This window comes from Lemur catta, chromosome 19, assembly GCF_020740605.2.
Source record: "Lemur catta isolate mLemCat1 chromosome 19, mLemCat1.pri, whole genome shotgun sequence".
NCBI lineage: Eukaryota > Metazoa > Chordata > Mammalia > Primates > Lemuridae > Lemur > Lemur catta.
Genome location: NC_059146.1, coordinates 24438589 through 24580613, shown reverse-complemented (window position 1 = coordinate 24580613; position 142025 = coordinate 24438589). Strand labels below are relative to the sequence as shown.

At 46.0% G+C, this 142025-nt stretch overlaps 6 protein-coding genes and 1 long non-coding RNA gene across 13 annotated transcripts in view; 2 read left to right on the top strand and 5 right to left on the bottom strand.

Annotated features, from left to right (window-relative positions):
- LOC123623884 (binder of sperm protein homolog 2-like) overlaps nucleotides 1–12034 on the bottom strand; it is an 18532-nt gene extending 6498 nt beyond the window's left edge. The window contains exons 1-2 of the mRNA XM_045531291.1: nucleotides 11923–12034; nucleotides 8974–9006 (exon numbers count right to left, since the gene is read on the bottom strand). Coding sequence (XP_045387247.1) covers nucleotides 8974–9006; nucleotides 11923–11980 — 91 coding nt within the window. The 5' untranslated portion in view covers nucleotides 11981–12034. The remainder of the gene's footprint in view (nucleotides 1–8973; nucleotides 9007–11922) is intronic.
- Nucleotides 12035–27113: 15079 nt separating this feature from the next.
- On the bottom strand, nucleotides 27114–28477 carry LOC123623883. The gene is made up of 2 exons (XR_006730036.1): nucleotides 27409–28477; nucleotides 27114–27219 (listed from the first exon to the last, which is right to left on the bottom strand). It is a non-coding gene; the product is annotated as an uncharacterized LOC123623883 (long non-coding RNA).
- A 2465-nt stretch (nucleotides 28478–30942) lies between these two features.
- Nucleotides 30943–40953, bottom strand: BSPH1 (binder of sperm protein homolog 1). 2 transcript variants are annotated; one of them, XM_045531290.1, is made up of 5 exons: nucleotides 40851–40953; nucleotides 34545–34609; nucleotides 33449–33478; nucleotides 31614–31745; nucleotides 30943–31202 (listed from the first exon to the last, which is right to left on the bottom strand). In XM_045531290.1, exons 2-5 carry the CDS (start codon nucleotides 34597–34599, stop codon nucleotides 31060–31062), a joined length of 360 nt encoding a protein of 119 aa, XP_045387246.1. In that variant the 5' UTR covers nucleotides 34600–34609; nucleotides 40851–40953; the 3' UTR covers nucleotides 30943–31059. The 2 variants fall into 2 exon arrangements, with proteins under 2 accessions (XP_045387246.1, XP_045387245.1); XM_045531289.1 differs by lacking the exon at nucleotides 40851–40953 and adding an exon at nucleotides 40479–40842 and having other exon boundaries at nucleotides 34545–34565.
- A 3669-nt stretch (nucleotides 40954–44622) lies between these two features.
- On the top strand, nucleotides 44623–69008 carry ELSPBP1 (epididymal sperm binding protein 1). Of its 2 annotated transcripts, none has more exons than XM_045531287.1 (7): nucleotides 44623–44777; nucleotides 54115–54203; nucleotides 61031–61099; nucleotides 62068–62214; nucleotides 64909–65067; nucleotides 67426–67590; nucleotides 68814–69008. In XM_045531287.1, exons 2-6 carry the CDS (start codon nucleotides 54134–54136, stop codon nucleotides 67581–67583), a joined length of 603 nt encoding a protein of 200 aa, XP_045387243.1. In that variant the 5' UTR covers nucleotides 44623–44777; nucleotides 54115–54133; the 3' UTR covers nucleotides 67584–67590; nucleotides 68814–69008. The 2 variants fall into 2 exon arrangements, with proteins under 2 accessions (XP_045387243.1, XP_045387242.1); XM_045531286.1 differs by having other exon boundaries at nucleotides 60962–61099.
- Nucleotides 69009–73388: 4380 nt separating this feature from the next.
- Nucleotides 73389–81178, bottom strand: CABP5 (calcium binding protein 5). Its single transcript, XM_045531848.1, has 7 exons — nucleotides 81061–81178; nucleotides 79655–79685; nucleotides 78850–78993; nucleotides 77890–77999; nucleotides 74120–74267; nucleotides 73748–73852; nucleotides 73389–73447 (listed from the first exon to the last, which is right to left on the bottom strand). Exons 1-7 carry the CDS (start codon nucleotides 81121–81123, stop codon nucleotides 73389–73391), a joined length of 660 nt encoding a protein of 219 aa, XP_045387804.1. The 5' UTR covers nucleotides 81124–81178.
- Nucleotides 81179–83556: 2378 nt separating this feature from the next.
- On the bottom strand, nucleotides 83557–122457 carry LIG1 (DNA ligase 1). 5 transcript variants are annotated; one of them, XM_045531282.1, is made up of 28 exons: nucleotides 122335–122457; nucleotides 116961–117103; nucleotides 114747–114836; nucleotides 113765–113903; nucleotides 110954–111080; nucleotides 108168–108278; nucleotides 106629–106736; nucleotides 105621–105737; nucleotides 105307–105382; nucleotides 101784–101864; nucleotides 101446–101502; nucleotides 98735–98907; nucleotides 96264–96430; nucleotides 95842–95918; nucleotides 94897–94988; nucleotides 94582–94681; nucleotides 93646–93731; nucleotides 92835–92950; nucleotides 91855–91950; nucleotides 90048–90158; nucleotides 89403–89474; nucleotides 88806–88950; nucleotides 88533–88615; nucleotides 87287–87439; nucleotides 85620–85673; nucleotides 85306–85449; nucleotides 83983–84075; nucleotides 83557–83851 (listed from the first exon to the last, which is right to left on the bottom strand). In XM_045531282.1, exons 2-28 carry the CDS (start codon nucleotides 116975–116977, stop codon nucleotides 83768–83770), a joined length of 2769 nt encoding a protein of 922 aa, XP_045387238.1. In that variant the 5' UTR covers nucleotides 116978–117103; nucleotides 122335–122457; the 3' UTR covers nucleotides 83557–83767. The 5 variants fall into 5 exon arrangements, with proteins under 5 accessions (XP_045387238.1, XP_045387240.1, XP_045387241.1 ...); XM_045531284.1 differs by having other exon boundaries at nucleotides 116961–117100; XM_045531285.1 differs by having other exon boundaries at nucleotides 116961–117028.
- A 1217-nt stretch (nucleotides 122458–123674) lies between these two features.
- Nucleotides 123675–138664, top strand: ZSWIM9 (zinc finger SWIM-type containing 9). Its single transcript, XM_045531280.1, has 3 exons — nucleotides 123675–124124; nucleotides 130683–130995; nucleotides 135642–138664. The coding sequence occupies exons 1-3, from the start codon at nucleotides 123850–123852 to the stop codon at nucleotides 137829–137831; spliced, it is 2778 nt and encodes a 925-aa protein (XP_045387236.1). The 5' UTR covers nucleotides 123675–123849; the 3' UTR covers nucleotides 137832–138664.
- Nucleotides 138665–142025: the final 3361 nt, after the last annotated feature.

The following is a 142025-nucleotide window of genomic DNA, read 5'->3' as shown; positions in this document are numbered from 1 at the left end:
AATCTTTCTTCCTTCCTTTTTTTTTTTTTTTTTTTTGAGGAAAGGTCTTGCTCTGTCACCTGGGCTGGAGTATAGTGGTGTGATCATAGCTCACTGTAGCCTTGAATTCCTGGGCTTAAGTGATCCTTCTGCCTCAGCCTCCTGAGTAGCTAGGACTACAAGCATGAGCCATCACACTTGGCTAATTTTTTTTTTTACTTTGTAGAGAGACTGGTCTCAAACTCCTGGCTTCAAGTGATCCCCCTGCCTCAGCCTCCCAAAGTACTAGAATTACAGATGTGAGTCACCACATCCAGCCAATTATTCTTAACTACTAATCTGGCCCTGCCACTAATCTGTTGATATCCCATTGCTGTTAGGTGCAAGAAATACCATTGAAATGGCTTATTATACCACACCCTACTTAGTCTGGTCCTCAAATACAACTCTAGTCTCACCTTGGATCACCCTTCTTTGTGTTCTCTCTACTCAAACCTTGTAAAGTATCCCCACTGTCCACCATCTTTCTTGCCTTTGGAATTTACAGACGTGATCTTCTTTGCTTCACAGGAACTCCTCGTCCCTTTTGTTTGTTGACTCTCTTCTTATGTTGAACTTAAATGAATTCCATGGAACTTTCTTGAACATCCAGACAAAGCTGGGTTCATTTGTATTGAACTTCCTTACAAGTTACCTTTTCTTACATTTTGAAAATTTCTTAAAACTTAAAAAATTATTATGGATACATAATAGTTTTACATATTTATACATGTGATGTTTTGATAAAAGTATACAATGTGTGATGATCAAATCAGGGTAATTGGGGTATCCAATGTCTTAAGCATTTATCATTTTTTTGTGTTAGGAACATTCCAATTCCACTATTTTAGTTATTTTGAAATACACAATAAATTATTACAGTTCTAAATTATTATATAGTTGCCCTATTGGGCTACCAAACATTAGACCTTATTTTTTCCATCTAACTGTATTTTTGTACCCATTAACAATCTTCTCTTTGACACATCCCCCTGCCCCCGCCCACCAATGACCCTTTCCAGACTCTGGTAACCATTATTCTACTCTATAGTTTTGTAAATTCAATTTTTTATTTGTATAAATTTAAGGGATACAAGTGAAGTTTTGTTACATGGATATATTGCACAGTGGTGAAGTCTGGGCTTTTAGTGTAACCACCACCAGAATAATGTACATTGTACCTATTAAGTAATTCCTCATCCCTCACCCCCTCCCTCTCTTCTGAGTCTCCAATGACTATTATTCTGTGATCTATGTCCACGTGTACACATTATTTAGCTCCCACTTATAAGTGAGAATATGCAACACTTGACTTTCTGTGTTTGAGTTGTTTCACTTAAGACAATGACCTCCAGTTCCATCCATGTTCCTACAAAAGACATGATTTCATTCTTTTTATGGCTGAGTAGTATTCCATTGTGTATATATTAATAGATGTCCAGAAAGTATCCAGCCATGTAACCATTCTTGTTGTATTAACAGTGGCCAGATATTTTCCAGACAGCCCTCATATACGATGTTTTCTTTATCCATTCATGCATTGATGGGTGCTCAGGTTGATTCCATATCTTTGTTATTGTGTTATTGCTGTGATAAACATATAGGTGCAGGTCTCTGTTGATATAATGATTTCTTTTCCTTTGGGTAGATATTCAGCAGTGAGATTGTTGGACTGAATGGTAGTTGCACTTTTAGTTCATTGAGAAATCTCCATACTGTTTTCCAAAGAGGTTGTACTAATTTACATTCCCATCAACACAGTATGAGAATTCCCTTTTTTCTGCATTGTCACTGACATTTGTTAGAGGTCCCTGGATGATGCACTTGTGTGCTACTCTGAGGGGCTGACCCAGCCTGATATGGGCAGATACACTGTAAGTGTCTAACACTGCTGCTTTCCTGAGTCTCCTGCCTGACTAGTCCCCTGTGGTTGTCACTGGCAGTCCCCACGTTGCAGAGTGAGTGAATGCTCCACCTAGTTCTGTCAGCAGCAGAGATTGTCAGCCCAAGCCCGCTTGAGAGCTGCTCCACACAGATCTGTGGGCAGTGGCGTTTGTCAGTCTGTGCTGGCTTAAGCACAGCCCCACCCATGCCCGTGGTGGCAGTGATTGCTTGTGCTGGCTTGGGAGCTGCCCCACTCAGATCTGCGGGTGGTGGCATTTGTTGCTCTGTGTGGCTTGAGTGTAGCCCTCCCCCACAGGTGGCAGTGATTGTCAGTAGCACTGGCTTGAGAGTGGTCTGGGTTAGATCTGCAGGCATCAGCATTTGTTGGCCCTTGTGGCCTGACCGTAGCCCCATCCATACCTGTGGGCAGTGGCGATTGACAGCAGGCACCGGCTTGAGAGCTGCCCCACTCAGATCCTCAGATGGCAGCATTTTTTGGCCAGGGGCTGGCTTGAGTATAACTTCACCCACACCCTTGGGCAGCATGATTGTCAACCCCCGACAGCTTGAGAGCTGACCTGTTCAAATTCTAGGGGGTGATGGCATTTGTTGGGTGGATGCCAGCTTGACTGGAACTCTGCCCACACCCTCAGGTGGTGGCATTTGTCAGTGGGGCACCAGCTTGAGCACATCCCTGCCCATGTCCACAGGCAGTGGTGATTATCAGCCCAACCAGGTGCTCCAGTAGCAGTGGGGGCCTGTGGCTCCTGTCCACAGGACTCGTGAGAGTGCCTGGCCTCCCTGCTCCCTCCCCAAATTGGACTGGCCATGGAGATGGGGAGGTAGCAGCAAAGGATCTGATCCCTGAGTAGAGGCAGCACTCTGGGTCTAAGATTTTAAAGTGATGTCAGCTGCAGTGCCCAGGGACCACAGTGTCTAGTGGGTCACTGCTGTGCCCTCTCTACAGAGCAATGCCACTGCACAGTCTCCAGATAGCTTCCTATGTTTGTCATGTGTCCTTCTGCAGTGGAGGGTCCCTCCTGCACCTTGGATAGCAATGATCATGGGGGAGTGTGGAGCCCTGGGATTCCCCCTCTGTGCCTTCCCCATGTCTACACTTGTCTTCCCTGTGTATTTGCAAACTGCAGAGCAGGTCATATCTCTTCTTTCTGCTTTACTTTGGATGCCTCCTGTCACCTCTCTTTGGTTCACAGTGCTCTCTCTTACACTATTGATCTGAAGGTAAATATCTACTCACCATCTTTAGTCCTCTCTGTGAGAGCTGTGTGCAGGCTGCTTCTAGTCTGCCATCTTGGCCTCTCCTCCTGGGTTCTCTAGTCTGTTCCATTGAGCTATGTGTCTATTTTTTATACCAGTACCATGCTGTTCTGGTTACCATAGCCTTGTAGTATAATTTGAGGTCAGGTAACATGATGCTTCCAGCTTTGTTCTTTTTAAAAATTTATTTATTTTTTAGAGACAAAGTCTTGCTCTATCACTCACGCTGCAGTGCAGTGGCATAATCATAGCTCACTGCAATCTTGAACTCCTGGGTCCAACCAATCCTCTTGCCTCAGGCTCCTGAGTAGTTGGGAATACAGGTGCATACCACCACTTCCTGCTAATTAATTTTTTTTTTGTAGAGATGGGATCTCACTATATTGCCCAGATTGATCTCAAACTCTTAGCCTCAAGTGATTCTCCTGCCTCGGCCTCCCAAAGCACTGAGATGACAGGTATGAGCCACAATTCCTAGCCATCTTTTTGCTTAAGATTGCTTTGACTATTTGGGCTTCTTTTTGGTTTCACGCGAATTTTAGTATTGCTTTTTCTAACTGTGAAAAATGATGTTGGTGTTTTGATGGGGATTGCATTGAATCTGTAGATTGCTTTGGGCAGTATGGTCATTTTAATGATATTAATTTTTCTGATCCATGAGCATGGGATGTTTTTCCATTTGTTTGTGTCATCTACAGTTGCTTTCATCAATGTTTTGCAGTTTTCCTTGTAGAGATCTTTACCTCCTTGATTAAATATATTCCTAGATATTTTATTTTATTTTATTGTAGCTATTGTAAATGAGATTGTCTTCTTGATTTTGGTCTCAGCTTGATTGTTCCTGGTGTGTAGAAATGCCACTGATTTTTGTGGGTTGATTTTGTATCCTGAACCTTTACTAAATTCATTTTTCAAATATGAGAGTTTTTTGAGGAGCCTTTAGGGTTTTCTAGGTATAAGATCATATCATAAGTGAATAGAGATAATTTGACTTCCTCTTTTCCAATTTGGATGCCTTTTATTTCTTTCTCTTGCCTGACTGCTCTGGCTACGATGTCCAGTACTATGTTCAATAGGAGTGGTGACAGTGGGCATCCTTGTCTTGTTCCAGTTCTTAGGGGGAATGTTTTCAACTTTTCCCCATTCAGAATGATGTTGGTTGTGGATTTGTCATATATGGCATTTATTACTTTGAGGTATGTTCCTTCTATGTTAGTTGATTGAGGGGCATTATAATGAAGGGAAGTTGAATTTTATCAAATGTTTTCTCACATCTATTGACATAATCATATGGTTTTTGTTTTTAATTCTGTTTATGTAGTAGATCACATTTATTGATTTGCATATATCGAACCATCCTTGCATCCCTGGCATAAAACCAGTGGTATATTCTGGTACGGTGGTATATTATCTTTTTGTTGTGCTGATTTGGTTTGGTAATATTTTGTTGAGAATTTCTACATCTATGTTCATTAAGGATATTGGTCTATAGTTTTTTTTTTTGTTTCCTTGGCATTGGTATCAGGCTAATACTGGTTTTGTATAATGAGTTAGGGAGGATTCCCTGCTATTAAATGTTTTGGGACAATTTCAGAAGTATTAGTACCAGTTCTTTGCATGTTTGGTAGAATTTGGCTGTGAATCCATCTGATCCTGGGCTTTTTTTTTTTTTTTTTTTTGGTTGGGAGATTTTTAAATTACAAATTCAATTTCACTACTCATTATTGGTCTGTTCAGTATTTCCCTTTCTTCTTGATTCAACCTTTGGAGGTTGTAGGTTTCCAGGAATTTGTCCATTTTTTCAAGATTTTCTTATTTGTGAGTGTATAGTTGTTCATAGTAGTCTCTGATGAACTTTGTATTTCTGTGATATCAGTTTTATTGTATCCTTTTTATTTTCTGATTATATTTATTTGGATTTTTTTCTCTTGGTATCCTTTTTATTTTTTGATTATATTTATTTGGATTTTTTTCTCTTGGTTAGTCTAGCTAGCAGTTTATCAATTTTGTTTATTTTTTCAAAGAATCTACTTTTTGTGTTATCGATTCTTTGTATATTTTTGGTATCCATTTCATTTAGTTGTGTTCCGATCTTTGTCATTTCTTTTCTTCTGCTAGCATTGGGTTTGTTCTTGTTTTTCTAGTTTTCTGAGGTACAACATTAGGCTGTTAATTTGTGATTTTTCTATTTTTTTTGATGTAGGCATTTAACACCATAAACTTCCCTCTTCATGCTGCTTTTGCTATAATCCAGAGGTTTTCATACGTTGTGCCTCTATTTTTATTCATTTCAATAAATTTTTCAATTTCCATTTCCAATTCGTTATTGACTCAAATATCATTCAGGAGCATGTTGTTTAATTTCCATGTTTTGTATAGTTTCAAGACTTCTTTATATTGATTTCTAGCTTTATTGTCCTGTGATCTGAGAAGATACTTGATATATTTTGATTTTTAAAAATTTACTGAGGCTAGTTTTGTGGCTTAACATATGGTCTATCTTGAAGAATGTTCTATGTGCTGAAGAGAAGAATGCATATTCTGTGGTTGTTGGATAGAGTGTTCTATATATGTCTGTTAGTGCTAATGTCCAATTTACATCCAGTGTTTCATTGTTGATTTTCTGTCTTGATGATCAGTCTAGTGCTGTGAGTGGGGTGTTGAAGTTCCCCACTATTACTGTATTGCTCTCTATCTCTTTCTTTAAATCTAATAATACTTGTTTTATGAATCTGGGTGCTCTGGTGTTGGGTGCATATATATTTATAATTGCTATATCCTCTTGTTGAATTGATACCTTTATTATTATACAATGACCTTCTTTGTCTTTTTTACTGTTTTTGATTTAAAATCTGTTTTATCTGACATAAAAGTATAGCTACTCCTTCTTGCTTTTTGTTTCCATTTGCATAGAATATCTTTTTCAACTCCTTTACTTTCAGTCTATAAGTGTTTTTATCAGTAAGGTGAGTTTCTTGTAAGCAGCATATGGTTGGTTCACTTTTTTAATCCATTCCACAAATCTATATTTTTTACATGAAGAATTTAATCCATTTAAATTCAAGGTTAATATTGAAATGTGAAGTTTTGTTCCTGTCATAATGTTAATTGTTATTTAATTGTTTTTTTGGATTCTTTGTTTCTTTATTTTCTCTGTCTTTTTGTCTTTGGGGTTTGTTGTAGTTCTGTGATGCTGCTATTTAATTTCTTTCTCTTCCTCCTTTGTGTAATTGTTTTATAAGACATATGAGTTTTATTCTTTCACGTGTTTTTATGATGATGAGTATTGACCTTTCATTTCCATGCTTAGAACTCCTTTAAGCATGTCTTATGGGACCAATCTAGTGGTGATGAATTCTCTCAGCATTTGCTTGCCTGGGAGAACTGTATTTCTCCTTCATTTATGAAGCTTATTCTGGCAGGATATAAAATTCATGGCTGACAATTTTTTTCATTAAGCACTCAGAAGATAAGATCCTAATCTCTCCTGGCTTGTAAGGTTTCTTCTGAGAAGTTTGCTGTTAGTCTGATGAGGTTTCCTTTACAGGTGACCAGATGATTTTCTCTTGCTGATTTTAGGATTTTTTTTCCTTTACATTGACTTTAGACAGTCTGATGACTACAGATCATGGTGAAGTCCATCTTACAATGTATTTTTCCTATTGTTCACTGGGCTTTTTGTATCTGGTTATCTAAATCTCTTGCTAGACTAGGAAAGTTTTCATCATTTACTTCCTTAAATAAGTTTTCTAAACTTTTTGTTTTCTCTTTTCCCTAAGGAATGCCAGTGATTTGTAGTTCAGTAACTTTATGTGTTCCTATACTTCTTAAAGTCTTGTTCACTTTTTTCTATTATTTTTTGCTTTATTTTTGTCTGACTGGATTAATTCAAAAGGCCTGCCTTTAAGTTCTGAGATTCTCTCTTCTCCTTGGTCTAGTCTATTGTTGAGGCTTTCAACAGCATCTTGTAATTCCTTCAATGAATTTTTCATTTCCAGCAGTGTTTTTTTTTTTTAAAGATATCTATCTCCTTGATAAATTTCTCACTCATATTCTGAATTGATTTTCTGATTTCTTTGTATTGGTTTTTTCCAGATTTCTCTTGGATTTCATTGAGCTGCTTTAAAATCAATATTTTGAATTCTTTACCTGGCATTTCAAAAATGCCAGGTGAGTCGGTGTGGGACCCACCTTCCTTTCACTCTTCTAAACCAGCAAGGTTCTCTCCCGCGTCTTGATGAAGGGATCAAATTGGGGCCCTCAGTAAAGCCACACAGGATTTGGCTTTAGACTGCAAAGCCATCCTGGCTGCAAAACTGGCAAAACCATGGCTCTCCAGCCAATCAATCTCTTTCCACTCTGGGGTCCCATGGAGGGGGAGAGCTCAATTCCAGTGCCCATGGCTGGAGGGCACTCCATACTTGCCTCTCAGCTCTGCTTATGGGGGCCCCTGCCCCACTCCAGGCCCATTACTCCAACCCATGGCCAAGACTCATTAATACCTGTGGCGGCCACCACTGCTAGGCTGCTGAATACCCCCAAGCTTGGCATGAGCCAAGATTGAGAATCACATCCCCCTATAGTATTCTGGGTCCAGAAAAATGCCTAGTATACTCTCCAGTTCCCTCCCTTCTTAGTCTCTAGGTTGGACTAGGTGCACTCCTGCTGCCTGGGTTGCACATTTCCCCAGTGGAAAGGTGGATTGTAGTGGGACACTCTCTCCTTCTTTTATATTGCAGCTTCACTCACAGTTCTCAGCCACACTCTTCCACAAATGCTACCTGCCCACCTTCTGTTCCCTGGGATCTAAAGTCTCCTTCCCTCTTCTATTGAATTCCCATGCTACTTCTTGAGTAAAGGTTCACAGTGTAAATCTCTACACACTATTTTTCTTCTTCCAAGTGGGTGAAGCTATCTATAGAGACTGAGAGTAGATTAGTGGTTGCTTAGGGATGGGGTGAAAATGGGCAGTGAATGCAAATGGGTATGAAGGATCCTTTTGGGGTGACGGAAATGTCCTAAAATTGGATTGTGGTGATATTTGCACTTCTCTGTAAATTTACTAAAAAAATCACCAAACAGTACACTTAAAACGGGTGAATTTCTTTGAATGTGGATAGCACCTTGATAAGGATGTTACAATTAACAAACAATCCACAAAAAAAGCAATGCTTTTTTAGAAGTTGAACTCATAGAAGCAGAGAGTAGGATGTTGGTTACCAGAGGGTGGTGTGGGATGGGGTGGGCTGAGGAATGGGGAGATGTTGTCCAAAGGGTACAAAGTTTCAGTTAGACAGGTTTTAGAAGTCTATTGCACAGTACAATGATTAGAATTAATAATAATGTATTACATATTTCAAAATTGTTAAAAGATTTCTAGATGATGGACATATCAGAATTTCTAAACTTTGTTTGCCATGTTATCAATAAATAAAATCATTTGCACTAAGAAAAAAAAAACATCACATTCTACCCTGTAAATATGTGCAATTATTATTTGTCAATTAAAAGTAAAAAATGGACACATAACCCTTCCACACGTGAATGCTGATGTTAATTCCAATGGAGAAGAAAGTCTTTTCTGGAGGGGCAGGAGAGGAAGTCTCAGTTTACTGAACTGGATCTTGAAATATATAATTTGGCTGCCATGACTAAGGAGAGCCTTTCATGTTGAAAGAATAGCAAAGGAAAGGGTCAAATGGCAAGAAAGTGCAAGGGACTTTCAGGAATATAATATTGTTTAAGGGGTGGGGGCTAACATTGGAGATACTAACAAATAGATGGTCTCCCTACCTTGACGTGGAGGGTGTAAATGAGAAATCAATTCTGAAAGAGAAAAAAATATGGGTAAAAATTAAACCATCTCCTAAAATACCCCATTCCCAGAAACATGGCTCTTAAAAGTACCTTGAAGTTCATGTAGCCAACTGTTCTGTTGTGGAAACGTCCACAATACCACATCTCGGATGACTTATGGACACTTCCAATTGGGAGATTGTGCATCTACCCACAAAAGCTCATTTATTCAGACGTGAACTGTGCCCGCACCACAGGCTTTTCTTTGAGTCAGCTAGAGTAAATCCACCTGCCAATGTCACCCAACTTTCACCTGTTCACTGGAATTCCACAATTCTGAGGTTCAGAGAGAATCTTCTAGCTTTAATCCATACGCCAATGTTTCAGGAAAACAACCTGTTTGTTCAGTGCCTGAGGCTGAACGTTTCCAGCAGCCTCACGATTTTTTTCCGCCTAAAAAATTGTGCTCTGTTCATCCTTGACCCTGTTTTGGAGAGTGTCTCTGTTGTAGCAACACCACACATGGAAACTGCTGTCTATTAGCATTAGCTACTGTTTACTTGGCAATTGCTATGTTCCAGTTGCTGTCTTCATTTGTTCTTCACAACAGCCTTAGGAGGGAAAGATTAGGATGTATAACTGTCTTCTCCTTCCCAATCCTAAACCCCCAAGTTTTACAGATACAAAAACTTAATGCACCAAGGGGCAACTCGCCAGGAGGCATGCAACTAATAACTGGTGGGAATTAGTTTGAAACTCAAGAAGAACGACTGCACAGACTGTTCTGAACCATCAGGCTATGTTTTTTCAAGGACATATTGCAGGTACTCAATTATGTTTATACTTTGAGTATAAACAGGATATTAATATTACCTTGGAAGTGCCACTTATCTGTGCAAGGGAATTAATCCCTTTGTGCTTGACTTTCTTTACCTTTGACATAAAGATGCTAATTCATAGGCTGTTGGTATTATTATATATTACATATATATTATAATGATATATGTTATTTTTGTATGTATTATCATGATCTCCATTTTGCAGATACAGAAAGGAAGGGTCAGAGAAGGAAATCGATTGCTCAAAGCCACAAAACTAAGAAGTAGTTGAGGTATCCTGGCTCCAGAAACGGAGTCTCCACAGTAGTCTTGCCTCATGGGGATGCTGCCACAAAGCTGGACCTCCTCTAAGTGCAGCGGGTGACAGTCATTTTAGGTTAAAGCCATGGGTGCCAATATTTTGTAATAAATGCCAGGAGCATAGATGCTTTGGGTGAGTTTTCTACTTTGTCCAGTCATAGAGCTCTTGGCTTTGCCAACACAATGGCTACTCTGTATAATTTTTCATCTTTATTATCTTTAATCGCTATAATCTTCTCCTGGTTTTACAGTTGAGAGAGCAGAGAGATACCTGTGTATGTGTTTTGTCCACACAGCCCAAAGCAGATGCAGCCTAGACTCAAGTTCAGTTCTGCCTGATTCCAGGACTGGGCTGTTTCTTTCAGACCACGGTGTCCTGGAAATGGCCCTTTGCCATTTCATCTACTAATATTGCTGAACACAATCAAATCCTTACAGATCCTCTGTCATTGTGCTTTATATGTCTTTATCCATCACATCTCTGGCCAAACATCACCATTTTACCATTTGGCCTTCCTCTTCCTCCACCAACATATCAAACAATGATGAAGACGTAACACCTTCACCATCACCACCACCACCATTGATTGGCGACGTAACAGCAGCTGCTGTGTTCTGGGAAAGAAAATAAAAGGCAGCCCTGACATCCGAAAGCTGCCCCGGCACTCAGAGCTGGCCGTGTTGTTCTCCCAGTGGACATAACAAATCTTACAGAGTAATAACCTCAGACAAGGTTGCTCCGAGATCACGATACAATGAGACAAAGTCAGATTGCTTCAGAATTTTGTGTAAACACAGGCAAATACAAGGTCCCTGGGCAACCCACAAATTACCCAACACCTTTCCTATCTTGGCTAAAATGAGTGATTGCTGCTTCTTCGCTGATTAAACTTTCTTCTGGTTTTAGTCTTTCTTCCCTACAGATAAGATTTAGATACCCAGTCGTAGAATTGTCCTCCTCTTTCTGACAGCATCCCATTTTGAGTGAATCCTTGCTTCCTGAAGTCTCCCACTCCAAATCACCCACTGAAAGCCCAAGTCGTGGAACAGGTTCTTTCTAGCAGCCTCTTACTTAGCTCCCAGGGTGTCTTCTCCCTGGCTGCAATGAGTGATGACTCCCGAGTGTTCCTCTGGAGGCAGGCTGGAAAGCATTGGCAGTTCCGAGGGTTTTTGCCTACCTTTTTCTACTTTAACCCTCACAACAGCTGTAACAGACAAAGATCACATGTTCGCTATTGAATTGATTTGTTTTCTGGGGAGGAATTCACATTTCAAGTGAGCGTTGCAAGGGAAAACATAAAAGTCCTCCCAGCCATCTCTGACCCATCACACTGTCACCCTCCCCACAAGTTACTGCTGTCATTCTTGTGAAACCTGTAGAGATTTTATGAATACTCAAGCAAGCAGATAAATTCATAACCTTTTACTCCCTTTTTTTAATGCAAAAGATAGCTTAGTCTATATACTATTTATTTTGTACCTTGCTTCCTTAACGACAGACCTTGGAGAACTTTCCAAAACAAAACAGAATAAGCTCCTTCTTTCTTAAAGATTGTTATTACTGTTTTATAGGTGAGAGGGCTGAAGCTTAGAGAGACAAAGTTACTTGCCCGATGTTCACCCAGCCAACGAGAGGAAGAATCAGAAGTCGAACCCAGGACTCGCCAAATCCTCTATTCTGTATCAACCCCCATGCTCTATTTCAAAGATACCACAGACCATTAATAGAATCTGTTTCCTGCCTGTCTCAACCCCTTCTTGCTCTGTCCTCTCCTCCTCCCATCCCTCACCCCCTTGGCTGCCTCACCTGCATTCAGCCTATGCATACAGACAGCCAGCAACACCCAGCCCGCCAGATGTCTCATCACCTCCAATTGCCTGCAGGTGGCATGCACCTCAGCAAACGTTGCCTCTGATTTTATACTCTCCCCTTTCTGCCCCTCCTACTCTGGCTGCGCTTGCAGACTTACTTTGTAGCGTTTTCTTCCCCCGGCCCTAAATCTCAGGATGCTTAGAAAACTTAGGAACATCCATCTTAGAATGTTCTACAGCAGCCTTCTGAAAGTGTGCTCCCTGGCCCAGCACCACCACCCTTCAGGGGAACTGGTCAGAAATGTAAACCCTTGGGCCCCACCCCAAGACCTGCTGAAGCGTGGAGGGTGGGGCCAGCCACCTGTGCTGTAATAAGCCCTCCGGAGGAGTCCTGTGCTCACTGCAATTTGAGAACCATGGCTCTATGTGAGACTTTCATATCTACTTCATATCATTTGCTCCCTTGATTATAATTTTTTTTTTAAATGAAAGTACAGAGAGAAAGACAAAGCCAGTTTTAGCCCCCTGGATAGGTAAAGCCCAGAGAGGTCAAGCATCCTGCCTGCAGACAGCCAGCAAATGGAAAGAACAGATCTTAATGCCAGTTCCTACGTGTGTGCCTTGTGGTTGACTTTAGAATTGTTTTTTTTTCCATGTCACCCTTTCTAGAGGGACCTGGGAGGGCAGAAGAGGCAAGAACACTGAGAGAGACAGAGAAAGCCAGAGAGAGAGAGAGAGAGAGAGAGAGAGAGAGAGAGAGAGAGAGAGAGAGAGAGAGAGAAAAGAAACAGTTGGAAGAATGTGCTCCGGTACAGCTGGGGGTGTCCCCAAATGCGCTGGCCTAACGGACCTCAGGGCGATCCAAGGCGAAGAGCAGACGGTCTTGGCGACTTTGCCTCAGGGCAGAGTGGAGAAGGGAGGGCGGGGACACTTCTCGCGCATCTGTCTGTGCTGAGATCTTGTCAGGTACTATTTCAGTTGTGCCCTGCATGCAGCCATATGGGAACCAGATACTGGTTAGAAATTTGCTTTTTCCAAGTTGAGATAAGAAAACCGAGCTCCAGCGAAGTGGAGAAACTTGGATACAGGCGCGGGGCCTGGAGAAGCTGAGCTGCTCCTTCGTTCGCGGAGGCTCTGGCTGCTTTGCAGAACGGAGGGTCTCAGCTCAGCCTCCAACGTCCCCGGGCGGATGCAGGTGCCCATGGACCCAGAGCCGGCAACGGGGCGGGCATCGGCTCTTGGCGCGCACGCGCTCGCAGAGGGCTCAGGACACCTTCGCGACGAGGGGACCGCAGGCCGGGCCAGCTTCTGGGGAAACAGATGCAGAGGGGCGGCCTTATTTGCCAGGGCCACGTGGCCGGCGCGGGAGGGGAAGAGCGCAGAGGCCGCCCTGCGGCCAGCTGCAAGCCTTGGCGTTCGCCCCCTCGGTTGCTCAGAGTCTCCTGGAAGTCTGGACACTCAGAGCCACAGGTTCGAGTCTTACTCTGGGAACACACCTCGATTCATCCGCCAGACGTTGACTTAGTGCCCATTAGCACCAAATCAGCCTTCATGTGTCGCAGACAAACGAAACACGGACCGCAAAGTCAGAACTGTCTCCATTTCTGACACTTGCTAGCTAGGGACTTTGGGAGAGTTGCTTTTGCTCTCTGAGCCTCCACGCCAGGCACCTGTAATATTAATATTTGGGCCAGATGCATCCAGTCGGAGAGCCCAGTGAATACTCCTTCTGAGTTAATCCCAGTTAATTATTTTCCATCACACTGTAGTGCCCAGCCCGTAACTAATCACTGTCCGGATACACACAGACAACATCCGTGGGAATGCGAGACCCGTTTTCCATATCTCTTATTTAATAGGCTAATCATATTTGTGGCAACTATTTGAACTCTTGCTGTTTATTAGGGGAGATAGTGCATCTCTGACTTTGATTTCTTTCTTTCTTTTTTTGTTGAATACTCTTTCAATGCTCTTAGTTCTAGTTGTAACTTCTCCCAAAGATAATGGATAGTTTTATCCCTGAATATTCATGAGGTTACAGAGGGTGTGATCAATGCCTACAGAGTTGGTGGGGAACATTCCAGAGATTCACCCCACAGCACACATTAAAGGCATGTCCAGGACACGGAGGGGAGCCAGGACACCCCACCCTCTGGAAAGGCTGAAATGGACGTCAGCGAGAACGCATTATTCCCTTCTTGCTCAACCGAATAGTCATTAAGCCCCAAGGTACTCGACCAACTGTGATAAAATATTTTTCAGAACCAAAGTTGGTATCTGGCCAACAGTACTGGGTAAATAGGGGTGGGAATGAAAGAAAAATCTTCCCAAGGTCGTATCCACTTACCAAGTGGCAGAGCTGGACTTAGAGTCTAGAGCTTGGATATGAATACCACCAACCACAGGGAAATGGAAACCGCCAGTGATTTTAATAGAGAGAGATGTCACCGCTTCATTTTTGCAGAAGATAAAAAAGAAGGATGACTTAATGCCTTTTTGCAACAATATGGGTGGAACTGGAGACCGTTATCCTAAGTGAAGTATCTAAAGAATGGAAAAACAAACACCACACGTACTCACTATTAAACTGGAACTAGCCAATGAGCACACATGTGCGTAGAGGGAAGTATAACTCAATGGAAATCAATCAGGGAGAGGGGGAACAGGGGATGGAGGGGAACCTACCTAACGGGTACTATGAACACTATCTGGGTGATAGGCACACTTATAACCCTGACTCAGGCGTTACAAAAGCGATCCTTGTAACCAAAAACATTTGTATCCCTGTAATACTTTGAAATTAAAAAAAGAAATGAAGTGGCATGGCATTGGATTTGGATTCAGAATACCTCTTTGCCGTGCTGGCTCTAGAACCAGTGGAAGGTATGTGAGCATTAACATCAGGTAGACTAACATTCCTGCATTTTCCACTCATTAGTTAGGGGTATCAGCTAAATAACTTAACCTCTCTCTGTGATAGGGGTTGTTGGTTGTCTGTTTCTCTGATGCACAGCACAAGACGAACCGCAGGCATTCAAGCTTCGCGAGTACTTGTTGCTCGTGAGAGTTGAATAATTATAGATAAGACACACACATCTTCCTGAAACCCCATGTCTTAGTCTGCTAGGGCTTACATTACAAAATACCACAGACTGGGTGGCTTAGACAGCAAATATTTATTTTCTCACAGTTCTGGAGGCTAGAAGTCCATGATCAAGGTGCTGGCAAGTTTGGTTACTGGTGAGATCTCTCTCCCTGGCTTGCAGATGGCTGCCCTCCCATTGTGTCCTCATATGGCCTTTTCTCTGAGTGCATGGATTGTGGGGGCAGAGGAATCTCTGCTGTCTCTGTCTCTTCGTATAAGGACACCAGCCCTATCAGATTAAAGCTGCACCTTTATGGCCTCACTTAACCGTTATTACTTCCTTATATGTCCTTTCTCCAAATACAGTCCCAGTGGGGGCTAGAGCTTCCACATATGAATTCTGGGAAGACACAATTCAGTCTATAACCCCCTGATTTACCTCTGCAAAATGAGATTGTTGGCCTCAGCCTTATTTACACCACTGGAAAATCTGCAATCATGGGCATGAGAGTTAACATAACAGGCCAACATAAAAATGCATAAAATATACATATTTTTTAATAGAGACTGTTTCGTTTGATGGGAAGTACTATGACTCCTCAAATCTGATAAATCTGAATTTTATTCTCACTTCTGCCCCTGCACAAAATCATCGTTGTAAGTAATTTTTAATGTTAAGGATGCTGTCCCTGTTGCCAGACTGCCTGTATTCAACTCCTGGCTCTTCCACTTAACTATGTGATCTAGACTGCTTTGTGCCTCACTTCCCTGATATGGAAAATGAACATAACAATAGCACCTAATTCATAAAATTGTTATATTCTATGGGTTAGTATGTGCAAACCAATTAATCCCTAGCACATGGTAAGTGCTATATAAGCATTTTCTTTAATCATTGCTATTGCTACTACAACTAATAATAACAATCATTATTTTAAAATGATTATTCTATTTTATAATTGAAAAAAACCTCTACAAGGTAAGCAATAGTATGAACTCAATTTGTGAATGGAGAAAGTATGGCCGAAGAAAGTTAAGCAAATCGTCCAAGGTCTCATAGTTGGTAAAATATGGGGTGGAAAATTCAAATCCCATGTTAACCAATTCCAGGGTCTACTAAGTTCACAAACTCATGCTATATTCCAAGCACATGGGTCATAATGTCCAGTGAGGTAGACCTTTATTTAATTTAATTTAATTTTTTACTATTATTATTTAAAAAATTTTATGAGTACATAATAGTTGTATATTTTTATAGGGTACATATGATGTTTTGATACAGGCATACAATGTGAATTAATCATATCAAGATAAGGGGGGTATCCATTACCTCCGGCATTTATCATTTCTTTTTGTTAGGAACATTCCAATTCTACTCTTTCAGTAATTTTAAAGTATACTCTAACTTATTGTTGATTACAGTCACTTTGTTGTGCTATCAAATGTTGTTCATCCTAGGTAATTATAGAACTATATCTTTGCACCCATAAACCATCCTCACTTTATTTACCCCTCCCCGATATACTTCCTACCCTCTGGTAATCATCATTCTACTCTCTATTACCATGAGATCAATTGTTTTTTAATATTTAGCTCCCACAAATGAGTGAGAACATTCAAGACTTGTCTTTCTATGCTGGGCTTATTTCACTTAACATAATGTTCTCCAGTCCCACCCCTGTTGTTGCAAATGGCAGGATTTCAATGACCTTTATTTCTTTCTCTTCTCTGATTGCTCTAGCTAGACCTCCCAGTATGATATTGAATAACAGTGGTGAAAGTGGGTACCCTTGTTCCAGATCTTAGAGGAAAGGCTTTCAGTTTTTTCCCCATTCAGTATGATACTGTGGGTCTGTCATATACACGTTTTATTGTATCGAGGTAAGTTTTTTTTCTGTACCCAGTTTTTATCATGAAGGGATGTTGAATTTTATTGAATGCTTTTTCAGCATCAATTGAAATGATCGTATGTTTTTAGTTCTTCATTCTGTTGATATGATGTATCACACTGATTGATTTGCACATGTTGAACCATCCTTGCATCCCTGAGATGAATCTCACTTGACTGTGATGAATAATCTTTTTAATGTGTTGTTGAATTCAGTTTGCTAGTATTTTGTTGAGGATTTTTGCATCTATGTTCCTCAGAGATATTGGCCTGTTGTTTTCTTTTTATTGTTGTTGTTTCTTTGGTTTTGGTATCAGGGTGATACAGGCCTCATAGAATGAGGTTGGGAGTATTCCCTCCTCCTGGAGTTTTAGGAATAGTTTAAGTAGGATTGGTACCATTTCTTCTTTGGATGCTCAGTAGAATTCAGCAGTGAAGCCATTGGGTTCTGGGCTTTTCCTTGATGGGAAACTTGTTATTACTGCTTCTATCTTGTTACTTGTTATTGGTTTATTAAGGTTTTGGGTTTCTTCCTGGTTCAATATTGGTAGGTTTTAGTGTGTCTAGGAATTTGTTCATTTCTTCTAGGTTTTCCAATTTATTGGCATACAGTTGCTCATAGTAGTCTATAATGATGATTTTTATATTATGCATGGAAAGTGACCATACAAATGGTTGGATTTGGTTGGATGGTTCTAGCAGCTTTATTTATATTAATAGTTGCCAAAAAGTAGAGGCAACCAAGCTGTCCTTCAGTAGGTGAATGGCTCAATAAATTGTGGTGCATCCAGACGATGGAATATTATTCAGCACCAGAAAGAAATGAGCTACCAAGCCTTAAGAAGACATGGAGGAAACTTAAATGCATACCCCTAAGCGAAAGATGCCAATCTGAAAAGGCTACATACTGTATGATTCCAACTATATGACATTTTGGAAAAAGGAAAACTATGGGGATAGTGAAAAGGTCAGTGGCTCCCAGGGGTTAGAGAGGAGGGAGTGATGAACAGGTGGAAGCACAAGGGATTCTGGGGGGCAATGAAAATACTGTGTATGATACTGTAATGGTGTATACATGTCATTATATATTTGTCCAAACCCATAGCATGCACAACACAGAGTGAGCCCTAATGTAAATTATAATCTTTAATAATAATGTATCAATATTGGCTTATCAAGTATAAGAAATGTACCACACTAATGCAAAGTGTTAATAATGGGGAAACTGTGTAGCGGGGTGGGGAGGAAGGACAGGGTAGGGGGTATGTGGGACCTCTGTATTTTCCATTCAATTTTTCTGTAAACCTAAAACTGCTCTAAAAGAAAATAAAATCTATTAATTAAAAAAATTAACACTAGAATTTGAATTAAAAGAAAACACAAACACATTTTCCTACAAACTAAATCTAATTAATGGTGTAGGTGTGTACCCAAGTCTACCACAATATCTCTTCCCAAACGCCATGTGCCCAAATACATACACACACGCAAATACACAAAAGCAATTCTCAAATTCTGGAGCCCTGGAGAATAAAGGAATGGGCAGGGCTGCAGAACTCCTACTGCATTTTATAAAGAATGATCCTCTAGGAAAGTAGGAGCCAGTCAGTGGGCTTTGTGTTAATGCTTCAGATAAATGCAGCACGGATTTATTTATAACCTATTCTAACACCCTAGAATCACCATTAAAGTATTTGAGCAATTGTAAAATTATTCTCTCAAGCTTAGAAAAGTTACAGGTGTGACACCACCCCCCCCCACCTCTCCTCCTGGGCATAGTTATCGGTTTCCAAGGATCTTTGAGGCTGAAACAGTGCTTCTCCATTTTCTTTTAAATTTATTTTTTTAATTTACAATTGACACATAATAATTATATGTATTTACAGGGCGCAGTGTGATGTTTCTTTGTATGTATCCATAGTAGAATGATCAAGTCAGGGTAATTACCATATCCATCACTTTAGACATTGATCTTTTCTTTGTGGTGACAACATTCAAAAACCCTGTTTTCTGGCTGCTGTCTTGACATCTACAATACCATAGCTCAGTCCATATTGTTTTGGCCAGGTAATTAGAGCCATTTTTAGGAATAATGTTTATTGGTTCTCTAGAACCCGAGGCTCTAAGGCTCAAATTATTCAGGTAGGGGAAAGTAAAGCTAAACTGAGAGAGAGAGAGAGAGAGAGAGAGAGAGAGAGAGAGAGAGAGAGAGAGAGAGAGGAGGGAGAGAGAGAGAGAGAATGATAATACATGAACCCACGCGCAGCCCAAACCATTGCACTACCCATGTCCCTGAGCAAAATGTCTTTATGTATCTTGGTTTAAGTTTAATGTAAATGCCATGGAAGACACTATTTAAAAATTGTATAAAATAAGATGTTCTGCCTGGTGCCAGCTCTTCTCAATATTGGGGTCCCGGGTATAGCAAGGGCATAAGTGGAGACTGAAATTATAGCAAATACCGCAACGAGAACCCCTGAACTCATGCTGGGTGACACAGATACAAGACAAACAAAGAGAACCACACAAGCCTCATGCCTTCAGCACAACTAAAGGCTATGAACATTAGAAAATTCTTATAAAAGTTAACACCAATTTCCAGCAGAGCTACTTCTTCAAGGGAGAGGAAATTTACGTGGAAGAGAAAAAGTTCTAAGACTGAGCAACAATCACTCATGGAGGACAAATTTCACCCTAAATATGAAAATACAGAAAAAGAAATCTTGGTAATTCAGAGAATGAAGGTCAGGAAGGGTACTTAGAAGTGCATGAACTTGAGGTGGGGACTTGAAAAGCTTCACTTCTAGAGGAAAGGGTGAAACAGAAGGGAGAGATGTCCTTTGGAGACTGGTAGATGATGAGAAAAAGAAAGAATGTGACATTTCAGGCTGCTACAAAATAAAATAGAACCAAAAAAGTGGAAGAAATAAATCTGCAGCACACCTCTCCTTGCCAACAAAAAGCCAGGCATGAAAGAACCTGCCCTTCACTATATGGACAGCAGAGGGCGCCCTTGAGCTGTGAATCTCAGAAACCACCCACCCCACCAGCCCGGTCTGAGAAAAGGGGGGAAAACAGCGGAGATTCCAGCACACACGCACACACACAAACCAGAAGAAATAAACCAAGGAGCCAAGAGGGAATGAAAAATACTCAGATAAGCATTTGAAGAGAGGAAAAACACCTTGAATCAGAAATTCAAAAGCTACGTATGGGAATGGATTTTTTTTTTTTAAAAAGCAAACCAACCAAACAAAAAAGGAACAATAATGAACTTGGCAGGAAACGAATAAAAATAAAAAGTCATATGAGAAGTGAAGACTAAATAAAAATGTGGCCAAGGGAGAAGAGATCTAAGTGCAAACTTAAGAAGGGCATTTAGAATTTATGACTAAGACCCCAAAGGCAAATACGGCAACAACAAAATTAAATAAATGGGACTTAATTTAATTAAAAACTTTCTGCATAGCAAAGGAAATAATCAATAGAGTGAATAGACAACCTTCAGAATGGGAGAAAATATTTGCAAGTTATACATCCCACAAAGGACTGATACCCAGGATCTACAAAGAACTCAAACAAATCAGCAAGAAAAAAAAAACAACACAACCCATCAAACAGTGGACCAAAGACATGAACAGAAGTTTTTCTAAATAAAATAGACAAATGGCCAAAAAACATATGAAAAAATGCTCAACATCACTAATCATCAGGGAAATGCAAATTAAAACTACAATGAGCTAGCGCCTTAGGCCTATCAGAATGGCTGTTATAAAAAAGTCCAAAAACAATAGATGCTGGTGTGGATGCATAGAGAAAGGAACACTTAAACACTGTTGGTGGGACTGCAAATTAGTACAACCTGTATGGAAAACAGTATGGAGATTCCTCAAAGAAACAAATGTAGACCTACCATTCAATCCAGCAATCCCACTGCTAGGTGTATCTGTGCAAAGGAAATGAAGTCATTTTATCAAAAAGACACCTGTACTTGAATGGTCATTGCAGCACAATTCACAATTGCAAAAATGTGGAATCAACCCTTCAATTCATGAGTAGATAAAGAAAATGTGGTGTATATATATATATATATATATATATATATATATATACCATGGAGTACTACTCAGGCTTAAAAAAGAATGAAATAATGTCATTTGCAGCCACACGGATGGAACTGGAGTCCATTATCCTAAGTGAACCATCTCAGGTATGGAAAAGCAAACACCATATGCTCTCGCTACTAAGTAGGAGCTAATAGATGGGTACACATGGGCACAAAGTGATATAAAGGACATGAGAAACCAAGAAGGGGAGGGCAGGGGGGTGGGTGTGGGCTAAAAACTTACCTACTCGGTACAATGAACACTATTGTGGTGATGGGCACATCAAAAGCCCTGACTTAAGCATTATTCAAGATATCCATGTAACAAAAACACTTGTACTCCCTTAATTAATATTTTGAAATGAAAAATTAATTTCAAAAAAGGAAAAAAAAAATAAAGAAAGGCACTAAAACAACCAAAAAAGGAAATAAGATAAAGATGGCAAGGAGTCATAGACACTTTGGTTGCTATATAAGGCAGACATCGAATTTGTGCATTGCATAGATGATCTGTGTCCCTGGACAAGAAAAACAAAACAAAGGAAGAAAAATCATATTCACAACTATTAATATAATCAAAACTTTCCAAAAATAAAAGAAGGCCTGAATCTACATATTAAAAGGACCCACCAGTTATCTGGGAAGTTGTACCTGGAAATTGCAACTTCTAGACGTATAACTGGTATGACTATGAAACTTTAAAGGTGAAAAAAAAGTCCTCACGGTCTCATAGTGATGCAGCATTTTGAAGAGACTCAAGCAAACTGTAAACAAATAATCAATTTAGCCTTTTTACAATGTATACACATATCAAAAATAATATGGTACTCCCTAAATGCGATTTTAATTTTCAGTTAAAAAGAAGACTAAGCAGAAGTATAGTAGGTAAATGGAAACAAATACAACATGGGTTGCAATCTTGGCATCAGTCGCAGTTGAATTCCAGCCAAAAAGCATTAGACACAGCAAAGATGGTCGATTTTTAATGCCAAAAGTCACGATTCACAATGACAGTAGGAGCTTTGTGCATCTCTGCATCAAATTGCAGACTGACCGTTTCTGTAAAGCAAAAACTACAGAGGATTCAAGGAGACACAGAAACATTCCAACAACCAAAGACTTTAATACAACACTCTCAGTGCAAGACATATAGAATTGGACCCCAAATAGGTAAGAATTAGGATTCCTAATGAACATAAGGTAGGATTTATGGATATATATGAAACACTACACTCTGATCATAGAGTATTCACTGTCTTTTCAAGAGCAGTTGGAACATTCTCTCCCTCTCTCTCTCCCCGCACCCCCTCACCATGATCACCTATTTGGCAACCAAAAAAGCATCAGTAAATTCTATAAAGTAGAACTATTGCAAATAAATCTTTCTAACTATAATGCAATAAAGCTAGAAATTAATAACAGAAGGAAAAGGGCCTTTACCCAGACATTTAGAGATATTCTATTAGATGACTCTTGGGTGAAATGAGTAATACAAACTGACATTACAGAATTTCTAAAAACTAATGATTTTAATTGTTACAGCATGAATCAGAATATATGGAAAAATTTAAAGCTGAGATCAGAGGAAAGTATATTGTGTTAAATATTTATATTCATAAAGATGAAAGGATGAAAGGAACTAGAGAAAATTCCCTCATAATTGCAGAGAGCGAATAACAAAATAAGAATAGACAAGGCCATGTAACTACACTCTGTAAGTAGGTGCTTATTTGGGACCAGGGTCTCCAGTAATGAGATCAGTTTAGAAGAGGAGCTATCAAAGGAGTCATCACTTGGTTGACATGATAATAAATCGTGGTAATTCTTTAAGCCTCAGTAGGCTTTTTTGCTGCCCCATTTAGAGAAGTGAACAGGGTTGTGACAATGATCTCTCAAGTCTTTTTTGGTGCCACTGATCTCTGCAGTTCCCAAGGGATAGAAAGTTTCTTTGCACGAACCGTTCTCATAGGAGGCTGGCTACAGTGACATCCAATGTGATTTTTCCCCTCCTAGCCTAATAGCTGATAGCCTATGGGTCAGGGAACCAATGTGAGTCATACATCTTTCTGAAAGTATTTTTTCAAACTGTAGTACTCCTGGGATCTGGGCATATAATTGCAAACGGTGTTTTGTATTACAGTGAGCCAAGAGGGAACAGTGAACTTCATCAGAGCTCTGCCTCAATCTCGTCTTTCACTCTAGTTACTGGGTCTTGGTGGTATTGTGAGTCCTGGGGGAAAACTAATCTTCCCTCACAAGCAGTATTCAGTAGCCCCTGGCAGGTTGATGTGTTTCTCTTTCTCTTATACACTCAGCACTGTTGCCCCTTTGGGGACATCCACCAAGAAGGCTTACTTGGCGTTAGAGCAGTGTCTGACTTCATATTTATCCAACCTCATCTTCACTCAAGGTGCGCTGAGTCTGTAAAGCGACTCATGTCTGGAAATTGGACAAAAGCCATGACTTTAGCATGGTGGCTCCAGTCTGGTCGTGTACTTTGGATCTTCCAGGTAATGGGCATCTTTAGGGAGCTGCCAGTTGAATTTACTTCTGAAGAACTTAGGATTAATTTATCACTACCAGATGTCTCTCTGCCAGCCGTTCCCTATGATCTGATCTGTAAACATGCCCTGTTGCCTGGTAGTGTAACCATTATCGTTTTGCTTCTCAGGGATTAATTGCCACCACCTGGGCTCAATCGTGCCCAGCTCTGCCAGTCTCCACGGAGATATTTAAGCCCGCTTCAAAAGCATTGCTTTCTGCTAGCGTTCCTAGACTGGAAAAACAAGTCGGCATTACTCTTTGTAGAGTATTTCCTATTCCTTGTGAAAGATTAAGATGAGGCTCGTGGGTGTTTCCAAATTTTCTTTTACTATGATCTACAGAAAGAATACATTTTAAAATACGGTCTGGCATATAGCTATCTACTTTGGCATCAATATCTATCTATAAAATTTCTATAACCATTTTGGAGAGCTTCCCATCTCCGGGGAGGGTGTATTCTACAATGCCATCTTCAGAATTAGACAAAGCAGATGCTACAAAAATAAGGACCTTCCCAAGGGCAGAATCAAGAACCACTTGCACTAAGCACAGCAGAGCCTAATTAAAGACAATTTCCTGACTCCAAGGCAGACGAATATGGGAACATTTCTTCTAGAATGATTTCAGAATTTATAAGACCAATGTCTATGTGCCTCTCATTCTTCTCTTTTGCAAACATGGGGGTTGACTGTGGTTATCTTGTTCCTGTCCCAACATTACATCATGGTATATTGGGAAAGGGGCAGAGAATTTGTCCTTCTAGTACACAAGTCTCCAAATAAGGATATTCAAATGTGAACTTGATGTGGATCACAAGATCCTAGATATTGAGCCTAATGCTCCAATTGGATGAGATTTGGGCACTCTTGGGGTGTTGGTTAGATTAACTTGCAGGTGGAAGGAACATGAATAATTGTGACTAACAGGTGGGCTGTAACAGTTTTGGTTATTGTTTACCAAATACTCTTCTCTTCCTACTACGAGCAGAATTGACTTCCCTCTCCCATGAATACGGGGACTGATCATGTTGCCTTGATTTGGCCGGTGGGATATTAGCAAAATTAATGAAAATAGTAGTTTTATTATTTTATTTTTTTGAGACAGGGTCTCGTTCTGTTGCCTGGGCTAGAGTGCAGTGGTGTCATCATAGCTCACTGCAGCCTTCAACTCCTGGGCTCAAACGATCCTCCTGCCTCAGCCTCATGAGTAGCTGGGACTACAGGTGCGTGCCATGATGCTCAGCTAATTTTTCTATTTTTGGAGAGATGGAGTCTCGCTATGTTGCTCAGGCTGATCTTGAGCTCCTGGCCTCAACTGATCCTCCCATCTCAGCTTTCCAAAGTGCTGGGATTACAGGTGTAACCTACCGTGCCTGGCTGCAAGCAGTAGTTTTAAATGTGTTCGTTCACCTGGGCTTGTCTGTAATGGGCTTCTGCCTTTACTGATGAGAAAAATGTGGCTTGGGGAGTTGCTCCTCACAGGAGGATGAGAGATGTATGGAGCAGGCTGGATCCCATCTGCATCATGGAGCCAAGCTACGCTTGAGTCAGACAAATCCCAGCGGATCCACGGGTGTGTGATTACGCGAACAACGCTTACTATTTTGAGGGTGGCTTGTTATGCAGCATAACTATGGCAACAGGTAACTTATACAGTGACCAATCCATGGATATAAGACAAATGTGGTGGTGGCACCAATGGATTCAGTACCAGTAGCATCTTCCTGATTTCTGAATCGCAGCTATGATGTTGTGATCTTTGAAGCATATTCCAGTGGGAACCTCCTCACTGTGGCTCTTCCTACCTCTTCAGTGATTTTGTAAGGTACGAATGATCTCTATTCTATCCTTGCAAATACCTAGAGGGATTCTATTTTCTGCACAGACTCATCAAAGTTTTTTCTTTGACCTGATCTCTGACCCACACTTCATCATTCTCTGCCTCACTTTCTATATTATAGCCACATTTCTATTTCTGGTCCTCAAATATGCCACACCTGTTCCTGCATTAGGGCCCTTGACTTGATATTCTCATTGTCCCAAAATAACTTTCCCCTGGATCTTCGCATAGCTGGCCTACCCGTCCGAAACAGACTGTGTCTGTGTCTGTGTCATGTAATATTTCATCACCTTGTTTTTTAGCATAGCGTTGGTTCATACCCAATAGCTCCTTCCTTGTTAATTGAGAACACTCCTAGGAACATCGATCTCTTTTAACTATGTAATAGAGAGACTTGTGATCACATTAATATCTATTACCAACTTGTTTTGTTCATTGTGAAAGCCTTGGAAATACTTGAACAAAGATGTTTTAGAATACTAAAGTCTTAAGAAATTTTTGCTCTGTTCTGTGTTCTGTTTTTTGGGGAAAAGCTCTCATTTTGACTGTTTTGCATTAATCTGATTCACTGGTTGTAATCGACACCTCTGCATTCCTACACAGGATAAATGTCTGGGGTTTGCTCTATTAAATCAGAAGATAATTGGCGCTCTCCTTTCCCCAACACGTGTAAAAGGCGAGAGGAATCTACGATCTGCTAGATCTCACAATTTAAAAGGGGTTGTGTGTATTAAAAGTCTTTTCTCATTTTAATAGATTGAATCATTGATTCTAGTTGTCCCAAACTGATCTTGATATTCTTATGTGTACCCCAAATCTTACTGTTTTCTTCTTTTTCTGTTTTTTTATTTTCTTATTTTTGCTCAGAGTAGTCTCCATAACAATTATTGTTTCTTTAAGCTAGTTATATAGATCAGGATTTTATTAGTAGCTAGAAACTGGAAATAGAAAACTTTTCACTGTGGTTACCTCAGATGTGTGGAATTAGGACAGTGGAACTGAGAGAGTGTTCAATTAATTAATTAATTGAGAGACAGGGTCTCACTCTGTCGCCCAGGCTGGAGTGCAGTGACACGATCAGAGCTCACTGTAACCTCGAACTCCTGGGTTCAAGCAATTTTCTCACCTCGGCCTCCAAGTAGCTGGGAACACAGGTGTGCGTCACCATGCCTAATTGTTAAATTTTTTTGTAGATACAGGATGTTGCCACGTTGCCCAGACGGGTCTCAAACTCGTGGCTTCAAGCGATCCTTCTGCCTCGGCCTCCCAAAGTGCTGGGATTTGTAGTCATGAACCACACTGCACCTGGCCTCAGTGTTTATTTTCATATGTTAAAATGACAGAGTATCTCTTTTTAATTTCAAATAAATTTTAAAATAGGGAACGTTTTACTCACTTCTAGGGAACACAGCCTCCTGTCGCTGTGTGGGTACCATCTCATCAATTACCAGCACACCCAATTTATTTTAAGACAACTCATCCATCACTACAGTCCTCCCACCTCCGTTCGGGTCCACGTTTGTGCAAACACAGACACTTTTGCATTCATCACCTTTGCCGCGCATCAGTTTCACAGAGACAAGAAAAGCGCAGCTCCATTTCATTCTGCAAATATTTTGGGAGTAAGAGAAAGGACAATCTGGCTAAAATTCTGGGTCAACATTTGGGGGCTGCTAGGGATTGAGAGATCGGATCCTTCGATTCAGCCAAAACAGAAAGACAGTGTTTGCCTGGAGACTCTTTATTGGGTACGACACGGATATCAGGAAGCAGGGACATGCACTCTGCAGCCTGTCATCTCGTCCTTGTTCCCTCCGCCACGCCAGAGCAGCTGGAAGAAGAAGTCAGAATCAGCTGGGGCTTCCAATCTGTTCAGCCTGTACTTTCTTCTTTTTTTATTCACTCTCATCTTTACTTTCCTCTCTATATGCTTTAGATTCCATGTTTATCATGATAATCTTTCTTTTGAACATACTCCGTCCTCAGCCGTCTGTTCTACCACGCCCACTGAAACACCCACCTGGAAATAAACGCGAACATCTCCTTTCTCAGTGCGATCCCTTGAGCAGCATATGCTGTGGTGGAAATCTCACGATTTAGTCTGCGATGATAATTAACTCATGATCCCCAACTGTGCTGAGTGTCATCTGCACGCACCTTGTGACTCACCTTCCACCACTTCTCGTTCTGCTCTGAGCTCCCTTCCCTCTGGCCGGTGGGCAGAACTGGGCAGATTAGAGGGAAGGAGGTTGACATGTTAATTTCCTTGGTCCCCCACGCCACGGACTGATCACTTCCACCGCCCACAGCTTCTGCCAGGCAGCTCTTTCCCACCTTTCTTTCTCTCCGCTCCCCACCCTCCCTCTGTCCCTCATTCCTCTCTCCCTCTCTCTCCCCTACTCTCTCTCACTTTCTCTCTTTCTCTCCCCATTTTACCTCCCCCCCCAATTCTAGAAATTTCTCTTTCCCCTCATCCTTCAGGTCTTGCTGTCACTGTCTCTGGGCACTGCACCATAATTTGTAGTTTCCAATGTCCTGTGTTTAAGCAATTTGAGCACATTGTGAGCTTCCTGCTCGAACCCTGGAGAAAATACAATAAAAACTCTCTCAACTTTTAATCCCCCAAAATCTACAAATTTGCTTATAGCTGTACTCACCCACTTTTGCTCACATTTTATAACAATGGAAGACCTATTCCTGCCAAAGACGGCCCTACTCCGTCAGCCAGGTGATTGTCCCATCTTGTCCCACTTTCTCAGAGTCTTCCATCCGACAGTCACATCCTCTCCACTGGTTCTTTTCCCAGAGTCCAATATGGTGCTGTCTTCCTCATTAGGCACATGCACAAACACATACATCTATGTCTGTACACATGTACTTACATGTGAACATATACATGTGTGTTTATATCTGTATCTATACATCTATGTATCTATCTGTTGATCATCTGTCTATATCTTATATATAAGGTCATTCTCCTGTAGAACCTATAGTCTTCTTCAACAGCCACCTTTTTCTTCTAGTTTTCTTTTTCTTTCTTTCTTTCTTTTCTTTTTTAAGACAGGGTGTCACTTTGTTGCCTAGGCTACAGTGCAGTGGCATCATCATAGCTCACAGCAACCTCAAACTCCTGGGCTCAAGTGATCCTCTTGCCTCAGCCTCCCGAGTAGCTGGGACTACAAGTACACAACACCAAGGCTGGCTAATTTTTTTTAAACTTTTTCTGTGGAAACGGGGTCTCACTATGTTGCCCAGGCTGGTCTCGAACTCCTGGCCTCAAACAATCGTCCCGCCTCAGCCTCTCAAATTCCTGGGATTACAGGATTGACCCCACTGCACCTGGCCTCTACTTTCTTAAGTACTGGCCTTGTACTTTCATTTCTTTCAGACCCAAACTTCAGAAAACAGTAGGCTACATACTTTACATGCAATTCTTTACTGCCCGTTAGCCCTGAAAATAACTCCATTCTGGCTTTTATCCCCACAACTCTATGGAAATTGATCTGCTTAATACATTTAATGTGTTCAAACACAATAGACATCTTGTAACTATTATAGATGATATAAACTTACAACCAATATATTATATATATATTACACACTATGGATATTTACAGATCTTACTTGATCTTTCACATCACTTATAGACCATTGATCCTCCTCTTTTTACTGAAGATACCTCTTTCCTTCAAAAGCATGATATTGTCTGCTCCTTACTGTCTTCTTTTCTCCCTGGTTTCCCCTTCTTACTCTGGAACTCCTTCTCCTCCATAAACTATAAAGTTCAGAGTAACTCAAGGCTGTTTCTATGACCTCTTCTCTCCTGACGCTGTACTTTCCTGGAGAAATTGCACTCATAGTTTTGTATCAAATACCATTCGAAGTATTGATTGGTGAAATCACCTTGAGACTTCCTTTAAAATACTCCAGCAGGAAAAAAAAAAAAAAAATGGAAAGGTCTAGCTGAAGCAAAAATGTCAAATGTGGATGGTTAAACTTGGGTAATTAGTGCATGGGAATCCATCATGCTCTTATATTATCCTCTCCGTGTTTGGGTATATTTGGAAAATTTTTGTAGTTAAAGAGTGAAAACAAGATGATAAAATTAAAATATCATTCGTGTCCCGAGGATTTCCATAATTGTGTCCTCGACCGATACATCTCCTCCGAGCTCCACGACTGATCATAAAGCTGCCTCCCCGCATCACTCTGTGGATGTCCCACAAATACCTCAAACTTGGAAAAGCAGAAATGGAACCATAGCCTCCCCCCGACAGTGCCACCCCCAGCTTGCTGCCTGTCCAGAATGTAGCTTCTCAGAATGGGGTCACAAAAGCCATGCCGTGGCTCACCCCACAGCTGGGAATTCATCCTTAACTCCTCCCTCCCCACTCCCAATTATATTTAGTCACCGTATTCTGTCCACTTTTCCCCCTTTGCCTTCAGACTTGGACTCTTGTCCATCTCCCCAGTCACCGCCAATGCCGGGTCACTACCATGGCCCATGTGGGCTCTTGGGAAACCTAACCAAATTCAGCACATGGCCGTCCCTCTTCCCATTTACTCTCCACCCAGAGCCAAAGCAGTATGCCTTGCAATTAAATCTGATTATATCTAGATCCTGTTTCCTTAACATTTCTCTCTGACTTCTTTTTGGACGTAATAGCCAACTCCTAAGTTGCCAGCATGCCGGGCCTCTGGCTCCCAGCGGACATCCCATGGACCAGCCCCCGTGTCCTTCCTGTGACTTGTACATGCACGCAGCTCCTTTCAGCCTGTGACGCTTTCTCATGTGGTTCGTATCTCAGCCCCTTTGAACTTCACTCTAATATGTTACCTCATCAGCACCTGTATTCCCAGCTCAGGTACCCCGGCACTTATCACTTTTTACCTGTTTTCAAAACATGTGAATGTATTTTTAACAAACTTTATTTTTTTAGAGCAATTTTAAAAGTGCGTAGAGGGTACAGAGATTTCCCACACACCCCCGTCACCACACAGGCAAGCCTCCCCCATTATCAACACCCCCCACCAGAGCAGTACATCTGTTACAACTGACACATCACCCGAAGTCCATACACATTTTTTTTTTTTTTTTTTGAGACAGAGTCTCACTCTGTTGCCCAGGCTAGAGTGCCGTGGTGTCAGCCTTGCTCACAGCAACCTCAGACTCCTGGGCTCAAGTGATCCTCCTGTCTCAGCCTCCTGGGTAGCTGGGATTACAGGCACGTGCCACCATGCCTGGCTAATTTTTTCTATTTTTAGTTGTTTGGCTAATTTCTTTCTATTTTTAGTAGAGATGGGGTCTTGCTCTTGCTCAGGCTGGTCCCAAACTCGTGAGCTCAAGCGATCCTCCTGCCTCAGCCTCCCGGAGTGCTAGGATTATAGGTGTGAGCCACCATGCCCGGCCTCATACACATTTTTTAAGGACCCAATTTTACACAGACAGCAAGAAAAAGTGCTGGGGCTAGAATATAGGTCTCCATGTTAAAACCCCATAATTCCTAATCAAAACCTGAAGTTACTGACAGTCAAATCACCTTCAATTCACATCTCAGAATAAAACCCTTTTAATGAGGATCTTACCTCCTCCTCTGCCAACAAAAGCTATAGGTTCTTTCCATTGAGGATGACTACACTTCTTCACCCTGTCCCCCAGCCAATCTCACCATCAATCACAATATTTCCAAATTCTGTCCCGGTTAAAATTCTTGGTCAGTGAACACCATTTTTGCCCAAATGCATTCCCATCTTCTGTACATGCCCAGTAGACCATGCGTCTGTACCAAAAGGGAAACGCACATTTTGCAAAGTCTGCAGAAAAGAAAAAAGCAGTCAGAATAAGGAACCTTTTCATTTTGCACATCCCCTCCGCCTCACCACACACACACACACACACACACCTGCACTTCTGCTTCCCACTCAGACCGTCTGCTCTGCCCTGTCCTACCAAAGGCATATGAGAACAATGCTGGTGGAGGACTGAGATCCGTATCGCTGTAATGTTCTACTAAAAGATTTCTTTTCAAGATCATGAAATTGAAGTGCTCATAATATATCTTTGGTGGCATGTGATTTTCTTACTGTCAGAAATTGCACATCCCTTGTTTTCACAACTTAATTGGCTATAGATTCAATTTGCAGAACCCTCTTGTGTAGCTCACCAAATCTCAGCCTCAGAGGCCAAGGTTACCACCTTGGGGTATTCAGAGGCAAGATCCTCACCTTCCGCGGTGCAATACTTCCAGTATCCTCCGTAAGTCTCGTTTAATGAGCACCACTTGTGTCTTGCCTTGAGCCTGATGCAGTCGTAGAATGTTTGGTTTTTATACTGGAATGGAAAGACACACTCGCCATCTAGAGAAAACAAAAATTCTTCATCTGTTTCTGGGAGTCTTCGTGGAGAGGTGATAAACTGACTTTCCTCCTAGGGGTTGGTGCAGTCAGAAATCAGAGCCACTACCTGTGGCTCTATCGAACACACACGTGTGCACGCACACACACACACACACACACACACACACGTGGATTTTTGCTGTCCCCCAAAATAAACCATACTTTATACCCATAACTTGAGTTTCTAACTTAACACATCATAGAAAACCTTTTCAAGTAACTTTCGTAGCTCCAACACCTCCCTTCTAATGCTGGCTCATGTTCCGTGATATGGATTCATCACAATTTGTTCAATACTTTCCACATTCAGATTTTTTCCCACTGTAAACATTCCATGCATTTAAACCCTTATATACTGAAGCATTTGTTTCCATAGACAATTATCCCTAAAGCATGGTTACTAGGACAAAGCATCTGCGAAGTTTTAACATGGATGGGAATTGGTTTCTTAAAGGGCTAGAGCAATTCATCTTCCCTATCAACTGTGCTGTCTTACTTGAGTTCTCATCAGTATGAAGCATTTACACACTTTAAAAGCGTTTACCTGTATAACAGATGATTCCTGCCTTGCTTTAAAAGATCTCTTGGTCCTTATGCCATCCACATATTTTCCTATATTTTCATCTTAAATGATTTTGTTTCTTTTACATATAAATTTTTATTAAGCAAGAATTTACTTTTGTATATGATGCAAGAGCAGAGTGCAACTTTATTTTGTCCAAACAGGTATTGAATAATGACAGATTGATTATAAAACAAACCACTTGTACATTTAAACCTCTACACATTTAAAACCATATATTAAATTCTAATATATCCTGGGATCCTTTTATATTAAGATTCCATCCATAGAGTTTCTTAAAATTATTAGAGAGGTAGGATGGCAAGATGGTAAAATGAGCAGGCTCTGGGGCCAGCAAGCATGACAAAATATTGTTTCTTCTTATTATTATTTGACTCTCCCTAAGCTGATAACATGCTGTTTATATTATAATATTTTATTAATAGCATATTTAAAGATATGATGAAACAAATTATTAGTCTACCCCAACACTATTTAATTTCATAATGTTACTAATTATTATTGGATATATTTTCTATATGAATTTTAAAATCTGCTATTCCCTTTAGATTGGCAGAAATTAAAGAGTAGAAACATTCGGTGCTGGTGAAAGGTCAGGGTGACTTCTATTTCTCTGTTTTTTTTTGAAACAGAGTCTTGCTCTGTTGCCTGAGCTAGAGTGCAGTAGCATCATCATAGCTCACTGCAACATCAAACTTCTGGCTCAAGCGATTCTTCTGCCTCAGCCTCCTGAGTAGCTGTAACTACAGGCATGCACCACTACATCTGGCTAATTTTTCTAGTTTGAGTAGAGATGGGGTCTTGCTCTTGCTCAGCCTGGTGTGGAACTCGTGGCCTCAAGCAATCCTCCTGCCTTGGCCTCCCAAAGTGCTAGAATTATAGGCATGAGCCACAATGCCTGGCCCAATTTCTCTGTTGTTTTTTTTTAAAATCTATTTACAAGGTACTTACACTACATTTTATTAAAGGGGAAGAAGAATTTTATCAGAAAAAAATCACCAATTCCCCAATTTTTACAAAAAAAAAAAACAAAATTAAAAGAAAATATGCTTTAATAGTAAAAGTTTTTTGATCAACTTACCTTTGACCTCTGCAAAATGAGTTATAGTGTCTGAAAAACAAAATTTGGAGCTAACATTTATTTTACTATTTTTAGACTTTAAAATGGGCTCTTATATAAAATGGAATTAAGTAAAAATGTTAGTTTGAGGAAAAGTGACATTGTTATTGCATTACGTCTTCCATGCAAGAACATGGCACAATCTTCACGTTTTCAGAACTTGTTTTATACTCTTCAATGTGATTTTCTTATTTACTTAATATAAATCCTATTCTTTTCTTACTGATTTAATTCCAAAGTGTTTTTTTTTTGTCATTGATCTTAAATAGAATGTTTTCTTTGTCCATCAATGTCTAGTTGGTTCTTACCAGTACAGAGAAAAACTACTGACTGTTGTGTGTTTATCTTGTACTCAGCCACATAGCCATATTCTGTTATTAAAACTAGTAATTTTTACTAGTATTCCTAAGGATTTTAAAGCACACAATCATAAAATAATATTTCATTTTTTTAATAGGCTTATAGATTTTTTCCTTTTATAGCATCACATATATTAGAAGCCCCCCAAATAACGTTAAGTAGTATTGATGGCAATAGATAACTCTGTGCTTTCCTGGTTTTAGTTGAAATGACATTCAGATTAAGAATACTCATCCAGCATGATTAGTATTAGTTAAAAAATATGAATCAACTAAAAATATCAATTGCTAAAGGAATTTAAAATTAAAATACAGTTTTATGATATCATATACACATTAATAAAGGTGACCATATAAATAGAGATGGAAAAATTTGCACTTCATTTTTAAGTGGCAAAAAGCACTATTTCATTGTGTTCTATAATGTTAGATTTTTACAAAAGTAAGATTACATTATGAAGTTGTATGTAATGAACTATTTAATCACTCACAAATATTAACAGTAAAATTGACAGTAAAATCATGATTTTTCTCTGTCTTTCTTTACGTACTTTTACTTATTTTATACATAAATACATAAAATAGTAGTTTTTAATGAAAAATACGATTTCTTACCAGAAAAAGAAGTATTCAATGATTTCACATTTTATTGCAAAATTTAAAAAGAAACTCTAATAAAAGTTTTTTGATCAACTCACCTATAGTTGGTGGAAAATCATCTGAAAGACACAATTTTGAACAAACATTTGTCATTAGATTTAGCCTTTAAAATGAAAAAAATGAAAAAAAGTAATTATTTCCCCAGATTCTATTCCAGTAATAATAATAACATTTTGAAGGTTATGCATTGAAATTCAATAGTGCTTATTTTTAGTAGTGTGATTGTGGGTTACTTCTAATTTTCCTTTTGTTTTAACAGTACTTATCAAATATTATTGATGAATAGGAACAATTAAAATTATTTTTAAAAATTTCTGGAGGCAAAATAAATGCTTATTTTCCCCACATTTTTCTACAAAATGAACCATATTGTAATAGGAAAATGTTTTACCATTTCACCATTTTCTGTTTTGTTTTGCTTTATTCTATTTCTTTTTAGTACTATATGGAAGGTACAGTTTGAAGCAAACATTTACTTGACTGTCCTTAGCTTTTACAATGAGATTAAGTTAGTTTTAGCATCTGTTAAAGAAGGGTTTTTGCAGCTGGACTTCATAGGTTTGTTGTGAGGATTAAATGAAAACATATGTCAAGGAACCTACACAATACATGGCACCTAGCAAGCAGTTAGCATATGGTAACAATTTTATTGCAATGATAATGATTTCTATTCTTACAATAATCATTATTGTTTGCTCAGCTACCAGGTAGAAGACAGATACAAGTTGGCAAAAGATTTTCACAAACCACAGAAAACTACATCCATTAAAAATTGCTCCAGAATTTAAAGGTGACTTTGGTATTCAACAAATATTGAAGTTACAGGAAATCTGAAAGAAAGTGCTAAGGCATATCATAATAAATATTTAATAGATTGTTTATTATTCACAAGTCTTCAATTGCTCTTTTTTAAGATCAGAATACAGGCAAGATCTTAATGGCTATGCATTTGCCTATAAATTTTGAGTAACTTGCCAATGATGTGAAACATATTTTTAAGAGATGGGAAATAGTTTTAGGGTTGACAAGAGGGGAAGGGTAGGGAATTTTTAACAACATGAACTACAGTGTAGGGAAGATGAACTAACAGGAACCACTGGTATATAGAGAACTATGGGAAAGTGCCAAGTATGAAGGATTCTAGTAGGAGGACACATTTGTAACATAAATTGACAGTAGATAAAGAAATATTTCTTTCTCAGGAAAGAAATATTTCTTTCTCAGAAATAAATCTTTCTCAGGATCTTTAATTCAAATCTCAATTGTCGCTTGCTAGCTATGTGACCTTGGGCACATGATCCAACCTCTCTGTGCCTCAGATTCTCTTCAGCAAAATGAGGGCAATTATTGTATCTACTTCCTGGGATTGTTATGAGGAACAGACGGATCATACTTAGAATAATGCCTATGACAAAGAAAGCACTTGATAGCTTACAGCTGCTATTCTTACCAACAATGTTGTAACAACTGAAATATTGTCATCAACATTTTCATCATTAGTACCATGAGATTCAGGCTGGTCTTCCGGAAGGCTTACTGGTGTTTCTGATATGGGACATTACAGGCTTTTTATTTTTATCACCTCTTCTCCTTCATACCTGAATTCAACTATTAGAGATTCATGCCTTTGGTATTGCCACTTTCCAAATGGAACCCCTTCCCCAGGAGGGAAAAATAAGGATGATACATCTGGGGCCCTGCACATCTTCTATGTACTGGGCACTATGTTTTATTTAAGTTAACGGAACAATTTTGTGAGGCAAGCATTATTTCCATCATCTTACTGGCAGAGTTAAGAAAAACTAAGCTCTATGATATTACCAATTTGAGTCCCCCTTAGAGGGGATGGGTCAGTGGGACCTAAAGACCCAAATCCTAGCACAGGCTCAACCACTTACCAACCATCTACCCTCAGTTTGCTCAGCTATAAAACAGAGAGAGACCATTAGGATGTCAAGTCCTTCCCAGGTTGAATATTCTAATATTCCTGGAATGGGAGAAACTGCCTGATAGCTTTACTTTTTTCCTTAAAGCATTGCTTCTCAACCATTGTTCCTTTATAAGCCATTAAACCTATAATATTTACCTCCTCCTTCTTAGAACTTGAACTTTCTGTTTTGCCATTTTGCATAATTCCCAAGGAGTGATTTTATGGAAAGGCAATTTAATTTAAAATCAGCATGTACTTAATTAAATACTAAATCTTTGTTATAAAGTTCATTTAATTGAGTCTTTATGAATAGTCATAATTTTAGAATGAAATATAATATAGAATGAATTATGGAATAAATACAGAATGAAAAATTGTGTTGCTCTGAAATAGCAGCTCCCAAATAGCAGCTGATGTATGATGCTTAATACCCATTAAAATTATGTAAGATACAAAAGCATAATTTAATGACAAATAAATTTATGAATGTCCTGTTTGGTTAAGAAAACACATACATAATGCAAATTGCAACTGTATCTCATATTAAAGCATTAAAACTCAATAAAATCTGTGTTCATAACGAGTTCATCAATTTTGTATATTATACCTAGAAGAGCAATGACTGTAATTTTCTATTTGCTGTGTATATTTTGTTTATTAATGACTGTTTCGCTATTCACTCATGTTTATTCATTTCACAAGTTTATCTTTCAGCTGAATGCTCAAGGCTGCCATGGTGGCCTGAAATAAAAACTTTCACCTTAGTTGCATATTACTCAAGGAATACCCATAATGTACCAGCGTAGTGGTGCACAAACTTTACTGCATGTTAGAATCACCAGCTGAAATTTAAAAAATTTTGATGCCTTCTACTTCTGGGTATATACACAAAATAATTGAAAGCAGAGACCCAAACAAGCATTTGTACACTGATGTTCATAGTAGCATTATTCACAATAACCAAAACGCAGAAACAACCCAAATGTCCATGGTGAGATGAGTGGGTGAACAAAATGTGGTACATCCATACAATGAGATATTATTTAGCCTTAAAAAGGAATGAAATTCTGGTACATGCCACAGCATGGATGAACCTTGAAGACAATAGACTAAGTAAAATAAGCTAGACACAAAAGGACAAATTTTGCATGATTTCATTTATTTGAGGTAACTAGAATAGCCAAATTCATAGAGACAAAAAAGTGAAATGGTGATTTCTAGGGGCTGGAGGGAGGGAGGAATGGGAGTTATTGTTTAATGGGTATGGAGTTTCAGTCTGTAGATGGTTCTACAACAAAGTGAATGTACTTAATGCCACTGAGCTGCACACTTAAAAATGGTTACAACGGTAAGTTTTATGTTATATATATCTTACTATTAGTAATAAAAACAGAAAAAGTCCTGATGTCCAACTTGTACCCCAAATCAATTAAATCAGAATATCTGCGGGTGAACAATTTTTAAAAGAGCTCCAGTAATTCCAATAAGCTGCAAAGTTTGGTAATCACTGGATTAATAGCTAATAACAGAAAGCGCAGGCAATTATAATGCGGACATGTGACAAGTCAAAGGAAAGCACAGCAAGATAATAATTCTACATATTTACCTCAAAATTACTTTCACTCATTTTCTAAGTTATTTAATCAAATCCTTATGTACATGTCATGATATCTCTGGTACTTTAAGAGCCAAGGTTAGAGAAAATATGGGGTGCTTATGCCCATTTCAACCTTTTTATTTACTGGGGGAAAAAGTCAACCCATGTCCCCATGGTGGTTTTTTGTGTGTGTGTGGAGGAGGGGTGCTGAAATTGGCACACTTTTGGGTCATAGTTGGAGAAATACATGGTGATACTGTGGTATTGAAGGAAGGAATAAAATAGAACCAAACTACAGGACATGAGCAAAGACCTCCGCAGCCAGGGATCTCCAAAACCGCTCAGGTGGACCACAAATATGTGTTGAATGCCTGCTATGTCCCCAGTATAGTGCTAGGTTCTGGGGTACCAACCAGAGGAGGGGTTGAAAAGGTGAGCTCTGGACTACATAAACCAAGGTGGAATTCCAAGATTCACAGGCTCATCAGAAGTTAAGCTTGTGTTCTTCTTCTGAAATACGGGGATTTTAATTGTATCTACTTCCTAGATTTGTTGAGTTCATTCAGCCTGAATTTTATAGTGAAACTATTAGGAAATTGATTTTTTTTTTTTTTGAGACAGAGTCTCGCTTTGTTGCCTAGGCTAGAGTGAGTGCTGTGGCATCAGCCTAGCTCACAGCAACCTCAAACTCCTGGGCTTAAGCAATCCTCCTGCCTTAGCCTCCCGAGTAGCTGGGACTACAGGCATGCGCCACCGTGCCCGGCTAATTTTTTTCTGTATATATATTTTAGTTGGCCAGATAATTTCTTTCTATTTTTAGTAGAGACGGGGTCTCGCTCTTGCTCAGACTGGTCTCAAACTCCTGACCTCGAGCGATCCACCCTCCTCAGCCTCCCAGAGTGCTAGGATTACAGGCGTGAGCCACCGCACCCAGCCTTGATTTGTTTTTAGATATCATCCTAGTCCTGATCTCATGGATGGAGAGATACAAACAAGTACAATGGAGCCTTCTGCTGTGATTGTAGAAGAACAGGTGCCACCGGGTAAGTGTCGAATGCAACAGCATCATAGCACGTGATTATCCATGCTATAAAATTATAATGTGAGTTCCCACTCAAATGTCCCTCTCTGATTAACACTAGAAGTTCTTTCTGCCATCCACGTGAGGGATCACTTGCTTGCAAATGGTGGGATGTTGCAAGTACAATGCAAATGCAGCCCCAACGGACTGCAAAGTCAAGTTGCTCATCTTGTGAAAGACGCAAGATTTTATGAGTTTAATAAAAGCAATATTGGACAAATAAGGATCTGGCTCATCATGATCAGCTAAAAAATGATAAAAGATAAAATAGCTCATAGGGTGACTCCATAAATGCTTCAAAAATATATATTTTTTTGGATTTCAAAGGATTAAGGCCAGAGTCTCACTCTGTCACTTGGGCTAGGGTGCCATGGTGTCAGCCTAGCTCATAGCAACCTCAAACTCCTGGGCCCAGGTGATCCTCCTGCCTCAGCCTCCCTAATAGCTGGGACTACAGTTGCACACCACCATGCCTGGCTAATTGTTTCTATTTTTAGTAGAGATGGGGTCTCGCTCTTGCTCAGGCTGGTCTCGAACTCCTGACCTCAAGTGATCCTCCCGCCTCTTCCTCCCAGAGTGCGGGCATGAGCCACCACGCCTGGCCAATATTCTTTTTTTTTTTTTTAATGTATGTACAAAAGTGATGTATGATTTAAAAAAAACAAACCTATGGCCAAGTCAAAAAGTGTTATTTTCCAATGAGCGTAAAGTCAAAATCCCAGCAAAAGCAGTGGTCACAGTTACATTGAGAGCATCTTTTCCTTTTCCTTTAAAAAAAAACATTTATCAGCACTGTTTTATTTATTTTTTAATGCAAAGATGTCCTGGAAAATGTTTAAAAGAAATACATGCAAGGTCATTGTTCTTGGCTCTTCCATAAAAAAATGCTTTCACAACCACACAGAGTCCTCATCAAACAGGAAGTCTCTTTTTATATTACCACTTTATTATTGTTAAAGGCAATATGACTTTGGTAGAAGAATAAAACAGACTTTACAAAAATTAGTTTTGTTTTCAAAACCTCTACAGAAGGCATTTAAAATATCTTAAAGGACGACACACGGTTACCGAGTAACACGACTCCTGTGAACAGAATTTTCCAATTTACATTCTCATTCTTTCGTTGTTATAGCTGAATTTTCTTATTTTTTTAAAGCTTACCGATGGATCATGGCTTTTTTGTTTTGTGTTTTTACATAAATATACCTGAAAGATAGAGCATCCTTTTCTTTCTTAGGGTACCCGAAGGAAGGGTGACGCTTACCCACCGCGGCATCTCAGGTTTGATTACTTATAGCAGCAGAGGTGCTGCAAGACTCATGCTGCAAATGTCCAACCCCAGGCATGGCCACATTGTTCCTCACCTTCGTATGGAAGACCAAGTACACCGCAAAGCAGGCAGAACCAAGTCAGCAGACGGCCCATACTCCTCCCTTCCAGGACTGGTGGTCGACAAGCTCAGCTCCAAGATTTTATAGCCCTGGGAACCGGCCAATGTCTCCTCCCTCCTCCCCATCTCTCCCTCTTCTCCTCCTCCATCCTTCCAGCCTCTCTCTCCCTCTGCTCCAAAGCTAAGCCTTGCATAGGAAGAAATACAGAAAAAGCAACACTTAAAACAACTGATGTTAACTACAGACAAGGGAGAGTCGACGTGGGGACTTTCAAGTTGTTGGCATGAGGACAGTCATCAGTGATCACAGCAGCAGTCGCTGATTTATCTACCTCTTGGTTCTTACCAGGCCTTCTCAGCCAGCGCTGCAGAGTCCCCTGGAGAAGCCCAAGTGTCCCTGTGTATGCTCCAGAAACCTCCCTGTGGGCTGCCGTTCTCAAGGAAGTTCTAGGTGATTTACCTAATGGGCTGCAGGTGGCTTTGAAAGTCTAAGAAATAATTTACCTAATGGGCTGCAGGTGGCTTTGAAGGTCTAAGAAATAAGCAACGCAGCATTTATGGTTTATGGCCACCTACATTTCCAACTCTGAAAACTGAGGGCAATTATGAATTCTTAAACACATTCTATTGTGTTCTTAATTGCTTTTTCTAAAAGTTGAAAATGGGCTGTCATTTTGTCTCTATTATTTTTATCAGGAAGATGGAATTTCCTTTGGGAAAAAATGGCAAAAGAAAGCCCTATTTCTAAGACTGTCAAAAATGTCAACAGCTATCAAATGAGAAGCGCTTAAGAAATAAAATCCTACACAAGGCTTTAAAAAAGCCAAGTTACCTTTGGAGAAACCAAAGTATTTGGAAATGATTGTTGCCTGCACTTATTTCTGACATTTCTGCACATATGTGTTGCTTCTTACAATCACTTGAGAAAGGTTGTCCCTAAATCTTGGATCTACAAACGTGTCAAGACGGCAAGACAATTGGCTTTTGGGATAACAGTCATTTGGGAATTCCCATCAGTATCTCATACATTTCACATGCAGCCACTCCAGCTTCTTCCCAGGAGTTGAATCTTTACAGCAGGGATCATGTAAGAAATTAGACTTCCATTCTCAGAGCACAGAATTTCATTACTTTTTTCCCTCTCTTTCTCTTCTTTTCCCCCCAGCTTTATTGAGGTATAATTGGTATACACAAAATTTCAAATAATGAATGTACACAATTTAGTGAGTCTGGACATATGTGTACACACTTGTGTTAGCATCACCACGATCATGGTAATAAATATGTTCATCGCATCCAAAAGTTTCCTTGTGTGTTTTTTCTTGGTATGTGTGCGAGGTAAGAACACTTAACATGAGATCTACCCTTAACAACTTTTTAAGTGCACAATACCTTACTGTTAACTATAGTCACATTTTGTACAGCAGATCTCTGGAACTTATCTTGTGGAACTAACTTCATTTCCGTTGAACACCACCTCTTCATTCCCCCCCTTCCCCATCCCCTGGTAACCACCATTCTACTGTCTACCTCTATACATTTGATTATTCCGCATGCCTCATATGAGAGAAATCATGCAATATTTGTCCTGGGTCTGGCTTATTTCACTTAGTGCAATGTCTTCCAGGTCCATCCATGCTGTTGCAAATGCTAGAATTTCCTTAGTTTTTAAGGCTGAATAATATTCCATTATATTACCACATTTTCTTTATCCATTCATCTGTTCTTGGACATTTGGGTTGTTGCATCTCTCAGCTATTGTGATTAATGCTGCAATGAACACGGGAGTGCACATATCTCTTTGAAATATTGCTTTCAATTTTTTTTTTGGATCTATACCCAGAGGTGGGATGGCTGGATCATACAGTAGTTCTATTTTTAATTTTCTGAGGCACCTCCATTTTGTTTTCCATAGTGGCTGCACCATTTTATATTCCCATCAATAGTGTGCAAGGGTTTTAGTTTCTCCACATCCTCGTCAACACTTGTCTTTCACGTTTTTATTAAATAATAGCCATCCTAAAACATTTCCATATGAAACTAATCTTTCTATAAGACAGGTGTTTGGGTCCTTTCTTGGTGATCCAGTGAGTTGGGAGGTGCTATATTCAGTCCCTTTGCTGTTCAAGCAGCCAATGAACTATTATAGCTGCTTTCCCTCTTACTTGAACATCTTTCACCAAAACGTGAGAAGGCAGTTCTAGAATATTCTACAACATAATAGTTGGTCTTTGGCACACTGTCCTTTTGCTATTATTATTGATACTGTATGGACACTGAGTGTGTTAAGATATCATGCACTTGAAATTTCTAAATCACCCATCTTTGCCTGCAGCATCTTTGTGCCATGTCAATCATGGTTGCATTGCATGTCACCAATTTCCCATTCTGTAAATATTTCCTCAAATCGGATTCACTTTAACATTAGCTGTATGAGATCCAAAAATCCCTTAGCAAGTGAATAAAATAGAAGAGTCGAATGTAACATTAGCCCATCTTGCTGTCAATTTCTAATTTCTCTCTGTTATTTCTGTATACCTGAGTATTGATGAACAAGCTAAGAATTAACCTATCTAATATCCCCTCCCCCCCATCTGATCGACACCCGATCAATGTTATTCTTATATGTGCTCTTAGGTGATGATCAGTGAAACCAATTTGATGGTGAGTACATGTGGTGCTTATTTTTCCATTCTTGGGATACTTCACTTAGTAGAATGGGTTCCAGCTCTATCCAGGAAAATACAAGAGGTGCTATATCACCATTGTTTCTTACAGCTGAGTAGTACTCCATGGTATACATATACCATATTTTATTAATCCACTCATGTATTGATGGGCACTTGGGTTGTTTCCACATCTTTGCAATTGTGAATTGCAGCATACTCATTTTAACACCTTTGGGTATATACTGGATCACAGGATAATTTTATTTTTAGTTTCCTGAGGAAATTCTGTTACTAAAAAACTGTGGTCTTTCCCTACTTTACATCAGCTGCAAAGAAAGAGCATCCAATTGTTGGTAAGGCATTCAGGTTTTTTATTCTTCAGGCAAAGAATGGAGAAGGGTGAATGTGTGCACTGAAGGCACTCTCTCCCTGAGCAAGGGTAGGTGTGGGAGTTTTAAAGAGTTAGATGTGGGATGGTGGAGGTGTGTGAGCAAGTACAGGGTGGAGATTCGGAAGCGTGGATGCAGTTCATGTACACGCTTCTTCATATATTGCATATACAGAAAATGGCAGAATTTCTCACTGGGGGAGTGACTTTTAGTATTATAATGACAAGTTCATGAGTTAAAGGTAACTGAAGGGCGCTTGCTCTGGTCTCACTAGCTTTGCACAGGTCTGGACTTCCGGCATCCAGCGGGGAGTCACGTGGCTATTTGTAGCATTTGGGCTACAAAGAAAGCAATGAAGACAGAGGCAGAGACAGAAGACAGCGGCGGGGTCAGGGGAGGCTGCCATGTGAGAAAATCCAAGCCTGCAAGTTTCTTATTTTGAAAACACCCAAGCCTAGGCCATGAGAACAAAGCACCAAAGTCACAATAAAATAAAACCCCCAAACACTCTGGTGCAAGCCCCATTCTTCCCACCAATTTGGTGTATGGCATTTACAAGTCCCTGAGCACAACTGTGCCTCAATGTCCTCATCTGTAAAACAAGGGAGTCCTTTCGGGGATCAACTGTAACATGTGGTCAATTCTGAAAGATACCAAGGCTGCTTCTTGGTATCCTCCAAAACTTCCAAGTCCAAGACTTCTTGGACTTCTTCAAAAAATTCCAGGATGGTGGAGTATCATTGAAAAATGACAACATGTTTCAGAAAGCTAGTTTCAATTCTCCCATGCTTGCCTTCTCACTAGAAAATTCTAGGGCTCTCGGTCTTTCATTATTCAGCTGAAATCTCCCCTGTGCCTCACAGCTGAAATGCCCAGGAGCACTCTCTTCTTTGCTCATTAATATTCTTGTCCCTGACCACAGCCCCAGCAAGATCCCATTGATACACACATGATTGAATTTTATGGGCCTTGTGGATATGCATGAGCTCATCTTGGAGCTAACTCCAAGGTAACTAACCTCAGGTGATTCCATCCAAACCTGCCTTCATATAGTAACCACTTACAAAGAACCCTCCTTTGGGGAGCTGGAATCCTATCCTACAGAGAGGCGGGGACCAAAGCCATTCAGCCAGTCCCCAGATAATCCGGAGACCTTGGGAGCAGAACTTAAGAGGGTTCGTGGAGACAGCTAGGGCGAGAAGGACTCTCTCAAAGGTACACCTCCACCTGGAAACCTGGGATGGTGTGACAGGTGGGGTCTGGGGTCCCCGCAGCAAGGAAGGAAGGTCTAGAGCAGTGTTGTCCACTGGAAATAGAATGTGAGCCACTTATATAATTGTATGCTTTTTAGTAGCCACGTTAAAAAAGTAAGATGAAATATGTGCAATTTATTTTATTTTGTAGAACTCATGATATCTAAACTATTATCATTTCAACACATAATGAATACAAGCAATTATTAACGACATATTTTGCATTCTTTTTCTCACTCCTTACCTTGGGAATCCAGTAAGTATTTCATATTCACTATATATAACGATTTGTACCTGCCCATTTCAGGTGCTCAGAGCCACAAGTGGCTGGGGACCACCATACTGGCCCTGGGAAGGAAAAGTCAGGGAAAGTGGGGAAGGAGGCCTTGGGGGTAGAGTTCTTTCTCTGTTAAAAAACTCAAAGGAGTGGGTGAAGCCAGATTATACGAATGATGTGACAGTAAGGAAGGCAGCTTGTATCCCAAGTTTGGGAGAAAGACATGGAAAAAAAGAGACTAAATTGCTTATTAAGAGACTGGACAAGTTGTCTATTAAATTCTTGGCAGTGGATTAGAATCGTCTTGGTTCTACCAGCCTTTGCACCATTCCTCTAAGGAAAGGCTTACTCTCCCTATTTTAGGAAGGAGAAAGCTGAGATTCAAAAAGCTCTCCCTGATATCCTGTCACTGTTCCTTCGAAAGGCAGCCTAAATATGTAATAGAAGAGCTGTGTGCAGGGGGGTGGGGGCGGATTTACACTGAACTTTTCAGATGTGGAATCATTTGCTACTGAGGAGCAGAAGGAACCAGTATGGTGAAAACACACTATACTCCAGTAACTTCACAGCCACATGCTCCTATAATTCTCACAATGGAATTACCATCTCCACTTAAGGAGAATATTGACAACTGGAGGTCAGAGAGGTGAAGTGACCTTCCCAAGGCCACCCAGTTGATACATGAGGGAGGTTGACTTTGAACTGCAGTTGGTTGAGTGCCACTATCTTCTCAAGGGTCCACTGTGACATTTTTGGGTTAGTCTAGTAACCCAAAAATGGGCTTAGTCTGTTAAGAGAACTAGACAGCAGAGGCTGTAGGCTAAACTGCCTCCTGGGTACCCTATCAGTGCCTTAATACTACCTATTATGGCGGCTATTGTTTTCCATATTGGGTAATAGATATTGGGGCCAATGTGTTATCTCTAACCATTTGAGAAAATGTCATGACTGGTTCCTCTTAGTACTTGTTACTGCTCCTTACAGATGGTAGGCTTCTTGAATACTTACTGAATGGGTGGTGGTGGATTGATGATGATGGATAGAAGAATGGATTGAACAATTGATGAATAGAAGGATAGATGGATGGAAGAATGGATGAGTGGATGAATGAATGGAAGGATTTATCTCCAATTATTGAGAGCAGAAATCATGTTTGGTTCTTCTGGGTACTTTCCACCAGTTCCTTATAGACAATAGGGTTCTTGAATAGTTTTTGATGGATGGTGGGTTGATGGAAGAATGGATTGAATGATGGATGAACAGAAGGATGGATGGATGAATGGAAGAATGGATGGGTAGATGGTGGAAGGATGGATGACGGATGAAAAGATGGATGATGAATGGGTAAATGGATGGATGATGGAAGGAAAGATGGATTGAACAATGGATGGATAGAAGGATAATGAATGGAAGAATGGATGGATAGATGGTGGAAGGATGGTTGATGGATGGATGAAATATTAACAATGAAGAGTATCATTAAGCAGGGAAAAAAATTCCTAGAAAGTAATATTTCCAGGGAAGTTTGGACGATAACAAATAACAAAAAGCAAAAAAGAGAAGAGAATTATAGAACATTCTCAAAATAAGTTTGCTTAATTGATTACTGCAGGCTTAACATGGTGAATAGATGTTATTATGATCATCACCATCATTATCATTAACAGCCAACATTTATTGTAAACTACCTCTACAGCACATGCTGTGCTAAGTATTTTGCATCTTTTATCTAGTTTAATCTTCCCAATAACTCTGTGAAGTAGGTATGATTATTGACACCCCTATTTTAGAGAGGGGTAAGCTGTTGAGTACCTTGTTCAATGTGACTCTCCCGGGTGCCAGTGAAGCATCCATATAGGCTCCCTATCGCCACAGAATGCCAACAATGAGAGGCCCCTGGCACCGCGCTTTGCTCTATAGATGCTCAATAAATTTGGTATGTCAACAGCTACTCCCTAAAATTAATCCACTCCTAAGACAGCCATCTATGTAGATTTTTCATTTTGGAATTTTAAATTGCCTCATATTGCTTTATCCAGGCTGCTCTTCTATGTTTTCTTTTAACATTTTAACTATATGCATATTTGTGTGTGAGCATGTGTGCATGCACATATCTGTATATGTGCATATATGATCTGTGTATGTTACGCATACATAAGTATACACATCTATAATGTACAACGGCATGTGCATGTGTACATATACACATACATTATATATGTGCACAGATACACATATATAATTGTCATTTTAAAAAATGTTTAATTGATATGTAATAATTATACATATTTATGGCATACCTGTGATATTTTGATACATGCATGCAATGTGCAATGATCAAATTAGGGTATTTAGGATATCCATCACCTCCAACATTTATCATTTCTTTGCATTGGGAATTGCATTTCAACTCTTTTCTTCTAGCTACATATATAATTATCATTTTTAATTTTGAAAGCCATACACGTCTATGATAAAAATATAAGTGGAAAAAAGTCTCAAGTTTGCCCCTGATTACCACTTCCAGAGGGTCCCACTTCCAGAAGTGACCAACATCAGCTGCTTCTCACGTGTCCGCTCAGGAAAATGTTCTGTGCATGCACATGTAGAATGCAATCACAGGGTCTCACGGAGAACTACAAGGCCCTAAGTGACCTTGGTTTGCGGATCTTACCGTCTTCACCATCCCTGGTGCTCACCATGGCCCAGCCCCGTGGACCTCCCTTCTGGAACTCGGGCTGTGCTGCTCTGTTGTCCCCATCAGCGACTCCGCCCTCACTGATCCCTCTGCCTGGAACGCTAGTTCCCCAGACTGCGTGGCTGACTCTTGGTTTGGCCCAAATCTCACCTGCTCAGAGAGGCTTTCCCTGAACCTGTTGGGCACTATCGTCCACATCACCCTGTCATTTTCTTCATTGCACTTGTCATATTCTGAAATGGTTTTGATTTTTCTATTACGGTAAAATACACATAGCATAAAATTGACCATTTTAACTATTTTAAAGCGCACAATTCAGTGGCTGCAAGTACATTCATGGTGTTGTCCATCATTATCAAGTTCTAGGCCCTTTTCACTGCCCCAGTGGAAAATCTCATTTCTATTTTGTCTTCCTCACCCCAGCAAAATATTAGCCTCATACAAGCACGATTTCACCTGTCCAGCTTACCAACAGCTCCATGTAATAGGCACATGACAGATATTTATCAAATAAGCATTAATATTTTAATGACTCCAAAATGGATATAGACATTTTTACATACCAAAGGAATCATACTATACATTCTTTTCTAGAACTTGTATTCTTCACTTAATATTATCGGTATTTTTATGACAAAACATACACATCTAACACATTCTATTTAAAGGCATCATGCTGTTGGTTCATGTGGGTGAACCCAAACTTATCAATTCTCCAATGGTTGTCATTCCATTTATTTCCAGTTACTGATATCATTAACACCCTTGGCCAGCTAGTTTCGAGCCTTGGGGGCACCTGTAATTGACACATCTTTAGAAAACTTAGTGACATGTGATCCTTGTGTAAGGGACGAGGGCCAAAGAGTCATTGGACTGTTGGGGATGGTGTGGTGGGGGGAGATGACAACCTGTAATTTTGAGGTGTGTTGGTGTGAAAGTTGATAAGGCCATGACAAAAGGATGCTAGGGAGGGCAATGTGACAGCCAAGGACAATCTGTTCAACATGCATTTGAAACATCAGCCTTGAAGGCAGACTGTGGGGGGCATAGAGAAAGTTGTCACCGTTAGAGTGGTCACTGCTTGGTGTCCTTGCTTCTTCAACCACCTTAAGGCAGGTGCCTCATGCTCACTTCATGTTGAAACTGAGCAACCTTTTCGGGCCAGAGCAGTGTGGTTAGTGACGATTGCGGGGACAGCATTTTCTAGTTCAGAGGCTTAAAGTTTGTGATTGCATTTAATCCTCTCAAGACTTTGCGCTGCAGAAATGCAACCCCATGGCAACATAGACGTTTGATTTAATGATTGGGAGTGTGGGCTCTTCATACTACCTGGTTTAAGTCATGGTTCTACCCCTAACCTTTCCATGCCTCATTTTTCTATAGCATAGGCTCAGAGGGTTTTGAGGTAACTAAATGATAATTAAACAAAGTACTCAGGGACGGGCCCACACACAACAAGTTCTCAATAAATGTTAACAACCATTAATTGTTGAGCACCTACCATGCACCAAAAACTCTGCTTGTATTATTTAATTCTTAAAACAATCCCATGGGATAGATTTCAGTAGTCCCATATATACAAAAGAAAATTGAGAGTCAAACACGTTCAAGGTCAGGCAGATGAGCAGGAATTCATGTCCAGGCCACCCTGTGCCGAAGACACAACCACTCACGTATTCGACAGTTGCAGAAATGAAGACTCTGAGCTGTGGCATGTGTCATGCAGAGCCACACAGCTGGCTTGAGAGGGGGCCTTGAGCTGGAAACCTTTGTCCAGCACATCTTCCAGGATGGTTGATTCAAATGGAGCAGTGACAATGACTGGTATTTATTAAGCACATTAATAAATCCCAGGCAGTGTTCTCACCTTTGCGTGTGTGTGTGTCCGTTTCCTGCTATTGTCAACAAATGACCACACACTTAGCTGGCTTAACACACATGTATTCTCTTACAGTTCTTTAAGTCAGAAGTCTCGCATGGGGCTAAAACCACGGTGTCTGCAGGTCTGTGTTCCTCCTGGGGGCTGTGGGAGTGAATCTATTCCCTGGGCTGTCCCAGCTTCTAAAGGCTGCCACATCCTTTAGCTCGTGGCCCCTTCCTTGCATAACTCCAACCTCTGTTTCTGCTGTCGCATCTGATTTTCTGACTCTCCGGCCTCCCTAAGAACCCTCTGACTGAGGACATAGAATCTAGGCTCATCTCCCCATGGCAAGATCCTTAATCACATCTGCAAAGTCCTTCCCCCCTTTCATATTCACAAATTCTGGGGATTAGGATGTGGCCATTATTCCAACCGACCACAGCATCTATTAACCTCCTCACGCTGACATTCAGAGACTGCAACAATGATCACCCTCCTCGCCATCATCTGGATGAGGAACCGAGCCGCAGAGCGCTGAGTACCTTTGTTGGGGTCACAGAGGTCATGGGGGGGCAAAGCATTCAACCCAGGCACTGGGCTCCAAAGCAGGAACATTTAGTTATTACAATATTCCGCCTGCCTGGATCTTAGTATCTGAATTTAAATCTTGGGGAGAAAGGTAGAAATGAAAGCTTAAGATGAATGAACTCATTGAAGCGTAGATATTGGGGTTTTTGGTGAGGCAGGGATATATAAAAGCTTGAAGCTGTAAGTAGTAAAGGGTTTGAAGGAAATGGCAAAATTTCTCTCTCTCCTGTCTCCATAAATAGTCCTAAAATATCCGGCTTGTGTGCCCCCTCGGACATGTACTAAGTGCCTTCGGGTATCTTCTTTGTGCATAACGAGATCTCAAGGTGGGTTTAGTCTCCCTCATCTGATGATTGGCAAAACTGCCCCCATATCTGCTGTGGTTTGACTCCCAAGCCGCAGCACCCCTCTTTCTTACTGGCCAGCAAAACACTGACAATGGCAGGGTGCTGGTCCCAGCTGCCCCACCGCTCAGGACAAACAGATCTCCAAGAATTTGAACGTGCCAGTGCCCAAGGAATAACGTGGTTCTCCCCTGCATGTTCCAGACGTGGGTGTCTGGCTACAAAGGCTTGTTTTATAGTTTAATCATTGTCTTGAACCACCCCCAAAATATTTTCTATTAATATCTATGACTTGGCCCAAGTAGACCTATTAGCATTTCAGACCATCAGTTGATATCAATTCCTTGTATTTGCACAGAATTCTTTACCGCACAAAGAAGCAAGCCATGCAAACAGCTACAGGGGTGGCGGGTGAGGAAGCATCACAAGTGAAGAGCAGTGCAAAGGCCCTGAGGTGTCAGCAAGCTTGGCTTGTGCAAGGAACAGTGAAAGCAGGAGCTGGGAAAGGTCAAGAGAGGGGAAGATAATAAATGAACTTCAAAGGAAAAAGAATGCAGACTATGGATTGTATTCTAAAGGTGACGGAGGATTTTGAATTAATGTATGTCGCTCCTCCTCACTTTAATCTCTTCAGTGGCTTCTGGTTGCGTTCAGAATATAAGGAAGGCTCTGCAGGGTCTGGCCCCATCCACCTTGCCATGTGTCTTAGGTCCTTGCTCCTCGTCACTCATGGCCCCAGCCACGCTGGTTCCACTCGCTCCCTGAACACATCCCGCTGTTTGCATCTCAGGCCCTTTTCACATCTGGTTCTCCTGCCTGGATGATCCCCCCCAGCACCCCCCCAGCTCCTCTCACGCCTCCCTCCTCCTTCTCTTCCTCCAGGAGTAGCTTATGTGTCATCGCCCAGAGGCCCCTCCCCTGACCTCCCAAGCAACAGTGACCTGCCCTAAGTATTCCTTTTTGCAGCCTCAGTTCTCCTCCTTCGCAGCCATGATCACAACAAAGGGCTGTATTTGTTTCTGGTTTCTTTGCTTCAAGATCTGTCTCCTCCATAGACTATCAGCCCCACGAAGGCAGGGACGCTCGGTGCCTGCTTCACCCGCTGCGGTAGGCTCATCCTCTAGCGCTGCGCCCCACACACTGTACGTGCTCAGTAGATACTCGCTCCTGAAGGAATGAGTAAAAGGGTGCATCAGGAAAGAGCATCAAGGCCGGGCGCGGTGGCTCACGCCTGTAATCCTACCACTCTGGGAGGCCGAGGCAGGTGGATCGCTCGAGGTCAGGAGTTCGAGACCAGCCTGAGCAAGAGCCAGACCCTGTCTCTACTAAAAATAGAAAGAAATTATTTGGACAGCTAAAAAAAATATATATAGAAAAAATTAGCCGGTCATGGTGGTGTGTCCCTGTAGTCCCAGCTACTCGGGAGGCTGAGGCAGGAGGATCGCTTGAGCCCAGGACTTTGAGGTTGCTGTGAGCTAGGCTGACGCCACGGCACCCTAGCACGGGCAACAGAGCAAGACTCTGTCTCAAAAAAGAAAAAAAAAAATTTAGAAAAAGAAAGAAAGGAAAAAAAAAGAAAGAGCATCAAGATGTGCCTCCCAAACCGTCCTGACCTTTGCTTTAATAATTCGTAAATGCAACAAGCAACTTACAGTTGAAAAGCATTTTCAGCAGATTGGTCTACTCTCTGGGGAGAGGCTGGAGGCTGGATATCTGCGCGGGCAGCGGGACCACAGCGGAGGGGAGCGCTGGAAAAGGCCATCCTTTGGTCAGTAACAGCAGAGGCTGAGAAAAGGGGATGGACTCAGGAGCTATTTGGAAAGTAGAACCAACTGGATAGAGGGATAGGACACAGAGAGGGGACAGGCACGACAAAGGTTCCCTCTTGCTGAAGAGGTAATATGGGGAGGCAGGCTAACATATTTTGGGCTGTATATCAAAAGCCAGATCTTGGGATCTGAGGCACTTGAGGGACATTTAGGTGGACGTGTGTCCAGGAGGCAGTCAGGATTGCCATTCCAGCACTCAGAAGGGACATTTGGCCAGAGACGTCAGTCACGAATGACGGTACTATTTTGGATTATATTCATGGGTTCTTAGCACAGGGCAGGTGCCATGGGAAGCCCAGAGGTATTAAAAGCATGGTACAGTGGTTAGAGCTCAGGTTCTGAGTCCAGGCGTTGGGGTTCAGCTGCGAGCTCCACCGCCCCCACTGTTTGCGATCCTCGGCCAGGAGCTGCTCCCTGCGCCCCATCTGCGCACATCTGGGTCAGTAACAAACCTGCCGCATCATCAGCTCCTCACTGTCAAGACTTATGAACTTAGAGCAGGCGTAGCGCTTAAAGAGTTTTGTCTGTTATTTTTTACGATGGCAGTTAATCATCAGAACAAGCCTAAGCGGTAGATAGGATTAGCATCCCCATGTTTCCACTGGGCACAGTTAAGGCTTAGAGAATTTGAGTAACTCCCCCCCCCCGCCCCCCACCAGCCACCCAGCCCGTCCTCGGTGGAGCCGGGATTTGAACCTGAATGTCCCGCCTCCGCTGGCACACGCGGGCCGACCCCAGACTCTGCCCCACCGGCCAGCGGGAATTAGAGTCGTCCACAGGAGGTGGGCGAACGAGGCGCCACCCAGAAAAAGCCCGTTGGAGGCCCGGTGCGGTGGTTGGGAGTAACGGCTGCGAGGGAGAACGGCGAGAGAAACGAGACTCCGCGTGGCAGCAGAGCCACGCGCTGTTGGGAGAAAAAGAAGTTTGGGGCTGTTGTGACTCCGGTGCTCAGTGGCGCCACCTACCTGTGGAGGGCTTAAACCGCCGGCTCCGGGTTTTTGATTCCCAGCCCATTATGTGGATTTGTTGAGTTGGTGCCATCTGATGTCCTCCCCCTCCCCCGCAACTGTCCTGACCTTTGCTTTAATAATTCGTAAATGCAACGAACAATTTACAATTGAAAAGCATTTTCACTTCGAGGTCCAGTTGGACTCGCGTGGACACTGTGAGAGGCAGGAATTATTAACCTATATTCTACTGATGAGAAAACAAAAGCCCGTAGAGGGGAAGTGGTGTACGGAGCTTAAGAACTCTGACATCATACAGTGCACTTACACACACCTAGAGCCTACCACACACCTGGGCTTTAGGGTGCAGCCTATCGTTCCTAGACTACAAACCTGTGCAGCATGTTACTGTACTGAATACTGTAGGCAATTGTAACACAGTGGTAAGTCTTTATGTACCTAAGCATATCTAAACATAGAAAAGGTACAGAAAAAATATGGCACTGTAATCTTATAGGACCACCGTAACGTATATGCAGTCCACCGTTAATCAATATGTCATTATGCACTGCATGACTGTAAATACTTTTTTCTCTTCTGTAATAATAAGGTTTTTTTTTTTGTTGTTTGTTTGTTTGTTTTTATTACCGTCTGGAGATAGAAAGGAAAAGGGCATGCATGACATCAAACCTGGGAGCTAGTGGGAAGAGGAAGGGGACCTGTAGGAACAAAATTTTTGTCTTCTTCCAATCCAGAGGGAAGAGGCCAGCCAAGATGAACCGATGGTCCAGTTACCTATTAGGGTGGACGACCTTCCTCCTCTATTCCTATGAGACACATGGAGGTGAGTATACTGGAAAACAATGGGGGGGGGGCATTTAAAAACTCGAAAAGGGCCGGGCGCGGTGGCTCATGCCTGTAATCCTAACACTCTGGGAGGCCGAGGAGGGTGGTTCGCTCGAGGTCAGGAGTTCGAGACCAGCCTGAACAAGAGCGAGACCCCATCTCTACTAAAAATAGAAAGACACTATCTGGCCAACTAAAAAAATATATAGAAAAAGTTAGCTGGGCATGGTGGTGCATGCCTGTAGTCCCAGCTACTTGGGAGGCTGAGGCAGGAGGATTGCTTAAGCCTAGGAGTTTGAGGTTGCTGTGAACTAGGCTGATGCCATGGCATTCACCCTAGCCCGGGCAACAGAGCAAGACTCTGTCTCAAAAAAAAAAAAAAAAAACTGGAAAAGAATGAATGGACCGAAGTAAAGATTCCTGGAACCAAGTAGGGAGGAGATGGCTTGGCAGAAATCTCAGCTAGACCTCAGACAGATCTGCCACTTCTTCTCTGTAACCTGGTTAAGCAGTGTAACCTCTCTGCAGTCAGTTCCCAGACTGTGAAAGAGAAATAAAGGCATTTATCTCACGGGGTTATTATGAAGATTAAATAAAATAATGGATACAAGCGGCTTTCATAATACTCAGCTCATGGTAGGGGAAATGTGATTATGTTAATTAAAAAGGCAGGCTATATAATTCTAATAAACTGAATGCTTGGACACCCTAATTATACTCTTAATGCATTTAGGAATCTAAATTAACAACCAGAAGACCGTATGATAAGCATGGAAACAGAACAAAGAGAGACCTTGATTATATATGTAGTTTACTCAAGCCATGGCGAGGCATTCTCCATGATTAGAATCCTTTTCTGCCTGAGAAATTGTTCTCTTTGGATAAGGTTCAAGAAATACTCACATATTCATGTGCTTTGATCCTGTGAAGCCCTTTTCAATGGTCACATTCTTTATTCCAAAGATTCTTAACCTGCGGTCACTGGATGAGCATTAGAGTCCATGAAAACCTGAATTTGTATTTTTAAAAAAGTGTGTATTTACCAGGGTAGTGAGAATAGCTATTGTAACAAACAAACTCCAAACTATCAGCAGGTTGACACAATACCATTTTTTTTTCTTGCTTCTGCAAAGACCAATGAGAGTGCACCCGGTCAGCAAACAGTGCTCCACATGGTCACTCAGGGATCCAAGCTCCTTCCCTCTGGGGGCTCCATCATCCCCCAGGGCTTCAGAGTGTTCTGAGGATTCTTTGCCTTTAGCTGACGGACAAGGGTCAAAGAGACCCTGGAGGATCATGGAGGAGAGGTTTTTTGTTGTTGTTGTTGTTGTTGTTGTCTTGCTTTTGCCGTGCCAGGACATACTTCACTTCCTGCCACTTCCGTAACTCATGTAATACTTAGCTGCACGCAAGTCTGGAATTGTAGTCTAACAGTGCCTTTGGGAAGAAATATAGAAGCTGATTTTGGTGAACACACAGCCATCTCAACCAAGAGGACATATAAGTTATTTTCCTACGGAGAAGTTCTGGGTTCTCAAAGGAACTGACAAATTTCTAAAAGGTTAAGAACTCACAGTTTATTCAGACAAGGAACAACATGCTTGATGGAGTGTCAACTTTCTAGTTGTAGTCTCATTTCCATCATGCCTCCCTGAGGTCACACCCACACTCCTGTGCTGAAATTCAGTATCCCCAAGTCCCCTCTGCACATATTTACAGAAAAATTCATTTAATACACACTTATTCCATGATCTCCAAGTTCCAGGCTCTGTGTTATGGACCAGGAATGCAGCAATAGATAAAACCTAGGCCCTCCACTCAGAGAGTTCACCGTGAATGGGAGTGATAGATACAAAAACAATTTTTTAAAAAATTGGTAAGTATGTCTATTATAAGTATTATAAGCATGAGGAAGAGCATTGACCCAAACTGAACCAAGGCCTTATGGGTGAGTAGCAGGGACCAAAGCTGGGAAGAAGCCAAAGGCGGTCCAGGGTAGGATGAAGGGCATGAGCAAGCCCCCAAAGATAAGAAAGAGCATGGGGTAAGGTCAAGGGCATGGTAAGCAGGGAGTGAGAACAGGCGGGTCAGCAGGGTCTGGATTATGGAGGATTGTAACCCAGGTAAGAGGATTAGGCCATCTGCTGGATTACTTTGCAGATGGCTAATAGTATTCATTATGTGCTGATTCTTACTAACAATTCCCCAAAATAACCTCAATTCCATGTACAGGGACATCTTTCCTGCTCCCATCCCCACCATAGGATCCCATACACTCAGTGGTGTCTGTGATTGCAAAAAAGCATTGATGATGGTGATAGTTAATAATTGTTAAGCAGCAGCCATGCTCCAAGTATTCTTTTAAGCACTTTCCAGATTTAAACTGGTTTAAACTTCACAAAAACAAGACCAAACAATTCTGAAAAATGGAGGCGGAACATGGAAATGATATTTAAGGATTTCTAAGTGCATGAACCCACGGATGGGGCTCAAAGAGGAAGGCTGGCTTCTCCATTCTCTCCCAACACATCCCTCATCCCCACCATGACTATTTCAGATTATGCAGGGTAAGAATCTAATCTGGAACAAGGAACAGGGCTACTAGGTTATAGATCTTGAAGTCAGAGATCGTGTCTTATCCATCTGTGTTAGTAGAGGGCTAACTGCTGTAATGACCCTCAAACATGAGTGACTTAACTCAATCAAGGTTCATGTCAAACTCATCTAATAGTTCAAGGTGGGTGTTTGGTGGGAAACATTTTTTTTCCAGAGATCAAACATTTTTGATCCAGAGAACAGGATCCTTCCGCTTTGTGTCACCACCATCTGCCAAGGACTCAGTGTTCTCTGCCCAGTGTTTGTCAGAGTTTCTCAACCCCAGCACCATCTTTGCTGGGGGGAGCTGTCCTGTGCACTATACGATGTTTAGCGACGTTCCTGGCCTTTACCTGATAGGCACCAGTAGCAGCCACCAGCCCCCTCCCTCTGCCAGTTGTAACAACCCAAAATGCCTCTAAACATTGTCTAGGGTTATAATCACCCCTCCTTCTTGATTGAGAATTGCTGCTCTATAGTCAGCTGGTAGAGAAAGAAAATAACATGGAGGATTGCTTGGGACTTTTTGAGCCAGGAAACTGGGAGCATCATGTCCACTCACAATCTATTGCACACATACAGATCACCTATCAGAATATCTCATTCATTGTACTCTAGCACTGTATCTTTGAGGGAGGGAAGGAAGGAGGAAAACAAGGAGTTGAGGAAAAGGAGGAAAGTTGTGATCCTGTACTACCAAATGAGAAAGCTAAGCTCTTACCCCAGCTCTAATTAAAAAAAGGCATTAATTTTAAATTATTCATAATTGTACATGGGTCCTTACATAATGAGGAATTTACGATAGAACAACATCTCTTAAGATGTATTCAGGAATGATTAGTCTCTAGAGCTATTGAGTGGTGAAGAAAAGACAACCCAGTATACTCTATACTTGAATTCTTATTTGCATATTAAGAGTCTTTCATTAAAGAAACCTGTTTAAGTGAACAATCTGAGAAAGAAACCAAGAAAGTAATCCTTTTTTACAATACCTACACATAAAACAAAAAACACAGGAATAAGCTTAACCAAAGAAGTGAAAGATCTCTACAATGAAAACTATAACACATTGATGAAAGAAATTGAAGAGGACACACACAAAAAATGAAAAGATAGTCCATGTTCATGGACTGGAAGAATCAACATTGTTAAAATGTTCGTACTAATCAAAGCAATCTACAGATTCAATGCAATCCTTACCAAAATACCAATGACATTCTTCACAGAAATGGAAAAAAAATCCTAAAATTTATATAGAACCATAAAAGGCCCAGAATAGCGAAAGTTATCCTGAGAAAAAAAAAACCAAAACAAAACTGGAGGAACCACATTACCTGACTTCAAATTATACCACAAAGCTATAGTAACCAAAACAGCATGGTACTGGCATAAAAACAGACACATAGACCAATGGAACAGAATAGATAACTGAGAAATAAATCCGCACATTTACAACAAAGATGCCAAGAACATACATTAGGAAAAGGACAGTCTCTTCAATAAATGGTGCTGGGAAAACTGGATATTCACATGCAGAAGAATGAAATTAGATCCTTATCTCCCACCATATACAAAAATCAAATCAAAATGGATTAAAGACTTAAATCTAAAACCCGAAACTATGAAACTACTAGAAGAAAACATTGGGGAAGCAAACACTCCAGGACATGATTTCTTGAGTAAGACCTCAAAAGCACAGGCAACCAAAGAAAAAATGGACAAATGGGATCACATTAAGCTAAAAAGCTTCTGCAAAGGAAACAATCAACAAAGTGAAGCAGAAACCCACAGGATGGGAGAAAATATTTGCAAACTACCCATCTGACAAGGAATTAATAGCTAGAATATATATGGAGTTCAATAGGAAAAAATCAAATAATCCAATTTAAAAATGGGCAAAATATTTGCACAGACATTTCTCAAAAGAAAACACACAAATGGCCAACAGGTATATGAAAAAATGTTCAACATCATTAGTTGCCAGAGAAATGCAAATCAAAATTACAATGAGATATCATCTCACCCCAGTTAAAACGGCTTTTATCCAAAAGACAGGCAATATGAATGTTGGTGAGGAGGTGGAGAAAGGAACCCTCGTACACTGTTGGTGGGAATGTAAATTAGTACAGCCACTATGGAGAATACTGTGGAAATTTCTTTTAAAAACCTAAAAATAGAACTACCATATAATACAGCAATCCTACTGCTGGGTATATCCAAAAGAAAGGGAATGAGCATATTGAAGAGATATCTGCATTCCCATGTTTATTGCAGCACTATTTACAAGAGCCAAGACATGAAATCAACCTAAGTGTCCATCAATGGATGAATGGATAAAGAAAATGAGGTACATGTACACAATGGAATATTCTTCAGCTATAGAAAAGAATGAAATCCTGTCATTTGTAGCATCATGGATGGAACTGCAGGACGTTATGTTAAGTGAAACAAGCCACGTACAGAAAGATAAATCCCACATGTTCTTACTCATATGTGGGAGCTAAAATTTTTAAGAACCGAACTCATGGAGACAGAAAGTAGAACGATGGTGACCAGAGGCTGGGACAGGCAGCAGACAGGGGTTAAAGTGGGAATGGTTCAGTCGCACAACAGGGTGACTAACGTCAACCATACTTTATTGTATATTCTAAAATAACTAAAAGAGTGGAATCAGAATGTTCCTAACACAAAATGATAAATGCTTGAGGTGATGGACACCCCAATTATCCTGATTTGATCATTACCCATTACATCAAAACATCTCATGTACCCCCAAAATATGTACAACTATTATGTACCCATAATAATCAAAAATGAAAATTGAAAAAGAAAAAAAGGAAACATATTTAACTATTTCATGTGGCATTCTCTGAACCTATGTTGTTTCTTGAGCAAGTCACTGTTCTGTGACAGGTTCTGTCAATACTTTGTGCAAAAGACAAAGCTCTTGTCCCCATACAGAAGAGTAAAAAGATCGAGGGTATGTTTCCTAAACTTTACTTATTCCAGTGTCACCCACTCAATACTTGCCACATCTGCACGCCACCAGCACCATTATTTACTCAATATTTTCTTTAAATTTGATAGTTTAATGTAATATTTTCTTCACTTTGATAAATTCATTTTAAAAGAATAGTTATTAATAATATTAGAGTTGTAATATAAACAAGCAGTGCCACTTGCCATAAATAGGAAGTACAACAAAAAATAAATACTGTACCAGGAAAACAAAATCCTATTACTAAATTCTACTAGATACTATTATCAGAATAAGGCTTTGAGCCTGAGTCTTGTCCTCTTTTTTGCTAAAAAGGGAGATTATTAAGTATTAGAAATACCGGTATTAGAGAAATACCAGTATTAAATTGAAGCTTTCTCTTTTGTGTCATCAGAAGGACTGAAGGGGTCTTTGGAAAAGGATTTTTTTTTCCAGTCTGTGTTTCAAAATTATTTCACCTGTGTCCCTCCCTGCATTACCAAATGTGATCTTGTGATCCACCAAAATGTATCTTGTATAACATTAGTGGTACCCGTTCTATACTCTGAGAAACAGGGGTTTGGGGGAACAATATCACCTGGTTGCCTTCGTTATCTATGAAACTCTTCTCCAATTCTCTTGGTCCAAACGTAAACTGGACACATTCTTATATGTCATTAGGTTAACATGTAAGAAGTTGGGTGCTAAGCCTAGGCGTGTAGCCTTCACACTACCGTGAGAACTCTGAGTCTGTTTGGGCTTCTGTGACAAAACACCACAGACTGGGTAGCTTATAAAAACAGAAATCTATTTCTCACAGTTCTAGAGGCTGAGAAGTCCTAGATCAAGGCACAGGCAGATGCAGTTTCTGGCGAGGGCTTGCTTCCTGGTTCATAGATGGCACCTGCTTGCTGTGTCCCCACATTGTGGAAGAGGCTACATAACTCTCTGGGGTCTCTTTTGTAAGGGCTCTAATCCAAATCATGAGGGCTCTGAACTTATGATCTTATCACCTCCCAAAGGCCCCATCTCCAAATACCATCACCGTGGGGGTTAGGATTTCAACATGTGGATTTTAGGGGGGGGGGACACAAACTTCAGACCAAAGCAAGAGCCAAACCAAGACTCATCGTTTGCTCATTCATTGCGATTATTCCTTCCTGGTTTGTCTTTCTGTCCTTCAGATAAGAAGGAGACATGTGTCTTTCCCTTCACCTACAAGGGGTCTGTTTACTTCACTTGCACCAAAATAGGGAGCTTGTCCCCTTGGTGTGCAACCAGAGCGGTGTACGATGGCAGATGGAAGTACTGCATGACTGAAGGTGAGTGGCATCAACTGTCCCCTGCCAGTGGGCTTCTGAGTAGGGTGGATTACAAAAGAGAATGTGTGACTGTGTATGACATGATCATATTTTTGCAGACAAGTTATAATACATATGTGTGCATAGAAAATGCTCTGGGAGGCCGGACACTCAATGCTAATAGTGGGTAATATTAATAATGATAGTGTTAAAAATGATGCTGTCTGGATGGATATCGTAAGACCAGTTGACCAAATGGAACCATTGTATTCTCTCTCTCTTCTTATTTCCTAAATTAATAAGGAAAAAAGAAACAAAGTGTAAGAGAAAAGGTATTTGAGAGATTGTTTACTCTTTTTCAAAGCCCAAGGCATTTTTGACAATTATATGATTTCTGGTTTTTTTGTACACAGAGACAAAAGACAAAATCCATATATAACTTTTGACTCCCCCAAAACTTAACGATGGCTAGCTTACTGTTGACTGGAACCCTTGCTGATAACATAAGCAGTCAATTAATAGATATTCTGTACATTACATGTATTATACTCTGTATTCACAGAATAATGGAAGTTAGAGAAAAGAAAATGTTATTAAGAAAATTATAAGGAAGAGAAAATATATTTTGCCATTCATGAAGTGGATTATTGTGAAGGTCTTCATCCTTGCTGTCTTCCTATTGAGTAGGCTGAGGAGGAAGAGAAGGAGGAGGTGGAAGGGGAGGCAGGAGAGGCAGGTGCACTCGATGTAACTTTTACTGAAAAAAATCCATGTATAAGTGGACCCAGGCAGCCCAAATCCATGTTGTTCAAGGGTTGACTGTGGAGTAGACCTTACTAATCGCTTGATGAAATGAATGCATGAAGTCTCTTCCAAACCTGATGTTTTTCCCGTACTTTGATGGTTGGTTGACTGGCTGATGATTAAATAACTCTGTCCTGTGAATGGGTTGAAGAAGTTGAGCCACTCATGAACTCTTCTCCGAACAGATTACCCGCGATGCATCTTCCCCTTCATCTACCGAGGAACGTCCTATGGCAGCTGCATCACAGAGGGCAGCTTGTTTGGAAAGCTCTGGTGCTCAGTCACGTCCAGCTTTGACGAGAAGCAGCAGTGGAAGTTCTGTGAAACGAATGGTGAGCCCCTGGAGCGAGGATGAGGATGGGGTGTGCGGCAGGAAGGAGAGAGGATGCAGTGATCCTTCTGAGGGGGGCTGGACAGGGTGGAGGGCAGGGCAACGAGGGTGGGGGAGTATTTCCAGGAGCCAAGTGTCTGCTCAGAGAGTGCACTATGACAGCCCCAGAGATAGGAATGCCCTGTAAGGCTAGGTCCTCCAGTCCCCAATGCCAGGTGTCCTGAGAGCTGCAACTATGAGCTGTGGTCCCAATACTGGCTTTGCGGTATTTCTGTTTCTGGAATTGACAACAGCCAGATTCACCTATTGACGGACCCCACCTGCGCTTCAGTGCAGCTTAACATTGAGTCTTAATTCTATTCTATACCTAATCCTAACCAAATAGTGACCAACATTCATTCAATGCCCTCTCTGCACTAGACTCTGATGCAGAAACTTTATATACAATACCCTGTCGAATCTTTCCATGGCAGCTCTATGAGATGCTTTTCTTCCTCACCCATTCAATAAATGGTCTCAGTAAAATTATGTCCTTCTCAAGGTCACGATCGCAGGCAATGTCAGAGATAGAATTTGAATTCAAGTCCATGTGGTTCCAAAGCCTACTCACTCTTAGTAAGTGTTGTGGCCTCCGTAGAGATTAAAATGCATACATTTATCCATGGGCACATTTATTCTTGCATAAAAATCTTAATTATGTTCTTCCATTAGCACTCAAAAAATCCTAATTCCATCTAAACCTTCATTTTATTCTAGCTCTAGCCAACCATCACTTGTGTCCTTAACTCTAAACCAATTTTATCCTTAAATTTCACTATAACTTTGTCCTAATGCTTAACCTAATTTTTTTTGAGACAGGATCTTGCTGTCACCCAGGCTGGAGTGCGGTGGCATCATCATAGCTCACAGCAACCTCAAACTCCTGGGCTCGAGGGATTCTCCCGCCTCAGCCTCCTGAGTACCTGGGACTATGGGCGCTTGCCACCACGCCCAGCTAATTTTTCTATTTTATGTAGAGGCAGGGTCTTGCTCTTGCTCAGGCTGGTCTCAATCTCCTAGCCTCAAGTAATCTTCTTGCCTTGCCCTCCAAAACTTCTAGGATTACAGGCGTGAGCCACTGCACCTGGTCTTGACCTAATTTTTTGTCTAAGTCCAACTCTTTTTCTGTCTCCACTCTTGACTCTAAATTCTATCATTAATATACCCATAACCTTAGCCATTTTTTAACCCTAAACTGAATAGATGGATTGAGAAAGATATTAGTTTTATGAAAATATAGCACTATATTAACATATAGTTCTAAGTCCATTTCAAAGCTTATTGTAACTTAACTCCAAACTCGATATCTAAACTTCTGTTTATCTTTAATGCCATCCAAGCTCCTTAGACCCAATTCTGATGGGGTAACAGATTAGAATTTATATAAGTCACCAGATGCCCAAGAAAAGGTGCCCTTTAACTCTTGTTCCCCCATGACATTGGGAAAGTTGTTAAATCTCCTGGTCACTTTTATTATCTGCAAGATGAGGATGCTAAGGCTGACTTCACGGGGTTTTTGTAAAGATTGGAGCTCACTTTCATACAGGCTCTGTTGTGGTTCCATTCCAGGTACCTAAGAAACCTGAGTTCTCCTCTTCTGCTGTCATCTGAGCCACTAGTCAAAAAATGGACTCTGAAGTTAGACAGGAGTTAGAATTCTGCTGTTTTCTTTACCAGCTGTTAGATAACACAATGATCATGATCCTAATAGAGGGAACTTTTATTAAGTATTTACTATGTGCCATGCAGTGTTCTAAGCACTTCACATGAAATAACCCATTTACCCTTCCCGACGACTCTTGAGATAAGTCTGATTATTAACCCCATTTTATAGATGGGGAAACTGAGGTTCATAGAAGTTCATTTGGCAAGTGGCAGAGCTGTGATTCGATGCCAGGAAGTCTAATCTTCAGAATTTGTGCTCTTAATCACCAGCTATCATCGCCTCTAAACCCAAACCCCTTACTGAAAATCTGGCTCTCCTTAAAACATCACCCAAAAAGCCTATTAATTAGGCAACACTGGGATTATTTCTTCCTGAAGTAAGGGGGGGATTACTACTTTGACAGAGTCTTCATAGTGTCCCAAAGTGGGGAGGGCAAAGGCAGGATATTGATGAAGTCTTGGGCTCTGGTCTAAGGTGGATCTTCCAACGCAGGGGTGTGATTCAGATTGGGCAAATATCACAATATAATGGTTTAGGGCCGGTGGTCTTGGAAAGGTGAAGTTACTTAGGGCAGGGTTTCAAAGAGTCTTTAAGAGTAAACAGTGTTTTGATACAGTCTACTGAAAAAGTTGAACAGTCTGATGTTTATTTGAATAGCTTTTCAGGAAGTTTCTGGAGTAAACAATAAAGTTATATGCAAGTTTTCTCTTCCCGGGCAAGAATTTTCTCTTTCAGTCGAGTCAAGTTGAAGACGACCGTGGAGCAGGAAAGTCATATTAATGCAGGCGGTGAGCCGCATGGGTGCGGATGGTTTTGGTTTTCACTTATCCACAAAATGGGAATAACAGCATCCCCCAGAAGTTGCTGGGTGGGTTTGACGTTGTGTTGTCTTTCGTGAGCTAGAGTGTGGCACGTGGTTTGTGTGTGATTAAATAGAAACCCTTTTCATCTGCTCTGCCTGACCTGTAACCTTTCCGTGATCATTTTCAGAGTATGGGGGCAATTCTCTCAGCAAGCCCTGCATCTTCCCCTCCAGCTACAGAAATAATGTGGTCTTTGAATGCATCGAGGATGACAACTACAAGCTCTGGTGCCCCACCACGGAGAACATGGATAAGGACGGAAAGTGGAGTCTCTGTGCCGACACCAGTAATCTGGGGAAGGGCGTGGGCGTGGGTGGGGTCATGCAATCATGTACTCAACAGACACCCACTGAAGCCATACTGTGTGCCCAACACCGCGCTGGGCGCTGGAGATCTGCTGATGAATAGTGTAGACAGGCTCCTGCCCTCATGAACAAATAGCTTAAACCACGTGTGACAGAGACAGGCTTTAAGAGCTAAGAGAAAGGTGCTAATATAAAAATTTTCAAAATATTAAACACCCAACTCTCATACAAATATAGGGTAAGCACATGGTAGCTCATTAAGAGTGATAGGTTTTTAAAGACCTATTATAAGGAAACCAGAAAGATGGTAAAGCCAATTCCAAGGAAGTTACAGGAAATATATATGGTCAATGAAGAAAAGAATGCCAACCTGAAGCAAGATTGCTGAGTTTCATACAAAAGCCACTGGCATCCAAGAGGCACTCAAACCTTTGAGGTTATCTTGTTGATCACATAGAAATTATTGACATCTATTGAACAAAAATTAATCACAGCCTGCCAATCTTCTGCAAGTCACATCTAATCATCTCTGAGTCTGGGCCTCCAATCAATATTGAGTGAAACAGTTATGTTTCCCTAGAGCAAAGGGTCTGCAAACTCCATCCCACCTACAGGCCAAATTTGGACCAATGCCTGTTTTTGGGACAACTCTTTATTTAAGAATAGTTTTTACATTTTTTATATGGTTGGGAAAAAAATCAAAGGAAGAATATTTTGTGACAGGTGAACATTATATGAAATTCCCATTTTGGCATCCACATATAAAGTTTTATTGGCACACAGCCGTGCTCATTCACTTGTGGATTGTCTGTGGCTGCCTTCCGACTGCAACAGCAGAGTTCAGTAGTTGTGACAGAGACACGGAGACTGCATGATAGGCACAAAGCCAAAAATATTTACAGAAAGAATTTGTTGGCTCTGAGCTAGAGCATCAGGTGACTCTTGGGGGCTGGCTAGACAATGTTCTAGGATGACACTGAAAGGCCATGTGGCGATCTTTTGGATTTATTTCAAGGCTAGATTAATTTTTGTCAACAAAAGATAGCAAATCTGGATTTGGTTGGGGTGATTGGGGAAGAAGCCCTAGAGAAAGAAAAATCTAACACTGACAACGTGTCTTCCTTGTTCTACTCTTGGGCAACCATGAGCAGGTCCTGTTTTGGTGCCGTTTTGTCGAGGGACGAGGCTCTCCCTTCACGCCTTCATTTCCTTACAAGTCACTTGGGTCTCCAGCCCCCGTTCAGGACCTTGCACATATCTGGGGCTGTTCCATGAAGGGTTGTCCCCACTGGCAGTGTGTGCCCTAGAAGCGAGAGTGATTCGCCCTGAAGAGACAGTTGCTTCTCATTATTTGTAGTTATGTTCTATGAAGTCACTGCAAACACTGAATTAGTTACCACTGCTCCTGGGGGAAACACAGGGTTAGGTTTCTGTGAGCCTCTGGTCACAGAATTTTTGTCCACCAGTCAATACATGACCTTGTTTTATGTGTGTTTCTGTTTAAAGACACCTTAATTAACACATATGTTGCTGAGTCTTTCACACCGAGCTCACAGCCAACAGCGTTATAACGCACGCTTGAACAAAGCTTCTCTAAGGCGCCTATTTTCTCCGTAAGGCACATCACCACCCTCTCCTGATCAGGAACACTAGACAGCACTTCAACAGCCCTCTGGGTGCCATTTTAAACGATGAAATCACCAACAAAAAGCATGAAAATTAAGAAAACATGGTACTAGACCACCAAAGGGCACTTGGTCACCGTACAAGAGCCACAAGGAGCAGGCAGAGCCTCACCTTGTTCCCCCTCGGCTGACAGTGTGTGTGTTGGGTGACTCAAATTTTTCAGCCTCTGTGTGTATCCAAAAATGACCACAGAAGCACCATGAGTATCGATGTTGGGGTTACCAGTAGGTTTTAATGAGTAGGCGAAGTTGCAAATATGGAATCCATGAAAAATGGGGATCCACTAAAATTCATCCTCTGAGACAAATCCTCTGTCCCCTCCCTGGTCCTCCTGGTGACATAACTTCCCCTTCTCCCTTCTGCCACAGGAGCCCTGTGCGTTCACTCTGCCTCTTCCCCACTCCACTCCCCCACCCTTTTTCAAGTTCTAAACTCAGATGGCTTCTGAGGGAGGAAAATCCAGCCTCAGCGACATTCTTCTGACCTTTAGGATTAGGTCAAAATTCATCCTTCTAGTGGGTGCCTCTGAGCAGAGCACAGATAGCACAACCAATGCTGTCATCACCCAGTTTTGAATCTCAGGGGTCGGCTCTGAAGTCCAAGCCTGCACCGCAGTGCAAATAACCTCTGTCTCAAACCCTTCTTCTCCCTAGGAATTTCCTCATTGGTTCCTGGCTTTCCCTGCCACTTCCCATTCAATTACAAAAACAAGAATTATTATAACTGCACTAACAAAGGATCCAAGGAGAACCTTAAGTGGTGTGCGACTTCTTACAACTATGACCAGGACCACACCTGGGTGTACTGCTGATGCCACGGTGAGAGCAGGGATCAGAGCTGGGTCCTTCTCCGATGGGAAGCTGAGATCTGGTCCTCCCAGCCTGCCTGAGTAGCTGAGCTTCCCAGCGAGGTGGGCTCCACTTTCCAAAGATATGATGGAGTCAGGGCTCGGGAGGCTGGGGGAGGAAATTCGACACCTGCCCAAATTGGAAGGCTGGCAGAAATCTGGATTTCTCTGGCAGACAGGAGAGCAAAGGGGGGACGGGCCAACTTTTTCAGACTCAGAAAGGTATTATTTCAAGTCTCCAGTCTGGGAGGCTATGAGTGTGAAAGATTAGGAAAGCAGACTTTCTCCAACTGGAATGTGACAACTTACAGAAGGGGATGTCCTTCTCTGGTCCCCAGAAGCCAAGGCACCATGTTGTCGATCCATCACTCCCATCGTTGAGTAGACGGCCAAGGAAAACATGAAGTTTAACTTCTCTTCCTTCGTCATTTGGGCCCCTGCCCCACCTCAGCCCATAAATTGTCAACTACCCCTACAGGACAGCTTTGTCCCTGCTTTTCTTCTAGTCTCTGCCGTCTGGCTTTCACCTGGGCTGGGGGCAGCATCTTCAGCCTACAGAAATGCTCTCTAGACCTCCTGCGTGGACCAACTGCCCTACTGTGCTCTGTCACTTCAGCGATCTGAAAGTAAAGAGAAGCCCTCTCATTGGATGTGTGGACAAAACCCACTTCTCTCCCCTCCAGGGTGGAACACTCTGGTGGCTCTGCCAATATTTGTCCTTACAGCGCATATGGCTTACAGATGACACCAAATTAGTGACCTTCCCTGAACTTGGGCTTGGTGGTGAAAATTATCTTCCCGGAACAAGGGAGGGGCAAAGGAGGGGGCTTGGGACTGTGGCTACCATCTTAACAGGGTGGATGTTGAAATGCACCCACAGTGGTCTCCAGTCTGTGGCTGGGACTAAGAACGTGTCTGGTGTCCAGCCTCCACCTCTACCCATCACAGCAGAACTGTCTCCTTGCAGGTCCCTCTCCCACCAGACCTATCACCAGAGCTGAGGTCAAGAGGCTCTTTGTTCATTGACCTACCTGCCCCCATGAGCCAGGTGGACGCAGGGTGTGTCTAACTGCTGTTGGCTCAGCTGCTCCCTCTAGCTTCTAAATCCAGAAAATCAAGACAAAGTCACTTCCATTACATTTTGAGCCAATCCAGACTTATTACTTGAACGCTGGCCTTTGCTTCTATTTTCAGGGAGAGGAGAAACATCTTCAGAGCAAGACTGCAGTACGGAGGCCGGAACATGCTTCATTTTTCTCATCTCGTCTTTCAAGCTTAAACAATCACCTTTAGAAACACCCTCTCCCCCATCTCCTTTAATCACCTGGTCCTTTGTGAAGAGCATAGGGAACATGTGGCGTAAGCACCAATAAAGGAGTCTTAAATTAACCCTGGGGGGGGTGGCCTTTTTTCGCTTTCTAGAATGAGAGGGATGGTAAATGTGCAGGGAAGAAGTTGGTGGCTGGGTTGTTGAGTCTCATGGTGGGGAGATCACACTCTCAGCCCAGCGACCTTTAGGGATAGTTGCAGCCTGCTGTCTCTTCCTGGGAAATCACAGATTTGGGTGGAGCCTTTGTAGGTACTTATTAGATTATTAATAAATAAATTAGTATTAAACAGAGGGTAAAAAATTTACTGCCAAGAGTGCTACAATTATTCCCCTCCCATGCCCATGGCAGACATCAATAATTGATTACAGAATCTGTGTCCCTCTGAGCCCAGAGGCAAACTCACATTGTTTGTTATTTTTGTTGCTGTTTTTGTTGTTGTTGTTCTCTTCCTCCTCCTCCTTTCATTTTCTGTATTCTCTGTCCCCCTCCTCTTTTTCTTCTAAATAAAACACTCAACAACATACAAAAAAAAAAAAAAAATTAGCCAGGCATGGTGGCACGTGCCTGTAGTCCCAGCTACTCGGGAGGCTGAGGCAGGAGGATTGCTTAAGCCCAGGAGTTTGTGGTTGCTGTGAGCTAGGCTGACGCCACTGCACTCACTCTAGCCCGGGCAACAGAGTGAGACTCTGTCTCAAAAAAAAAAAAAAAAGAAAGAAAGAAAGAAAGAAAGGACTTGGTGCCCAGCTTTAAGCAGTGCTGTCTGCACACAGCTTTTGGTGGTCAATCCAAGTTAGAGATGTCCTCTGCTTCAAAGTGGCCTCCCTTCCACAGGGCCGTTTCCTTCCCAGGGAGGGCCCTAGCCAAGGACTGACCAAGGCCAAGTTTGAAGGCCTGGCTATTCCAACCCAAGCGAGACAACTCTCATGAGCTGTGTCCAGAGCTCCCGTGGGCTCAGCTGAGGTTGTTGAGCCTGCACAGTGGTTCACCTTTTCTCTCCAATCCTGGTTCCTCCCTTCCCTTCAGTAGTGTTGATCCCCAGGAAACTCCCGGTAAACCTCCTGCACTCTCTGATGGGGGAGGAACTCCAAGGAGCCCCAACCTGAGATGCCCCATCTTTGAGAGATGCCATTTTTGACTATTCTAATGAAGCCGTCCTTGCACCATCCCCAAAGTGTCTTTGTATCTAACTGCCTCATTTTATCTTCCTCAACATGTTCCTCTTGATCCGAGTTTCTCTTAAGTGATTTCATGTTTTCTTGTCTTCACACACTGGAATGTAACCTCCAAGAACGCAAAGACCTTATCACCCGGTTTTTTCCAGGACCCGGATTAATCCTGGGCTCATGGCATGAAGCTGAGCCCTGCAAGATAGAAGCCACTGGCCACACAGGGGTGATCTCAATGGAACTGAAGTAATTGATAATAACACTTATTTATTAATAAAATTTTACTCGATAATAAAAATAAAATACAATTCAGTTCCTCAGCCTCACTCACCATGTTTAATACTCAAGAGCCACGTGTGGCCAGTGGCTACCATAACGGACAGCACAGGTCTGGAATATTCCTGCCCTTGCAGAAGATTCTGCTGAGTTGCCTGGAGGTCAAGAAGCTTGTCACTGCTCTCTTTCCGTCACCTGGAACAATGCCAGGCACAGAGCAGGGGCTCGGCAAAGATTTTTTGAGCAGGTGAGTGAATGTGTGGGCGGGTGGATGGGTGTGAGCACAGAGGGAACGGAAAGGCTGAGAAAAGAGGCTGGAGCTGCCTTTTCAAGGGTGAGCTGCATCATGTCACTCCTCTGCTCAACACCCTCTGGTGTCAATACCCTCTAAGAACGTACTTGCACAGCTTAACCCCTGGCCCACTCTGGACCCTTCTCGTTGAGCCCTCTCCAGCCACTGTGGCTTCCTTGCTAGTCCTCCAACACCACAGGTATGTTCCTGCCCCAGGGCCTTTGCATTTGCCCTACACTGTGTCTCAAATGCTCTTCCCCCAGATACACCTCCTGTGCTCAATGAACTCCCTCTGGTCTGGGGGTTTTGTCTATTTTATTCATTGCTACAGCCCCATGCTTGGAAGAGCGCCTTGCACATAGCAAGTCCTGAATACATTGCTGTTAAGATCTAAAGGGTGGGAAGAAGGAAGGAAGGAAGAGGAGGAAGGAGGAAGAAATGAAAAGTGTGAGGCTTAAGACAAAATGGTCTCAGGACAGCGACAAGTGGACAAGGAGAGTGGCCACAGGTCAGGAAATTATATTATCCTGGTTCCACCTTTTCTTAATGTTTATTTTATTGAACCAGGTGAGCCATTTCATACATCTACTCTGTGGATTTCAAAGTGAGAAAAACTTGGAGGAAGGCGTGAGAGTAATTCTTTATTTTAACCCTTGCATGGCCGGAGTGTCCCGCTCTCGGCGGAGGTGGGGAGGAGTCTTTCCCTTCTGTCTCACAGCACAGACCGACGTCAGGATGTGAGGGGCTGGAACAGACCTCCTGTCTAACAGACTCTCGAAGACCTCGCAGCAATGCGGCTGAGCTGGGGATTTGGGGGATCCTGTCATCTCTCTTTGCATGATGACATTTTGCGGGGGATTAATTCTCCAGGGATCAGCTTGCCCTAAACCTTGATAATCCAGATTTGTGATTTAATTCGGTCCCCTGAATATCTCACACAAGGAGAAGGATGTGAGAGGCCAGAGAGAGAGAGAGAAAAATCCAGGCTGTGCTTCCAGGAAATCAGGGGAAGGTGGGTTGAGCCCCCTTGCTCACTTTGAATGCCTCTCCAGGGGACCCCACCACGGAGGCGCCTCCTTTTTGCCGAGAGAAAGGAATGAGTGGAGTTGAAGGAGGAAGGGGAAGGGTAGACCATGCACTGAACTTTTTGACAATCTGATAGGAGAAAAGACTATTTTAACCCAAGGGGAAGCTGAGGAAGAGACCTGGTGGGTCACAGCGACCTAGGGCTATGTGGAGCAAAAAGCTGTCACTCACCGTTAGAACTTTGAAATGGCAGCTAGACCCTACTACTGCTCAAATTTCCATCCACAGACTCTTGTAGCTCTATGGGCGCCCCCATCCCGGCAAAGCCACTGCCTTCAGTCTAACCTCCACCCACACCGTGGCCTGTCACCACCCCCCACCCCCCGCCCTTCCTCCTTTTCGGGGCCGCGGGGATTTGGTCCTCAAGTGCTTGATCCACGTTGAGCGTGTGGACGGTGTGGGGGCTTCCAGGACCTCCTCAGCGAGCCATCATCTTCACAAATTCTGCAAAGAAAAATCCCCTGTGAGGTGCCTCTTTGTAAAAACCCCAGACTTTTTTTTTTGAGTCCTTCCCATGTGCCTGGTGACCGTTGAGAGATTACTTGAGCTCTCCATACCTCTGTTTCTTCATCTATAAAATAGGAATCATAAGATCGATATTCCTTTATATGGCTGTTAAGGTGGTTAAATGACCTAATGCTCATTAAATGGATTAAGTATTCCATAATAGTAATTGTTAGCATCTTATTTCATCCTTCCAACCATCCTGGAGTGGTGAGTGCCAGATAGGAAACTGAGGCCAGCTGGGGTGACCAACGTACCTGAGGTCATGTGGACGGTGGACGGTAACCCAGGAAGGAAGGCAGGTTGCACCTGACCTTGCTAGGACCAGATGCCAGATGAACTTGCTGCCCCACCCAGGTCTTGGGTGGGGGTCACCCTGTTCTTCCCTTGCCTACAGTTGGCCTGAGGCTCCATCTCCCACCCCCACCCCAACCTCTTCCAGATTTTACTTTATGTCCTCTGTCCACCTGAGCCTGACTAGATCCAGCAGGTGTCCAACAGACATCTACTAGGTTTCCATACTGGGCCATGGAGTGGATAAGGTTTAGGGAAGACTCCTCTGTCATCCAGAGCGGAGGCGAACACAGCTCAATACAGCAAGGCCTGCCATGGTGATAACCCCCACGGAGAGGATCAGAAACTTCCGTGAGACTTCACAGCTAAAGACGAAGGGAAGCTTCCTAGTAAAGCCTGCGTTGGTGTGAGTTCCAGAGGGATGGATAAGATTGAAAGGTGTGGCCAGTGGACAGAACATCAGGTGCAGAGGAACAGAAGTTGGAGAAGCAGAGCAGGTACCAAATTTGCACTAGAGCATAAAAGTTCAGAAGATACAGGCTAGAGGGGTGGGTGGGGCCAGACGATGGATGGACATGGATAGCAGACTAAGAATTTTGGAGTTTTGTCTATAGGCAGCAGATAGATGCTGAGATCTTTGAACCAGAGAGGGTCACAAGCAGAACTTGATGAGCCCTATGTATGCCTCCCACTAAAACAATCCCCACTTCCCATTCACACAGAACTCCGGTCTCTTTAATTTGTTCAATGATTCAATATACATGTGTTGAGCTCTGTGCTAGGAATTGGGGATGTGGCGATGAAAGATTTAGTCTTGGCCTCAGAGGGAGACAGGCAATAAGCTATGATAAGCTATGAAGAGGTCGTGGGTTGATATTCCTGCAGAGGCGACCACGGGGTGTTGTCAGGGAGAACAGAAGAGAGACACTCAGTCCAGTAAGGGCGGGGGCACCTTTCAGGAGCATCACTAGGAGCTGGCCGGGGGAAAGAGGATTGGGTGTTCCAGACAGTGAGATGGCATGAGCAGTGACAGACAAGGAGAATACAAAAACAGCGCTGCTTAGTGAATGATTTCTCTTAGTTTTCTCCAAAACTTTGAGAGAAAGGTGTTAGCATCAATCCATTTTGAAGATGTGAAAACAGACACTCAAGGAGAGGAAGTGACTAGGATGAGGCTACTTGCTGAGTGGGAGATGATCCTGAATTGGAAGCCCAAGAACCTGACCCTGGAGTCCCAGCTGCTAGTCCGTCCACCTTCCTCAAGGGGCGTGTTGTTCCCGTGAACTGGGACGGAATGGGTGAGGTGGAAGGGAATCCTCAGCTCAGGTAGGGAAGGGCCTCAGGCAAAGTGTTCCTCGGAGCCACCAGGTGTGAGAGACACTGAGCCCTTTGACCCACCCTGGGCAGAAAGGGCTAGAACAAAAGCTTCCACCACCAGCCATCCCCATCCCAGCTCAAACTCGGAAAAGAGTGAGGAGTGGCCAACTCAGAGAAAAGCACATGGGGAGCTGGAAGTGGGTTCCCGCGGTGGCTGCCCTGCTACAACGTCACCTTCAAAGTCAACGGTGCCATCTCCATTAACGTCAGCCTCCCGGACAACCTCGGAGATCTCCCGCGGGGTGAGCTGCTCTCCCAGGAGCCTTTGCATGGCCTGCTGCAGCTCCGCCAGGGTGATCTCCCCGTCCCCGTTCGTGTCGAACTAAGCAGGAGCAGAGGGGATGACATCAGCAACGAGGACGGTGACAGCAACAAGAATGACAGTTGAAGTTCCCTGATCACTTACTGTGAGTCAAGAACCAAGCTAAGAGCTCTGGGCACATCATCCAATGGAATGTCATCTCGAAAGGACAGGTTTTTAAAAAAATTTGCATATTCTTTTATTATTTTAAAATCAGCTTTGTTGAGGTATAATTGTCATACAAAAAGCTGTGCGTATTTAACGTGTACAGTTTGATGAGTTTGGACAAATGCATACACCTGTGAAACTATCACCACAATCAAGGAAATAAACATATCCACCCATCCAAAGATTTCCTAGTGCTTGCTCCCTTGTTATTTTGCATTGTGTGTGTGTGTGTGTGTGTGTGTGTGTGTGTGTGTGTGTGTGTCGAGGGGCGTGGGGTGGTGAGAATACCTAACATGAGATCTAACCCATCAACAAAATTTTTTTGTTGACCATAAACAATCTAACCTTTTACTTAAAACTTAGATATTACCATGCTACAACATTTGTTTTTTAAAAATTTAAGAATATTATTTTTGATCGACAAAACACAATTGTATACATTTATGGGTTACAATGGGATGTTTTGACATGTATACAATGTGAAATGATTAAATCAAGCTAATTAACATATCCATCACCTCACTTGCTTATTGTGAATATTTTTGGGGGTGATACGTTTGAAATTTACTCTCTATTTTGAAATATACACAATTGACATTCCCACCAACAGCGTACCAGGGTTCCCTTTTCTCCACATCCTCACCAACACTGTCATCTTTTCGATAACAGCCACCCTCACGGGTGTGAGGTGAGATCTCATTATAGTTTTAATTTGTGTTTCCCAAATGATTAGTGATGCCGGGTATTTATTCATGCACCTGGTCACCGTTTGTATGTCTTCTTTTGAGAAATGTCTGTTCAGGTTCTTTGGCTATTTTTAAATCTGGTTATTTGTCTTCATGCAGTGTTGTTATTCACAGGCGTGATATTACACAGCAGATCTCTAGAACTACTCATCCTGCATCACTGAAACTTACACCCTCCGAACAACATCTCGCCATTTTCTCCTCCCCTGGCCCTGGCAACTACCCTTCTGCTCTCTGCTTCTATGAGTTTGATTGTTTTAGGTACCGCCTCTAAATGGACTCATGCAAAATATTATTCAGCCTCACAAAAGGAGGCGATCCTGCCATATGCAATGACAGGAATGAACCCAGAGGATGTTATGCCAAGCGACATAAGCCAGATACAGAAGACGAGAATTTCTAAGTGTCTCGTTCACTGGTCCATGCTCCGTCCCAAGATCAGTGCTCTCCACATGGGCACTATGGATGAATATTTTTTGGGCAATATTGATATATATTTGTCGAATTGACAACTGCCTCCAAACCTCTACCCTGCCTACCCTTGACCAATCTACCAGAAAGTCTAGTAGGCTCAACCTCCAAAACGTAGCGGGAGCCAACTGTCCTCGAGATCTGCCTGTGCTAACTGGCTCAACCCACAGTCATCTCTCGCCTGGATTAACAGGGCAACCTCCTAATTGGTCTTCTGGCCCCTCTGGTGGTCCTGCTGTGGTCTGTTCTCTACACGTCAGGGCTTCATTTAAAACATAACTCAGAGCTTGTCACTCTCCTGCTTAAAATCCCCGGTGGCTTCCTGTCCCACTCGGAACAAAATCCTGACACAGTTGCACAGTGCACAAGCTCCTGTCACACAAGCTGCTGTCTGGCCCTGCCTTTGGCGACTCTGAGGCCTTGTCTATTTCATGCCAGTGTCTCTCCAGCCCACGCCTCCCCAGGACTCCCAGCCTGGTCCTCAAACACGCTTTCCTGCCTTACAGCATGTGTACGCTTGCAGCTTCCTGAGCCTGGAATACGATTTCCCTAGAGCAGGGCTGTCCCAGAGAAATGCAATGCAAGCCTCACGGGTCATTTAAAATTTTCCAGTACCCACATTAAGGGAAAAAAAAAAAAAACCAGTTAAAAGGAACAAGTGAAATTAATTTTTAATAATCGATTTTATTTAACCCAATATATCCAAACTATTATCATTTTGTCATGTATTCAGGCTAAAAATTGTTAGTGAACTATGTTATATTCTTTTTATGCACACTGCATTGCATAAGACAGCATGATAGCATACTAAGTTCTTAGTATGTGCTTAGCGTACTTAGTTAACACGCTTAGCACAGAAGTTTACTTAAATACACAAGTATACTTATGCTAATTATCCTAAACATACTAAGTCTTAATCCAGTGTGTATTTTACTTACAGCACTTCTCAGTTCAGATACTCAATTTTTTTTTTATCAGAAATTCTTGATTTGGGCCAGGCACGGTGGCTCATGCCTGTAATCCTAGCACTCTGGGAGGTCGACACAGGTGGATCGCTCAAGGTCAGGAGTTTGAGACCAGCCTGAGCAAGAGCAAGACCCTGTCTCTACTAAAAATAGAAAAAAATTATCTGGCCAACTAAAAATATATATAGAAAAAATTAGCCAGGCATGGTGGTGCATGCCTGTAGTCCCAGCTACTTGGGAGGCTGAGGCAGGAGGATCGCTTAAGCCCAGGGATTTGAGGTTGCTGTGAGCTAGGCTGACGCCACGGCACTCACTCTAGCCCAGGCAACAGGGCGAGACTCTGTCTCAAAAAAAAAAAAAAAAAAGAAAAGAAAAGAAAAGAAATACTTGATTTGCATAAAGGTTACAGTTGAAAAAGTAGATTCACATACTCAAGTTGCTCCAGATGAAGCTTTTCCAATAATTGTATCAAGTATTTGTTCTAAATTTAAATGAATTGTGTTTAAATACTTGGGTGCTTCTATTCAACTGAATATGAATGGCAATTAAATAAATAATGTAATTGAAAGCTATCGAAATGAAATAAAATAAAAAAATCGGTTCCCATTTCAAGGGCCCAATGGCCACATGTGGTCAGTGGCTACTGTTTTCGGACAGAGCACTTCTGTGGCCACAGAAAATTCTATTGGATGGTGCAGCTGTAGGTCTTTTTCTGAAGCTGGGAGAGAAAATCACACAGCTAGTAGGTGATCTCCTGGGATTTGAACCTGTGTCAGTCTGGTTCCAAAGTCATTGCTTCCAAACACCACACCATTCTTTATTTTTGCCACGTGTGGTTGAAAGCTCTGAATGAGAAACAACTTACTCTCCCCGGGTTTCACTTTTTAGCATCTCTACAGCAAGTAGCTTAAACTAGATGATCCCTTTGAGTTCCCTTCTGGGATCTCAAATTCTTGGATGCATCCTTCCTGTGACAGACACAAGGAGGAGAGGCCCTAACATTGGTTTTGGAAATTGCAAGATCTTGGATAAGACTGGTCATCTTCATGAACCTCAGTTTCCTCATCTGTATGACTGGGGTAATTGACTGCTTCCCCCTAATGTTTTTTGGTGGGGATTAAATCAGATAAGATATGTAGAGGCCTTGATCCATTGCCAGTGTTTGGAATATGTTAGTTTCCTTCCTTATTGATCTCACCATGGGTAGAAAAATTGGTTTTGGTGGGTTCTGTTCCCGGTAATGATGAATCACAGGCCTCTCCTTCAACCACCACCACGGCACTCTCAACTCACCTCCTTGAAGGCGTCTCGCATCTCCTGGACACCGATCATCCCCGCTGTTTCCGCAAGCAATTTCGGGGTCATGAGCTCCACAAAGTCGTCAAAGTCCACTCGGCCACCCACTGAGGATGGAGAGGGAGGATTAGTGAGACTCCATCTTCCCCAACCGTCCATTACCTCACTTCGTGGGGCCTCGAGTCAGTTCAAGAAATAGATCAGCTCCCACCTCCCTGTCCATTAAGAGCCTTCTTTGACCTCCTCCCTCCACTGTGCCAGCTCAAGCCCTCACGTCCCTCTAATCTGAACATGAGTTGACAGGGTGTGGTAAGGTGGAAATAATTAACTGTCTGTGTGACCTTCAGAACATCTCTTCATAGGTTAAGACCTATGCTCCCTCATCTGTGGACCTGCAGAAGAAGGTACATGAATTAAAGAGCACCCAAGTCTTTTCCAGATATAAATATTATCATTGCCTTGAATTCAGCCTTGTTTGCTCGATTGCATGCCCAGGAGCAAACCCAATAGCAATTTTATTCCAGTTTTGATCTCAAAATCAGCTCTGGTCTCCACCTAAAAACCCACCCCTTTTGCAACACTATTCACCAACATTAGCTCCAACTCCAAGTTTGTTTCCAACATCTCACGCAGCTCCAATCTTGGGCTCCACTGAGGAAGCTTAGTGGTGATAGTAATAGTCTACATTCGACGAGAATTTATTGGTGGCTAAGACTTTGCCTGCGTTAGCATCTTTGCCCCTTCCTTTCCACAATCCCATGAATTAAGGAGTGATAGCATCTTCACTTGACAGGTGAGGAAACTGAGACTCAAGAGTAGGGGATAACTGTACTTTTCAAAATGACAATTACTAGATAATAGTATGGGGACTTGAACACAGACCTATCTCTATATGTTCCCCAATTCTACCCTGAGCCCTTCCCACCCCCAGCCATTCGTCCCATCCCCTGGCCTCACAGTTCATGTGGATTTGCTGGCCCAGTTCAGTCAGTTCCATCTCCGTGGGCATGTAACCCATCGTCCTCATGAGATTCCCCAAGTCCTTACAAGAGATGAACCCATCTCGGTCCTTGTCAAACTCAAGAAATGCTTCCCGGAGCTCTGAAAGTTATAGAGAGAAGAATTTTGGGAGAACTTGAAACAGTCCACGGGGAAGAGTGGCATCCCTTGAAACTACCAATGAGGCTCCAACTAGAGACTTCTCAAAGGAAAACACATCTTAAAAAACAAATATTTCAAAAAGCAGTGATATCTGAACTGTGCTAGGAAGAGGCATGATTCCTGAGACCACTAAATGAGAGCAATGAAGTCCTTCAAACTCTTGAGTGAAGTCATGGGGAACCTCAAAACCACCAACAGAAAAACCAAAAATTTCTTTTTTTTTTTTTTTGGGTTGGGGTCTCTTGCCTGGGCTAGAGTGCAGTGGCCTCATCATAGTTCATTGAAACCTCAAACTCCTGGGCTCACGTGATCCTCCTGCCTCAGCCTCCACAGTAGCTGGGACTACAGAACTATTTTCAATTCATTCTGAAACTCATGTTTCACTCCTGAGTCTCTGAGACACCGGGGGATGCGTTTTAAATACTTTGGGAGATACTTAAACTGCCATGAGAAAGAGTTCCACAAACTTACAGTTGACTGGGAAGAGAGAGGGATGTAAAACTTTCATGTCAATCATTTCATACAGAAATACACAAAGGGGACTGAGGGTGGATTAAGCGGGTGGATGGCAACGTGGGGCATTTGCAGGACAAGGTGTTACCTTCGATCTCATCTTGTCCCAGTGGTCTTTCCTGGAAAGGAATGCAGGGGAGGGGGATTTGGAGAGAGGTTCAGGAATCCAACACCCGATTCTCCAAACATGTCCCCTTGTTCTCCCAAGCTACTCCTCCCCTCTCCTCTTCCTCTTCCCTCTCTGCCTCTCCTCTTCCTGCTCCTGTCTCCTGACTCCCAGGCCATGGCTCTCACCTCCCCACCTCTTCCCCACCCCCTCTCATTTCCCCTCTCCCATCCTTGACTCTTGATCACTCTCCTTCCCCCTTTCCCAGGCAAGCACCCATCACACTGTGCCCAACGGGTCTGAAACACCATGAATCCAATGTCCCCGTTTTCCAGATGAAGAAAGCGAGACTCACAATCACAGCCAACGTGTTCAGAGTGCTGACCCTGTGCCAGGCAGTTTCCATAACCCTTTTGTTTAAACCTCAGGCACTGCTCTTTGAGCCCAGTCCAAATATCATTCCCATCTTACCCATGAGGACGCCAATGAACAGAGAGGTGAAGGAACCTGCCCAAGGTCACACAGCTCATAAGTGGCAGATCCCCTTCCAAGGGAGAGAGAAATTAAATTACTCCCTTGCGGTCATGTGGCAAAGTTGGGTGCAATGCTGGCATTTGAATTCAGGGCTCCTGACTCCCAAGTGAGAATTCTTCCCTCGACACGCCATCGACTCTCTTTCTACCTGACTCTCTCCTTCCCCCCAAGGGTTAGAATCCCTTTGCATGGGACCAGTATTTAACGACACTCGGGCAGGATGATCAGTGCCAGCACAAATACTTCCTAACACCTCTGAGAGTTTCCAATCATGGTTGCCCCACCTTCTCTCTCTCTCTCTCCTCCCTCCCTCCCTCCCTCCCTTCCTTCCTTCCTTCCTTCCTTCCTCTTAATGCCTGACAATAAAAACATGCCTGTAGGAATCAAACAGCTCTGACCCTGCCACTGACTCATTGTGTGAGCTTAAGGCAAAGATTTCATGACTGTGAGCCTCAATTTCCTCACCTGTAAAATGGGAATGAAAGTGTCATCAACCTCATGAGTTCTTTTGAGGTTTTGATGACATCAAGAATGCAAAGCCCTTTGCACAGGGCTTAGTAAGTGGCAGCTATAGTTGTTGACATCATCATTATCACTATGAGCGTCTATAGAAAAGAAAGATGATGATCTCGACAATGTCATCCCAGCTCCTCTTTTATTTTTCTTCTCCTTCATCTCCTCCTCTTCACTCCTGACTTCGGATTTCAGCCCCGCCCAGGTAGCTCCCTGGCTCACACGGCCCCTCGAAGGCCCCTGGAACTCTAGCTTCTCAGTTCCTGCTCTCTTCCCCTGTCCGCCAGGTTCCCACGTCACCTGCCCTGCCCGCTGCCGTCCCTGTCGCCCCCGCCTCTTACCCGCTGTTTCTCAGCGATGCCTTTCCTCAAGAAGATGCAGGCGGGGCCCATCGGGAACTGCATGGAGGGCGGGGCACAGCTCTGCAGCACCGGTGTCAAGACAGTGCGCCTTAGCCACCTCTTCCTGCCCGTCCCTCTGTCCCCGTGTCTCCCAGCTGTGTGACAGCTGGGGCAGAAATCTCTACCAGCCTGGGGAGGGATCAGAGCTGTTCCTGCCTCCCCATCTGGCTTGAGCGAGGTGGGTGGGGGAGAGCCGGTCTCAGGCTCTGACACTCTGTTATCCCCAGAGTAGAATCAGAAAGTTTGTTTTGAAAATGGGGATTCGAGCAGAGGGCATGTGTTCATGCAGTGTTCCAACAGGCACTCTGAGGGCTCACTCTAGCCTGGACCCTGGGCTGCAAGAAGTTTTCCCCAGAGAGTCAGGAACGTGAGCAAACGAGCAGGAGACGAGAATCGGGAATCGCCGATGACAGGAGACGGGCAAGTAGGCGAGCACGGTGATCAGGAGCGTGGCATTTGCTCTCCCTCTGCTCATCCCTCCCTTCCATTCTTCCTGAATAATTCAGGGGGGAAGAGCAAGGTGTGGAGGAGTCGTGGGGGGCGGTGAGAGTCATGGTGCTGTCAGAGCCCATAGGCAGGGGAGTCCTCGTAGAGGGGCAGCATGGCCCAGCGTGCTGGGGCCTGAGAGCTGGGAATGCACCGGGGGAGGGCAGCTTGGTGTGGAACGTGGGAGCACGAGCTGAGTTGGGGGGGAATCTACATGCAGGCACTGTCTAGGGTGGGGGTCTGCACTGCAAATGGGTCACACCTCACTACCCACCCCCCGCCCCCCACCTCACTACCCAGACTCTCCTCTGTGTTTCACCTCTTTTCATCACGTTCCGCTGGCAAATCTGCGCCCTGCTCCCCTGGGCATGGGAAACCAGCAGCTGTCTCTGCGAACCAGGTAAGGAGCCTCCCTGCTCGGGGTCCCGGCGGCATTTGCAGCAGGAGTTTCCCACGTCCTCCTCCCCCTCCTTCTCCACCGTCGTCGCCATCATAGCATGGTGGCAAAATCTAGTGAGTCTCTACTATGTGCTGGGCAATGCCCTAAACCCGTGGTTCTCCAAGGTTAGCACTTAGCACGCACTTAGCACAGCCACCAGGAGGGCCTGTGACAGCAGGTCCCGGCCCCACGCCAGGGGATCTGGGACAGTAGGTTTTGGGTGGGGCCTGACACTTTGCATTTCTAGCAAGGTCCCAGGTGATGCTGTTTCAGCTGCTGGTTGGGGACCACATTTGACAACCTCTGCTGCCAACCCTTATTGAGCCCTCACATCAGCCTCACGGAGGATGCCTCCAGCTGCAGGCAGCGGCAGACCCAAACGAGAGCTGCTCGACAGTGAAGGGACTTTGCCGTGTCGCTGAACGAGAGCCTGGCGGCAGGTGGCTCGGGGTGTGCAGCCCTGTGCGCCTCTTGCCCGCCTGACTCCTGGTCTTGCCCTCCTCCAGCTGGTGGCCCGAGGGCTGTGGCAGGGCCAGAGGAGGCTGCCAGGGCCTAGTTCTCTCTGTGACAATCTTAGAAAAAGTTTTCCAGAAGCTTCCTCCTCTTAGTCCCAAAAGACTTCGTGTTGCATTGGCCAAAGTTCCCACACGTTAGTGTCCAACCTCACTCGTAGCGAGCTGAATGGGGCCACCATGACCAGTGTGGCCTGTCTGTACCCGCACGGTGGACAGGGAACTCTGCCCCGAAGCACACGGTGGGAGTCAGCACTCAGAGGGGACTTCAGAAGGAAGGGGGTGAAGGGATGTTGGGGAGACTAACAGCGATGCCCTTGGTCCCACCTCATGTGCCACTGGAGACTGATGCTCCAACTACCTCATGCCAGGCTCTGTGCCAGGAGGGATAATGGTGAGCAAAACAGGTACGGCTACCGCTATGCCCCATGGGTGACAGCCAGAGCACTGTGCTGCGGATTCTGAGGCCATGCCTGGTCACCGGTTGGTGGGTCACAGAGCCAGGAATCACAGGAATCACACCCAAATCACTGTCCTTACTGTCTCCCGAGAGGCTGAGGACCTCACTTGAAAGGTGTGGCCAGAAGGCCAGGTCAGAGCTGGTGGTGACACTCCTGGGTGTGGCCCTGGGTAAGTCACTGACCTTTTCGGTGCTTCCCTGTCCCCATCTGTGAAACAGGGACCATGACAGCACCTACCTGTAGAATTGCTGGGTGGTTACACAAGTTAAAAAATATATATGTAAAGACTTTAGACTGCTGCGGTCCAATACGATTATGTGAAATATTGACGTCCTCGCTTGTGGGGCCCCATGGCGAGTGCTATTGCTGCAGGTGGCCGGTGGCTGTCACACTGCACAGAGCAGATACGGAACACTCCCATCACGGCACAAAGCTCTACTGGATGGTGCTGGGCCAGTGCCTGGCACTGCCACAGGCTGTGCAAGTGCGACTTCTTAGAGCTTTGCCGCCAGAGCCCAGCAAGGACCTTGTCACAGAGTAAGTGTTTGACAATTATTTACTGAAAGAACTGACCAGACGAATCCCAGACCCCGGCGGAAATCATCCCCTCACACATCGTACACACACATCCCTGACGCTGAAAACCGCAGACTGCAACACCAGATTGGCTGAAAAGTAGCGAAAGGTAGCGGCGATACCCCTGGGTTCTCTCCACCTCTCGCCCCGGCCCCGGCCCCGGCGGGCAGGGCTTAGTACATATCTTCCAGGTTCGAGTCCGAGTCCTCGCCCTGCTGGTTCTGAATCTGACTCTGCTTCCGGTACAGAGAGGCCACCTGTGGGGACACGGCGGGGGGTGGTCAGAAGCTCCCCGGCTGCCCCCAGCCCCAGTGCTGCAGGCCAGAGTCCGCCTAAGACGCTGGTCTGACCAAGTAGCAGGGTGACCCCTCCCTTCCAAGGGCCTCACCTGGGCACTGCTGGTGGCCTCCTCCGGCTGCTTGTCTTCCCGGACTCGAATAAACCGAGGGAAGCGAAGGGAGATCCCTTTCTCACTGTCCACCTGCGGGGAAGGAGAGGGGACGGAGACTCTCCCGCGGCCGAGCTGCAATGTGCTGGCCGTGGCAATGCCCTGTCCTCATCCCTCCTTGATGGGGCCCCAGTTTCCTGATCCACACCACGGGGCTGAACAATGGTTGTTTTAAGGACTAAGCAAGTTGACGAAGTACTTGGAACTGTACCTGGTGCACAGTAAGTGCTTAAGAAATGCCGGCTGCTCTAGCTGCTATTCATGCTGTTATTATTATTATTGATTAGGGCTGAGAGGCAGAAGAACAAAGAGTCGGGGTGTGGGTTCTAGAACCAGAGTTTGGGGTTCAAATCCCAGCTCCCATCTCTCAGGAGCCACGTGCCCCTGGGCCAGTTACCTAAGCTCCCTGGGGCTCTGCTTCCTCACCTGTAAAATGGAGATGTTCGTGTCACTATGTCTCGGGGCTTTTGTGAGGATCAGATGAGCGTGTGGAAGTGAAATGCTAATTATCACACAGTGTCTGCTTCACAGTGAGTGCTGGATAAACACCAGCTCCTGTCACCTGTTACCAGGGCACCCTGGCTGTGTAATATGCAGCATGAGCAACAAATTAAAAAAAAAAAAAGAGATCAAAAATATGAGTTCCTTCTTTTAAAACGGGAGTCCGCTTCTCATCAGAAAAGAACGTGCTAGTTCGGATTTGAAGGATGGAAAGAAATCACAAAGAGAGAACATTTTATAATTGAGATTCACTGTTCTTTTGAAGGAGAAAGCTAAGAGCTGTCCCAGCGCTGGCTACAGCTGGCATTTTCCCCTGGTGTACAACAATACCGCTGCAGGCCTTGAGGACGGAATCACCAGGGAGAGAAATTGGCCAAGGAATTAAAAAACTTGGTAGCATGAAAATTAATTACGATTGAGGAAGAAACTGCAGCAGTCAAGGCAAATGCTCACCAGGAAGCGCACTGAGCTTTTACTTAAATGAACTGAGTCTTCCAGAATTAATTCAGAGCCGAGGGTGGGATTATGATATTAATGGGAGCAATGTCACTGTTTTCTTTCTACTCCTGGGGAATTCTTTTTTTCTTTTAAAGAAAAAGGTTTTTGACCTCATTATCTGACATCCAAGTTAAGTGCAAGCTATGTCCTTGGTCAGTGCTCAGGAGGAGCCCACGTGGGCCCCAAGGGCCCCTCCCCACTCTGCTACCGCTGTTCCCACCCAGAACCCCCTTGCAGGGCCACGCCCAGGTGCCCGCTACTCACCAGGCCCCGGGCAGCAGGGTAGACGGGGGAGAGGGAGAGATCTGCGCACTTCACCTCCCACACGGTGCTGGGGTCCAGCCAGTGGTCGGGGGCCACGGCGCCATCTATGCGCACGTAGGAGCGGGGCGCGGGCAGCACCAGGGCCTGCAGGAGCAGAGGACGGAGGAAACGGAAAGTCTCAAACCTCAAAGTCAAGGGCTGGGGAGTGGGGAAAGGGGGAGGAAATGGGGGAAGGGAACAGACAAAGAGACACAGACACCCCTTAAGTAAGGAGCACGCTGTCAGGGGCGGGGTGCACGGCCGCCATGGCTCACCTGGAGCTGCTGGTGATGCCCCTCCAGCTCCTCGTCGCTGAAGCCAGTTCCGAGCTGCAGGGAGGACGCGGTAGGTCAGAGGCTCGGCCAGTGGCCCGGCACTTCCTCCTCGCTCCTGCCATCTAAGGACTTGGACCTGCGTGCGCTGGCAGCCCCATCCCCTTCCGGTCCAAGCAGCATCCATGGAAACCAGGAGGGGTGAGGTGGGGGCTGAGCATCCAGCCAAAGGCTCCTGAAGCGGAGTGACTCTCCCAGCAGGATGTCCGCTACCCCACTCACTGGCTCTGCTTCACGCGACACCCCTGCTCCTTCCACTCCGTCTCCCTGGCCCAGGACGTCGCCCCCCTGGGCTCACCCACATCCCTCCTGCCCGGTAACTTGTCCTCAGCTCCAATCTTAACATTGCCAAGAGCTTCCTTCACCTACTAAAATAGGAAAGGCTAAAAAACAGTAATACTCGATGCTGGCAGACATGCAGCAAGATGCGCATCTCTGACTGATAGAAGATGTCAGCTGCAAAGCCCTTTTTGTATTGGGAGCATTAAACATGTTCTTGCCTTTTGTACCAACAATAGGTCTTTTAAAAAATCTACTCGTAAAAAAAAAATATATATATCCTAAATAATTTAAAATGGTGACAGATTGGTGGCCAAAGATATCTGTGAATCATAAAATCACTTCTATCACTGATTATTTAGGTTAATATATATCAAGTGCTGATATTATTCATGAGAACAAAGCTGGTAACACTCCAGCCACGAACTCCATGGAACCAGCTCATGAAACTGGGGCACATCCATTGGAAGTTGTGCAGGCACTCAAGTCCTGTGACCATATTACTTAAGTGCATATAGTAACATTTAAAATAAAGTACTTATACGGCAAAAAGGCAGAAAAGAAAATTACTCATAGCAAAAGATCACAATTTTGTAAAAATATAAATATTCCATAAAACACCCCCTCAAATATTACTAGTGGTTGCCTCTGGGATTCTGGGTAACATTTTGTTCTGTGTCTGTGGCAAAAGATCCAAATTTGCTGGATATGGGAATATAGGAAATACACAGGACAATCTAGTTACAATGTGCATAGCTTAAAAAAAAAAAAAACACATTTCCCAGAGTCCCTTGCAGATAGCGGTGGTCCGTGGAGCAAAGTTCTGATCAACAAAACTTAATGAAAGCTGTTTGCTGGCTTAGGCTGACTCGGATGGCCCACCCCTCTTTGTCCTTGTGCCTTCCTCCTTTCTGCTGTTTGGAACATGCATGGCCATGATGGCTGGAACACCTGCAGCCACACTGTGACGATGAGGCCAGAAGCACATGACAAAAATGAATGTGGAGAAAGACAGGAGGAGCCTGGACCCCAATGGAGGAGCTGCCTGTCCCCTCCGTTTCTCAATATATGAGAGAAAAATAAATCCTTCTCTTACGTAAGCTCTCAGTATTTGCTGCTAAATTAAATTCCTAACTGATGTAGGCTCCTTACACCTTTCTATACTGGCCCATTTTTCTATAAGAAGCAAGAGTTAAATATCAGAAAATGTAAATAAAAACTAGGACATGAGTACCGCTTGGTCTGGGCCCTCCCTAGGTTGCCAACAGGAGTCCCCCAGAATTCCAGTCTACTTTCCCCTGCTTCTGCAGTCAGCCCCAAGCCCCCAGGACCTTGCATATCGCCTGCAGCTCCTCACTGTCCTTGTCGTAGGAGGCCAGCAGGAAGCCCCCGTACCGGCCGGCCCGCTTCCCCCGGCCCAGGTAGGCGCCGATCACCACAAGGTCCAGGGTGTCGCCCACGCCGTCGAGGTAGTCCTTCTTCAGCTGGGAGAAGGGGAGGCAAGATGTGAGGGGGAGCACCCAGGGTGGGGGGCATCACTGCTGGAGCTAATTGGCGGGCTGGGAAGAACTTCCAGAAACAACACTGAGGATGGCCCCCGTGAGAAAGGACTTGGGAAGGGCTTCTAGGTATAGACGGCTTGTGGGTATAAAGTGCACGTATCCTCAGACAGGGAAGGTCTGTGCTCTCAGCCGCTCGTGTCTAGAGGGGTGACAGGCAGGTAAACACACAGGAACATCCTGCCAGCAGGCCAGGCCAGCTCAGCTCCAAAACGGCTCTCGTGCTCACCCAGCCCTCACTGCCCCTTCTCCACTCAAACCCATCGTCCCTTAGCAGACGACAGATTCCTGCTCACTCACGCCCACTTCTGCCCAGGCTGCCCCCCCCAAACCCGTCCACTAGCCACAGGGAAACCAGAGGACCTCTGCAAAATGACAACGAGACCCCGTGACTTCCCTGCACGAAACCTCCACTGGCTTCCCCAAGCTCTTAGAGGGAGATCCGGTTTTATCTGGCGGTGGCTCCCAAGCTGCTGCGTGACCCGGGGCCTGCTCGCCACTCCTCCCTCACCTCCCACGTCACCTGCCTGCTCCCTGCACACGCCGAGCTTGTTCCTTCCTCAGGGCCTTTGCACTTACGCCCCCACCCCACCCCGCCTGGTGCTCTGTCCCTGATCTTCCTGCTATCTAGATCTCAACCCAAACGTTGCCTCTTCCCAATCACCTAGGGCGCTCCCAGACCTGCTGGCCCCAAATGGACTCGCGATCCCCATGGCGCTCATCATTGTCCAACTTTATCTTGTTCCTTTGTCAACCGACTTCCTCCCCGAGTGCCTGGCCGACACTGAGGCCAGCGTGGAGAGAACAGAGACCTCACCCAAACTTCACAGTGCAGGCTCCGTGGTACTTGCACCGGGACAAACACTAACAAGGACCTGGGGTGGGACTGTGGGACTCTGAAGAGGGTCCCTGAGCTCAAACAGGGTACAGAGTGGAGACTCCAAATGACTGCCCAGTCGGGACAGACTTGCAGACCCGGGGCTCTAGTGGGGAAGGCCAGGTCAGGGACGGGAATCACCTTGAGCCAGTTGTGCGATCTCTTGGCGATCTCATAGGTGGCATCGACGTCCAGGGTCTTCACCATCAGCCCCTCGCAGGAGTCTGAGGGAGACACACAGCGTGGTTCTTGGGGACCCCCGGCTCACAAGGGCTGGAGCAGGCGGGATTCTGGTCAGATCATCTGGGGCTGGGGACAGATCATCTGGGGTTGGGGACAGGCTGGGAAGCCGGAGTCATTGCGGGTTGCAGGGAGGCCACAGACCTTGGCGGAGAGAAGAGCAGGTGCCCTCACCTTTCACGGATTGCTCCAGAAACTCGGCGATCTGGTCAATGTCCTTGGTGTCCAGGGAGGTAGCGAAGACAAATTCACCCTCCGTCTCCACGAAGTTCTCCCGGAGCAGCTGCCGACGTCGGGAAAGGGGCTCACGTACCAGGGACTGAGGGGCCGGGGAGGGAGGACAGAAGACGGGGCGTTATTGTGGAGGCAGAGACAGTAAGTCCTGACCGCGAGGCAAACAAGAAACATACGGGTCACAATTAGTAACATGGTTTACAGAAAGCCTTGAGGGGAGAACCGCGCTGTCGGGAGGATTCTGAGAGCTTAAAGCACGGGGCTGGTCGTGGGCAAGAGGGGGTGGACACCGCTTAGAGCCGGCGAGCTCGGGAGCACCAGACAGGGAGCCGCAGCCTTGCTGGAGCATGAATGAACACTACGGGTCTCTCATAATTTAATACCAGTTGAATAAAGGCACTCGGAGAACCAGTGCCCGAGTGGCCTCCCCACTCAGTGAGGCGCAGAGTCAGAAATGACAGTCAGACTGCCGGCTCCCAGGCCCACACACCACCCCCATCTTCCCTTGGCTGCTCCGGACATGAAGCCGGAACTTACCTCTCCATTGAGGTAGATGAGGTCGAAGGCGTACAAACACACCTGCACCTGGATCTCGGACGCATCCACCTCCTGGGTTGGGGCAAAATGGAGACCAGGAGTGGGGGAAGGTGTGACAGGGCTGGCTGGGTTCCCCTCGCATGGTGCCTGAGGCAGGCACCGGTCACCTGCTATTCTCTCTCTCTCTCCAGCTGACAGGCCGCACACCCATGAGGGTGACAATGCTGCTGGCCCCAGGTAGTGAATCATAATGGCTCTTGGCTAATTCTGACCATCTCACTCCCTTCACCAGATATTTGCTCTCCCAGCCTCCTTTGTAGCTAATGAGGGTGACATGACACAGTTCTGGCCAACAAGATATAAAGGGGAGGTCTGCTGGGGTACAGGTTGTAGAGGTTCCCAGAACAGATCTTTCATAGCAAAATGACAGAGATGTGGGAAAAGGGCCCTTCACCGGCTTCCTACTTGGGATGCTGGGATGAGAATGTGATGGCTGGAGCCATGGCAGCTGTTTTGCAGAAAAGCTGAGAGAACTGCACTTAGACTGACACTCTGCCCTTCTGGGATCGGGCAGGATCTGTAGCCAGGCCTGGGAAGATGAGGGAATATGGGCCCATGGCAAGCAGTGGAGGGGACCAACGCTACCTTGCGTTTGCGAGTGGTAAGCACTTGGAATGGCTGAATCTGCTTCTTTTCCCGGTCCCAAGCCACGGCTTCAGTGTCCAGGATAAAGGATGTGACAGATGGGAGTTTAATCTGAAAAGTGAAGGGAGAGACTCTGGGCTTGTATGAGGCAGAGGATGAGGTCAAAAGAAAGACATGGGGAAACAAATCCCCTTTTCCTTCCACAGCTCTCCAGATCCACTGACAAAGAGACACACGTATGCAGATCCCCACTGAGGGGAGGAAAAAAAAACTTTTCTGAAAACATACTATTTAGTCCCACAAGCTGGGGACCCAGGAGCCTTTGTCATCTCCTGTTTTCTCTCACCCACATTCAATTCCCCAGTGAACATGTCAATTTCCACTTCAAAAATCTCCAAGCTGCCTACTTCCCACCACCCTACTGCGCTCAGCCACTGCATCCTACTGGTCCCCCCATCCTGCACTGCCCCCCAGCTCCACTGTCCTCACAGCAGCCAGGGTGATCTGGCAAAGCCAATCTGGCCACGGTAAGTCCCTGCTAAAACCACCCCGTGACTCCCTAGTGCTGCGGGCGGGCGGGTCTCCTGTCAGCCCTGGTCCTCCCTTGCGTCCCCTGGCTGGCTGAGGGCAGAGACCTGGCAGGCCTGTCTGTGTCCCCAGCCTGCAGTACAGGGCCCGGTGCAGAGCAGATGCCCAGTAAGTACTTGTCGAATGAATAAGCGGAAGGAGCCAGATAGAGAAGACTTTGTACTGCATGATGCCACTGGTAGGAAGCTCTAGAATAAGCAAAACTAACCTATGGTGACAAAAAAGCTGATCAGGGGTTGCCTCTGGTGGATGGATGGCGGGGGGCGGAGGAAGGGGCATGGGAAATAGTCTAGAATGATGAGAATACGGACATGTTCTATACACTGATTGGGTCTTGGTCACACGGGTGTATAAACTTGTCAAAACTCATCAAAGTATACTGTATACGTAAAATCAGAAACTTTTATGGAAATTACATCTTAGTAAAATTTAAAAAATAGCGCTTGGCACTCAGCAGGAGAGCCGCGAAGGCACATGCTGTACTGTGGCTCTCGTCTTCACCACCTCTAACAGGCAGGGTTCCGAACACTGTGCTCCCTGCTCTCTGAAAGAAACAATTTCCTAATGAACTAGGGGCAGGCAAGGAGAAAGGCGCTTTCATAGAGGAGTCCTAACATAGGCCGGAGATTCCCGCTGAGTGCAGAGAAACGCCCAGCTGGGGCCCGTGAGGCCCAGCCCTACACCACCCTGGGCTTCACTCTGAGGCTGGGGCCCATCTGCAGGCCGGCTCCCTGCACCCTCGTCCCCACTCCCTCTCCCTGTCCTCCCTGCCAGAGAGGCTGCACCCTTAGATTCTGGCTTTCCCAGCCTCTGTCGCACTAGGGTGGCCACGGGACTCAGTGGCTGGACCGTGGCTCCAAGCTGGAGTCAGCTGGGGTGCTTGACAGTTGTCTTCATGGGAGGGGACAGAAGCTAGAATCCCTTTTCCCTCTTTCTGTCTGGAAGTGTGACACCTATTTGGGAAACTATCAGGGGACAGGCACTGGGATGAAAACTAACCAGCCAAGGACAGCAGAGGACAGAGGCAGAAATGAGCTGGGTGCGGGAGGACACCAGTGCTGGGCCGCCCACCTCCAGATTTCTTTGAGAAAAAAATATCTGCTTAAGCCATGCATAGTGGGAGCTCTGCCATCTGCAGCCAGATGACATCCCATTTCCTCTAACAAGCCCCCACTGCCGAGCCGGCCCCTGCCGGAGTGGGTGCACGGCAGACGCCCACCTTGGGGATGCGGCTGATGATGTCCGGGTACTTTCCGGTGTTATCTTCCTGGTTCCTGCTGAAAATCTTCACCTCCCCGCCCTCCAGAACATGGATCTGCCACAGCGGGTGGGGGAAGGGAGAGGAAATCAGAGCTGAGCCCACCCCACACGGTCCCTCCTTTCCCCTCTGGCTCCACCTTCACTGGCAGAAGGTTCCGGATGTTCTGGAGGAGGAACTGGTGCACAGAACTGAGCGAATCATCTTGGTTCCAACAACACCTCCCACCCCTGTCTCTGGAAGCCCCCGTCATCTTTTTTATTTCCAATCCCCACTCCTCTCCTCCTGTAAACACGTGTCTTGCTAGGTGCACATACCGATTTGCCTAAATGTTGTTATGCTGTAAATATCATGCTGGTTTCCATGGTTAGTTTATTAGCTTATTTTAATACAGTCTCGTCACAGTCCTTGAGCAGGGCTGTGTACATGCTATCTTACATGCGTATTGCTGTTTCAAGAAAGTTTCTATATATAAAATCATTGTCACTATCATGAATGATTTTGTTTCTTACTTTTTTCTCAACACTATTTTGAAGATCCATTTATGATGCTAAGGGTCTGTCGAATCCACTATGTGCAGCTGCCTCAAAGCCCTGCAGACACCCACCCACATCGCTTGCCCTCTGGTCCTGAGTCACAGGCAACATCACTGCACTAAGGCGCCTCCCAGAATGGCTGTTAGAACACCCCCCCCCAGCAGGGCACCAGTGGAGCCACTACCACAGGTCAGGACTGTTGACGATTTTGTCCTCGGATAAGCCTGTGAGGTGGTTATCGTCGCACTCATCGCAGGGAGGTGGAAACTAAAGCCCAGGGAGACCAGCAAGGTCAGCCGGGCAGCCCGTGCCAGAGGCTGGCTCTGAGTTCCCGTCTGACTGTCCCCGCCCTGCTCTGTGGCACCTCCTGCCTCCTGCAGAAGTGATGTGTCCCACTCCCCGTACCTGTGCCCTCTGCCCATCGTATTTGTACTCGCAGGTGAAAGCTGCCTCCTCGAAGCGTTTCAGGACCTCGCTGACACCCCGAGTGGGATGGGCCAACATTGGCTTCAGGGGGATGCCTGGGCGGGAGGAGAGAGTGGGTTAGGGTAGGACGGGGCCGAGGGAAGGCAATGCCTTGTGTGGGGAGGGTGGTGGAGGAGACCGCTGATGCGCCCCGGGACCCATTCTCCCTTCTCACCACTGAGCAAGAGAATGAACCCTCCTGTGTTTTGGAAGGGCACTTAAGACAACACCCCCTGCACCACCCCCCCGGGCCCCTTGCAGCTAGGAAAGGCCATGTGACTGGAACACACACAAGAGGTGCTACGTCTGGGTCACATCCTCACGAGCAATCTGGTTGCCTCCCCTCTTCTCACAATCTAGAACAGGAAGTGAGCCATCTCTGATCACACACTGGGGTGACAACCTCAGGAGGGCAAAGGGACAGGACAGATGGAGCCTGGTCCCTGGGTGATTCCTGGAGCACAGCTGCGTACTCTCCCTGACCCCCCCGCCTTGCTCTGGCAACTGATGTGACAGAAAGCAGTTCCCTCCGGCCTGACCCGCTGCCTCAGGTACACCCCACTACAGCAGCTTCACCCGCACACCAGCGCAGGAGGGAGACGCCCAGGAGAAAGGAATGCGTTTCAGCACCAGGGAAGGGATGCAATTTTGGTGGGGAGAGAAGAGGACTCTGCCGGTGCCTAGAGGGGGGCCCATGTGCACAGCAGCTCAGCAGGGGGTGGGGCTGCTGTCGGACCTGGGGGGCCCATACCTGGGCTCAGCCTGCAGTGCTCCGGGAGATGTTCCAGGCCATGCTCCAGCAGCACGGGGACAATTCGGTCCAGGTCAGGCACCTCACTGGGGTGTGGGGTGAGAATGAGATGCGGGAGAGTCTTCCTAGAACTCGCACAGCTTGGAAAGATACCTCAGCCCGTGCCTAGAAGCCCGGGCTCCTGCACGCCCCTGCCGGTCTCCGTCACCGCGGCCCCACCCCTCCTGCCACTCCGTCTCTGTGTTCTCCCTCCGTGCCACTATCCGTCCGTCACTCTGACTTCGCCGTCCCTCGTCTGGGCCTGCCGTCACCCCGTCACCACCAGACCAGCGACTCTCCCCTCGGCCTACACACGAGAACCACGGAAGGTCATGTTTAACTTTACTCAAGCATGAAAAGGATGAATTGATGCCTTTTGCAGCAATTTGGAAGGAACTGGAGACTATCATCCTATGTGGAGTATCTCAAGAATGGAAAAACACACACCACACGTGCTCTCTCATAAACTGGAACTAACCGATGAGCACGCGAGCCCACAGAGGGAAGTAAAACTAGCTGGAAATCGAGCAGGAGGGAGGAAGAGGGGAAGGGCCAAAACCCACCTAACGGGTACATTGAACACTGTTCGGGTGATGGGCACATTTATAGCCCTGATTCAAGCCAAGTGACAAAAACATTTGTACCTGCAACTCAGAGACCTCTTGATGCCCGCTGCCCTCGCTCACTGTCAGCATCTTTTTGCCTCTTCCTGGGTCACTGGCGCTTCACTGCCTGCCACCCTCCTGATCTTTGTCAGCAAACGTGTGTCCAGGACCGATCTCATCTGGTCACCACCCTGCTCTCAGTCACCAGCCCCATGGTCACTACCGTTTGGCAGCCACCGGCCCTCCCCCTTCACCTGGGCCCCCTGCTGCACCCACGGCCCCCAGCTCTCACCAGAACGTCTGCTTCAGAGTCATGCCCTGCTCCTCCAGCCACGTCTTCCTGGCCTCTGCTGTCTTGCCCTTCCCAGCATCCACCACAGCTGGGGGGAATCCTAAGAAAAGACCCCCAGAGGCTTTGGGATGTGCCCGACCGCTCAGCCACCCCAGGTCCACAGTGGAACGTAAACAGAGACCCAGGAGACGCTTCCCTCGGGGGAGAGGAGACTGGGGTGGCAGGAGCTGTGCGGGAAAGGGGTAGGGGAGAGAAGGACAGGGGAAGGCCACATGTGCTCTGGGGAGGGGACAAAGACTGGCCAAAGGAGCTCACCTTGGCCTGGGGGTGTGAGGCTCACAGCCTGGGCGAGGGCGGCCAGCACCGACTGCTCTGCCAGCCCCAGGCGCAGCCGTCCGCTCAGGGACCTGGGGAGAGAGCAGGCTGGGGAGTGGGCCTGCCTGCACCTTTCCAATTTCGCCTCCACCCCTCGCTTCTGCCTCCTCCGGCCTCCCCCACCTCGACACTTTGCAGACCCTCTCCTTGAAACCCAGAATCTCCCGAGCCTGACCTAAGCGATCACACAGCCCCATGTGACAGACGTGGAAGTGGACACCAGCCAGTAACAGTCACCACCACCGGCTCGTACTGGGCGGCAGGACTGGGTGCCCTGCAGCCGCCTCTCATCTCTGCCGCCCTGCAGGGGTGGTGAGGCTCGGGGAGGGCGAGGCAGGCACAGAGGGGCCTGGGGCCTGCACGTGAGCGTCAGACCTGACCCGGCACAGGCCTCGCTCTGAGCCAGCGGCTGCGGGCAGGAGGCTTAACCTCCCTGTGCCTCCACTTCCCCTTCTGCAAACTGAGGGTGAGGACAACAGGGCCTGCCTTGCGCAGGTGGTAGAAGAAACTGGCAGGACGAAGCACATGGCACAGGCCACACTAGAAATGCTCTGTGACATGGGCTGTCCATGGTGACTGTGCTCCCACGGTCATGGCAAACCCTGGCTTTGGGCTGCGCTGCCCCTTAGGCCAAGGCAGACAGCACCAGCCGATCACAGCACACTCCACCCATGAGCTGAGGACCTTCTCCAGGCAGGGCCACCAAGGGAGGAGCCGGCTGTGAAAGGAAACTGCTCCCTTCCCACCCCCTCAGGGTCTGGGCCTCCGGCTTGTGCTCCTCTTATCCAAGGGGGGTCCGGGTGGTGGTTTTGGCCGCCAGACCCACCCAGCTTTCACCTCCAGGCCCGCAGCCCCCTCTCCCTGCCTCACAGGCCCAACATTCACCTGGCGATGAATCGGGCTTCCGAGTGGCGGCAGGCAACGAAGAGGCCTTTGATGATGTCCATCTTCTTGGCTGTGGACTGGAGGAGGCAGGGGATGCCAGTCAGTGCCTGGTGCTGAGGGGAGGGACCGCACCTCCCCTCCCCGGCCACCCTCACCCCCTCGCCCCACCCCCATGTCCCAGTCCCCATGGCCTCCAGCTCTCCTCCCTCCTTTCCTCCCTCCGTCCCCTTCATCCAGCAGATATTTATTGAGTCACGGCATTAGGTGCTAGAATCTCCAGGGGAGACTCCCCAGTCTCGCGTGCAGGAAGGAGGGAAGGAAGCCCTGCACCCCTTGAGCAGAGCTGAAGGGACTCAGCCCACATAGCCAGACCATTCACAGGTCCCTGAGCCGCCTGGGATATGGGGTGAGCCCCCGCTTACAGCACTGCCCGTGAGCCTGGCGATGTCTAGGAACTTGGCGAAGACCCCCGAGGCAGTGAGTGGGGGTGGCGGCAACATGAGCCTCTGGGTGCTGCGACTGTTCTCGGCCACCAGCCCCACGTCACCCTTCTCAGCCGCCTCAGCCCGGACCGACTCCAGCTGCCGACCTTGGAGGGGAGACAGGGGGTGGCAGTGGCGAAGGTGACAACTGCAGCTGTGTGTCTCCCTTCCCTGGTGGCCTGGATGCATTTTCTCCAGCTGCAGGTGCTTGTGGCGAGTCCCCTCACCTTGCCATTCCTAACGCTCACCCACTTGGTGAGATGGCTTGGTGACTATCCCCCATCACGCTGGGGGCAGGAACCTACAAGACATCCATAGGGAGTGAGGCAGGCAGTTGGCCAACACGTCCACACTCAAGGGAGACACCTGGGCCAGCATTGTCAGGGTGTAGATGGGATTTAAACCACAGATGGAATCAGATCACCAGGGAAGTGAGTGTAGACGGAGCAGAGAGGTGGCCAAGGGACCCTTTCCTCTAGTTGGCCATTAACATCCTCCAGCAGTGACCAATGACCTTTGGCTTGTCTTTTTGAAGTCACCAGTTTAAACATATGGCACATGCTTTGGACTTACTGCCCAGAGCTGGTCCCGGGGCAGCCTGGGTGTAAGAGCAGGAGCTGGGAAGATGGAGACTCGACTACCCTGACAACTGTGACCAGTGTCTGTCAACCTATCACAGCCAACACAACCTGGTCACGATGGAAATTTTGTCTCATCTTTTCTATTCTGAAATGAAATGAAGGGATAATGTAACCTACCAACACATACAGAGATAACGCCCTAACTCTTAACACAGAGAAGAGAGAAAGGGAATGTAATCTAACAAAATAGCACGTTTCAGTCTGTGGATGCTTGGCCACTGCTCAGAAGACAGGAGAAGACACAACAAAAGGGACAGACTTCATGCCTGAAGTGGAATCGTCACAAGTGAGACAGCCACAGGTGTGAACGTTGGTGTGTGACATATCCACTCTCATGTCAAAAGGGACGGGATTTTCCAAAACAGTGAATGACTCACAACAAACCTGGGCTTGGGCAGCCGTGAGACCCACAAAGAGGCACAGAGACAAGCGTGAGCGTCACGTGCTAAGGACAGAAGCACAAAAGAGCAGAAAAGGCCCCGGCCACGATGGCATCACTGGGCAGGAAACCAACACTGGCAATTTCTTTAGTGAGAAAAACAGATCCTAGTTGCAGCCAGTGTACTTGGGCTTCCTGTCACTTGAAGCTCAGAGGGTTCTTAGCAGATAGCGTTTGCCCTGGGTCTGGTGTGATGTCCACGTTTAATAAATATATCTTGAGTGCACAGGCGAGAGCATTTTGAGTCTCCTCCCCTCTGGCGCCCATGACCCCATGACTCTCTCCTGGCCACCCCGTCGGTCTTTCTCAGTCCCTTTGTCTTCCTGTGAAACCCTGGAACCCCTCCTTCCTAAAATGTCAGTGTTCCCCATGCTTCAACCCCAAGGTGCCCCTCGTACCCTCCCTGTACATCCTCTCCTGGGCAGATGGAAACCCATCAGCGCTTAGGTCGTCCCTCCTGAGCTGACCACGCCCAAACCCCAGTCTCTGATCCAGATCTACTGAGCTCAGGCCCATATAGTCCCTACTTCTCGGATGGCCTTGGAGGGCCTGCAGGTTCAGGCCGCCCATGCCTGGTCCCAGGCTGGAATGATTAGCTCCCCCTGAAGTACCTGACCCCAGCCCCACCCCACCACCAGGGTCCCCACCGTCTGGCAGGTCCCTCCTGTGACCATCTCTCTCCACACCCGCCCTCTCCTGCTCCCTGCAGCCCTGCCTAGCCCTTCTCCCCTGGACCTTTGCCCTCAGCCTCCTCCCCAGCCTCCTAGCTTCCCATCCGTCCTCCACAAGGGCCAGAGCTGACCCTGCCCGCCGCCTGCTCTCGATCCTCCCGTGGCTGCTCGATGCCTCACAGCAAGCACCAGGCACTCCTGGGCCCTGGCAGGCGGCCGCCCACATCACCAGCCTCAAGCCTCCCCACCCTGCTCAGGCGGCTCGGTCGCTGCAGGCCCCTGCCCCTGTTTACCCCACTCCTCCCCCTCCAGCCCCCCCAGCTAAAGTCCTTTAGAGTCCTTAGGACCTCTGCCACCTCCCTAAGCCCCAGCCCTCATCCCAGCCCCCAAGTCCCACTGTCTTTACCTTCAGCGTCTTCCTCCTCCCCACGGCCCCATCTCAACACAGGCCTGGTCCTCCCTCACCTGAATCGCTGCCCCGCGTGCTCTCCCAACACCCCTGCAAGTCTGTCCCCGTCGGGTTCTCTTCCCTCCTGGCGTCTTCCCCTTCCTCGCTCCACCTTCAGCTCTCTCTCCACTGTCTCTGAGGTCCCCCCGACCTCTCAGCTTTCTGCGGCTCAGCGCCCCTCCCGCTGGTTCCTCCACCGCAGCCCCCCTTACCTGTGGCCTGGGCCACTGCCTTGAGAAGGACGCCGTCACCGACCCCGAGCTCCAGGCCCTGCTGGGGTGGCCCAAGGCTGTTGAGGCTGAGGTAGAGCACAGGGAGGAGGTCTGGGGGTGACAGGGCCACCACGGAGCGCAGCAAGTTGCTCAGTGTCTCCACCATCCGGAGCCTGGAGGAGGGGACAAGGGTGTGACCACTTGGTCCTTCATGGGCAAAATGTGATCTTTGTTGGGGGGGGGACACTAAAAGGAACTGGGAAAGGAGAAGAGGAAAGGGCTCAAGACTGTCCCCGGCGTGTGACCCGGAGCCACGGGCACGATCACAGACTGCTGCCGGGAGAGTAACTCAGTGTGACAGTAGCAATGATGACGACAGCGCTGATCATCCCAGAGAAGCAGGAGCTCAGGCATACGGAGCGTTTCCTAAGTGCAGGCACCAGTTTTAAGCAGTTTGTACCTTTTAACTAACCGAATCCTCACAGCCTCCCCCTCTGAGGTAGATATTATTATCGTTCCCATTTTACAGATGAAGAAATGGAGGCACAGAAAGATTCCATGACTCGCCCACGGTCACAGAGCTAGTAAGTACGAAGCTGAGATGCAAACCGAGCCCTTCTGCTTGAGGACCTGTGCTCCCCGGGCACCAAGCTGTGCTGCTTCTAAACATAAAATTGTATTTCTGTCTGTGCCAGCAAAACTGGAGAGTATGGGCTCGTCACTGGCAAACTTTGGGGCCTAATTGAAAAGAGAAGCTATGTTTTTCTTATAGAAGAAGTCTAAGCATTAGGCAAACTCCACAGTACCAAACGCCGTAGGCAAGATTCACCCCTGGACACTGCAGGGGTGGAATACCATCCCCTCAAGTCCACGTCCACGCAGGGCCTCAGAACGTGACCTTATTTGGAAATACTGTCTTTGCAGGTGTAATTAAGGATCGAGATGAGATCATGGTGAATTACTGGGCCCTAAATCCAATGAGCACCCTTATAAAATACAGAGAAGGACACACAGAGGGAGCCAGAAAAGGTGGATGTGGACACGAGGCAGAGATGGGAGCGTTGCGTCTACAAGCCAAGGCCTGCTGGCAACCGCCAGCAGCCGGGCACAGGCGTGCGTCAGCGTCTCCCTCAGAGCCTCAGAAGGAATCAAACCCGCTGACACCTGGATTTTTGGCCTCCTGAAGTGTGAGAGAATAAATCCCCATTGTTTCAAGCCACCAAGTTTGGGTAGTTTGTTTTAGCAGCCCTGGGACACTAAAACAGATACTAAAATTAGTGCGCAGAAGTTTGAGGAGACGTAGGATCCTTATAAAGTCTCAAAGTAAATCCCCAAATGGGAAAACTGTCAAATGCAAATGAAGCTGGTTTTGACAGTTGGCCTAGGCCAATGTGAGATGTAAGCCGGAAGGAAGCCGGCACCCTTTTAAGGGAATATGGGGGCTCTATGACACTTTTGCAATTTTTCTCTAAGTCTAAAATTATTTCAAAAAAGTTTCAAAGAAATAATAAAACCCTCTGATTCTGAATTACAGGGTTAGGACAGTCACCTGCAGTTCTCTTGAATTAGGTGATTTGGTGATGTCTGAGTTTCTCCTGAAACTAAACACTGTACCACGGATGGTACTGGTCAATTTCACAGTCCCCAAGGCAAACTTGAGATGTGTAATCTTTTTTTTTTTTTCTTTTTTTTGAGATGTGTAATCTTTACTCGTAAAGAAACCGAGGCTCAGAGGGGTCGGGCACAGAGCTGGGAAGCAGCAGAGCTAGACCCACTCTCAGACTGGCCTGTCCCCTGGGCAGGACCCTCACTTCGCTGCCACCCACAGGCTGGACTCTAAGCCCCTCAGCTCGGCAACTGAGGCCCTCCCCAGACCCTGCATGATGCCCATCCCCACCCAACACACACTGTGGGGCTTACACCCCAGAGGAAGTTTTTCAAATGATCAGAGACACATTTATAAAAACAAAGCATTGAGAACAGCCTAAAATGCTCTACTAATTTTGGGGAACTGAAAAACGACATGTGATATATGAAAATGAAGGAATACTACAGAGCAGTTAAAACAAGCTGGGATCCACTTAAACCAACATGGAAAGATGTAAAAATGGGTTGACAGTAAAAGTTTAAAGCTGAATGAGGTGGGCCCCACGATAATATTTATATAAACTAAATACACAGGGGTGAGTGCTGGGCTGGGGAGGACAAGCAGGGGCACAGGACTGGGGACAGAGAAGGGAGCTGGGTGTGGACCAGTGGTGCTAATATGCTGCCAAGAAGGACCAGGGTGGGCCTCACTGGGAGTGGGGGTCTCTAGAGGGGGGGAACCTCTGCAAGTGAGAAGGGGGTCATCGCTGTAACCAAGACCAACCTCCTTTCACTAACATGGAGATGCGGCAGCAAGACTGCAGTCATCCTCAATGACTTAAAATGATCACACATTTTCTGCAGTTCCAGCCATCCCAAGATGGAGCCTGTTTCCCTACCCCAGAGATCTGGGCTCAACCTTGTGTCTTGCTTTGACTAAGAGGATGACGCAGAAAGTCAAGAGGACTTGCAGCCACTCTCGTGACCTCTGTGGCCCACAACATTGTGCCTGAGAGTGTGGGGAAAGGCCAGGTTGGAAGGGTCAGGCAATAGGAGGCAGCATCGACTGCCATGCAAGGGACAGAGACGGAAGAGCCTCCACCCAGGCAGGCCTGATTAATTACCGAGCAGAAACCTCCTCGATCTTCTCAAATGTCCGGGCCACGGCCAGATAAGGGACCCTGGGAAGAAAAAGAGACACAAGAGCCATGTGTACAGCCTGCACTGTCCCCTGTCCATACCACTTCCCCACACCTCCCTGGGGACAGCCCTGCCAACACCCAAATGCACGAGAGCAACCCGGCTCACTGCCCAGAGCTGTCTCTCTGTCCCTTTCAATGCTGCTGTGTCCCCAGAACATGGGAGGGAGAGGCTTGACCGTTTCCTCCAACCAAGGCTCCGCTGAAAGCCCCCCACGGTAACAGAGGCTGGAGCAGGCAGGCTGGGGAGGGAGAAGCCTCACTTCTGGCCTGGTTTCCAGCAGGCATCTTCGACGGGATGGTAGTTGTTCTTGGCAGGATTGTAGCTGGTTGGGTCCAGGGGTCTGTGGAGGCGAAAGGGAGATAACTGGGTGGATTCCTGGGATCTCCCAGGGAGACGTCAGTCCTCCCACTATGATGTACCAGGCACTGTTCGGGGTCCAAGGTCGCAGACGTCAATGAAAACAATGTTTGCTAACGTGAAGCTTATGTTCCAGTGGGAGAGTCAGAAAAAAGAAAATAAACCAAAAAACCACATAAACAAATAAATAATTTTAGGTGCTAATAAAAAAGTTCCAGAAAACAAAATAAAGCCACACAGAGGCAGAGGACAGGACGGGAGGTGCTGTTTCAGGGGGTGCTCAGAGAAGGCCTGAGAGGAGACATCTGGGCAGAATGAGGAGACGGGGTGAGCACTTGAAAGGGGAGGGAAGGGGAGGTCCTGAAGGTGTGTCTACCTCCCGGAGGCAGCCATCAGAGACGGAGGACAAGCGACCATGTTAGAAATGGCACAAGAAAAATGGTCACAGTATCACTTGAAATACAAAACAGGACATAAAGCTTTATATATAGTTGGATACCAATTTTGTTAGAAAATATATTTAGAAATACGTAAATACAGATATGTACCCAGGAGGCACGAAGGGGCAATGGTAAGAGAGTGCTGCTTAGGAATCAAGGAGACACAGGTCCCAGGCCTGGCCCTACCCACACCTCCCTGTGTGACCTGGGGAAGCTGACCTAACCTCTCTGGGCTAATTGTTCCAATGTCTACAAAATGGTTAAAATATCCCCTTCCTCCACAGGATTACTGCAGAGATAAAGTTAACGTACCATTTAACCTCATTAATAAGGTCTCAACTTGGGGTGCAAAACTGTTGTTTAGAATCCCCCATTTTTATTAGGATAATTAAACTTTAATCATAGAATTTTAAAGATGAAGGGTTTTTTTGTGCTTATATGTTCCATTTTTGGAGGCATAAAATAAAATCAGAGATTTTGGACTCACTGCATTCTACTTTTTAACCCAGTATCCTTTCTGCTAAACAGCAAAAATTATGCCAAGCCCCACTTTTTGCCTTTTCTGTTAATTTCCTACTATTCTTAAAGTTGGTTGGCCTCAGGGCTCCGATGCTGGGCCTCTTCTCTTCCTTATTTACTGTCATTCCCCTGGTGATCACCTCCAGTCTCGACTTTAAATTCCATCCGTATGTGGATGATTCCTAACTCTTAACTCCAGCCTCAACTTCTACAATGAAATCCAGACTCGCATCCAACTGCACCCTTCATCTCTGCACGTGGATGTCTGACAGACGTCTCCAGCTTAACAAGGCAAAACTTCTGCCCTAAACCTGCTCTTCCCAGCCCGTCTTCCCTGCCTCAGTCCACAGCAACTCTGTCCTCCCCAGTGCTCAGGCCCAAACACTTGGTGACATCCCTGACTCCTCTCTTTAGTTCACAATCCTCATCTACCCGCTGCAAATCCTACCTGCTAAGACAGGATCCCAAATCCAGCACTTACTACCTCTACGATTTCTTGTCTAGATTATCACAATAAACTCTTCTCTGGTCTCTCTGCTTCCACCCTCAATACCATTTAGTCTATATTCTCACCACTGAGGCCAGAGAGATCCCATTGAAGTACAAATCAGATCATACCACCGACTTTTCACAACCCCTCTCAAATCAGACTTAAGAACCAAAGTCTTAACAAAGGCTTACACGGCCCTGCCGTATGCTGGCCCTGACACCTCTGACCTCGTCTCCTACTACTTCCCCCTTCGATTATTACCACAGGCATGCTCTCACCTCAGGGCCTTTGCACTTGCTGTTCCCTCAGCCTGGAACATTCTTCCCCCATGGCTCATTTCCTCATCTCTTTCAAGTCTTTTACTCAAACTTCCCCCTTCCCAGTGAGGCTTCCCTGGCCTCCCTATTGAAATTTGCAACCTCCCCCCTCCCCGTTCCTGGGCTGTTCCTGAGCTACTCTCCACTACTGCTCTTATCACCACGTGACACGTGACAGATTTTGCTCATTTATTCTTTATACCCTGTCTCCCCCGTTAGAAAACAAACTCGATAAAAGCATGATTTTTGTCTGATTTGTTCTCTGCTAGATCTCCAGCACTTAAAACCATTGCTTGACACACAATGAATCCTCAATAAATATTTATTGAGTAAAGGAATAAATCCATGATTGACTAATGAGAAAAAAATCCAAAAGTGCTCAATTAAATCCATTTGTTCGTCATACATTGCCTGCACTTGCTATGGGCCAGCCCCGGTGCCAGGAGCTGGGCAAGAGGAATCGGCCCAGTCCTGACTCTGTGGGAAGGAGCTTGCAGTCTGGTTGAGGAGGTGCTTTACCATTTGAGAGGACATGAAATAAAGTGTGATTCCAGTGCAGGGGACACACATCAGCTGTGATGGAGGAAGAGGCACCAGCCGTCCCCAAGCAGGTGGGTGCAACATGAGCAGGGGCTGGAGGGAAATATGCTGGGCAGAGTGGGCTGGGGACAGTGCTCTAGGCAGGGGCCAGCACACTCAGAAGCCGGGCGGAATGACAGGAAACGGTACTGACAGAGCAAGGAGGAGGCTGGTGCTGGCAGGAAGCTGTAATGCGGGGTGGGCAGGGCTAACTCATAGGGCCCCGAGGAGCCCAGTGTTCATCCTGAGGTGCTGGGAATCACAGATGGGTTTTGTGCAAGGCAGGGGTGGGGTCTGATCCCATCACTTTATACGATATTTATCTATCCACCCATCCATCCAGTCGTTCATTCAACCAATCTTCAGCGAAGCCTCCTGTGTACGTATCAGGTGTCATAAGAATCGGCCCAGACATTTCTTCAAGGAATTAACACAATTACGATGAGACAATTAATTGTTTAACAACCTATTCAGTGTGCCACAACCCCAATACGATGTGTGCATCATGAAGGCCAGGGCAGGGCAGCTCTATGTGGGTCGTCCCCATGGGCCACCCAGGGCTGTCCCAGAGAGGGGTTCAGTAAAGTTTAACGCAGAGCAGATGTGCCTGCCGGCTTTCAAAGCACACTCTGAATCTGGCGAGTTCAGCGTGACAGGAACAAACAGGTAAGAAATGAGGCCAGAGAGGTGGGCAGGGGCCAGTAGCCAAAGGGGCTTAGATTTTTTTCCTGGGGGCACTGGGGAGCCATTGGAGGGCAGTCAACTGTGGGGTGTCAGAGAGGTCCCCCAGGCCCTATTGGGGGTCAGACTGAGGAAGAAAGACTGGAGGCCGGGGGTCAGGAAAGTGGCTGGGGTGATGGGTCGGCAAATTCCGCCCCTGGACTATTTTTGCATTGTCTAGGAGCTAAGCGTGGTTATGCAACAGGGGCCAAATGTGGCCTACGAAGCCTAAAGTATTTCCTATCTGGTCCTTTACAGAAAATGGTTTGCCAAGCCCTGAAAGAGGAGGAAGCCTGAGCTGGGAATGCAGGGAAGGGAACACGCCCAGAAGACATTTTCCAGACCCAGATGTTGACTCACTCCTTGCTGTCCTCCTTCCCTGGAGTGCCTGGTCCCTCTTCTTTCACTTCTTTTTTGACTGCTGGCTTCCGGGGTGCTGGGAATAAACCAGGAAGTGGCGGGTCTTTTCTCCTTCTGATGGCCCCCACCCTTCCAGCCGTTCTCCACTCAGCACTGCCCTGACGCTTGGGGAGACAGGTGACAAGCCAGGAGAGAGGAGGTACACTTTCCAACCAGCAGGAAAGCCAGAAGGGATGTGCAGCGCTCTGGAGGGAAGCTCACCTACCTCCTGCCTGCACAACCCCGGGGAGATGAGGTGAGGAAGAGAAACTCACTGAAGAAGTTGCTGAGCGTCTTGGGGGCTCTGGGAGGAGGCTTAGTCTCGTCCTCCTGTGCTTCCTGCTGCACGGCCACCTCGGGCTCTGAACCGCTTTCCTTCGGCTTCTCTGCTTCTAAAGCGAGAGAGGTGAGACCATGATGCAAACTGTTTCGACCTCAAGTCTTTTTTTTTTTTTAACCTCATAGTCATTCTGACCCTGCAGATGGAAAATATAACCAACTCTGTCCTTTGCCTTTCTGCAGCATAAGTTTTGAGCTGAGATCTCAGGCCTGATGTTTACTACTCAGTGCTAAGTAACGAAATTCCAGCATTTGGCCTGAAATTGGAGACTTAGGAATAGTGGCAAAAAGAAATCTCACCATGATTAGAAGAAAATATTCCCGCTTCTGCAGATGCAGAAAATCAGATGCAACTCTACATACCTAAAATTGTCCCTGCAAGTGTTGTTTCCAACAGAGGGCTTTCATGGACCCCTGGACTGGAGGCCTGTGAGAATAGCTCAACCTCTAACACACTGTAACTCAACTTGGTTAATAAATTAGTGCTTAATAACTTAATTATTAATTTATAATCCCATACCTCAGCTTAGTTAATAAATTATTGCTCAATCAATAACATTTGAGTTCTGAAAGCTATGAATATTTGTTGGAGAATGATTGGCTGTTTCCTCTTTTCCCACATGCATGAGGGAAAATAATTTAAAAAACCAATAACAAAACCTATGATTCTCCTAGATTCCGTATTTAAGCAATACAATTGAGAATCTAAGCCTTGTTTAAATTAGCTGTCCTCCAAAGATATCTGACCTGGATGGGCACAGTGGTTTATGCCTGGAATCCTTGCACTTTGGGAGGCCGAGGTAGGAGGATCGCGTGAGGCCGGAAGTTCAAGACCAGCCTGGACAACATAGTGAGACCCCATCTCCCCCCCCCACACACACAAAAGATATCTGACCTCAATCAGGGAGATTGGGCTGGGGGCAGAAAGAGGATCAGAAACTCACTGGAGGTCTCTAGGGAACTGGGAGGTATTGTGGGCTGGTCCTCCTCTTCTGCTTCTTTCTTTGTTGCCTCTTCAGCCTTTGTCAGGCTTTCTTTCGGGCTCTCTGCTTCTGATGACAGACAGAAAAGTGATATGGTGAAAAACCACTTTGACCCCCAAGGACATTTCAACTCCAAAGACATTCTGGCCCGATTTGTTCTTTCTGGTACCAATCAAGTATGTCTGTAAAGTGATGAGAGGCATAAGACCCTGCTCCTGCTCAACTCTGAGCTGGGGGGGCCTCTGAGGGAATCCAAATCCCATGTTTGCCTGTGCGGCTGAGAAATAAATACAGTCAGTTTTTCCTTATAAACTATTCTTTTAGAATTATTCACTCCATAATAGAATTTGAAAGTGTTCGAAATGCATATGATAGCTTGCTATAGACAAAAATAAAACTTTTAAAAACTGACTGGAAAAAAAAAAACATACCTCTAAGGTAACAATAAAAACTGCAAAAACTAATTTGCCTTAGTAGAAAGAGGTCACTCCCTCATTGCTCCCACCCCCACATAACAATAGCTAAAACTGCGCAATTTACAATGACTGACTAAAAGTTGCCAACAGGAAATCAAATCTTGACCAAATTCAAATCTTCCCTGGGAAAATTGTGCCTAGTGAGGACTTTCTATTAAACAAATGAAAAACCTGACAGTGACAAAGGCTGTAACTGATATACCCTCACAGAGGCCCCAAACCATCAATGGATCAGAGCTCCCAAAATGCAGGGAGCTCACAGAGGCACTGCACGATGGTTTACACATTTTCAAAGGAAACCCAGTGACATCTGTTGGACACTGCATGAACTACCAGCTTGAGGTCTTTTAGTTTTCAGTATTAGATCAATTCCTCGCAATGATGTATCTCTGCAAAGCTGGGTATTCACTGGTTGCTTTTATAAAAATCAAGCACTGCGCAAAAATCAACGTGGAACAGGGAATGACGGTGGCATAGCTTGGGATGTTTTGCAACACTGAATGCACATCCCATTAGTAAGTAAGCGACTGGTTACTGAAGAACAAAATACAAATACTATTTTTTCTTTCAGTGTATGTGTATTACCTGATAGTTGTTTGGACATAACTACTTAATAAAAGGAACTTTTAAGGTATTGGCCTAGGGGTGCCATGAAAAATTTACTAAGACACTAAGCGTGCTATGAGCCAAGAAAGTTTGGGAACTTCTGCTTTATGGCAAAATTTACAAGAAAAAGAAATCATTTAGAGGAAAAATATTTTCCATTAAGTAAATATAAAAATGGAAGCTAAGAATGGGAAACTGTGTATGAAGTAATACTGAATTAAGATGGCAAAACAAATGTACCAAACAAATGCATTCCAAAATGCTTTCACAACAAAAGTGCCTGTGTTGGTCCGTGGAATTCCGACTGACGTGTCTGGAAGCCTAGACACAGGCACCGAATCAGCGGGGTCCAAACATCCTGGACCCTCGGGCCCTTGACCTCCCTGGTCCCCTCAGCGTACACAGACACAATTCTTACCTCCTGGTGCCTCACCTTCCTCCTCCTTCCTCTTCTTGGCTTCTCGGTCCTTGTCCTCACTCTGCTCTTCCAGGACATCCTGAATTGTCCGTTTCGGGAGCTGCTTCCGAGCTAGGAAAGCCAAGGGCTGGGTGTGGCTGACCTCGTGGCCTGTCTGCTCCCGCCCCGCCGAGCTCAGACCCACCGATGGCACCCCTACAGAGACTCTGAGCCCTGTCCCCTTCTCTGCCTGCCCACGGCCACTGCTCTAGCACAGGCCTCATTCTTCAAGCCCTGCAGCTTTCTGGCTGTGTGACCTTGGGCAGGTTACTTAATTTCTCTGTGCTTCACTTGCCCACGTCTGCAGAATGGGAATAATCCCAACATGTAAATAATGATGTAACGTGCTAGGCATGGTACCAGCTCCAGAAGGTGCTCTCAGTGCCCCTTTGCATCCCTGGGATCTTACTACAGTGGGTTCCAGACAGCTTTTCCAGAACCTCATAAGTCTGGAAGTGGCAGGGAATGAACTGGCCCTGGAAGGGGCTCTCAGCCAGTGACTGACAGGAGTTGGTACCATCACCCAGCTGCCTCACGCCTCGGGGTAATTCCGAGGCACATATTCATGCTGTTCTCTAGGGCACCCCACTGGGGTGGCCGATCTAATAACACATCCTGTGTTGGCTGCCTCCCCTCCCCTGAATCACTGTCTGTTCCCTGCATCTCCCAAGGGAACAACCTGCACTTGAATCCCTCTTTCAGAGCTTCAGAGCTTGCTTGTAAAGGACTCCAAACAGAGATGCTAACCCACGGTGAAGAGCTCACTGAAAGGCAGTTAACTATTCTCATCTAGGGCATTGCACCACCTCCTCCCTGGTCTTCTGGCCCCAGTGGCTTCACGTGGCCCCAGGGGGACCTTCAGCCAGGACTGACACTGTCCCTCCCTGCTCAAAACCATTCCACGACTCCACATTCTCCACTTTCTCCAGGATAAGGCCTTTTGATATCCACTGCCATCCTACCTAATCTCTCCGCCTGACCTTCTAACTCTTCCCATGCCACAGAGTCCACTTTCTTTTACAGTGTTGCTAAGCTAAATGGGTGGTGTTCCCAAACAACCCAACTGTGTACTCCTCCAGGCCCTGCACATGCTGTTCAGCAGCCCTTTAGGACACAGCTCAATGTCATTTCCTCTGAAAAGGATTCCCTGACACGCCCCCAGGGCCGACCTTAATGTCCAGCCTGAGCTCCCAGCACGACCTGAGCCACTCTGTTACTTCATCATGACCCCCTTCAAGCAGACCTGACCCTGTCACACCTCGCTCACAGCCCTACACCACGGCTTCCCAGCACCCCCAGGATGAAGCCTGGGCTTGTCAGCCGGGTGGCCAACGCCCTTAGGGATCCAGCCCCCAACTCTCCTCTCTAGCTCATCTCTCACCACGCACTATCCTCAAACTCTCCCTGCTCCCCAAAGCACATGTGATTCTCCAGAAACACTGAAGTGTGAGTCCCCAGACATGCCGTGCTGTTCCCACCTCAGGGCCTTTGCACATGGCATCCTTGTCTGCAACATCTTCTTCCACCTGCCGTTTCTCAACACAGCCCCACCCTAACCCATCTTGTAAGACTCCGCTCAGACGTCACCTCCTCTGGGCTGGCCGACTTCTGAGCTCCCAGAGCGCCCTGCGTTACCAACACCATCTGACAGAAAGATCTGGCAAGCCACGTAATCTTAAACTTTCTAGAAGCCACATTAATGAAGAGGAAAAAAACCCAGGTGAACTTAGTTTTAATAATATATTTTACTTAACTCAGTATATCCCAAACGGTATGGTTCCAACATGTTTTCAATATTGTTAATATTTTTTTCCCATGCTAAGTCTCCAAAATCTGACGAACTCACTGCATATCTCAATTCAGACACAAAATTTTCATCAGAAATACTTTATCTGTGTTTAGGTATCCCAAGTTGTTCCAAGTGGAAAGTCTTCACTAATTGAATCAAGTACCAGCTTTCGAATGCAGATTTAATTAAAATGGCATGACAGTGAAGATTCAGCCCCTGTCATAGTTGCCATGTTTCAAGGCTCAGCAGGCCACATCGGTTGTGCCGCTCACACCACCCTGCAGTACGTGTGGGTCTCTCCTCCGTCCTTCCCCAGTACCAAACCTTCCCAATCCCCTTGGGACAAAGATGCTGTTCCTCAGGCTGTTTTTCCAGAACCTTCTCACTTCTCAGCTCATTGTCCCCAACCCTGTGCTCTCTGTGCCAGCACACCAAACCATTCATGGTCCTCAAGGGCCTACTCAGCTCGTACTGTCTCCCTGCCTAGATCTCTCTTCCCTTCTTCTCTCCCTGTCGCCTTTTCTTTGTCCTTCAGGGCTCAGCTTGGTTAACCTCTCTTCTAGAAGTCTCCTTTGAGCCGAGACCCTGCCCTTGTGTTCCCACTGAGCTGTGTGGCCTCCACCACTGCACATAACAAGACTCACAATGACCAACATTTACGGGGTGCTGACTGTGGGCTGAGCCCAGTTCTGAGCAGTTTACAAGTGTCAACTTTTAACTCTCCTAACATTTCTGCGCGGTAGGTACTGTAATTATCATCTTTGTTTTATAGATAAAGCAGCCTAAGCTCAGAGAACGTAAGTCATTTACCCAAGATCACACAGCAGATGGATGGCAGAGCTGTGCTCTTATCCACAACCCCAAGATCAGAGCTGTTGTAAGGATGTCCACATGGTCCAGAAATAGGAGTGGGCAGGAAGACAGGCAGGTGAAAGGGCAGGAGCCCGTGTGTCCTTACCTGTGCGGCGCTTCAGGATCCCCGGTGGGGAGCTGCCCATGGGAGAGGGGTCAGAGAGGGAAAGGCTGTTCCCAGGAGATGGGGCAGGACTAGGAGGGGATACTTTCAGGCAGTCTGGGGCAGGTTTCTGGAAGAAAAAAGAAAGAGCAATTCTACAGTGGGGGTGGAGGGGGGGGAGGAAGGACTACATTTCCCAAACCTCTCTCTATGCCTACCCTCCTTTCTGGCCCCATGATTCCAGCCTCAACTCAGGCCTTGTCTTCTCTCACCTGGGCAATCACTCCACCCTCCAGCATAGTATGATGGTCCCAGATTCTCCCATCATAGACCCCAATAACAATTCTGCTTTCTAAAGTAACAGAATCTTTGATTGTTGGCCAGGCATATGCTGTCTCAAGAAAAGACTATACTTCCCAGCCTCCCTTGCAGCTAGGTATGGTCAGGGGCCTAAGGACTACATTTCCCAGCCTCCCTTGCAGCTAGGTATGGTCAGGGGGGGGGCCTAAGGACTACATTTCCCAGCCTCCCTTGCAGCTAGGTATGGTCAGGGGCCTAAGGACTACATTTCCCAGCCTCCCTTGCAGCTAGTGGTAATAAGCATCATTTTTACACAATGGGATGTAAGGGGAAATGATGTACATGTCTCTTGGTTCAAATAACATCCACTTAAAGTCAAGTGCCCTCCTCTTCCTGCTAGCTGAATATGGATATTCACTTGGACAAGGGCAACTAGGGATGAGAAGCAACAGTACAGAAGAGGCTTGGACCTCTGGCTCTGAGACTGCCACATGGATCCTGGACTTTGTGTGCTCATTAGAGAGGAAAATAAATTTCTTACCTAAGCCACTACTATTGTGTCTTGGTTTCAGCTACTGACTTAAGAACTGGCCCTGTGCCAGGTATTCAGTGACTACCTCTCAGCTCCAAGCCCATTGCTCTCCAATTTCCCTTGTGATGACAGGACCAGGACTCTGCAGACCTCTTTTTTGCTCTGGCCTCCAGCTGTGTCAGATAGTGCCAACACAGGGGCACTAGAGGGGACTGCATGACTGAAGGCACAGCAGGCTTTCCTGGGGCAACCGCTGGATTCAACCAATAATTTGTCCAACACTTGCAGGGCCTACTATGTGATGCCCCATCAGAGACACCAGCACCTCCTGCCCCAGGGCCCCCTTCCTCAAAGATCTGAGTCCCAGGCCCTCAGGGCACCTCCTCCAAGCTCAGGGACCCCAGCAGCCACCTGCCAGCATTCCTGCCACAGAGGTCTAAGTGTCAGCTCCACAGCCACAGGGGTGGTAGCTGCATCCTGCAGTTGCTACCTCCATGATGCCTCAGAGTTTGCTTTTTATCCCTTCAGTTACCTAGTTAACAATTGCATGCTCAGTTGACAATTCTTTACATTGAATTCCCTGTTTAAATCACTGGTGTGGTTTCTGTCCATTCAGACCTTGATGGATACAAGTCTCACAGGGATATTTCAAACACTGCCAGGACCAAGCTATCTCTATCTCACTTTGGCTCACACTTCCACAGCTCCCTAGCAGCTCCAAGGCAAAGTCCAAGCTCCTAAATGCATCCATGTCCTAATCCTTGGAATCAGCAAATGGCAATCAAGGTTGTTAATCAGCTTGACCTTGAGATAGGGTGATCAGCCTGGGTTATCCAGGTGGGTCCAATGTAGTCACAGGGTCCTTAAAAGTGGAAGAGGAACGCAGGAAAAGAGAGTCAGATTGAGATGCGACCACCGAAGAAAGGCACAGAAAGAGGCAATGCTGCTAGCTTTGAAAATGGAGAAAAGCAGGCCTCTAGAAGCTGGAAAAGGGAAGGCAATAGATCCTCCTCTGGAGCCCCCAGAAAGGAATGCAGCCCTGCTGACTCCTTGATTTTAGTCCCGTAACACCCATTTCTGACTCTCGACCCCCAGAACTGTAAGATAATAAACTTACATTATTTTAAGCCATTATGTTTGTGGTAAATTGTTACAGCAGCAAAATGGGAAACTAATACAGATAGTCAGGAAGTTTTACCAAGAAGGTGATATCTGAGCAAAGCCTGGAAGAAAGTGAGGGATTGAGCCACATGTGTACCTGGGAAAGAGAGTTTCAGGCAGGGAAAAGAGCAAGTGACCCAGAGGTAGAGCCCACCTGGCAAGCGTGAGAAGTGGGATAGATGGAGTGAGCTGAGGAAGACGTGTCGATGAGGTTGAATATTGCCAGGCAGGGGGAGACAGGCAGATCATGAGGGGCCTGGTGTGTCTGCACAAGGACTGGCTTGGCCTAAGGTGGTCACATCAGAGCTTCCCGCAGGGAGTGACAGGACCTCACCAGTGACAGACTGAGAAGGGCTGCACTTTGGACATTACCCACAGAGCAATGAACAAGCATTAAATGACTTTTAAACGGGGGAAGGAAGCGATCCAACATACTTGGAGAGGATGAAAAGCTCCCTGGGCACGGGAGAGACTGGATATATTTCTGAGCCCTTATTTTAAATCAGGCATCATTCTCAGATCTGTACGGGAAACGACTCATTTCACCTTCCCAGCTACCCCATGAGGAAGGTGTTACCAGGAGCTGCGTGTTACAGGTCAGGCAACCGAGGCATAGGGAAGTCAAGGAGACTGCTCAAGGTCCCAGGGCAGGGGCAGAGTTAGGACCAGGTCGTCCGTTCCCCCAGGCACAGCCACTAAACTCATCCACCTCCTGGGGAATGTCTCCATAATTCTCCTGAGCAGCTGCTGCACTCAGTTCCAAAGGCCAACGGCAATTATGGTTTCTTCTGATAAAAATGGGCAGGCTAATGCGGACCTACCTTTCCTTTGGGAGGAGTCAGGGCTTCATCGTCGTCCTCCTCCCCTTCGCTGCCCAAGACCCGGGTCGCCTTCCTCCCCGGCCTCTTCACTGGAGAGTCGTTATCGGGCACCACTCCGTTCCACTCCTTCAGTGCCGTTCTGCACAGCGGGAAGGTGGGGTGGGTGGGTATCACAGCAGGCAGAGTGGGGGCACTGCCCCCAAACACTCCAGCTTCTTTACTACATTTCCTTCCCTTCCTTTCCTTTCAATGTATTCAATGAACATTTCCTAGAAGCCTCCTTGGCAAATACTCTATCGTCCATCCATTCATCCGTCTATTACTCCATCACATCTCCAGAGGCCCCCCCAGTGCCCACCCTGTGACGGGTGATGCTGAGGAGCAAATGGAGTCCCTACCTAGGGCAGAGACCGGCCTCCAACATTCATTTGGAGACTTTCTTTTAGTCATACAAGCTCCTGAGTTTTAGCAAGGTACATGGTCACCCAGCTAGAGACTATGCTTGCCAGCCTCCCTTGCAGCTACACATGGCCACGTGATGAGTTCTGAGCAATAGCATGTAAGTGGCATGATGGACACATGCAACTTGCTCCTGACGACTAGCGTCCATGTCCTCTTACCCCTGGACCTCAGACTCGCTTTGGCAATGAGGATGAGGAAATCTGGGTCTGGGACAACCTAGTGGTACAGAGTCACCTACCTGCCCTAAATTGCCTGAACAACTCAGAGTCTTACAAGTGAGAAAACGGCAACTTTCATTTTAACTAAGTCACTGCGACTTTGTTTACTGTTAAAGCAGCTCAATTACTTTCCTGACACTGGCTCTGAGGACCTCCCAGTCTGGCGAGGGACACAGACACAGCCTATCAAAAAATTTCTTTTGGGGCCCGAGACATTTGGAATTAAGTTTTTAACACTTGCAACCAAGAGAATTCTGACTGCTAAAGGAAACAATTCACCACGTCCCGACCCCATTGCATACTTTGGAGGGGGCTCCGTCTCTCTGCTGCTGTTGGATGCCTCCTTCTCGGGCTTCTTCGCTTTACCCTCTTTCTTGGGGTGGAAAAATGACCTAGAGGAGCACAAGAGGGGAAAAAACGGAATAAGAACAGCACCAATCCCCCGCCTATCCATGCCGCACCCTACAGCTTCCAACACCCTTTCCCATCCCAGCACATAACAGAGGATTTCAAACAACCCCTTGACTGACAAGGAAACTGAGGCTCAGACAGAGGAGGCAACACTCTACTTATTTTTCTGTCTTGACTCATCTGAGAGATACAACACACCCCAATTTTCATCCAACAAATATTAACTGAGCACTTATTATGCACCAGGGCCTTTCCTGGGCCTGAGGGATTTGACAATGACCCAGACACATAAAGTCCCTGACCTCAAGAAGCTAACCTTCTGGGGGGGGAAGCAAATATTAAATAAATAACTAAACATAAAATTTCAGAGCAAAGTGCTCTGAAAAATATAAATAAAGCAAGGTACCTTCTAATTAATTCGCGATCACCTGGACTGAGGAGCTTGCTTGCAAAGGAGAAAGTACTGAGAGGGAAAAATAGGAACTTTACAGTGAAGAGGCCTGGCTACCACTCCCTAACCAAGTGATGAAGGTTCGCTGTGCGTGACGTCACAGGGATGTTATGCACCCCTGACACGAGGCAGTATCTTTCAGTGGCATCTTTCCAAAAGCCCATAACCCTAGCCTAATTATGATAATACTGCACACTGAAATAGGGGGATATTCTACAGGGTATCTGGTCAGTATTCCTCAACACTGACAAGATCATAAAAAACAAGGGAAGCCTGAGAAACTGTCACTCAGAGGACATGGAGATCTGACAACTAAATGTAACATAGTACCCTGAAATCGATCCTGGAACAGAAAAGGACATTAATTAAAAAAAATAAATAAAATAAACTGGTCAAATCTGAACAATAAAGTGTAGAGTTTAATTAACAGTAATATACCGATGTTGGTTCCTTAGTTGTTAGAAATGGACTGTAGTAATGTATGATGTCAACAATGGAAACTGGGTGAAGGGTATACAGGAACTCTGTACCATCTTTACAACTTTTCTGTATATTTAAAATTATTCCAAAATAAAAAGTTTACTTAATCTTTAAAAACACGGAAAAAGAAAATAAAGCAAAGCAAGCAGACAGAAAGCAATCTAAGGTGCTATCAGCCCTAGATAGACCATCCCCAGATTTCTCATGATATGAGAAAAATGTAACACAGGATTGGCATAAACCACCATTTCCCAATCTTCTGTGATGGATGTCTAGGTCTAGGTCTGTCTACCATCCATTCCCCAATTCCCTCGCTCTGGTAACAGCCCCCCAAATTTTCCTCCTGGGATGCCTTTTACCCCGAATTCTCTCAGTACACAAGATTTGAGTGGGCTTGCCCTTTTACTCATAACCGGGGGTGGACATACGACCCAGGCTGGCCAATCAGAGCTCTGCATCCCTGTGGCTGCAGTGGCTGGTTCAGGAGAAGTTATGTGACCTAAGATGGGCCAGTGCAACTTGACATTGATATTGTTGAGACAGCTGGGAGGGAGACACCCTCTTTCCACTGGGATCAATCTCCCTGAGAGACAACAACATAGAGGCAAGCTGAGCTGAACAATGGAGAGAAACAGATTCCCAGTGACAAAGTTTTGGCAACTGGATCCAAACAAGCCCGAGGCTATTTACTTCAGAAGGTTTCAACCACATAAGCCAAGAAATTCCCTTTCTTTTTACCCCGTGAAGCCAGCTTGTGTTAGCATGAGGTTTCTCAACCTAGACCCTACTGGTTCTTTAAGCTGAATCATTCTTTGTTGTGGGGGGCTGTCCTGAGCCCTGAAGGATGTTTAGCAGCATGTCTGGCCTTTATCCACTAGACGCCAATGGCAAACCTCCATTTCCCTAAGTTGTGACAACAAAAAATGTCTCCACACATTGCCTGATGCTCCCTGGGGAGCAAAATTGCTGCTGATTGAGAATCACTGGGTTAGGGTTTCTGTCCCTTGCAATTAAAAAGTTACCTTCAATACACTAATGTCTTCCATATTCCACTCTGCATTTTCCATACTACTCAACTCCTGGAAATTGCAACTCGAAGTCTAACTTGTGTTATTTTTTTTTTTAAGGCACAGATTTAGAGAAGTAAGGACTGGGGGTATGGCAGGGCCCTTACATGATACTTCGCTGCATGCTGGCGTCAGAATTCTCTCTTCCTGTCCAATTCTTCTCTTCTCTTGTCAGCTGTTCTTGAAACAGAAATCCCAATAGTTGGTGTGGATACTGGTTGTGCAGAGATCCAAACACAGAAAACCCCTTCTTTCACAAAGGAAAAAAAAGAAACAGAAAAAAGAACAAAATCAGAAACGTGACTCTTCAAGAAGAAACTCCTGTTCTTATTAACCAAAATAATTTGCTAGTGAGATTAACCAGTGAAGGATAAAAGTCCCAGATCAGAGAAACAGAAAAGATGCCTCCTGTACCACACGGAGCCTGCTTTTCATAGAGGGCCTGAAGAGTTTATTCAGTTTAGGGAAAGTTAAAGTTAGCGAAAAATTGTTTTAAGGTGATCATATGATGTCCTAAAATGACCACAAAACATGGCAGTTCATAAAATTGTACCCACTGGTCTACATAAAATCAGCTGTTGAACAATTTCTAAGGTATGTTGTTAATGGAAACAGAGGGCAGAACACCATGGAGAGCATGCCACTATACCGTGTACGAAAGAAAGAATATAAATGTATCTGCTTGCCTATGCACAGAACATCTCTGCTGGGAAACAAAAACTGGTGATGCCGCATCTCGGGAGGGACAGACACTGGAGACCTTTTAGCAAGCACCCTTTTGTGTTCAGAGCCATCTGAATACGTTATACCTTCAAAATATAATTTTTTAATTAAGTGTATTTAAAAAAATAAATCTATTACTTAATGAAATCAGTAATAGTCACTAGGGTTTCTACAGTTCAGAGTAACCCTAAAGGAAGGGTTCTCAATCTGGGGTCCACAGAACATACCCACCACCCCCCAGGAGTCCAACAGAATTCAAGAAAGTTGATGGGAAAGAAATTACAACTTTATTTTTGCAAACATCTAACTGGAATCGAGCCTTTCCTTCTATTATAAATACAGATATTAAAACAAAGAAGTATTAGCAGGACCTCTGAGTGGATTGCTGGAATCTTTTTTGGCCCATGGGGGTCCCTCTAGTTTTCCATAATTGGTGCTCTCTGACCCGCACCCTACGGGCCTGAGTCTGCACTCTTCTCCCACAGCCTCGGCCAACACAGCCCTGGCACCGGGAGCACAGACTCAATCTTGGAATCAGAAAACTCCAAAGAAGATTCCTCAGGGCCATTTGGGGAGCAGGCAGTAAGCCAGGCTTTTCCACCAAACAGCTCACAAGGAAGGTGGGTTAGGGACTTAGCCACCAAAATCCTGAGGGGATAGGAGAGAAGGGAGTAACAACGGCTATGGTCACTATTATTTGAGTGCTTCCCCCGCTAGGTACTTTACATTCTCAGTTTTACTGAATCTCACAACAACCCTGTTACAGATAGGGAAACTGAGGCCCAGAGAGGTTAAACGGACATGCCCCAGGTCTAGTAAGTTCCACCCCAGATCTTCTGCCTGCACCGCCCCCTCCCACCCAGCCCCAGCTTACCTCTTAACCGCTGGACTAAGCTGTGAGGGAAGGAGGAAGACACAGGCATTTACTAGGAAGCCAAAGTGAAGTCTGACAAGCTGATCACATTCCCAAACATCCTCAGGCCAGCCCTTAGAGAGGTGAGGTCATCCCCACTTCGTAGAAGAAGGTATCAAGGACAGAGGGACACAGCTGGGGCCTAACCTAGGCTTCAAACACAGGCGTGGCTGGCTCCAAAGCCCATGCTCCTCTTTACCGTGGAACTCAGGGTTTTCAAGGTTGGCCTCTAACTCTCCCTACTGCTAGGTTGAGGGAGGTGGGGACAAGCTGGTCAGTGTCTCTGCAGAGACACCTGGCATCTCTATGACAATGGCATCCCCACTTCTGTGAACTACACCCACGGAGACACTCACATGTGGGCCAAGTGATGTAAGTACAGCACTATTTGTAATGAGAAAAGACTGGAAACTGGTGGAATGTCCACCCACAGGGAACTGGTTCCCTAAATACTGGTACAACCATATGGTGGAATATTGTGCAGGGTTAAAATTGAATGAATGAGAGCTAAAGGGTCTGGGGGTTTCTTTCTGGGGTGACGAAAATGTTCTAAAATTGATTGTGGTGATGACTGCACAACTTGGAATATGCTAAAAAATCACTGAATTGTACACTTTAAATGGGCAAATTGTATGGTATTTGAATTATATCTCAATAAAGCTGTTACTGAAATAGACAAATGATAAAAGGAAAAATATCAAATGAGGATGAAATACTACACAATGATAAAAAGAAATGAAGTACTGATACAGCAATAACTTGGCTGATTCTCAAGGGTATTTTGCTTAGTGGAAAAAAGGGTAGCATGCTATGTGACTCCATTTATACAACATTCTCCAAATAACAAAACTAGAGATAGAGAACAGAGTCATAGCTGTCAGGGGTTGGGGAGGGCTGACGACAAAGGGGAAGCACAAGGAGTTCCTTTGTGGAGAGGGAACTGTTCTACATCTCAACTGTGATAGAGGTTCCATAAATCTACACAAGGGATCAAAGTGCATAGACACAGACACACACACACACACAGGAGCACGTGTGAAAGCTGCTGAAAACTGAACAAGGTCTGTAGTCTAGTTAACAGAATTGTACTGATGCCAATTTCCTGGTTTTGATATTGGACTACAGGTTATCCAAGATGTCCCCATTGGGAGAAGCTGGATGTACTATTTCTACAACTTCCTTGAATCTATAATTATTTCAAAATAAAAACAACAACAAAATGACAGAATGAAGGCACTCTATGCGAATACTATATACAAATGTGAAAAGAAGTCCCAGATACACTAGGTAAAATATTAAATAATAAAGAAGACAGAACAGTGTGTATGATATTCTACCAGTGTTGTAAGACAAGGGAAAATAACAACACATATACAGTTGACCCTGGAACAACACTGGTTTGAACTTTTGAGGGTCCACTTATAGGTGGACTTTATTCCGTCTCTGCCACCCCTGAGGCAGCAAGATTAACCCATTCCTCTCTCCCTTCCTTAACATAAAGATGATGGGATAAAGACCTTGATGATGATACATTTCCACTAGCTATGTTGCCCAGGCTGGTCTGGAACTCCTGGCCTCAAGCAATCTTCCCACCTCAGCCTCCCAAAATGCTGAGATTACAAGCATAAGCCACCATCCCCGGTCCTCTCACATGACAAAAACCTTGGAGTACCTGTTAACGCATTGCTTTCTCTCACACCCTAAACCATCTACTCCAAGCTCCATTGGCTCTACCTCTAAACAACAACCCACAGTCAACCACCTCTCATCGCTCCACTGCTACAGCTCAGGCCCTGCCGCCACCATCCCATCACACTAAGAATAAGCTCCGAAGTCCTCACAAGGCTGTAAACAGTCTGAATCCCTCTCCCTTCCCCCAACTCACCAGCTTCATTTCCTCAATCCTTTCACTGCACCCAAGCTGGCTGCCAGGCTGCTCCTCAAACTCACCAACCAGCTCCCACCCCGGAGACCCAGCCATGTCCACATACTTCCTACCTTCAGGGAGCTCTCTCCTCACACACTGCCTCCTCGAGCGGACTTCCTGACACTCTGGCTAAGGCAGCCCCTCCCCTTATCACAGCATTCCGCATAGCCTGACACTATAAATGAGAATTTGTCTCGCCTTCCAGAGCAGCACTGTCCAGCAGGACTTTGAGATAATACACGTGTTCTATATCTGCGCTGCCCAATATGGTAGCCCTAGCCACACAGGGCTTCAGAGCACTGGAAACACTAGAGAGACTGAGGAGCTGAGTTTTTTGTTTCTAACTAATTTAAACTCAAAGAGCTACACATGGTTAGTGGCTACTGCACTGAGCAGACCAGGGCTAGAATGTAAGTTCCACGAAGGTATAGATCTTGTCTGTTTTGTTCAGTGATACATCCACAGGACCTAAAACTGTGCCTGGTATTGAATGCACTGGCCAACATACTTATCTTTGATTACTAAAACTTGGGGTAACAAAAACATCATTATTTAAGAATTCAGGGTTCATAAGCAGGACCTTTGAAAAGTTGGAGGCCATGGTGAAGAGGAAGGATATAAAGGGGTCTTTGAACAATTTTCGGATGACAGGCCAGAAGCCTCAAGCCAAGCCACACCCCACCCTTGTCAAATATTTCACACCTTTCCCTAAATATGCTACTCTCCCGTCCTCTGAGACTTAAAACAGCTCAGCATCCTTCTAAAGACAATCGAGGAAGCTGAGATAGGAGAGGGAGAGTGCCCTGCCCAGCGCTATACAGCCAGTCAATGATGGATACCAGAAACAGAGGAGCTCAGTTGAGAACTACCTAGGATTCATGTTTAGAACATACCCAGCAAACTCCCAGAACTACTAGAATACAAATTCTGGGAATGGTGGGGGAAATCAGCAAGCTAGCAGGCTCAAAGATCCGAAAACAAAATGAAGTTAAGGCGTCTTTCCTTCATGCCTCCTTCTTAGGCTGCCGAATAGGCAAGTCTAAGATTGAAATGTGCTGAAAATAGGGATGGAGGCCAAGCAGCGATGCCTTTAATGCCACTTTCTGCTGTCTCCTCTCCCGGATTCCGCTTGGCTTTCAGATCCCAGGTCTCTTCTCTTCTCAGCAGCAAGTGCCCTCCCACGGACCCTCCATGCTTCCCTCTCGCCTAAGAAAGTCAACATCCTTCGCTCTTCTCTCCCCAAGGTCCTGTGCCTCTCCGATCCACACTCAGCGGGCAAAACCAAGCCCGGACCCTTCCCTAAACTCTCCTCTCCTCGGCCCCACCTCCTCGCAGGCCTGGGCTCCATTTTTGCTGTCTAGCCCGCCCTTGCCTCGGCTCCGCTCCTTTGTCACACATACACAAGGCCAGACTTCTCCCTATCCAGAAGGTTATCGATCCTTCACGAGGCCTTTACCTAGACCTGGATCTTACCACTGCACTGACCTCTCCCTGACCCCACCTTCGTCCAGCTGGGCCCACCCCTTACAGGTGACATTGCCCACTATTAACCTTCCCCTTAGCCCCATCCCTTCTAGTGGCCCCGCCCACCAACAAACTTTCCCTGGCCCCGCCCCTCGGCGCTCTCTGGCCCCTCCCCCTTCCACGCGGCCCCCGCCCCTCCAGGCCTTTCCTCAGACCCTGTCGCGTCCGCCTCCTTCCCTCGTCTCCTTGGCCCCTCTCCCTCCGGCAGACGCCGCTCTGCCCTCTGTACGGCAGCCCTGAGCCCGCGTTCTCCCCTTCCTACCGCGCACTGGGCCTCTCCAGCTTCCCCACACCGCTGCCCCGCAACCACCCCGACGGGCGAAGCATGAGCCCCAAGCATTCGGCACGCTGGTCACCCTCAGCCTCCCAGCCCTGCGGGGACGGCCCAACTTGCCTCGCGCGAGTCCCGCGCGCCACTGCCCCGGGAACACCCTCCGCTCTGCTCGGCGCGCCGCTGCGGTCCCAAATTCGCGCCACGGCATTCGCGCGCAGACTTCGGCGGGCAGGGGCGGGGCCGAGCCGTGGGGCGAGGCCGGGGCACCGCCGCGCCACCGTCCCTGCGCGGGGGACGCTGGGAGTTGTAGTCTCCCGAATGGGAGGCGGCCAGGAAAGAGGGTGAAGCGGCGTAAGCCCTCCCGCAGAGCACTCTGGGAAACGGCCTGAGCTTTCCCTTGCTCTGGACGAGCGGGAGTGGGTGTGGCTGCGGGTCGGACGAGTGACTGGCGGGGAAAGAGAAAGATTCGGTGGAAGCCGCGCGTGGCACGACGGGAAGAGAGGCGGGAAGCCGCGCGAGGCATCCCGGGAGCAAGGGCCGGGCTGGGCCTCGGCGCGAAGCATTGTGGGAAGTGGACGCCGCTCCGGGGCGGGTAGGTGAGTGGGGAGGGGCGGGAAGGGTGCACATTTGGGGGAGGGGAGAGGCACAGCTAGGTGGGACGGCGGGGCTGGGAGGGACCGCGGCGGGCGGGGCTCGGAGGGATTGGGAGGCGGGAGCAGGCTGGACGGGGCTGCTGGAGGAGGGAGGTGCAGCTGGACGTGGGGGAGCATCTGGGGTGAAGAAGCCCGTCTGTGGATGAGGGGCTGTGTCTATAAAGAAGACGCTTGTTGAGAAGGATGGTGGCTGTAGTTGGGATAAGGGGGTCACAGCTGGACTGGGAGACACGTGAGGAGGAAGGGGACCACAGATGAATACTGGTGACACTTCTGGGGAGAACTGGCCACAAGTGGGCACACACCTGTAGGCAGAGTCCATAACTGGATGTGGAGGGCACATCTGGAGATGAGAACATCTGTGAGATGGAGAAGCCACAGCTGGCCGTGGTGATCCATAGGGTTCACATCTGGGGGAGGGCAGCAGCGGCATGTCTGAGACACATCTGGGGAGTAGGGAGCCACAGGTGCACAAGGAATATGCCTGGATGAGGAGTTTGTGCCTGGATGTGGGGAAAACATCTGGAGATGGAACATTTTTAGAGGGGGCACAGCTGGATGTGGGTTACAGCTAAGTGTAGACACTTGGAAGGGGGAGTTCCAGATGAATGGGGTATTAGAGGCACTGCCAATGGTGAGACACATCTGGAAGGGGAGACGGTTTTAGCTGAGCTTCAGAGTCATATTTTGGGAAAAGGGACCGCAACTGTACCTAAGGGTCACATCTGCGGAGGAGGGACCCCAATTGGAGCTAGGGATCAGGTTGACAGGCTCCAACTGAACAGGGGGTAACGGCGGTGAGGGGACCAAAGATAGGGTAGAGATTTGCATCTGGAGAAAAATGGGCATCCAGCTCCAGACCCTACTTGGACAGAGGCATCAGCACCAACCGGGCAGGCTGAGAATGGAGAAAATGAGATACCCCAGGTGGGGATGGATCTGATATCTAGCTGTTTTCCCCGCTTGCACTCAGGCCCCCAGGATGGAGCGGCGGGAGCTCCCAGCCTGCACAGCAGCGGGGCAGGAGGAGCAGGAGCTGCGGGAGCGGGCCTTCTTCTCATGGGCAGAGTTCAGCCGTTTCTTTGATGCGTGGTGCCAGCAGCGGCTGGCGCTCTTCTTCGTCAAGAGCTCCATGCACCTGGCACGCTGCCGCTGGGCCAGCGCACCCCCACTCTACACGCTCATCGACGTGCTCAAGTACAGCTACGTGCGGCTCGTGTGCAAGGATGTGCGCGCGCCCAGTCGGCCCACCGTGGGGTGCGTGAGCCTGTGCTGCTGTCCTGCTGGGGGGAGAGGGAGTGGATAGAGAGGGGAGGGACAGGCAGAGAGCCCCACACCCAGAGATGTGGAGGGAGAGAGGCCTACTGAGACAGCTAAATACCTTGCACACATACAAAGAGCAGAGACTGGAAGACTCAACTGCAGGGAAAGCCACAAGACAAAGAAAAAGGTCCATCTATTCAGTAAATATAGGGTGGGTCAGGTCCCATGCTGGGGGCTGGGGATATTTTTGGTGGGGGGGGCGGGGAGGGAGAGATAAAAATCCCTGTCCTCATGGAACTTTCAGACTGGACAGGAAGACTGATGTTAAAAGAACAAGTTCATGGGTAGTTCCCTACAACTATGTAATGCTACAAGGAGGGACAGGCAAGAAATCCAAGAGAGACAGTAATCACACCCAGGTGGCCGGGAGTATTTTAATTAATCCCAATTTTAAACTGGGATGGTTACTCATACAGTGTTGGGTTTCCAGCTTCCCTTGAAGGGAGGAGGTGAGCCCACATTGCCATGTGGCAGATGGCCACCCCTGTTAGACGGCCCTGTTAGATGCTCAGGTTTGCCCCAGACCCCGTCACTTCCTTATTTTGCCTGCCTGGCCTCTGTAGGTGTGAGTTTGAGACCTTTGGTTGGGGAGCCATAGACAAGGTCAGAGAGCCTAAGAACATGGGCTCTGCCTTCAGGCTGCCTGAGATGGGCTCCACCACTTCTTGGGTGGGTGTCTTTGGGCAATGGACTTCACATCTCCAAGTCTCAGTTTTCTCATCTCTGAAATGGGGTTACTGTGGTATCTGCCTCATGGGGCTGTTGTGAGGATGTAGTGAGATCACACATAAGAAAGGCACTTGTGCTGGTGCCTGGAACACAGGGCAGCTGGTTAAGTGACAGCTGTTACAGGATTCGAGAGCAAACTGGGGGGCCATTGCTGTGCTGATGAATAGCTGGTGCTGTTGAGCAAGTGTCTACACCTTTCTGGACCTCAGTTTCCTCACTTGGAAAATGGGGGACGTAATAGTATCTATTTCATAGATTTTGTGAATCTTAAATGAGCTAATACATATAAATCATTCAGAAGAGTGTGCAGCAAAGAGTGAGTGCACTCTAACAGCTATTCTCACCCATAGTTAAATGTGTATTGTGGAATTACTGTGTTCTTGAGTTTACTCACTACTTATTCCAGAAACAGAGATTGGGAGATCTGAAAGCAACATAGTGTCAAACACACATGTGACACAGAAATCTAGAATACTAGAGCTCGCAAGAAGCTCAGGCCTAATCTGGAATCTCTGTTTGTTAGTAGAACCCAATCCAGTGTAACAAATAGTTATTGAGCATCTATTGTGTGCATGTTCTTCACTGGGCATTCGGAACCCAGTGCTGGTCAGGGCCCTGGAACAGCTCAGAACTTAATGGAGGAGACACAGATCAAAAAAAAAAAAAAAAAAGTGCAAATAGTGGCTCACAGTAGTGAGAACAAGGCTGATGGGAGAGACTGGAAGAGGACAAAAAGGGAATGGTCAGCTCCAACTGAGGGCTTATGGTGTGCTTCTGGAAGGCTTCCTGGAGGAGGTAACCAGTAAGCAGAACCTTGAAGGATTTTGTTTATATGTTTATGTATGTGTACGGTATTTGACTTAACAAACACATGGTGTTCTGTCCCCAGTGTTCTACAAATATCAGAGAGAGCCAGGGGGCAGGAGACACAGGGCTGTGGGGGGGTCTAGGACAGTGCCCCAGGTTCAGACCTGGTGACTGGGTCCATGATGGGGTGGTCTCTGGATGAGGAGTACAAAAGGGGGGGTGGTTGATGAGCTGTTCTGGAACCATGATGTGGACCCATCATTTCTGGGCTTCCTTACCTCACCCCTTGCTGCTCAAGGCAGGGTCTCTCCAGTGTCTCAGCCCAGGGACAGCGCATAGGCTGAGGCCTGAGGCTCGAGAAGTTAGTGGGTGAGAAAAGGCAGGAGAAGAGGCTGGAGTGGTGTCAAGGCCTGGACCGGGCAGGGCTGAGTCCAGGAGCTGGGACTTTATCCTGGGGGTGCTGGGGAGCCCCAGGGCACTGTGAGCAAGGTCGGCTCTGGGTGGGAGATGGTCTGGAGGAGAGAGAGACATGATGTCAGGGAGAGGGATCCAGGGAACGCAGACAGGCCTTTCTTTCTGGCCACCCCTCCCTTGCCAGAGGTTGCCCAGTGACCCCCTCCAAGTCACCGTGCTTGCACCTTCAGCCCTCCAGCTCCGGTTCCTCTCCCTGTCCCCCTCCCTCAGCACTTCCCTCTCTAGAACAGAACTGCTCAACCTTTCCCAACACACACCAACCTTTGAAAGCACAAAGATCTTGAAAACCTGAAAGATCAAAACTAAAGTTGCGTGAGTGAAATGCAAAATAAAGCAAAGCAATGGTACTTGTAGAAGAGGAAAAAATGGTTTGAAAGTAGAAGCTATCACTTCTTGATTGTTTACTGTGCATCAGCCCCTTTTCTAACCACTTTGTATAGTTTAATCCTCGTACTTAGTCCTCTTGACAAGTCTCTGAGGCCAGTCTTATTATTAGCCCTATTTCCCAGATGAGAAAACTGAGGCACAGAATGGTTAAAGGACTATCCCAAGATAACACAGCTACTAAGAGGGAAAACCAGAATTTAGACCCCCACAGTCTGACTACAAAGCCCATGCCTTTAATCATCACTCCATAATCTCTCTTTTTCTTTTTCTTTTTCTCTTTCAATCTCTTTCTCTCTCTCTCTCTCCCTCTCCCTCTCCCCTTCACCTTTATTTCAGCTGTGAGAGTTGAATGTGCTAGCACCTAAAGATTTCTGGGGTCTAGGCATCATCCCATTTGTCCATTCATCCAAGTGGTATGTTTTGAGCCCCTACTATGTGCCAGCTGTCCGTGTTTTAAATGCTGGGGCTTCTGTGGGAGGCTTACGTTACAGGGGGACATAAATCAGATTATCACCTTAGTGTGTGATGGATGGAATCTGCCCTAGCCTGAGGATGGTCAGGGAAGGCTTCCTGGAGGAGGTGATTCTGGCTGTGAAGCCTGAAGGATAAGTAGGAGTTGACTAGGTGGAAAGAAGGGAGAAGAATGTTTCATGAAGGAAGAAAGAAATAATAGGTTGGTGGTAGTGGCAATGGGAAAAAGTGGGTAGTTTGGAGAGGTTTGGAAGGCATAGTGGGCAGGACTTGGTGATGGATGGTTTAGAAGAAATGGGGGCCATATGCCAGAGAAGGTGCGCCAAGGTGTCTAGGTCACAGTGCGATTCAGTCCTTCAGTCATCATACATTTACTGAGCACCTCCAGGGGCCAGGCCATTCTGTCTTCCCAGCGCTATTCTAGGTGCCGGGGAGACAGAGATAAACAAAAACAGACAAAAGTTCCTGTCCACGTGGAGTTTCCATTTAGAGAGAGGTGGCATTATTTCTCTGGGTAGGTGGCGAGCAATTGCAGAAATGGTGTGTTGAGGCATCAGTAGATGGTTGTGTGAGAGACTGGGATCCACAGAGGGGGTGGGCTATTCTCTGGTGAGATGGGTGTCTTCATAGGACAGGTGGCCTCCCCTGAGCGAGGGCCTGTTCTAGGGCCTGAAACACTAGGCTGAAAGAGGCCAGACCAGAGAGTTTCACAAAAGCCCGTGACTTATTCTAGAAAAATGTACTGGGTAAGAATCCTGTGAAATTGCCATATTGGGTAGATCACAAATGCCTGTTGGCAATTCATTTGGCTTCCACCTGATACCAGCATGGTGGCTGTATATTTGCATTTTATTTATAATGATTTGTATACTTAAGAATTTTCCAAATTTGCCTTAATTTTGTTACTTTAAATAAGGCAAAAAGCCTCAAACTCTATTTAGATTTTTAAAATCTAGCAGGTGCCTGAGTTTTTCTTTACCTCATGCATACAGGGGAAAAGGGATGTATCAAGGATCCCCTTTTGGTTTAATAAGAAAATTCTTAAGTATTTATACTGGTGGTTCTCAGGGAGAATCATCCATTGCAGGGGCCATGCTACTGGCATTTACTACCTAGAAGCCAGGGCTTCTTAACTACATGCCAGGCCCTGGGCACTCTGTGTTATGAGGGTCAGCTAACTAGGAAGCCCTTGGGCCAATGCTAACCTGCAGTCCATTTTTATAAATAAAGTTTTATTGGAACGCAGCCATGCCTGTTCATTTACATATTGTCTATGACTGTGTTTGCAGTATAGCAACAGAATAATATTTACTATCTGGCCCTTTGCAGAAAAAAGTTTGACTACCCCTGCTCTCTAAACTCCCCTACCAAAAAAAAAAAAATGCTGCTATCACCACCCTCCATAGAGAAACACTGACCCCCACCTTTCAGAAAGCAGATTCCAATTTAAGTGTTATTATCAGGGAAATACACTCTAATTTTTTTTTCTATTCTATTTCATTTTTTACAATGCTGGTTGTACCTCCCTAAATTGATTTCATGTAATGAGCTATGCCCTGCAGTTTGAGAACTGCTTTCCTAGAGAAACCCTTGCTCACACACATAAAGAGATGTATAAGAGAGAGTGCTGAAGCATTGTTTGTCAGAGAGCAGGACTGAAACACCGTAAGAGTTGGCAGAGTCATGGAGTGGAACACACAGGCAGCAAGTAAAAGGAATGAAACTGAAAAGTCTTGAAGATCTGGTGAGTGAAAAAGCAAGATGCAAAAGGATACATAGAATGCAATGCTTGTCCTAGTCTCCTGTTGCTGTTGTAACAAATTACCACAGACATAGTGGCTTAAAATAATACCAATTTATTGTCTTATAATTCTAGAAGTCAGAAGGCCAACGTGGGTTTCACTGGGCTAAAATCAAGGTATTGGCAGGGCTGCTTTCCTTCTGGAGGCTCTAGGGAGAATCTGCTTGCTTACTCTTTCCAGATTCTAGAAACCACCCCTGTTCTTTGGCCTGAGGCTTCTATTTTCAAAGCCGTCAGGGTGGCATCTTTCAGTGTATCTCTAACTTTGATCTTCTTGCTTTTCTCTTTCCCTTCTAAGGACCATTGTGATTATACTGGGCCCACTTGAATTATCCAGAATCTCCCAGCCTCAAGATCCTTAAGTTAATCACACCTTTAAAGTCCTTTTTGCCATGTAAGGCAACATATGCATGGTTTTAGAAACAAGGATGTGGACATTTTGGGAAGCCTTTATTCTTCCCACCACAATGCTCAAAAACAATGGTTTTCTAAGTTATTTTTAAAAGCATAACACACATCCAGAAAAGTGCAAACATCATACGTGTGCAACTGGATGAATTTTCCCAAAGTAGAATGCATATGTAACCAAGCACCCAGAATGAGAAACAAAATGTGTCCAGTCCCAAGAAGGCTCCTAGTTCCCCCTCACAGAGTTAACCCCTTACAGGTAACCACTATCTAGTTTCTCATCAGCAGAGGTTAACTTTGCCTGTTGTTGAACTTTATATAAGCAGGAGTCATATCATGGGTTCTCTTTGTGTCTGGCTTCTTTCACATGGTAGATTTGTGAGATTCATCTACATTGTTGGAGACTGTGATGGTCTGTTCATTCTTACTGTTGATTAGTATTTTATTTTAGGAATATATCACAACTTATTTTCTTGCTCTGTTGTTGGATATTTGAGTTTCAAGTATTTGGCTGGTATGAATAGTACTGCTATGAACTTTCTAATACTCACCTCTATGTGCCATATGCAGGCATTTATCTTGAGTAGAATCACCGGGCCACAGGAGAGGCCTAGGATCAGCTTTGGTAGATACTGCCATACAGTTTTCCAGAGTGGTGGTGCCATTTTACTCCCATCAGTGACATGTGAGAGTTCCAGTTGCTCCACATCCTCATCAACACTCGATGTTATCAGTCTCTTCTATTTGTCTATTCTAGCAGTGTGTGGTGGTACTTCCTTAGGGTTTTAATTTGTTGTTTCCTTGATAACATGAGTTTGAGCAACTCTTTGCATATACAAAGTTTTATGACATAGAAACATGCCTTCCATTGTTTATGGGTGCATAAACACGTATGTGGGGATGCTAAATGCACAATTTTGGTAATGGCTAAAGAAGGAGCGGAATTTGTTAGGGCGAGGTTCACAGAGGGTCTCAACTTGCAATGTTATTGCTAAACCAGAAGCAGATACAGGACTATCTGAGACGTTTCACTTCTGAAATTTTTTTTTGAGATAAATATAATAAAACATTCATTCACTTTTGATAGAGCTGAGGATGGTGGGTATAGAACTTTAGCAAACACATAGTGCTTACCATGTTCCAGACACTGTTTTTAAGTGCTTTTTGTATATCAACTCTTTTCGTCCTCCGAAGGTTTGATGGTTGCTACCGCACTTTTAACCTATGGGGAAAGAAACTGAGGCATGGAGACTTGAAGTGATTTGCCCAAGGTCACACAGCTGATATAGTCTTAAGCCCCTCTCCTCTATGCTTGAAAAAAAAATTCTTAATTAAAAAAAAAAGCGAGAGAGAAAAGAAAGGAGGAAGAGGGCAGCAGAGGGATGTGACGGCGGCGGTGGTCGTTCCTCCCGCAGGCCCCCCCAGCCCGGCTGCCCGGCCTTCATCATCGTCAAGCTGAGCCCGCTGCGGGACCGCCTGGTGGTGACGGAGTGCCAGCTGACCCACTCGCACCCGGCCTGCCCGCTGGAGTTCGCCTACTACTTCCGCCCGGGCCACCTGCTGGCCAACGCCTGCCTGCCGGTGCGCACCACCAACAAGATCTCCAAGCAGTTCGTGGCCCCGGCCGACGTGCGACGCCTGCTCTCCTACTGCAAGGGCCGCGACCACGGAGTCCTGGACGCCCTGCACGTGCTGGAGGGGCTCTTCCGCACCGACCCCGAGGCCAAGGTGGGGTCTCAGGAGAGGCAGGACGGGGGCGGGGGAGAGCCACGCCCAAGACTGGCGGGTCATTCATTCATTCATCCACCCACTCATCCTTCATTTCTTTCCTTCATTCATTCCTTCATTCGTTCCATAAGTACTTACTGAGCCATTGGGGATGCAGCAGCGAACAAGACGCATGCGGTCCCTGCCCTCAGAGAACTCGCCTTCTAGGGCAGCGCCGCCCAGTAGAACCTTCTTCCGTGATGGAAATGTTCTGTGATTCTGCACTGCCCAGTTTGGTAGCCCCCACCCACACGTGGCTATTGAGCACTTGAAATATGGCCAGCATGACTGAGGAACTGATTGAATTGTATTTTAATTAATTGAAACTTACATAGCCACTATGGCTATTGGCTCTACCTTGCAGAGGTAGCTGCTAGAACTACTTTGCAGTTCTAGTGGTAGAAGCCAACAGTGGACAAACACATCCAGATGCCACTAGGTTTGGGTGCTAGGGAGAAGAGGAACCAAAGTGATGGAAGGTGCTATTTACACTTTTTAATTGAACTACACAAATAGAAAATGCACAAATGATAAGCATATAGTTGATGAATGTTCACAAGGTCGAAACACACTTGAACCCACTGCCCAGATCAAGAATCGAGAAGGAGGTGCTATGTCATATAATGTGATGGAGCGATGAGTATTACCAAGGGGAATAAGGCGAGGGCTTGTGGAGGGACAGTTGCAAGGGTGCTATTTCACTTTGAGTGGTCAGGGAAGGCCTCTTTAAAGAAATGATGATGAGGCAGAGGCTAGGGAATGGAAGGAAGGGACCCCCCATTCTGTCATTAGAGGGAAAAGAGTTCTAAGCAGGGGGAACAGCCAGTGCAAAGGCCCAGAGCCTAGAGCAAGCTTGGTGTGTTGGAGGAACAAGGAGGATGCTGCTCCCTCATGAGGAATCTTTCTGTGGCTTTGCTCCAACTTCAGGTTGGGACTTGAAGTTAAAAAGAAAAAAGGAAAGAAAGACAAGAAAGGGGGAAAAACTGGTTTCTCCACTTGGCTGTGCCTTTGTCTCATGTGATCCCAACTCAGGGTAAAGCTGAGACATGAACCCATTCTCCAGATTCAGGTCTGGAGCACTCTCCCTGTATCATGCCTAGTAACCAGCTCCCATTCAAGCCACCAACCCAAGCCCAGGCCTCTGTCCACACACAATATTGATAATAATTTTAGCTAATGTTTATCAAGTGCTTACTATGCGCCAGGCACTACCCTAACTGCTTTACATATTATTGTAATTAATTTAACTCTCACCAAAGCCCTGTGAGGAAAGAGTCTCCCATTCTCATTCCCATTTTTCAAACAAGGAAACTGAAGCACAGAGAGGTCAAGCAGCTGGCCTGAGGTCACACAGCTACTTAATGAGCTGGGCTTCGGACCCACACTGTCTTCAGCCAGGACCATGGTCTTCACGGCTGTGCTATTCCCCAGTTTGGAAATGAAACTCGGGTCCCTCTCCACCAGTTCCAGCCTTCAGAAGGTTCAGGCCCCACCCGAGTCAGCTTGCTGCTCTGTAAAATGGGGGTGTACACGTGCACTCCCTACTCCACTGGTCTTCGGTGAGCTAGTAACTGTTACCTGCTGTCCACCATGAAGTAAATAAGTCTCAGCTGTTCTTCCCCAGAAACACCCTGTGAAGGGTCCAACAGAACTTTCTGTAATCATGGAGATGTTCCAGATCTGTGCCATCCTGTAGAGTAACCACTGGCCTCACGTGGCCATTGAGCACTTGAAATATGGCCAATGTGACAAGGAACTGCACGTTTTTATATATTTGAAATTTTTAATTAATTTAAATTCAAACAGTTACATGTAGCTATTGGTTACCATAGTGGACAGAGCAGGTCTAGATTGAACATCTGAGATAAATTATAAAGTAATTGTGAGTGTAATAATTAATGATGGTTGAAAAAATTTATAGCACTGTCCAATTCAGTGGTAAGCTGACTAGGCTTTTTTTGGTAAAATGTATTGAATTCCAATACTATTTAAGGTGGTGGATATATGATTTCAGGCTTAGGAAAGCAATTTCCTTGTTCTCTTTGGACTCTACTAGACCCTTTTTAAAACAGATTATGTTTTTTAAACTGAATACCATGCAGCGCTTTTTAAATGGAATTGTAGGATGAGGTTGGATTATGGCAGAATGATTTGTGGAAAGATCAAATCCTGGTTCTGCAGCTGTAGTCAGCCCTTGCAGGAACTGGCTGGCAGCGCCCTAGCAGCTGGCCCAGTACAGGGGCCCGGGGGTCCTGGATCATGGCTGCTAATCTCCCCTCCCCATCAAGTGGCTATTTTGCAATCATGAGGAAGCCAGAGTGGCAGAGACCACAGTGGGGGAGAGAAACAGAAGATGAGGTCCAAGGGCCTGAGTGCCCAGAGCCGATAGCTGTGGTGTGGACTTCTCATTTTATTTAGAGTGTAATGGGAAGTCCTGGGAAGGGTTTTCCAGTAGAGGAGGGGGCGATCTGATTAGAGTTTTGAAAATGCCCCCCTAGCAGCCATCTGGGGACAGACAAGGGAGCAAGGGCAGACACAGGAAGCCTATGGTGGAGGCAGCTACAATAATCCAGGTGAGAGATGCTGGTGCCTCCAACCAGGGTGGTTGGTGGCCGTAAGGGTGGGGAGAAGTGGTCAGATTCTGGACTCATTCTGAGGGACGGTGCTAGGACTTGGGGTTGGATTGCACGCAGAGGGTGGGGAAAGAGAAACCAAGCATCTGCCCTGAGTGCTGGGGCCTGAGCTGTGGTGTGTGAATGGTGGAGCCATTGACTGAGGAGGGGCAGGTTGAGGGAGTGGGCTTGTGAGAATCAAATGTGACTTTGGGCTGCTAGTCTTGAGGGGCATGTGAGCCACCCAAGGGGCCAGATTGCTGCAGTGGCAGTTGATTAGGTGGGTCTGGAGCCTAGAGGTACAGACCTGGGAGTTACCAGCTTGGAGATGATGAGGGCCATGTGACTGGATGAAATCACCTTGCACGAGCACAGAGATTGGGAAGAGAGGAGAGGAGCGGGCCGAGGATTGGGCTCTGTGGCACGGCAATATTTAGAGGTGGAGCAGCGGAGTAGAGGCAAGGAAAGGAGATGCCTGGGAGGAAGGAGGAAAAGCAGGAGTTTTCAGGGTGATAGAGGCCAAGAGTGACCCATGTTCCAGGAAGTGGGCAGGATCACTGTGCTGAATCCTGCTGAGAGATCAAGTAAGACAGTAATGATAGCTGGGATTTGAAATATGCCAGGCGTTGTTGCAAGACTTGGCCATGAATGATCTCATTTTAGCTTCATCATGACCCTGTTAAACAGACATCCCCGTTTTAGCAGACAAGGAAACTGAGGCTCATCTAGAGGAAGTCACTTGCCCAAAGTCCCAGAGCTAATAAGAGGCAAATCCAGGAGTCTGTTCCCTGAACCTCCACTCCAGAGATGTGGCCACTAGATATCCCCGCACACCCTCGCATTAGTTCACTCATTCGGGATGCATTGAGCTGCTGTTCTGGGCCAGATACCCTCCAAAGCATAAGGCACACAAAAGAGAACATCCTCATCTTTGTGGGGCAAACAGACAATGGGCAAATCAGCAAATTAAGATATGACATGCCAGAGGATGGTATGTGTTGAGGCCAGAAGCGGCCAGAGAGAGATGGGGTGTTGGCTTAGCTGGGATGATTAGCAGAGATGGTAATTATAGTAATAATGACCACTTTGAGAGCACTTGCTATTTGTTGAATGAGTAACAATAGTAACATTATGTGTGCCAGGCAATGTTATAAATGCTTTAATGCATTTCATCCTTCCAATCACAGAGGTACTCTTATTATAAAAATGGAGGTTAGGGAAGTTGCCAGAAGCCACACAGCCAAGAAGTAGTGGCTCCAAGATCTCAGCCCAGGCAGTCTGGCCCCAGAGACAACGCTTTTAACCACCGTCCTGCCTCTTGGTGCATGAAGGAATGAACATTCAATTCCTAGAAGCGGGAATCAGGGAATATGGAGGTTAAAGGGGATACTGAGGCACAGAGAGGTTAAATCACAGGTTAGGAAGCGGTAGGAGTGGGACTCCAACCTAGAGGATCTGCCTCCACGGTCTATGCTCGTTACCACTAGACCAGTGGTTCTCAAATTCGAGTGTGCACGGGGAGCCCCTGCAGGGCTTGTCCAAACAGATGGCTGGGCCCCACCTCGAATTTCAGACTCAGTAAGCCTGGGGTGACCATGTGCATTTCTGTCCAGGTCCAAGCAGTAGATGCTGAGGCTGTTGCTCATTTTGGGCCTACATTTTGAGAACCACTGCCCTAGACTGCCTCCCAGCACATGAAGGACTGAGTGAATACTCAGTTCCCAGCGGGGGAAACGGAGGCTCAGAGAGGCTAAAAGTGGCGTGTGTAAAACATCACATGGTTATTAGATGGTGGCGCCTGGATCTCAACCCCGTAATCCGTGCTTTTAACCATTCCCCTGCACTGCCTCCTGCCGGTCAAAAGAATAAATGCATACGCACGCATAAATGAACGGATTCCCATTTCCCTGGAGGAGGAAACAGAGGTTGGGGGAGCTGGGCGGGGCCCACCGGGCGTCTTCTAATCTCTTTCCCGCCCCCTGCCCCCTCCCGCAGGTGAAGCTGGTGTTCGTGGAAGACCAGGCGGTGGTGGAGACCGTGTTCTTCCTGACGTCGCGCACCAGGGCGCTGCTGCGGCGCTTCCCGCGCATGCTCCTGGTGGACCGGCTGCCGGGGCTGCAGGGCGCGCTGGACCTGCTGGCGGTGCTCTGCGTGGACGGCGCGGGCCGCGCACGCCAGGCCGCCTGCTGCGTGGCGCGCCCGGGCACGCCGAGCCTGCTGCGCTTCGCGCTCGCGTCGCTGCTGCAGAGCGCGCCCGACGTCAAGGGCCGCGTGCGCTGCCTCACGGCCGGGCCGGAGGTGGCGGCGCAGCTGCCCGCCGTGCGCCAGCTGCTGCCGTGCGCGCGCGTGCAGATCTGCCGCGCGCAGGGCCTCGAGACGCTCTTCAGCAAGGCGCAGGAGCTGGGCGGCGCCGGCCGCGAGGACCCCGGCCTGTGGCCGCGCCTGTGCCGCCTGGCCGGCGCGTCGTCGCCCGCTGCCTACGACGAGGCGCTGGCCGAGCTGCACGCGCACGGCCCAGCCGCCTTCGTCGACTACTTTGAGCGCAACTGGGAGCCCCGCCGCGACATGTGGGTGCGCTTCCGAGCCTTCGAGGCGGCCCGCGACCTGGACGCGTGCGCCCTGGTGCGCAGCCACCGCCGGCGACTGCTGCGCCGCCTCAGCCCCTCGCGCAGCGTGGCTCAGTGCCTTCGCGACCTGGTGGCCATGCAGTGGGCTGACGCGGCCGGGGAGGCGGCGCCGGAGGGACCAGACGGAGGCGGGGCGTGGCTAGAGGGCGAGCTGGGAAGGGGGGGCCAGGTGGAAAACCAGAGGGTGAGGGGCCTGGACACCGGAGACTGGGGAGGGGCTCCGAAAGAAGGAAGTATTTGGAGAGGGGCACAGATAGAGAAAGAGTGGGCACGAGAACTGGAGACTAGAGACAGGGGCGGGGCTAAGTTAGAAAGTGAGAAGGGGAGGGGGTTGCAGATCCGAGATTGGAGAGGGGTCCAGTTGGAAACCCAGAAGGTGAGGGGGCTGGAAGGGAATATCTGGAGAGGGTCCCAGTTGGAGAAAGGGCACTTGAGAGGGCCAGAGGTCAGAGACTGGAGGGGGCCCCAGCTGGAGGGTGAGAAAGATTGGGCACTGGAAGGTTATGTCTGGAGGGGGGCCCAGTTGGAGGAGCAGGGGCTACGAGGATTGGAAGGATATACCTGGAGGGTGGCCCCGTTGGAGGATGGAAGGAGTAGGGTGCTGGAGACCATAGACAGGATGGGGATCCAGTCTGAGTGTGAGAGGGCCAGGAGTATTGAAGGAAGCCCCTGGAGAGGGGCCCAGCTGCATGATGAAAGGGCAAGCGGACTGAGAGCCAGAGAGTGGAAGGGGCCCCAGTTGGAAGCAGAGAAAGGGAAGGGGCTGGAGGTCAGAAACTGGAGGGGGATCCATTTGGAGAAGCCTCTGGAATCGGTCCCTGAGAACAGAGACCAAAGGGGCCCCCAGTGGGAAGATGAGAGGAGGAGAGGGCCAGAGATCGCAGAGGAGAAGGGATTGATGTTGGGGGTCAAAAGAAGAAGGGGTCTGGAGGACATAGTTCTGGTCCAGCTGGCGGACACAAGGGTTACAGGCATGGAGAATGGAGATGGAGGAGGATCCCGCTCTGTGGGCCCCAAGAGCAGAGCAGGACAAGAGATAGAGTGGGGAGACACAGGAGGGAGGTGTCCAGAGCTGGAGAATGGAGTCGTGTGTGGTAGCCGGGTGGGGACTGTATTTGAAGGCAATCCAGAATGGGCAGCCACGAGGAGCGAGTACCTGGCTGCCGGGGAGAACCTGCAGGAAGGAGGCGAAGGAGAAGGCCCAAGGGAACCAAAGAGGCTCTGCCGCCCCTCAGGAGAGGAGGAGGTAGATTGGGAGCCCCTGGCCAAATTCCGAGCAGCCTGTGGGCCAGAGCTGGCAGACCTGGTGGCCGAGGAGCTAGCCTTTGCCAGGCAGCACGGGACTCGGGGTTTCCACTGGACTGGAGCTGGCTTTGCCCTTAAGGACGGCACCTCGGACTTCTTCCTGGATGGGGCCCTGACCCGCTGCAGCTGCTCGATCCACGCTGCCCGTCGTCTGCCCTGCCGACACCTCTTTGCAGCGCGCCTCCTCACTGGGGCAGCCTTATTCCACATGGACCTGCTCAGGGATTGCTGGGGCAGAGCCCCAGAGCCCTGACCCTTAGGGCTCCTGCCCACCACCCTCCACTGTGAGGGCGGGAGGGCATTATTCTATCCCAAAGATAACAGGGCTGAGGCCAAGGAGACCACCCCAGTCCCTCTGGCCACCTCCTGGGTCATCCGGGGACCTCATCTTGGCAGTTTGCCTCTCTAGGTCCAAGGGGAAGCTGACAGTGGTCTCTGAGGTCCTGGAGCCACAGCCAGGGAAGGTGTTGGTGGCCAGTGTGGATTCTGAGGGCTTCCCTGGGGAGAGGAAATGTGTGCTGAGAGGTGTAGACAGGGTCAGGCCAGGGCAGAAGGAAGGAAGTGGGCAGAGCTAGGGGGAGGGTGAAGACACCAGGATATGGCAGTCTGGCAAGAGTAGACTGGTTAGTCTAGGGAGCGCTGGATGAAGGGGAGAACAAGGGGAAAGGGCAGTAGGAGAAGAGAGATGAAGGAGAGGTCAGGGGAGAAAAGATAGAAGCGGGGACAGAAGTGGAGGGGAGAGGACAAGAGATGAGAGAGATGAGGAAAAGCAGGGGGAGGCAGGAGAGAGGTGAGACGGGGAGGGGACAAGGGGACAGGCTGGAGGAGAGGGAAGGAAAAATGAGATGAGATCAAGGGAAGGAATGGGAGATGGGGAGGGAAGCAATGAGAAGGGAGTGATTCGGGTGTTTCTCCAAGACCTGGAGCTTTGGAGCCCCGTTGCCTTCTGGGTGGCTGTTCGTTCCTGGAAGGCAGAGTGCGAGGGGGCACTGGGAGTCTGGGGGGACGGGCTGGACACTCCAGCGGGGGAAGGGAACTGTTTGGACTATTGTGCTTTAAGATCGGAATAAAACAGTATTATTTTGGTTTCTGTGCTGAGTTCTTGGCTTCTGGCAGAGGATGGGAGGCTCAGATCCAGAGGAAAGTTGAAATGGCCCAGCACTGCTTCATTCTATCAGCAAGGCCTACTGGGGACAGACGGATGTAGGAGCCACAACAAATGCATCTCCTTAGTTCAGGCCTCATCCTCCCTCACCTGGACCAATGCGCCATGGTGGCAACCTGACATCCATCAGTTCTGCCCTTGAGTGACCAGCTCATGCAGATCATCCTTGCCAGTGCTTGGCTTAAGAATGGGATGTGACCCAGTCCTGGCTAGTAGGTCTTCTCAGGCTGGGGTGGGAGGATTCTAATAAAGGTTTTCTCCTAAGAAGACCCAGAATGAGATGGTCAGGCCTAAACCTGCTCATGACCATCTTGGCACAGTGTGAGAATGAAGTCCACACTGAGGAAGACAGAGCTCAGAGATGAAGAAACTGGATGTTTGCTTGGCTTAGTTGAGTCTCTGGAGTCTGCTCTACAATGGGGCTTCTTAAGTAAAAGATGTCTTTGGCTAGGCACAGTGGCTCACGCTTGGAATCCCAGCACTCTGGAAGGCCGAGGCATGAGAATTGCTTGAGGCCAGGAGTTTGAGACCAGCCTGAGCTAATGGCAAGACCCCCATCTCTACAAGGAAGAAAAAATTAGCTGGGCATGGTGGCACATGCCTGTAGTCCCAGCTACTTGGGAGACTGAGGCAGGAGGATGGCTTGAACCCAGGAGTTTGAGGTTGCAGTGAGCTATGATGATGCCACTGCACTCTAGGCCCAAGCAACAGAGGGAGAACTTGTCTCAAAAAAAAAAAAAAAAAAAAGGTATCTTAATGATTTAGGGAAGCTTGAGTTGGAGTTTCCATTGTCACAACCAATGAAGGGGATTTAATTCTATCATAGGGAACAAAATCCAGGTTTAAGTAGCTCAGCACTGTTCAAATTTGAATGTGAAAATGAATCACCTGGGCACCTTATTAAAATAAAGAGTTGGATTCAATAGGTCCAAGATGGGGCCCAAAATTCTAGCAAGCTCTCTGAGAATCTGCTGCTGGATCATGTAGCACACTTTGAGTAGCAATGAAGGAGCTTAAGATAAAAGGCAGTTCAGTGGGTCAAGTCGTGAGAAGTCAAAGGCTGCACTGCAGCTGACTGCAGGGGCTCCAACGATGCCAGCTTTCCCCTCTCACTTCTGCTCTTTGTGTGATGAGCTCCAAAGAAGACCCTTTCCTTTGCCTGAGAAAGATAGCTACTAGAAGTTCCCCCTTCACATCCTCATATCTTGATCCAAAAAGATCTCTTTATTAATACCACTATTCATTTATTAAATCTCAAGAAAGATGCTGGTTTGATTTAGTAAGGTTATCAGTTATCTATGGCTACATTAATGCTGTGTTAGCAACTATAACACTTCAGAGAGATGTGACAAACATTTATGGTTTATGTGTCCTGGGTCACGTGGGAGGTTGGCTAGACTCTTGCTTTTCAAAGCATTGGCTCGCACAACAGCATCATCAACATTCCCTAGGAGCTTGTTAGAAATATAGATTCTCAGACTCCACTCCAGACCTACAGAATCAGAATCCTGTTCTAACAAGATCCCCAGTATGCATATTAAACTTTGAAAAGCAAATGATCATGTAAATCTATAATTATCTCAAAAAGTTGTTTGGTTTTTTTTTTAAATAAAAGCAGCTAATCTTGGCAAAGCAGCTGATCTTGCTCAAATTATCAGGGGATCATCTGGATTTGGGCTGAGCTCAAATGGTCTTGGTCGGGAGGACAAGGGTTTTCAGCTTTGCTCCACATCTCTTCTCCTTCAGCAACTGGTCTAGGTGTATTATCATGGCGATGGCAGACTGGCAAGAGAGCAAATTCATGCCACACCTGCATGTGCCACTCTGCTAATGTCCCATTGGCCATAGCTAGGCAAATGATTCAGCCCAGTGCCAAAAGTCCATGCCTGTCATGGTAACGTTACATGACAAAGGGCTTGGACTAAGTTGGGGCCATGATTTTGGTGTCTACTACATAAGGCCACATGCTGAAGTCTGAACCAATCACTTTGGCCAAGAAACAGAGTATTCTGATTCACTGGTGCCCAAACTTGCACAGGCCTTGGGAAATTGAATGCCCAGAGATCTTATATCCAGAGAAACAGAACCAGTGGGGGATTATAGGTATAGGTGTAGGTATAAGTATGGATACAGAAATGGATATATAGAGAGATTTATGATCATGTGATTGTGGAAGCTGAGATGCCCCAAAATCTGCCACCTGTAAGCTGGAGACCAAGGAAAGATGCTGGTGTAATTCAGTCCAAGTTTGAATGCCTGAGAACCAGGACAACCAGTGATGTAAGTCCCAGTCTGAGAGGCAGAGAAGGTGAGTTGCAATCTCCCAGCTCAAACAGTGAGGCAGGAAAAATAAACGGGACAAATACCTTCTTGCTCCACCTTTTGTTTTCTCTCAGACCCTCAATGAATTGGATGATGGCAACTCACACTGGGGAGAGCAATTGACATTACTGAGTCCACAGATTCAAATGCTAATCTCAGGCAGAAACACCCTCACATACACACCCAGAAATAATGTTTAATCTGATGGCCAAACTGACACTTAAAATTAACCATCACACTTGTTAAAGCACAGATTTCTGGGTCTCACCCTGCCCAGAGTTTCTGATTGAATAGGTCTAAGGCAAGGTCTGAGAATTTATATGTCTAATAAATTCTCAGATGATGCCTATGCTTCTGATTCAACGACCACACTTAGAGAACCACCTCTCTGATCATTTCTCCTGGACGTATCCCTATGCCTGGAGCAGGCTCACAGGGCAGAGAGAACACAAGAGATCACAGAGAGTGGGGAGAGGGGGTCACGAACGAAAGGAGCCAGGAGGAAGCCTAGGTGGGAAAACACAACAGCAATCCAGTGCAGACCAAATCTGAACCTCTCCACTTGCCTGTTTTATCATTAGATTCTTGGATGTGTGTTATCCGGTCAGTGATGGGAAACTGAATTAATTTCTTAATTCATTCACCAAATAATGCAGAATCCTGGGGAGGGAAAGCTTGGCCACTAATATAAATTGAAGATGGGCTAGTGTAGGGGGGTCAGAGTGTTAGACAGTGTGAGATGTGGATAGTGAGATCAATAGGGCCTGAGAGGTAGAAGAGGAGGTGAGTATTAACCCCGGGAGCAATGGGAAGCCTTCAAAAGGTTTTAAAACAGGGACTGGCTTGACTGGATGTATTAATACATTAGAGTAATCACACCACCCACCCACTCCGGAAGCTATACTGTGACAAATGGATTGGATGTGAGTCCAGAGCAGGAGAAGATTTATACAGTAAAAT

Excerpts from the sequence above, each read along its gene's own strand:
- CABP5 (XM_045531848.1), bottom strand. The coding sequence starts at position 81,123 with ATGCAGTTCCCGATGGGCCCCGCCTGCATCTTCTTGAGGAAAGGCATC. Across the intron at positions 78,994-79,654 it reads GGGACAAGATGAGATCGAAG|AGCTCCGGGAAGCATTTCTT; the intron begins GTAACACCTTGT and ends TATAACTTTCAG. Across the intron at positions 74,268-77,889 it reads TGCGAGACGCCTTCAAGGAG|TTCGACACGAACGGGGACGG; the intron begins GTGAGTTGAGAG and ends GCTCCTGCTTAG.
- ELSPBP1 (XM_045531286.1), top strand. The coding sequence starts at position 54,134 with ATGAACCGATGGTCCAGTTACCTATTAGGGTGGACGACCTTCCTCCTC. Across the intron at positions 61,100-62,067 it reads GAAGTACTGCATGACTGAAG|ATTACCCGCGATGCATCTTC; the intron begins GTGAGTGGCATC and ends TTCTCCGAACAG. Across the intron at positions 65,068-67,425 it reads GAGTCTCTGTGCCGACACCA|GAATTTCCTCATTGGTTCCT; the intron begins GTAATCTGGGGA and ends TCTTCTCCCTAG.
- ZSWIM9 (XM_045531280.1), top strand. The coding sequence starts at position 123,850 with ATGGAGCGGCGGGAGCTCCCAGCCTGCACAGCAGCGGGGCAGGAGGAG. Across the intron at positions 124,125-130,682 it reads CCCAGTCGGCCCACCGTGGG|GCCCCCCCAGCCCGGCTGCC; the intron begins GTGCGTGAGCCT and ends TTCCTCCCGCAG. Across the intron at positions 130,996-135,641 it reads GCACCGACCCCGAGGCCAAG|GTGAAGCTGGTGTTCGTGGA; the intron begins GTGGGGTCTCAG and ends CCCCTCCCGCAG.
- BSPH1 (XM_045531289.1), bottom strand. The coding sequence starts at position 40,539 with ATGGGCCGTCTGCTGACTTGGTTCTGCCTGCTTTGCGGTGTACTTGGT. Across the intron at positions 31,746-33,448 it reads TCATTTTGCAGAGGTCAAAG|ATGGCGAGTGTGTCTTTCCA; the intron begins GTAAGTTGATCA and ends TGTTTTCTCTAG. Across the intron at positions 31,203-31,613 it reads GAAGTATTGCACCGCGGAAG|ACTTTGCAAAATGTGCGTTT; the intron begins GTGAGGATCTTG and ends TCTTTTCTGCAG.
- LIG1 (XM_045531282.1), bottom strand. Across the intron at positions 93,732-94,581 it reads ACTCTGAAGCAGACGTTCTG|TGAGGTGCCTGACCTGGACC; the intron begins GTGAGAGCTGGG and ends CCCACACCCCAG. Across the intron at positions 84,076-85,305 it reads ACCCTGCTGCCCGGGGCCTG|GTGGACAGTGAGAAAGGGAT; the intron begins GTGAGTAGCGGG and ends CCTTCCCCGCAG.